General features: G+C 28.9%; 1 long non-coding RNA gene across 1 annotated transcript; it reads left to right on the top strand.

The window, feature by feature from the left end:
- Positions 1-60071: 60071 nt before the first annotated feature.
- Positions 60072-104438, top strand: LOC113388007. Its single transcript, XR_003368182.1, has 4 exons — positions 60072-60268; positions 61683-61751; positions 93309-93404; positions 104150-104438. It is a non-coding gene; the product is annotated as an uncharacterized LOC113388007 (long non-coding RNA).
- The last annotated feature ends 10178 nt before the right edge of the window (positions 104439-114616 follow it).

Raw genomic sequence — 114616 nt, 5'->3', positions numbered from 1 at the left:
TTGATTATGCAGGCCCCTTCAATATTCTCATGAGTCGTCACGAGGCGCTCGAACCTGACAAGGCTTATATAGCTTGTTCATCTGTTAGCCACTAAGGCGATACATCCGAATTAGCTTCAGATTTAACAAGCGATACATTTTTAGATTGCTTGAAACGATTCCTAGCCGGCCGTGCGTGGTCTTATTAAATGTATTTACTCCGATTGTGGAGCCAATTTTATAGGAGCCAAAAATACTCTTGATTCTTATTCCTTCTCCTAAATTCCGAAGAGTATAAAAAGCGTTTCAATGAATTATTGGTTTTACATGACATTGAATGGAAATTTAATCCACCGTTCGCCCCACATTTTGGAGGTATATGGGAGGCGAATATTAAATCAGTGAAGACCCATTTGTTTAAAGTTATAGGGTTGCAAATTTTATCCTACAAAGAGTTTAATACAGTCCTCAATCAAATCGAAGCCTTACTGAATTCAAGACCGTTATGTTGGCTGAGCAATGATCCGTCGGACCCTCAGCCTCTTACGCCTGCGCACTTTTTAATGCAAGAGTCTCTGTCGGATTTGCCCGTTGACTATGAAAACTTGAATTTGACTAAAAGAAAACAATTGCTAGATCATATTGTCGCTTCTTACTGGAAGCGATGGAATGTGGAATATCTAACCGAGCTACACGTCCGACAGAAATGGAATACAGTCACTAATCCTATTAAAAAGGGTGATTTGGTAGTTGTAAAACAAGAGACTGCGCGTCCGCTCCATTGGGGGTTGGGAAGAGTTGAAGAGGTTTTTCCGGGCTCCGATGGAGTGGTTCGAGTAGCATTGGTAAAAACGGGAAATACCCTAATCAAGCGGCCTGTTGTCAAACTATGCCCCCTACCTATTCAATAGTTTATATCTGAATTATTCATTTCAAAAAAAAAAAAAAACTTTTCTATCTCATGATATATTTGCTTCTATATATAGTTTTGCCAAATTTTCAATCTTCAGGGCGATGAGAACACCCCTCATAGTCTCTGGAAGATTCTTGTAAATGTCCAAAAAATCTAGACCCTGGCGCGAAAATAAAACTTCCGCAATCTAGATCGTGTGAATGTGGTAGGTCGTGAGAGGGGGACCCTGGCGCGAGGTCAGGCTTCCGTAACCGATCTACTCTGAATGAAAGTTTGATTTATTTTTGGCAATTCTATCCTTCCTAATCATGAGGTTCACTTATGTACCAATTTCGAGTATTTTCAGAAGTATAAAAGGCTAACCTTTTAGTCGGGGGAAAATGTTTGAGCCGCACTGTGTTGGTTGTCGGACCTGTAAAAGGTTGTTTTTCTACTTGGACCAACACGTTTCAAATTTAGGCAATCGGGCCAATTCGGGCAATTCTGACTCATAAAAAGGCCGATGCAGGCAATAGTTTTTGGCATTCAAATCAATCATTCCGCGCCTTTCATTCGTTCAGTTACTTTCAGTTCCTTACAGTGTTCGAGTTGATTTTATTCCGTGGTTTTCATTCATTTTGGTTAATTCATTCATTCAGTTACTTGCAATCAATACATTCAGTTCCTTTCAGTGTGTGTTATCAGTTCAATATTATCAGTGGATTAAATTTCTATTGTGTGTAAGTCAACAGTTATTTTTATTTGTCAGTGTATTCGAATTCTTTTCAACCTATCCAACCGACTACGCTGATGTTTCCAGATCCAACCAAATAGTGCGCGGGCTCTTGGACTTCCAAAAAGATAAATTTTCATACAATATTAATTAGTGTTCATTTTTGTTTTTTCATTTATATAAATTTATATAGAATATATTTTAGTTTATTATTGATTACGGAGTAAGAAGAATTTTATTTTTAATTTATATTTGTTTACCATTGGTTTTTGTTTTCTGAATACATTTAATTTTTTTATTTTTCCTCGAAGTATAAAATACTTCGAAAGGGGTCGGCATTGATTATGCAGGCCCCTTCAATATCTCCATGAGTCGTCACCGAGGCGCTCGAACCTACAAGGCTTATATATGCTTGTTCATGTGTTTAGCCACTAAGGCGATACATCTCGAATTAGCTTCAGATTTAACAAGCGATACATTTTTAGATTGCTTGAAACGATTCCTAGCCCGGCGTGGTCCTATTAAATGTATTTACTCCGATTGTGGAACCAATTTTATAGGAGCCAAAAATACTCTTGATTCCTTATTCCTTCTCCTAAATTCCGAAGAGTATAAAAAGCGTTTCAATGAATTATTGGTTTTACATGACATTGAATGGAAATTTAATCCCACCGTTTGCCCCACATTTTGGAGGTATATGGGAGGCGAATATTAAATCAGTGAAGACCCATTTGTTTAAAGTTATAGGGTTGCAAATTTTATCCTACGAAGAGTTTAATACAGTCCTCAATCAAATCGAAGCCTTACGAATTCAAGACCGTTATGTTGGCTGAGCAATGATCCGTCGGACCCTCAGCCTCTTACGCCTGCGCACTTTTTAATGCAAGAGCCTCTGTCGGATTTGCCCGTTGACTATGAAACTTGAATTGACTAAAAGAAAACAATTGCTAGATCATATTGTCGCTCTTACTGGAAGCGATGGAAGCGAGGAATGGGAATATCTAACCGAGCTAACGTCCCAGAAATGGAATACAGTCACTAATCCTATAAAAAGGGTGATTTGGTAGTTGTAAAACAAGAGAATGCGCGTCCGCTCCATTGGGGGTTGGGAAGAGTTGAAGAGGTTTTTCCGGGCTCCGATGGAGTGGTTCGAGTAGCATTGGTAAAAACGGGAAATACCCTAATCAAGCGGCCTGTTGTCAAACTATGCCCCCTACCTATTTCAATATTTATATCTGAATTATTCATTTCAAAAAAAAAAAAAAAACTTTTCTATCTCATGATATATTTGCTTCTATATATAGTTTTGCCAAATTTTCAATCTTCAGGGCGATGAGAACACCCCTCATAGTCTCTGGAAGATTCTTGTAAATGTCCAAAAAATCTAGACCCTGGCGCGAAAATAAAACTTCCGCAATCTAGATCGTGTGAATGTGGTAGGTCGTGAGAGGGGGACCCTGGCGCGAGGTCAGGCTTCCGTAACCGATCTACTCTGAATGAAAGTTTGAATTTATTTTTGGCAATTCTATCCTTCCTAATCATGAGGTTCACTATGTACCAATTTCGAGTATTTTCAGAAGTATAAAAGGCTAACCTTTTAGTCGGGGGAAAATGTTTGCGCCGCACCTGTGTAGGTTGTCGGACCTGTAAAAGGTTTGTTTTTCTACTTGGACAACACGTTTCAAATTTAGGCAATCGGGCAATTCTGACTCATAAAAAGGCCGATGCAGGCAATAGTTTTTGGCATTCAAATCAATTCATTCCGCGCCTTTCATTCGTTCAGTTACTTTCAGTTCCTTACAGTGTTCGAGTTGATTTATTCCGTGGTTTTCATTCATTTTGGTTTAATTCATTCATTCAGTTACTTGCAATCAATACATTCAGTTCCTTTCAGTGTTTGTTATCAGTTCAATATTATCAGTGGATTAAATTTCTATTGTGTGTCAAGTCAACAGTTATTTTTATTGTCAGTGTATTCGAATTTCTTTTCAACCTATCCAACCGACTACGCTGATGTTTCCAGATCCAACCAAATAGCTGCCGCGGCTTGGACTTCCAAAACAGATAACATTTTCATACAATATTAATTAGTGTTCATTTTTGTTTTTTCATTTATATAAAATTTATATAGAATATATTTTAGTTTATTATTGATTACGGAGTAAGAAGAATTTTATTTTTAATTTATATTTGTTTACCATTGGTTTTTGTTTTCTGAATACATTTAATTTTTTTATTTTTCCTCGAAGTATAAAATACTTCGAAAGGGGTTGAGAAACCCCCCAACATCAACACCTATAGCTACTAATTCCGCAGTATATACTGAAACAAAATCTGGTAGTTTTATCAATTTTTGAAATTCTTTCTTCTCATGAATCATTTACCTTAATTTAGAACTAAAGTTTTTGTGCTCGTGGTAGTTTTAAATAATTTTCTGAGTATGCAAATTTTGCAATCGAGTTATTCAATGATTATTATTTAAATTAATTAATATAGATTATTTTCTTAAACAAGATATAATGTTGCCCAAACTATGCGAATATATTTCTGTATCGAGTTTATTTAGATACATCATAAATCTCAAGCATTTTTGTGTAAATAATTTATTTTGATAGTTCGAGTATTTTCAATTTTTAGTCCAATGTGGTTTTCTGTTTTACTAAAAAAATTTTTAAATAATAAATTCATAATTACATATTAAATCTGAAGCATTTTCAGTAAAAAAATTGATATAATTGTAAAAATATAATATTTTAATGAATTTAATAAAATGCAATTGATTATCAAAAGAAACTGGTATAATCGTATGTAATTCAATTACATTAAACAACATTTTTAGAGAATGATATTATACACAGATCAGTGCTGGGAGATGTGCTTGATAATAAATTTTGCCATCGTCAACCTATCGCAACCTCTCGTAGTTGGGTCTCGAGTGTGATAAAAGCAGCTTTTAGGACGTCGTTTAGCATTGATTCGAACAATTCACAGGTGTCTGCCTTTCTATCTGTGTTTCGGATTCAAATCGATTTTATATTAATACCGAGACATCCATTTTTACGAGTTGTCCCCACTATTTATACTCACAAATGTGTGCCGTTCGGACCTAAATAACCGTGGGTATGTCTCAACATAGGAAAAAGAGGAGCCGGAACGTGTCATATAATTTGTGCGATTTGGTTGTTTCGAAGACTTTGTGACAATAAAAGCCGTTCTGCGAGATTGTGCGAAACACGCAATTTGCGGAAAGATACATTCCCGAGCAGCGGGATCGTTGGAACTATTGTAAAAAAAAAACAGGAAAGGATAAAAATATCTATCTTCGCCCGATAGTGTTGAGATCTGTTGCATTGACTCAAAGTTAACAAGCACGAGAGCACAATATGGCCAGAGTATATGTGCATGTATAAACATAAAAAAGTGAGGAGCTGGAAAGGATATTATATTGAAAGTCGATAATTTTTAACTCCCCGTAGGATAAGTTATAGTAATCGCAAAAAATCGAAAATTTTCATATATCTTTACGTTTCAAAAGTTTCTGTACTTTTTGGCATACCATAGAAAAAATTGATATATGTGTGTGTGTGCAAATACAAATTTACGTCGACGATTTCGGGAACACCTCTCAAACGATTTGAATAATTTAAAAAACATTCAATTCGTATTGATAAGGAGACGTGCCGATTAGTTTTTGGTAAAGGCAGATCTAGCCATTCCGACGATACGGGGCAAAAAGTGCCAAAAACGGTAACTCAGTTTTTAAGATAATGGAGCGTCCGATTTTGATAATTAAAAAAACATTTTACTTGTATTGACAAGATAAACAACTGATTCAATTTTTGGGAATTTTGGTCCAGCGGTTATGGAGTCTCAATAAAAATAAGATAAAAAATGTCATTTGGCGGTCAAATATGTTTATTGGACATATGTACATCAAATAATCAGATTTTTTATAGAGATTTCAATAATGTGTACACATTTTGTGCAATTTTTTTGGGGTTCCGTACCAAGATTTTTAATTACGGTACGGGAAGTTCCAGCAATTTGCCTTAAGGCACGATGTCATGCACCCCACTAGTTGAAGAACCATCATAGTCAATCTTACATATTGCTCTATAGACAATAGAAACTATGGCCACAAAGATAAAATTCTAGTATCAGTTCTAAAACTAGAAAGAAAAACAGGTGATAGGCAACATAACTGGAAAACAAAAATAACTGTGAATTAAAAGAGTCACAAAACACAAAAGCATGGAAGTTTGAATTGTTTATTACAATTTTATGCCTCATGATAGTACGTTTGTTAATGATAATTGAACATTCTTATGAGTTAAAATATTTAGATTTGTAAAACCTATACAACACATTCAATTTATAGTCATGAAATAATTGTTGTGAGCTATATTTACGAAGATGCCATTTTATTATCACATGGAAAAAATAATTATTTGATTGAAAAACTTTTTTTAAATAAATTTTAGTGTTATTAACTTCCCGTAGGGTAGTTACAGTAGTGGGCCAAAAATCGGAAATGAAATTTTTTGGCTATCTCCACGTTTTGAAGGTTTCTGAACATTTTGGCATACCTCAGAAAAAATGGATGTCCATTACTATAACTACCCTACGGGAAGTTAATAAGTTCTAAATCTCACTTATATACTTTAAATAAATTTAACATTGCAATTCAGTTTATCCTATAAATATTAGACAATGTTACAGTATTTATTCATAATAATCTATTTAAACACTTTTGTTTTTGTCGAACATTTCGTTACAGTACTAGCAATTTTCCTTAAGGCACAATACACCACTAGTTAAATACTGAAATGTACAAAATAGCTCTACGTTATGATGGAATTTTCAAGAAATTGATGATCCCTTGTATATAAAAATGCATGAAACGTTCTTCGGGTGTGGACGGTTGTGCCACTGGCCCCTTTTTTTTGTATGGTTTGATTTTATGATTGATACATCGTTTCTAAGAACAGTATTTCAGTATATTTGCAGATAAATATTCAAATTACCTATATTATTAATTAATTAATTATAATTAAATTTAAATTAATTTAATATATTTTTCTCCCAGCTAACTGGTAAAACAACAAAATTATAGCTGATCAAAAAAGTGCACAAGCGTATATAAATATAAATTTTAATTAATTTAAATAATTTGTTACAATTTGATTCATTTCTTGTGCTTTTTCAATAAAACAATTTCTTCGTGACCATGATTTTTGAAACGGAAATCTATGAAGCTTCTCTGATACTAGCGCCTTGTCTATGTTGATTCGCGTTTATTTCTATCCGTTTCTTCTGATGTCAGAACTATCCTTAGAAAAAGGAACAGAATTGGATGTCTGGCACTGGTGTACGGAGAAATAAATAAATATGTTGAACTCTTGTGTGAAAGTGCAAACGGCTGGTTTGAAATGCGAATACACTGGCTTCTGTTTGCAAAACATGCACGCAGTTCGCATTAACATGAACGTTTCGCTTTTGTACTGAATTTTACACAGAGTGCAGTTGATAGCAAAAGCATTGCAAGTAATATAAACAGAGAGATTTTAGCTTTAGCATCACAAACAAGCCGAAAAATCTGCAGTAAAAACAATTATTGATATTGAACCATCGAACTTTTACTTTTGCTTTATCAGTATTGATAGATAAGTTTTAAGCACTTTTTTAACTTCCCTAAGGGTAAGTTTATTGTAATGGGCCGAAAATCGAAAATCGAAAATGAAATTTTTTGCATTTCTCGACGTTTTGAAGGTTTCTGAACATTTTGGCATACCTCAGAAAAAAATGGATGTGTGTGTGTATGTATGTATGTATGGATATAATTTTTTGTCCACGTTTTCGGGCGCACGGATCAACCGATTTGAATGGTTCAAAAAACATTCGTTTCCAATTGATAGGGAGATGTGCTGATTAGTTTGTGGCAAAGTCAGGTCCAGCCGTTACGGAGATACGGAGCAAAGAGTGCAGAAAATAGAAAATAGAATTTGAGTGAAAGGAGCATCCGATTTGAATAATGTAAAAAACATTCAATTAGTAATAATTGGGAGAAGTGATTATTAGATTTTGGCAATGGCACGCTCAGCCATTTCGAAGATACAGAGCTAAATGTGCAAAAAATGGCAGTTTTTGAGAGAACTAAGCGTCCAATTTGAATGATTCATAGAACTTTCAGCTTGTTTTAACAAAATAATAGATTTTGGAAAAAAAAATTGTATAATTTTTTTTTTTAGTTTTTTTTGTATATCGAAAATAATTCAGATTATATTTTTAATTCTGACTAAAGTTTTTTTTTATATATGATTTATTGGCTTTATAAGCTAGTACATTAGCCATATACTAAATTACATAATATCTACACTATCTCTTAAAGTCTAGTCTTACGTAATAAAGTTCTAATATACTTTAAACAATTATTTTTAACTTTGCAATTCAGTTTATATAATTCTTATAAATATTAGACAATGTTACAATATTTGTAATAGTCTATTTGAAAACATTCAGTATTTCTCGAACATTTCGTTACGGTACGGGAAGTTCCAGCAATTTGCCTTAAGGCACGATGCCATACACCTCACTAGTTTATCTAACATTCATGTAAACAACCTTAAGTATAATAAGAGCCAATCTTTTTTCTATATTAATGAGTTTGATTGATTGATCTGCTTAATTTATCAGGTTGCTGGGGGAAAAATTAATGGTAATTTAAACATTTGTCTACGTGAATATACATAATGCTGGCCTTAAATACGATGGATTAGTAACCAAGTAAGGCCTAAACATATGTTAAAAAAATAACTATACATCCATTTTTTCTAAGGTATGCCAAAATGTTCAATGAAACGTAAAGATATATAAAAGAATTCATTTTCGAGTTTTTTGCGATTACTATAACTTGACGGAAAGATAAAAAATATATTGGTCGTGTGTCCAAGTACGCAAGTACAAATTTTGGCAAGGATCGTTGATATTTTCTGTTTTGTCTAATAGCAATAATCAAGTTTTTGTTCAACTCAACATTAAGAAAAATAATATTTTTAAATTTATTTAACTTGCAAACTTAGTATTTTTTTAGATTTATTCAGTTGTACAATTTTATCATATAGACATCCGAAGGCAAAATTAATAGAGGCATGTATAGTCAATTGATCCATTGTTACAATGAACCAGCATTAGAAGGCTTCATGTGCATGCAGAGCTCAAAATCAATTGCTTACCATTGTTGTAACTAATTAGTGATAGATACGATTGTTATTACTAATATTGCATTGAATAGGCTTTTAGTTGTGACAAGTTAAGCATTATTGTCAACAAAGACTCTTTATGAGAACTATCCTTTAATAAAGAAACTGAAAAAGTTCATGATACTACTATTCCGGATGCAAGTAACAAAAATAATTGTAAACATATTTGGAATCAAATGTATTTATCTGCTCGGAATCAAAAATTTTACCAGACCTTGTTGTGTATATAAACAGCAACCGAAAAGGCATTTGCTTTTATTATTATGTGTTCTCGGTGTCTTCCTCTGATCTTATTCATTCATAAAAATTCTACGAACAAGGAGCACGTGCTTTAAAAGTCTTAAAATATCTTTCAAAGAAATTTTATGTTACCATATATCATAAGAAAATAGATACATTTTCGAATAACATGAATTATTTTATCTTGTTACAAAATATTTGTTTTTTATGGCTTTTATATATAGCATATTTCATTGCAATTGCTTTCAAATGGCATTATAAATATTTTAATTATTTTTCATTAGTTTTTGATAAATTATGTGTATGCTTTGTATCTGATGACTTCCAATCATATGATTAAAATAAAGTAATTATTAAATCTAATATTAAATTGCTTTATTTAGCGTCAGCGTTCTTAACATTCTACAAAATGTAGATTCTTATTACTACTTTATATATTGCGAATTTAGTTGTATCTTTAGATGACTAAATGTTTGAAGTATAATGCATAATGTATAACGCAATGATCGTGATGATATCAAACCTACCAAAGTACTAGTCTCAGAACATGTATAATCACTAATTTTAAGTAGATCTAGCGATATTGCACTCGATTTGCGATTTTTTGATCCCGTTCTAAACTTTTTCTCTTCTCGTCTTCTAAATTGCACTTTATTTTATACTTTCATAGAATTTTTAACATGAAATCACTTTGTGATGATGGTTGCTGTTCCTGAATCGTTTTTTTGTCGGTTATAGTTGTAACTGCTTGCGTAGTTGATTGGTGGCGGTTTTTAATGTTTTGTCTTTGTCTACTACATTGTTCAAACTTTCTAAGAATCGCTTTCTAATATTTTTCCTAATATACGAATCTTTTAAGTACTTTCTTTTATACGATTTTCTTATCCATCACCAATTTGTCCATGGAGTCATTTTGTAGTGATGATTGCTACTTCTGGATCATACTTTTGTCAGTTATATTTGTAACTGTTTGCGTAATTGGTATGCGGCAATTTTTAATGATTTGCATTTGTCTGAAAGCATTGATGATTCTCCGGCAGATTCTGGATGTTCCAATTAAGAAATAATCATAGTCGGATTATGAACTTCCACCTTGGACGTGAACAGTAGTCGGACTTCTCCACTACCACCTTGTTCAAACTTTCTAGAAGTCGTTACCTATTATTTTTTCTATGAGCGTTTCAAGTACTTTCTCTTTTACGGTTTTCTTATCCGTCGCAAGTAGTCTTTGGAGTAACTTTATGATAATGGCTAGTGTTCCTTTGCTGCCAAATGCAGTTAGTTTTTGCTTTCTATTATTTCAAATTTAAATTTGTCTCGACCTTTTTTACTATCTACCTATTTATAGTAATATAACATATTCATATTGTACAAAGTTTTGTTTTATTGTACTGCAGAACCACTCATTCAACCTGGCAGTTGCACTAGAATATCATTGACCAATAGTCCGTAATCAGTCTAATAACTGACTAATAGACAAATCTGACTGATTACAGAATATCTAAACGCATTTGCCAAAACCGCACGGAACAATGTTATCTAGTCACACAAATTGATAAGTAATGCATTTATCACATTGCTGGATACGATCGTGTTTGGTAATATCTGCTAACTTAGTAAACGCGTGGAATGCTTTAATAAAGCTTTGATATATGATATACATTATTAATAATAGTGAATTACTATGACATTTGTATATTAATAGTAAATTTTTAGTGTTACGACTGCATAAAGTGATGTATTTAACTAGTTGAAACTTTTTTTTATTGTCTTTTTATTAAACTTTTTGAACTTGGGCGAATGAAATCTGATCTAATCTGATTATATAGAAAATATGGGGTTAGTTTCAGACTTTTTTTTACCTATTTTTTAGTATGAAATTAACAAAAATAGTACCATTTTGCGATCCTCATTAAATGAGCTAACTTTTAATGGAACTTGCTTAGGCTTAGGCTAGAACTGAACCTAACTTTGTCACATTTTTTTATTATCATTTAATTTGTTCACCACTGCAATACCTAGTCCCCCTACCTCAAACAACTTGATAACATTACGCAAAAAATTTTTGCGAAGTTTCTCGCCCCCAAAAAAGGCATTTATTAATACTTTTTTTTTTTAAATAGCTGCCATTTTTTCCTTCTTACTTTTTTTCAACGTAGTTTCTTTGTTATTGTTTCAGGCGATGCGCAACGGATTTATCTGTGGCACCGCAAAAAAGATCTATTTTGCAAGGCCGACTTTGACGGCCCCTGGTTAAAAAATGACAGCAAAAAAAAAAAGAAAATTTCATAATATTCTATAATTTTGTAATTTTTATTTAAAAAAAACCGCATGTATCTATGATAAATCCATTTCGAGAAAAACAAAAACAAATACCTTGCATTTTTTGTAAAAAAAAAACTAAAAAACCTCTTAATAGGTTTAATTAATATTATTTTTATCGATGTATTTATTCAATATTAAATTTACTTTTTAGACAAACGCATTCTAAATACAATTGTTAATATTCATTTATTTTTAATACTAGTATTACACGAAATTTGGAGGATTTCAAAATCATACTAATATATAATGGAAGCGAAACCAGCATTTATTTAATTTATTTAATAAGCATTTTAAATATCAAAGATTTATAGGTATTATTTATATCATATCATTGGAATTATGATCTTTTAATTTTTGGAAGTTTTAAAATAAGATTATGTTAAATTTATTCTCTACAACGACTACTTTGTAAGTCATATTTTTAACAGCAATCTGAATACAACATTAGATGAGATATTTGACTTAATTCAATCACATCACACCTATAAACGCACGTATGAAATTATAGTACTAAATTTTAATATATAAATAGTTGTCTCCCCAATATGTGATTTGTTAATTCTGTTCATTTCTCCAAAGATGTGATAGTAGTTCTAAATGGTCTTGAATAATACTTATCGAAAACTTCTTTTTCAGTCTTCTTTATATTTAAATAAAATGTGTATGATCTTCCAGTTTTAGAAAATTTTGAACACTAATTGTTATTAGTATTAAGTAGTCTCTAAATTCTTTATTCAGATAAAATTGAAATAAAATGTCAAATTTAAATAAAATGAATGCAATATTTGAATCACCAGCGTGCATTTGCCAACAACAGATGTTAACAATGCTCTTAACTATAAGATTTTTGAATAAGGTTCCATATGATTGTTTATATCATTATTGGAATTAAGATATTCTGACTTTTAGAAAATCTTAAATAAAATTATGATAAATTTATTTTCCTGAAGAGACTAACTAATATAAGAGACAAATTTGGGAGTCATTTATCTGCTTAAATCGCACAGGTATAAGATGTAACAAGTAAGTACAAAATCACACAGAACATCTAAATCTGATTTAAAAAAATCATTTTTCAACGTATTATTTCTTTTCCATAAATATACTTATTTATACCGAAATCCTTATTCCGATATTTCAATTGGGTTTTATTTATTCGAGATGCGTTCCAATTAGCCTCAAACTTAGTCTTGTGAGGGCATGTAAGAAGATTATATCTTTGTAATACGTGTCTTGTGTTTCGCGCAGCTTAAGTGCATTGTTAAATTAGGTCGTGCCAGTTACCAAGGGGTGGTGGATTGAGAAGACGAAATTAATTACACAATTCGGCTCATCACATGCTCAAATTCCATATGAAGTGCGTGGATTGAGGGCACACATGAGGGTCTTAGGTCGTCGACTCGTCAGTAGTGCGAGCCTTAAAGCAAATAGTTGGAACTTTCCGTATCGTTATTTAATTTTTAACTTCCCGTAGGGTAAGTTATAGTAATCGCAAAAAAACGAAGATGAAAATTTTTATCTTTACGTTTCAAAGGTTTCTGAACATATTGGCAAACCTTAGAAAAAATGGATGTATGTGTGTGTGTGTGTTTGCGGATACAAATTTTCGTTCACGATTTCGGGAACACGGTTCAATCGAATTCGATTATTCAAAAGACATTCGATTGCTGTTGATAAGGAGACGTGCTGATTAGTTTTTGGCATAAGCAGGGTCTAGCCGTGCCGAAGATACGTGGCAAAAAGTGCCAAAAACGGTAACTCAGTTTTTAAGAGAACGGAGCGTCTGATTTTAATAATTCAAAAACATTTTACTTATATTGACAAAATGACATTTACCTCAGACATGCCTACCACAGCTGACACCAACATCGCCACTTTTGCAGATGATATCTGCATTCTATCGAAACACGAATGCCCTACAGCTGCGTCTAACGCCCTGCAACAGCATTTAAATTTAGTAGAAATATGGCACAAATTTTGGCGACTTGAAATTAACAATCAAAAATCATCACACATCACCTTCGCGTTAAGAATGGAAACATGTCCGCCCGTCTCTATCAATGGGGTTCAGCTACCTCAGACAGAAGGCTTACGTGGAAAAATCATATAATGAAAAAACGTTTCTAGCTTGAAGAGAATTTTTAAAAACTTTACTGGCTGTTGGGTCCGAAGTCCAAACTATCCACCTACAACAAGCTTCTTGTATACAAAGTCGTGTTAAAACCAATCTGGACTTACGGCATTTCACTCTGGGGTAGTGCCAGTCGATCTAATATAAACATCTTACAGAGAGCTCAAAACAAGATCCTCAAAAAAGTACTGGAGTCTCCCAGGTATGTACCTAATTGGCTTGTTCATCAGGACTGCAACATACAAACAATAGCGGAAGAAATTAGTAGATTTGCTGCGAAATATAAGTCAAGATTGGAGAACCATCCAAATGAACTAGCAAATGACCTACTTACTTTCTGCGAACACTGTCAAGAGACTAAGAGGATTAGATCCACTAGACTTAGCATAGTTATATATTTAGTATAGTGTTTGTAATTATTCTCTCATTTTTATACTTATTACCTGCTTCCAATTATTGTCACATATTTATATTTATTATACTAACTTGAAATATTACCAATGGGTAGTATTTCAAAAACTTATTGAATAACTAATCACAACAATTACTGAATGCCTTCTCAGGCAGTTGTAGTTTAGATGGAAATAAAAAAAAAACTGACAAAATGAAAAACTGAAATCTTTTGGGAATGAACTCTCAATAAAAATAAGTTGAAAAAAATTCATTTTGCGGTCAAAAATGTTTATTCGACATATGTACATCAAATTATCAGATATTCTATAGATATTTTAATAATGTGTACACATTTGTGTAAATTTTTTTGGGTTTCGTACCAAGATTTTTAATTGCGGTACGGGAAGTTCCAGCAATTTGCCATAAGGCACGATTAGTTTAGTTAGTAGCCATTAGTTTTTTTATATAATTTTAATTAGCAAGTTTGAATAGCTTTATATTATGTCATTATCATTTAATTTTTGAAAATAATGTATTACTGTATAATTTTATTAACTTCCCGTGTAGTAGTTATAGTAATGGGCCAAAAATGAAAAATGAAAATTTCTGCATATCCTTACGTTTTGAAGGTTTCTGAACATTTTGGCATACCTCAGAAAAAAATAGTGTGTGTGTGTGTATGTGTTTTGTAATATCCGAATTTTTTTTTCGTCTACGTTTTCGGGCGCACGGATCAACCGATTTGAGCGGTTCAAAACACATTCGATTTCTATTGATAAGAAGATGTGCTGATTAGTTTTTGGCAAAGGCAGGTCTATCAGTTACGGAGATACGGAGTAAAGAGTACAGAAAATAAAAATCGAGTTTTTAAGAGAACGGTTCATCCGATCTGAATGATGTAAAAACACTCAATTTGTAATAATTGGGAGAAGTAGTGATTAGTTTTTAGTAAAGGCAAGTCCAGCCGTTTTGGAGATACTGAGCTAATTGTGCAAAAAATGGCAGTTTTTGAGAGAACTAAGCATCCGATTTGAATGATTCAAAAAACTTTCTGCTTGTTTTTACATAATAATTGCTTTTGAAAAAAAATATTTCAGAAGTTTTTTGTTCATTTTTTTTTGTATTATGTTTTGTATATCAAAAATAATTCAGATTTTAATTTTAATTTTGGCTAAAGTTCTAAAGCTCACGTATATACTTTCAATAAATAATTTTAACTTTGTAATTCAGTCTATATAATTCTTATAAATATTAAACAATATTACAATACTTATAATAATCTATTTGAAAACATTTAATATTCCTCGAACATTTAGTTACGGTACGAGAATACCAGCACTTTGCCTTAAGGCACAACTAGTTATAATTAATTTTTTAATATCATGTGCGATTTGAGATAATATTATTTTATTTTAATCATTATCATAATTATAGTCAACTCATTTAATTTCATTTTTTGAAAAATATTCTTGTTACATACTGAAATTAAAAGTTTTTGAGTATAGTACTAATATTTCTATATTTCAATAATATTTCAGACCATTCGCCAACGTGGCCGTATTTTACTTTGAGCAGCAATGACTTCTTTTTATTTTGATTTTGCTCACTAATTATTTTGGAAATAACTTCCATAATTAGGTTTTCATTAATATTGTTCATTAATTAGGTAAGAAATTCTAAAGTATTTCAATTAATATTTAAATGAACTTTGATCAACGTGTATTTATAGATTTTGGATTCGCGGTTTGGTTACATCAAAGAAATTCACCGTTGTTTATTTTAATTTAATATTAAGCTACTACGATATATGTGTTGCAAGATATTTGTTCTGGAAATATAATCTAAATATGATAGTTACTTTAAATTTAAACCTTACTTTAAATATTTCTAAACTATTATTAATGTATGGAATATTTTTGATTTTCTAATTGCATTTTATAAACAATAAATTTATAAAAATAAAAAAAAAACAAATGATATTAAATTTTATAACAAAGGTTTTTCGTTTCTAAGGTTCGTTAGCGCTATTTTTTTTCATAAAATGTACATGTTCAATTGATATAAATCAGAATGCACAAAATGATATTCTCATGTGGCTTTTTTTACATAAAAAGTAAAAATCGTTTGATCCTTTAAAAGTATACATTGCTAATGTAACAGCATAGCAGCACATCAAAATATAAAATCAATGTATGTATATTATATCTTATTTTTCATAGGCGTAAGAAGGTAGAAATATTACTTTCAATAGTTACTTCTGACAATATTTTTTTGAATTAATAAAGGATAATTTTGAATTACTCAAATTTTCGAAATTATCAGTCATAATAATTATTAAATGTTTTTGCTGTAAGAAAAGATTGCAGTTGTTGTATGAAGAATGAAAAATGAAAAATAGTTGTCTCATTGATATATTTCGAAAAAGAAAATCTGCTAATAATTTTTAATTTAAAATTTGGTGTTAAGTAGTAAGATTAAGTTTTGGAAGTTCCTGCAATGTTTTTCAAGGCGCTATGCCATACACAACTAGTTTTGTTAATCTCGTATAAAACTTTGTTTTCATTAATGGATATTTGATAAAATCATTTACATTTAAATTATCTGAAATAGTTTGAATACGTAAAGTTTCTTGCTATTTTTTATTTAATATTTTTGCGTTTATTACAAAGGATATTAAAATATTAGGTGTTGGTTATTCATATATTATGACCAACAATAGAAGTGCTGGTCATAATATAGAGTATATCGTATTCAATGCTATATATCTGTAACTTTAAATTTTTTATTAAGGTTATTAAAAGTAATTGTCCACTACCTATATCCATAATTCCTGTTTCTACGACTAATATTCCGTTGAAATGAATGTTATATTATTTATGCCATAAATATATCTGCTTCTAACGTGTACCGAGTTACCTTAAATGCTTTATGAGAGATGTTTACCGTCTTTGACATCACACAGATGATATGAATCCAAAATATCATGTTTTATTTTATACGACTCGCCCGCATATGCTTTTCCAATATAAGTGTAATTTTTTATGCTCCTTGAAAGCATAATTCTCATTTCATATTATTTACGAGGAAATATGAATGCTCCCATATGCTTATATACTCGTAAGAAACTCTAAAAAAAATGTTGTTTATTATTCTGTGTTCCGTAATATGGTGTAACATGTCATAAAACATGTATAGTAAGAATTTATGCACTGATCTATTTAAAACTAATTAGAAATTTTCATATTAATGAATACATTCTCAATATGTACATATATATTGAAATATATGTATAAACAGTCTTCATTGCACTTGCGCCAGGTGGAAATCAAAAAATATTCTAAAATCTTTTGTCAAGAATTTTTTTTCACATATTTCATTATTATTTTTGTTAAGAATTTATTCTAAATATTTTTATCATAACAGTATCATTTATTTTAAGTATTATTAAATTCTTATTTTTTCTGTTATTTTATTATTATAAAATTATCTTTTAATACGAAAGAAAACTGATTTCACATATTTTTCTTGGTTATAAATCAATTTATATATCCTTGCAAGAAAATGTTTATAGTTTATTACTGATATCGATATTAATATGGATTAAAGGTAAAATCCTACATTTAGTATGTAAATGTAATAAGTGCATATTTGTGAGCAGCCTCCTTTCTGGTAGAGCAATAATTTTAATAATTTTTATTTTATATTATTTATTTTGTTACCACACTAGACACATATTTAAAATCTAGCGCGCAAGAATTAATCAAATTACTTTAATAAATAAATTTTATTTTATATGTTTTTTTAAGTGTAGTAAATGTAAAAGAAATCAAACCATTACAAACACTACGGTATATCATTTTATTTTATCTTCAGAGAAAATGTACAATGTTATACTAACAAGAATTACTTTATAAATATTAAAAATTTCTCATCCAGATTAATTATATTGTGAAATCATGAGTTTCATTAAAGCACCATCTGAAGCAAATTATTATTGAGTGTTGATAATTAGTAATGCTATGATCTTTTATAACAAGCCTTTGAAATAATAAATTGATATTGCAATTTTATAAAATAATATATTTTTATGCAAATTCATATTTCATTTAATCATCCACATACTTTTCAAATTTAAATTTTCTTGTTTTTTTTATATTGATGATCCTTTAATTGCATCAAATAAATACAATTAAGAAATTAACGATAAAATATTCATAGATTCTGTTGCACTATGCAAATGAACTCAGTAAAAGCGGATTCTAGTTCATAACTACTTTTTTGGCTACACGAAATATTACATTGTTTTTTTTGAAAACCTGTACTAATGAAAGGCATATATTAATTTTTATTCATACGAAATATTATATATATATATATATATATATATATACATATATATATATTGTATGATTCTGAATTTGATGTTGACATATGTATTAAAAAGTCTAATAATCGGGCATAACATCAATAAAAAAACATGAATTTCTTTCAAAAATTTATTTTAAATCCATACGTTTCGGCTATAATCCTAGCTTTCATTCAGTGGAAACTAAAAATAAAATTAAAAACTAAAACAATTGAATTGGAGTGAAAAGAAAAAATAAAATAGTAATTAGTACTTACAATTAGTTGATCTTAGTTTTAAATTGGAAAATTTTAATAATACATGGTATTAGGATATGGTAATGCACTACACTATGTTTTATATATAATAAATATAATTATAATAATATTATATTATATAAATATTATTATATAATTATATATAATATAATTTATTTTGCATAAATAATATTTTATTACATATATATTATTATGATTTCAACAAAAACTGATATGTAAAATACTAACCTTGTTAAGATAGTTTAATTTTAATGCTGCGCACCATATTACACTTTCAGATATATTGTAATCCACAAAGTGAACTAAAGTTTCTTTCTAAACTTGATTTTATGATTCTTTGCGATGCTTTTTCAAAGTTTAAATTATGATATTTCTACTTCCAAAATATAAAACAAATTTTCAAAATATCTGATTCATTTTTTTTTCAATTTTCAAAAGATATATTTTAATATATAAGATCCATTATTACATACAACATATATGTGAGTTTTTTTATCAGAGTCTATCAAGCCTGTTCGATTCTAATTCAATTATTTTCTCTGATAGCTTTATATTTTAATTTTATATCATTCATTTAGTATTTCATTACGTCATTAGAAATATATTTAATAAAGCTTTATTTTATTCAATATAAAGTTTAAATTTTATAGTTTCTTCTCATAGCGTGAAACATAAATAATTTTATTAGCTTTAATAGTTATAGAAACGTTTATTTTTCGAAGTGTAGCTTTGCCACATAAACGTTTATTTTCCAAAATGTAATCTAGTACTGTATTATTTTATCAAATATGTCAATATAATAAATAATTTTCACGTCGGTCACTATTGACTTACAAAACAATTTTCGTTTCCTCGGCAAAAAGCAAATTCATAAGTAATAAATGTCTGTCATTCAATACAATAGTGAGCTATACAATTATGTCAAAAGCATGTCTCTATGTTCAGCAGTTACCTGAAATTGATTGTCAAAATTAATGAGAAATTGTAATGTTAGGCCTTAGGCATGTATATTTTCAAATTAAAACTTGTCATAAGAGGTTCTATAAATAGTTTAACTATACAATTTTACTTCCAAAATAGCTCTTGTACTTTTACCTTAGTGTGGGAGTAGACATATGGTTCAGTTTTATAAAACGCTGCAAGAACAATTTAGAGCTGAGTCATTATATATTCATACTTCTTTTTATATCATGAAAAGGTACACCTTTATAAATAAACTACTTTTCATAAATCTATAGCATTTGATGGAGTTTGTTTTAACTATTAACTTTATCACCATGCAAAGTTACATCAAAATTCCAGAAGAGTAAATCTAATGTTCTCCTAGTGAGTATCAATCATTAACGATGTGTAATTGTACATAAGATATGTTATTGATTTTCATGTATAATTCCCATAATAATTTATAAGTGGATTTTCCTTATATATAAGCTTTACAACTTGTATCAAAAGTATATCTTCTTAAAAAGGAAACGCTTTTATCAAACGGATGCAATAGACGTTGTAGTTTTTGAAAGAGAAAAAGAGGATTTTCCTACGTTTCCGCTTTCCAGAAGTACGCTTCTCTATATCCTCAAAAACTTACACTATACAAATACATAAAAATATTTTCACGTAGTTACTACATGTTAAATAGTGTGTTAATATGAATCAAATGCAACGATTATTATAGTGATCTTTCTATGTATAATTTTATCGTTGGTATGTATAATTGATGCTCATAAATACTTTCGTTATTTTTTTATCTTTCATTTGTAAACTTGAATTGAAAATTTGTATGTATTAACTGAATTAGATTTTATATGATACACTAAAGTACACTCTTACATAATGTTTTACCACTATATTACTATACATTTTAAGTTATTACAATGTACAATATGCAAAGTATTAATTTCTGTATTAATACGGATGTAATCAGAGAATGTAATTTGGCATATTATTTATAAAAATTCTCAGTAAATCTCTAATGTATATTCATATTTATCATTTTATCTTATCATGATTGAACTTCTTGTAGAGACTCTCGTACCTTTCTGGTCACATTTCAAAAATTTTGAATTTTTTTCCGAATAATTATGTTTATTTTTGTGAGATGACACATGAAATTTTATTCTATTACATTTTCTATAAACCAATTTCAACGTTTTTCTAGGTTTTTCAGACTGAAATAACATTTTCATACTCAGAAGTGCGAAAATTGTACGCCGCTGTGACTCGAAAGTTACATAATTTATTAATATTAAAAATAATGTTTAATCATATTTTGTTGTTTCTTGTTTGCATAGGAAGGCTTATAATCAACTATTTTTTTGTTCCGCTAGTTATATTGGAGTTAAAACAAATATTTGGCCTATAAAGTGTTGAATGAAATAAAATTGAAGAATTGAGAAAAATTGATGTAACAAATTTGTTTCAATTGATATTATCTGAACTAAAATAGATTTATTCCCGATTTAGTTGTTCATTTAAAATTTTTCACTTCAAAGTTATTTAAAAGACTACCATTTAGCACACATAATATTGGAGAAATTATTTTTAATTATAATTATTAATCCTCTGACACTCAATTTTACATTTTACAAATATACTATAAAATCATTAATCATTATTATTTCTCAACAATTAAAGCTTAAAAACGTATGGCTAATAAAAATAGCAGTAACTAATATTAAATGTATAGCTTACAAAATTTGCAGTAAATAACAAAGCATTATGCCAATCAAGTTTTCTGGTGACTCTCAAACAAAAACTGTTTTCATTATATTGAAATTTTGACTAACAATTCTCAAGCAAATATATATTTTTAAATAATTGCACTATTCTTACTCATTTATGGAAATTATCAGAGGATTTATGGAATTTTAAACAGTTTTAAGCAGTTCGAAAAGTGTAATCTGCATTATAAGGCAGATTGGCATATTGCATTTTGTAAGTTTTGTTATTAATTATTATATTCGATATTTTAATTTTCATATTTACTAAAAAAAATTAAAATCAACGGAAATATTTTTCACACACATTAATAATTATTAGCCACTAGCTCCTCTGTTTGAACTTTATTGTGGGACAAGTGGCTGTCGAGTTGAATGTAGATAATTTCTTATTTATTTTTAAAAAAAATGACATCTTGTCAAGCATAATAGAATATATTTTTGAAAGAATAATTTTTTGCGTAGTTTCTTTCATATATATATATATATATATATATATATATATATATATATATATATATATATATATATATTGCCTTTTATACCAACTTGTAAAATAAATTGTAATTGGTAAATGATCATGACATCGTTACAGATTGCTATAAAAACATTATTACCTGACATATTTAATATATACAAATATGATAATTATATTTTATAAATATTTAGTTATTTTCATAACTAAATTAATAACCTGTCAATCCTGGATAGTGCTTTTGAGTTATATATTTTATGCCATATGTACTATCTTCCAAACAATTTCAAAGTTTGTATCTTCAACTGATGTAACTAAACATGAACATACCTTCCTCGAGTATTATAATAAAATTTTCAGTTTGGTTTTATAAATTAATCCAATGAATTTCTAATAAGCTTTTTGACCCAACAGTTTTGTATTGTTCTTTCTGCCTCAAACGTGCTTCCTAAAACACTTGCTGAATATTAAGGGTGTTTATTCGCAAATTGGGTCGTGTTAAATCCATTACTATATTTACCTTGTATATACAAACATATGCTTATTATGATTATAAAGGACTATGTAGTTAAACTTTGTGCATATATTAAGTATCACCATACACACACTCATGTGCAACGAAAAGACACACACATATATATTTAGGGTAGGGCGGGGCAAGTTGAGCAAATTTTTACTTAAACGGATGTAGCTTCTCAATGAAAAGTCTCAATAAATTGCTATACGGCTTAATAGATTTATTGTTTATCGCTAAACAAAAGTGTTAATACTATTTTTTTGTAATAAGTAAAATTTAAAAGCTACAGCTGTTTAAATGCAAAAAGTCAAGTATGCTCAATGTACCCCATAGGTGGTGCAAGTTGAGCACTAAGAAAATATAATGAAATCATAGGTTCAATGTCGATTAGTGATGAAATATTCTATATTTATAGTCTTTATTGACAGAGAAAACAAAACTTATAGTAATTTGCCTTGAATAATTAACGAAAAGTAGAATCAACAAAACAATATCGTATCTTAGGAATTGTTTTACCATTATATTCAGTATTTTTGTTTAAAATCATTATTTTTTATATTATTACTCATAGACTTAGCTTGAATCTTAAAAATAATAATTAATTTCTGGAAGTTAATGGTAATTGTCTTAGTGACAGAACAAGTTTAGCAACTATGCTCAACTAACCCCAACTCGGAATTTTAAAATAAAAGTGACTTTATAAAAAAACCGTGAGAATTATACACAGAAGCTCTTTGCATATTAAAAGTACTATAATTATAGGGAAGAATAACATTTACCTGATTAAAAATAAATAACATTTGACTAAACCAGACGAAAACTCGTGATGAATTACTTTTTTACTTTTTGGTCTCAAAATAAACAAAACGGCCGTAAGCCTCACTCATTTGTCCAGCGGCCACTAGCCATCGCGGGATGTTTATTTCTCCCAAATCTCTATCTTTCCGCCATATAATGCCTAAACACACGGTGAATAGTTTTCGAGATATTTCGATTGCTCAACTTGCCCCTATGCTCAACTAGCCCCGCTCTACCCTACATACTTTTTTTCGAAATTTTGTCTAATTCTATTCAGAATGGCTTGAAACGTCGAGAAAACATAAAGCTAGCGAATCGGATTTTCTGATGAAAACATAAACTTCTCTTTCGGAAAAAATAATATGTATAGGTAAAAAGGAATAGATGTGTTTTGCATGCTTTGGCTCAAATGCTGCGTGAGAAATGAAATCGAGTTCTATAAAACACTCCTGAAAATCCTTACTCTTTAATACGAATTGCATATGCATGTATGTATGAATTCCACGCATGAGGATAGAAAAGTTTGTGATTCGTGACTCCTTCTGTTGCTGCCGTGGAAACTAAAGTTCAGGCAACAAGAGACGCTTTACGATTCTGTCTTTGGTAGTAAGAGCCCAACTTCGCAAGTTTTCTCTTTCGCGCCAGGTGATTTTCTACCCTATTCCTACTACATTACATCTTCACGAAACCGAATAGGATTTGATACAAGCAAACAGTAAGGGCAAGTGCATATTATTCCATGAGCCCTTAATTACTTTCTTTTATAATTATCATAATATATACAACCCCCTCCCTCACACGGTATTCGTTTTACACGTTTTCGGTTTTACACGGTTTTTAGAAATGCTTTTTTAATCTAGCATTTGCTCGAAATAATGAACATTAAACTATTTTTCTCATATCTGCAATAATAATTTCATTGTGTTACTGTCAAAATACAACACTACAAAATGTATGCTACAGTTACAAATTCTTAACAGTTTAGACCTATGTTCGAAATATGATAGAAACACCATGTTTTATGATCAAAACTAAATTGTACGTTTGTATAAGCTAGTTTGTTTGAAATACCAAAACAAAAAAGCGTTATTATTTTTATCCTTTATTTTTAATTAGTGTTTATATATAATTGATAGCAAAATAAATCTCAAGTTTTTATTTTCATCTATAGAGAAAATGCTTGATATTAAATATATTAATATTTATTTTTTGTTAATGTGTTTGTATTCATCATATTAAAAACTGAGTTCTTTTCATATCAGAGTGAGTCACATACAATTATCTTCCAAATATGTCGGAGGATTGATGTATTTATTTAAATGTTTAAATTAGTCATAAACAATATAAATCGATTTTTTTACATTTTTAGTCAATTAGTGCACTAGGTTCATCTCGCATTTTGTCAATGCTAGTTGCATGAATTATCCGTCTCAATAATATAACAATATATTAATTTATAAGAGATCCATAAGTGTACCGAGTTGCTGTATAGCATTATATGAGAAATTACTGCAGGTTATTCAATTTGAACAAATTTCTCAAACTTATTAATTAATTATTTTTGATAATTAGTTTAAATACTACAAAATATTTGAAAAATGAACGCAACGCAAAAGTAACTTAGGATTTATATTTTTTATCTACTGATTTGCTATAGTTGAACTTAAGTTCACATCTGATGTATTAGGATCGGTATTAATTTCTTCTAAATGAAGTAGTGTGTTATGTGTCTTTCACAAATTTTGCATGGATAAGACAAACAAGCCCTTATGTACCTACTTAAAACAATTAGTCCAAAAGTTTAATGAATTTATTTATTCATTTATCGTATAAAAATATTATACAACTTTAATAATACAAATATACTAATAAATGATATAACAATGCATAACATAATATAATTTATAACATAACACAAAATGAGAAACTATCTCAATATTAACGGTAAAACTAAATTATATATGATGGTTATTTCCGTCAATATTCGTGTCAAAATATCAAGATTAACTTCTACGTATGATAATTAATTGTTTTACTTATGTATTGTGAATATCGAAATATCGTATTACTAGTAAAAAAATTTTCCAAACATATAATATGTCTCGATGAGAAGATTTCTTTTTTTAGAACCTTTTCATTTATTTTATTTTAATTTAATATTTTTTGAAAGTCGTGTTTTATAACTTGTATAGTAATTGGTGCATTTTGTTTTTTCTCCAAATCATTTGTATGCACTGAAGATGGATCAAATCAGGACCCGAAAGGTTTGACATTAAAACATTTTACTTCAATAAAATAGTTTCATTATTATTATTTTTTTTAATGAATGGACGCTCAAGAACAACTTTATTATCATATTTCGCTATCTGAAAAATCTCTCTCTCTCTCTCTCTATATATATATATATATATATATATATATATATATATATATATATAATTTATGAGTGAGTTCTTGAGGGCGATACATCAAACAAATTTTCTTTGTTTGATGTATCGCCCTCAAGAACTCACTCATATATTTCAACATCAAAATTAACTACTAAATCATATATATATATATATATATATATATATATATATATATATATATATATAGATAACTTCTCACTTATATTTTTTGCTTAAGTTTTCATTTCATTTCCAATCGTTCTACGGCAATATCAAACGCGCAGATAAATGAGATATTACCTTTGGATTTTTCAGAATGGATATGATTCATTTTTTATTCAGATAGCTGCATTATTAAACTATTGAAATAAGAACTCTTGAAGTATTTTATCAAAATGCACAGAGCTGCAGAAAATTTGTGGTTAAAGTTTCAGTAAGATATGGCTTTGCGCTTTGGAATTTCAGGTGTCTTATATTTATTCCTTTGTTTAAAAAAAATGTCAAAAAAAAGTCATGGAATTATATAGTTTATTTCGTTATTCAAGATTGCAATTATGCATACTAAGAAATCATTTGCATTTAATAGCAATGCATCGTTATTTATTAATAATGTTTGTGGAACACCTAATTGTTTTGTCACTTGATTTACAGATGTTTTCATTTTACTATTTATTATTCCAATAATATAATAAACTAGTGGTGACTGGCATCGCGCCTGAAAGCAAATTGTTAGAACTTTCCGTACCGAAAATTAAAGTTTTTAAAAAAGCTTTAAATTTTTTTAAAACTTTGAAAGAATTAGATTTTTGAGAATTTTGCAATTATTTTCATAATTTGATTTTCTTGAACTTTTTTTAATGCAATCGCGCTGCGTCAAGACAGTCTAATAAATATTTGCACGGAACTCAAAGAAATTTAAACAAAATTCGTTTTTATTATTAAAATCTCTATAAAATATCTGATGATTATTTGTGCATATGTCTAGCAATCACTTTTGACCGCAAAATAGCATATTTTGTTACTTTTTACATTAAGTCTCCGAAACCACTAGATTTGCCTAGACAAATATTTTATCAGTACTTCATTTCGTTAATACAAATAAAATGTTTTTTAATCATTCAAATTGGACCCTCCGTTTTCTAAAAAACTGAACTGCTGTTTTTGAAACTTTTTGCCCTGTTACTTCAAAACGGCTGGACCTGCCTTCGCCACAAATTAATCGGCACGTCTTCTCATTAATAGATATTGAATGTTTTTTAAATTATCCAAAGCGATTGATCCGTGTTCCCAAAATCGTCGACAAAATTGTATCCGAATAAACATATACATCCATTTTTGATAAGGTATGCCAAACTGTTTAGAAACGTTTGAGGCGTAAAGATCTGCAAAAAAATTATTTCCATTTTTTTGTAATTATTATAACTTACCCGTTAATATAAAACAACCTATTTTAAATATTGCATGTTCTTTATAGATAAAAATTGAAATTAGAGATTTATTTAAGTTGATTACGATATATAACACTTAACATTCTATTTTCCTTTAAATTTTATTGTTGCCACTTTGAACAAACTAGCTTATACACACATAAAATTTAGTTTTGATAATAAAACGGAAGGTTCCCATCTTCTACATATTTCTATCACAGACATCACTACTTAGAATTCGTAATTAAATGTAGTGCTATCCACCCCTTTGTATTAATTATAAATAATATTATAAATTCTATCCTAATCCTAATTATAAATGTTGACATCGTTGGCGTGACGCAACATAATTGTTGGCAACGGATCCACAACATATTTGTTGTTAGCTCAAGGGTGCACAACATAAAACATACATTTTGTAGTGTTGTATTTCGACAGTACGACAATGAAAATGTTATTGTAGATATAAGCAAGTTATATTTAAGTATTTGTAAATATGTGTAAACGCAAAATTAATAAATTTCGGTAAAAAATAATATTTGCGAAAACCGTAAAATCGAAAACGTGTACCTTGTGAAACAAGGGATAGGTATAGTGTAATTGATAATATTTTGGCTTCACTAATTATAAATGTTTTATATATGAAATGCTTTAAAAATTCATTCCGTAACACCTTTCACGACGTTCTCATGTGGATTTCTTTTTCTACCATATTACTCAGAAATATTCATCATATTCGTGCATCCATTCACACGGAGTACACCCCTAATCCGATATTTCGCACCTTGTGTAATTTACACGGAACTTGTCTCTGCTCGTGTAATAATCCCTCGACCCATTCATTTGTCGCCCGCATATACGTATGCAAGTCGTCATAATATTCTTGGCCGTAATTTGTACCCGGCGTGTCCGAAGCTTCCGCCTTTGTCTTTGAACTGGCACGTCCACGCACGGTGGACGGACAGTAAAGATACGATGTATAAGCGTTGACGAAGCTTCTACAAATAGACCACGCGCCGGCTTTACCTTGAGCATGCAAAATGGATAGAGGAAGTTATTTTTTAAAACCCCGGAAAGTAAAAGCTTTTATGGGTATGGTAAGATCTTACCCAAAGCTTGCCGAAATTTGGATAGTTTCAAAAAAGTTGTACGTGCTTACTGATATACGGTAGAACGGGGCTTCAAGGACCGAGGGTGTAAAGGTACACCACTGATGTCTCAAAAACAAGTAGAGTTAAAAATTTCTCACTATTTGGAAATAGAGGAAAAAAGATGTACAACCATGTAACTTTGATCTTTATGATCATTTAACAATTTAACTAGAAATAAATTAAAAAAATATTTTTTTCCAACTCTGCTGTTGAATATTTCTGACGAAATGCCAGATCAAGGTAATATAGAATGTTATCTCTGTAAAAAATGTACCCGTGAAATATATATTTTGTGTCAGAACTAGCTATTTTTTGAAAACTTATTATATTATCTACAATTAGTTTTCATACTACTTGGTAATTTATTAACTTCCCGTTGTGTAAGTTATAGTATTATATTAAAAATGGATGTATGTTTGTATATGTGTGTGTGAATGTGTGTGTGCGGATACAAATTTTCGTCGACGATTTCGGGAACACGTTTCAACCGATTTCAATTATTTAAAAAAATTCGATTGCTGTTGATAGGGTGACGTGCTAATTAATTTTTGGCATAAGCAGGTTTATCCACTTCGAAGATACGGAGCAAAAAGTGCCACGATCGTTAACTCAGTTTTTAGGAGAACGGAGGGTCCGATTTAAATAATTCAAAAAACATTATACTTGTATTGACAAGATGAAGAACTGATCTAATTTTCATTAAGGCAGATCTAGCGGTTTTCGAGATCTAGTGAAAAAAGTAAAAAAAAAAGCCATTTGGCGGTCAATAATTAGACATATGCACATCAAATTATCAGATATTTTATAGAGATTTTAGCAATTAGTATAAATTTTGTTTACATTCCTATAGATTCCATACCGATGTTTATCCGTTAGATGGCGATGCGGCGCTTACGCGCTTTATTATCTTGCCTCTATGCAGTTAATGCATAGTACGATTGCTTTGAAAACAAGTTCAGAATTTCCAAAATATTTCAAAATAAAGGAAACATTTTTTACTTCAAAAAGTCTTTTTTTTCAAAAAAAGTAAATTTTTGTCAAAAATTTATAGTTTCTCAAAAGTCTATTTTTTTAAAGTAATTTTTTTTCAAAAATGTTAATTTTAAAAAAAAAAAATTGTACGGGAAATTCCAGCAATTTGCCTTAAGTGGCCATGCGGCCCACTAGTTTTTACATAATTTTAGTCAAACTTTTCAATATATAAATGAAATAGAACCTTGGATTTTTGTAAGACGTGAAACAACTTTAGATATAAATATGTTTTTTGTCAGGTTTGGCAACTGCTTGATCGAGAATTATGTTACATATACTGAGTAAGTATGTAGAATCTCTTATTATCTTGTTTCTTGAATTTTTGAGAGCTTTGTTGTTAGTTCAAGAACGTAATTCAATGCTGATTAAATTTTGGTTCAAGACTGAATATTTATGAAGAACACATATTAATGAGTAGAGAATTTGAACAGGTCCTACAAAACTTCAGTGTAAACTAGTTGTTCATGACATTTTGGCATTAAAGGCAAATTTCTGTAACTAAATACCCATAGAAAAAATAAACAATTTAGAAATAAATATAAGCAATATACAGCAAAAATTAATCAATAATTAATAATAATTGTTTAAAATATTTTGAAATTATTATTGTAAATACTGCCTAATATAAGTGTTTGTAATTGAACGACGAATATTATGTGTAATTACATGAAACGTAGAGTTTCATAGAGTTTGCGATCAAACGAAATGCTACGAAGCTTTGTTAAAATATTGGATTTTTTGTCAATAATGCCGAAAGACCAGATATAATTAGTTAGTGGTTATATCAAACTATTAAAATATGATTAAAAAATTATGTTTAGATGAAACTGTTGTATATTTAGACGATGATACGATGATAAATTGAGTTATTTCTGTTACTTGTGTGAATGTTAGGATATTACTGATCTTACTTACAATTAATTAAAATTGCAGTTGATATTAATTTCCAAAGTTTTGTTGATTTTATTTTATTTTTCTGATTCGTCCGCTTTTATGTGCAAGCGACTGCACATTACATTCTTAAGAAACCAAATAGTGAATTAGTTTAAGGAATCATTAAAAGACAGGTTATAGGCAAGACAGACAGGAATAAAGATTATAGTATAATAGTGCACTAATAATCCAACACAATCAAAATAGTGCAATAAAATGATCATTTTGCATTACTTCTGTATGAAGAGTTTTAAAATATATCTATATAATTGTGTTACCATAAAAAAATATAGTATGATTAAGCTATTCCTGTCTAAGGGTTCAGAAGCAAAACTCCCCATCTAAATTCTGGTCATCTTTCTCTCGTTTCCTATACTAGTGCAGTAAACGGAGCGTTTTAGGTCTGAATTTTTTTACTGTGCTCCGAATTGAATGAAATTTTGGAATTAGGTTCATCTGACCCTCAAGTTCAAAAGTGAAAACAATTCGGATTGCGCCATCACCCCCCGGGGGAATGACACCCCCTCTCAATTGTGTAATTACATTTTTTTAAAATAACGTCGGAAATCGATAGAAGAACTAATTATAAGAAAAAATTTTTTTTATAGTTTTTCAAAAAAACTAATACTTTTCAAGTTACTGTCCACTAAAGATTCATATATTTTTGGCGTTTTTCTTCGTTTTTTTGCAAATATCTCCTAAAGTATACATTTTAACGAAAATCATGTGATGAACAAAATAATGTCAATAAAAATCTTAATAAATCGGTATTAGATAAAGTGTTCTAGGAAAAATATTAAGCAAGATTTGAAAGAGCAAAGTCGTTTTTTATTTCGTTCAAGATTTAATTGTTGTATTTAAAGCCATCTAGTGTCGAGGTTTTACATTTTATGAATTTCGGTAAAATTGGGTTTTATAGTGCTCAACATAAGCTTTAAAATGAGTGCTGTTACAAGTTTTTTGCGTGTAAAATGAGTGAGCTATCATGCAAATAAGAAGCATATACGAAGTTTTTTTCTTTTAAATCATATGGTTTAATGAGCGCCATTTCCACCAGAATTAAAGTAATTCACATTCCATCTAGAAATCACTTTATTATAGACATCTTGATGGATTCTAGCAGATTCACTACTTTAGTACAAACTATTTTCAGAAAATTCACGATTTTATAAAAACTTTTTTTCCAATTTTTTTAAAAATCAAAATTATTTTCATTATATCTCAAAAAGAATAAAAGATACGTATAAAAGCATATAGATAAAAATCAAAGGGAGCTTTCTGGCTTATTTTTGTTTTTTATTATTATTCTTTCACACAAAAATTGACAGAGTTATGCATGTTTAAAGACTGCGCGGCCGCGCAAATTGGAAAAAAAAGTTTTTATAAAATCGTGAGTTTTCTGAAAATAGTTTGTACTAAAGAAGTGAATCTGCTAGAATCTATCAAGATGTCTATAATGAAGTGATTTCTAGATGGAATGTGAATTACTTTAATTCTGGTGGAAATGGCGCTCATTAAACCATATGATTTAAAAGAAAAAAACTGCGTATATGCTTCTTATTTGCATGATAGCTCACTCATTTTACATGCAAAAAACTTGTAACAGCACTCATTTTAAAGCTTATGTTGAGCACTATAAAACCCAATTTTACCGAAATTCATAAAATGTAAAACCTCAACACTAGATGGCTTTAAATACAACAATTAAATCTTGAACGAAATAAAAAACGACTTTGCTCTTTCAAATCTTGCTTAATATTTTTCCTAGAACACTTTATCTAATACCGATTTATTAAGATTTTTATTGACATTATTTTGTTCATTACATGATTTTCGTTAAAATGTATACTTTAGGAGATATTTGCAAAAAAACGAAGAAAAACGCCAAAAATATATGAATTTTTAGTGGACAGTAACTTGAAAAGTATTAGTTTTTTTGAAAAACTATAGAAGACATTTTTTTCTTATAATTAGTTCTTCTATTGATTTCCGACGTTATTTTAAAAAAATGTAATTACACAATTGAGAGGGGGTGTCATCCCCCCGGGGGTGATGGCGCAACCCGAATTGTTTTCACTTTTGAACTTGAGGGTTAGATGAACCTAATTCCAAAATTTCATTCAATTCGGAGCACAGTAAAAAAATTCAGAGGTTATACCCTTTTTTCCTCTCCGTTTACTGCACTATACGTATTATCCGACTATTCACCATTCACAATTTACGTCCCTCATTCATTTGAAACGGGCGTGCGAATGGCCGCTCCATATAAGAGTCAACTCTACGCTATCAATCCTGTGTCATCTATGGCCCGATTCGTGTAGGTCGTAATATAAGCTCTATGTATGTACTTCGAGAGCCTTTATAATTACACCGCTTTCAATAATACCCAGTCGTCATATCTCAAAATGAATTCTCTGCAATGTCCGAATATAAACCCTCGGAATGCGTTGCGTTGATGAAAAGTGCGTGTTGGAAATGAATGCGGATTGTTGTGAAACATTTTACTCTAGAGCTGGCGGAGATATCATAATTAATTTTTAACATTTGATGGTTTTCTCTACTCTTTTTAAATGTTTTAGTATGAATGCATTAACATATCGGAACACTATAGCATGATGCTTCTCATTAACATAAGTAGGCAGCAAGAAGCAGAATTTTCTTACAATTGCTTATTCAACTTATCTAACAATTTTTAATAAAGATGATTGCAATTGTTGGAAGTGAATGCAAATTCATGTGAAATATTTCATTCAATATTTACCCTAGAGATTGCGGAGATGTCATAATTAATTTTTGACATTTTTTATATTTCTTTAATTTCATTTTCAACCGCAATCTGAATACAGTACAACCCTATTAGCTATTTGGAGGATATCATTCATTCACACTCATATAAACACTTTCAAACACACATATAAACTAGTTGGTTTGGTATTTAGCCTTGAGGCAAGTTACATGAACTTCCCGATATGTGTAAATAATCGACTTAATCAATAAAAAATAAATTCATTTATGATTGATTACAAGTATTTCGAGTAGATTTATTACACATAATTGAAAACGAACGAACACGTTGACTCGAATTTTCTGAAAACAAATTTTCACAAATCAATAATTTTTATAATTGAACCAGTTTTCATAGGACTTTAATGGTTTAGTATGTTCATTAAGATCAAGTACTCTATCGTTATACCAAGTAAATCGTCTAATTTTGATTTTAACAAACGTCAAAAAACTACTCCTTTTCTCAAACTTTGATTAATTTTTATTTCAGTAAGTTTTATGAGACCATGATATATATCACCAGAAGAAGTTCCATAAAAATCCGTATGATTTTTTTTTTCAACAGGTAATTACAAGAAAACGGCTCGGTAGATTTTGACCTAAAACTAATCAGTATCATTCTAAACTAATATCTTTCGAACAGTTTTTGATTTTTTAAAATCGATTCGGTAGTTTGAGCTTAAATGTGGATGAAAAGGTTAACACTGTTTTTCAAATTACAAAGAAACGACTCGGCAGATCGTCTCACAAAACTGACAAATTATAGTCCTCATTGAGATACATCAAATGGCTTTTAAATTTATGACATTGGTTCAGGCATTTTTGAGAAAACGTCGATCAAAAGTTTAATTTTGTCAAATGCCAAAAAAATGATACCAATTTTTGCAAACTTTGACGAATTTTCAAAGTTAGACCAATTGTCGTGGAACCGTAATATTCATCAGCACGATTCCCAATCAATATCTTTTGAACGATTTTTGAATTTTCAAGATCGATTCAGAACTGCGGGCTAACACGTGGACGAAAAAATTTTCTGCTCTGCTATTTACAAAGAAACGACTTGGCTGATCGTCGCTCAAAATTGATAAACGCTAGTCGAATCGGATTTTTTGATGAAAACATAAACTTCTCATTCGGGAAGTTAATTATTGTAATAAATTTTACTATATCGATAGTTGGAGAATCACTCTAATGAGTTCGCCAATTCTGTACTTTTCTGCAAAAATGTGGTAGTACTTAAAGGTCTTCAAAAGCTTCTTTTCAGTCTTCAAAAATCTGAATTTTCTTGCAATTGTTCATTAAATTTCTCTAACAATTTTTAATAAATAAAATTGCATGCAACATGCATGATTAACTTGGTAAGGTTCGGCCCTTATAACCCTTACTAATTATTTTTTAATAATCAGTATTAAACCAACGACTAATTAGTATTAGTATCATCACAAAGTGGCAATATTACTTAAATTGTTCAAGCATATCAACGCATTATGACTCAGGTTGACACAATTATATTTATAAACATTTTGTTTTAGACCAACAGCAAATTAGTTTTACATTAATAGTATATATAGAGCCATTTAATTTTTATTTGAATTTTGTAACAAGTATATCAATGCATTATGCCTGCAGATGACGAATTCATAAATATTTTGTATTACAACAATGGCTAAATAGTGTTAACTATTAACTAATTAACTAATAACCATTAATTAATCTATTAATGGTTTATATATTTCAATTTTATTTTACTTTACAACAAGTATGTCAATGCATCACAATGCAAGTGATGCAATTATACCTATAAATATTTAGTACAAAACCAACGGCAAATTAGTATTAAATTAACACATTCCAGATATTTTTTTATATAAATTCTACAATAAGTATATATTACTGCATTATAATGGAGGTGATACAATTACATCTTATGAGTATTTAGTATTAAACCAACAGGCAATTAGTATTAGAGTAACACTAGCAATTTGATTTTTGACTGAGATTGAGTTGAACGCTTTAGAATACAGTTTGTGATTCAATTATAATTATAAATAGTTTAATAAACCTGCAGCTAAAGAGTTGTGAATTAAAATCTTAGCTTTTCGATTTTTTACCACAAATATATCAATGTTCAATGATGTTAATTAGTATCTGTATAACAGTCTTTGCATGAATTTGAATTGAATTTCACAACCATATGCAATTATAATTATGAATATTTTCTAAACCGACGCTAATTAGTATTAAATTATTAGACCAGGTATTTAGTTTTAATAGTATATTTTTAATAAATTAACATTATTACATCATTACCTTAAAAAAGAGATTTGATATACAAACTGATAAGATGTTTTAATGTCAGTGGGTCTTACAGGGAAAAAATATGTAATAAGTTACTTTTAAAATGATGTTCCGCAAAATATTGCTGTTGAAAAATATAACAATTTGACTTATTAGTTACTCATTCGAACAGCATTTTATGTGGTCGTTATTGTACCAAAAATAATTATTTAATAGATTATTGTCAGTTTATAATAAATATTCATAATTTAGTAATAAAACTTTTAGAATTTAGAACTGCATCACATTGTTTTTCATAAATAATAATATATTACGTTTAAAACCAAGTAAGCGTTGTTCTCAGCTTGACTGTCCAACAGACTTATAGGTTTTTGACATAGTCCAAATGTAAAATACATTTTGTTAATGGATAGTAGGCAGTTTTCATGACCATGACCAAAGAAAAAAATTATCCATTGCGTAATATTAGTTTGATGTTTATTATAAGATAGAAAATCAAATATAATTTTTAGTTTTTTATTTCTGACAATCAAAATTGATCAAAATAGACAATGCATTACAACATAACTATTAAATTCCATGATAAAAATGTCTTTGATTTTCTAACAAAAAACTGCAACAACTTAGTTGCCAATATAAGAATTAACTTCATTCGCTCAATTGACTGATAATAAATTTATTGAAGTAGTACTGACTTTAATAAACTCTGAATCTTGTATGTTTTACTTGGTATTCTGAAGCGATATCTTCATATACACAGGTGTGCATGTAGTATGTTTACGTATGTATATGTATGCATATTATATATATATATATACATATATATATTTATGGTACCGTCCAAAACAAAGCATTTTATTAAGCTACGTGATGAAGAGTAGTAAAACAACCGTGTACATGCCTTCCCTTCCTGTATGTATAATATGAAGTAGTCGCATAGTAGTTTTACAACGAAATTCTGAGAATTTATATTCAGAAAAACTGAACTTTCATAAGGATTTATCACGATTTTTAATATAGAATCTGAAGTTTTTCTTGTGAATGCAAAATAACTGAGAAATGTGCAAGAATTATAATGCATAAAATTATAAAAGTCCGAATCTTAGCATAAACTAAAAAAATTGCCAAATAAAAAATGGACAGTCTAAAATAATAGGTAAGCAGCAAAAAGAATGTAACACTATTAGTGGTATGTAGAATCAAAACTTATAAACAGCTGGGATTTGCACTGATTTGGTTTAAAAAATTTGAAATTACATTTTGCGTAGTTATTTTTAAAATATTTGTTTTTCTTGTGACTTGAATAATTCGCTCTACATTTGTTAAATTATAGGTTATTTAGCGGATTTATTGCAGTAGTATTTTTTTTTATAAACGGTCTCTTTAGGTGTAAAATTAATTTTAATATTTTAGATGCTTCTGACATCATATATTGTCGGGTTTCTTAAGTAAATTAACTTATAATAAATAAAAGGTATTTATTGAGTAGAAGATAAAGTTTATTGGTTACATTCAATTTGATATATCTACATTTAAGTAGCCACACTGGGTATTTAATGAGTGACATTATTTTAATGAAATCACCTTTTTTAGGTTGATATTTATAATAAGCATAATTATAGCTTTAACAAGAATGACTATCAATACTGAACTAGTGATTTTATAATATTGGTGTAATGATGTCAATATACAAGTAGTTTTCATGAATTTAGTACAATAAATAATATTTTATAGAAGACTTTTTATTAATATTTTCGTTACACTTTTGTTGAGCCTTGCATTTTTATAGCACTTATAATTAATAGTGAATATTAGAAAGTTGAAAATTCTTAATTCTTTTAAGTCGTAATTACAAACAACTAGTAGCTTTTTTTAGCATTCGAATTTACCTGTTAGCTCGGAGAAAAGTAATTTAAATGATAATTTGAACATTTGTCTTCGAGGAAATACTGTCTTCAAATACGATGGATTTTGAGAAATATGTAACACACAACATAATCAATTAAAGAAAGATTAAGAAAGTAATATAACAATATATAACAAAAAATAATTTTGTAGAAAAGAAATCTTTTGTTTTCTTGTATAGATTTTTTTCTCTTCTGTATTTTGTCTTAGTTAAGTTGAATTTTTCTTTATCTGTTTAAACTTCACCCAAGAAGGACAAGAAAAACATATATACATGTCACATAAAACTACTACTACATTAGTTGAACATTAGTACAACTTTCAGCAAAATAAAAATTCAAGTGGTCGATCTGTATACAAGTAACAGTTATTATTATAAGAAATCGAACAAAAAAAACTTACTTTCGGGTCCTTAAAATCAATTCGGTATACAGATCATGTTAATGTAGAGCGCTGACTGAATGCAATAATGAAAACTTTTTTGAATCAATACACTTTCTCTTTTGTTCAATTGTTATACCTGGCACAACCGGACCCAGCCTCCCCTACTGTCGTTACTTTGAAACGAAACTTAAACGTAAATAGTGCTCATGATAAAATCAATAATTCAATAACTTCAAACTTTTTGCCTGGAAGTGTGCCCATAATATGACGTCCTTATTTCTGGGCAGGTCGGTTGATTTTCTTCGTTATTAAATATTTTTACTCACGCGATTTAATCGATGTTCAAAGTTTATATTTAAGGCAACATGACACTAATACTCTGAGTACTTTTTCCATTAAACACAGCATGAAAATGCGTCATTCGAAAATACATAAAAGTTTGGAAACTATTTTTATTTGCATATAAAATTTATTTTGAAACTTTTATGGATGCGTTTTTATTATTGATTTATGTTTATTTGCGTTTAAGGACAACAATTTTTACTCAAACTGATGATTTTGAACAATCATTTCGTAAAATCGGTTTCTCAATAATATTTATGAAATCTAATTCGTTGTGATAAGAATGAACATGTTCTGAATGAAAATATTTTATTATATATAATATCAAACGATTTATAGAAAATAATTAAAAATATGATAAATTTCAACATTATGATAGTTAAAAAAAAATTCAGAGTTTCAGAGTATTAATTTTGAAAAATAGTAAGCAAATTATTCCTTTAAAAAAACATTTATTTTATTTTAATAATTTTAGCATTTTAAAATAATTTTAAATGAATATAAGATAAGATTGAAAAAATAAAATTCGTTTGAAAAGTTTTTTGCCAAAAATTAATTTTAAATTTAAGGAGATTTTTCATAATAGTGTGAAGATGTAAGTTTGTAACAAAAAATGTATTTGTGCATGCAAAATTATTGCGAGTATTTTTAAGATATGTCGAAAATGATCAAGGTTTGAAATGTTATCAAATAATTTTAATTTTTAACAATCTAAATATATAACCAATATATAAATATATAACAAATAATTTTTAAACAAAAAAACTTTGTATTGAATTTTTCCTTCTCTTTTTTTTCTTATTTTGTCCTAGTTGAGTTTAATTTTTCTTCATCTGTTCTGAACCAAAAAGGGAACGAAATATATATCACAACTAATAGATGTCATATAAAAAAAACCAATTGCAAGGAATTAACTGCTAATGTTAAACTTGCAGTAAAGTACCAAACAAAGTCTATCTGTATATAAGTAACAGCTATTATCAAACAAAAAGAATTACTTTTGGCTCTTTAACACCAATTCGGTCTACCGAAACGGTTAATGTATTGCGCTGACTCAATGTAAATGGAAACTTATTCGAAACATCATACTTTATTTTTCTCGCTCATCTCAAATTAATCAGTGTAGTTTAGCTGGCTATTATAGTGTATTCGTATATCAGAGTCTTATTCCTATTATCCATTATAGCATATTATATTAACTTTCAACTAATACTCATTTTATAATAATTTGCATAGCTTTAATAAATGTCATGTGTTTATTTTGTATAGAACTATTAAATTATAGTTTTTTTTTTTGAATGTAAGCTGTGTTGTAATCTAATAGTAATCCTAAATTATTTTGAAATACCTTTTACTAGAGTATTTGCATCATTTGCTGCAAGTTCAATACACTGAACAATATACAATGAATAAATTATTATTATGCAATAATAATTAATAAGCAAATTAAGTTAGTTTCTTACATTTTTGCTAGTTATCCAATTAAATTTTGGAATAAAGAATTACGTATCCCAAAATTATATAGTACCTACTATATAATTTAGATATTTTAATGCCGCTCGTTTTTTACTTAATATTATTTATGAATGTATTTGCTAGAATTTACAATGGCAATTTACATATTACAGCCCCGCAACTGCCTTCATAAAATACATACCTCACATTAATTATCAGACACACCACGGTCAAACATTTTTAGGTGCTTTTCACACGAACGACGGCTAAAAACATCATAACTCACATACTTGCATAATAATGTACATACAGAATGATTTATAATGAATGATTTAATATTATTTCTTTGTCGATAAATTTTAATATAATATTGTTTAATATAGGGTAGGACAGGGCACAAATTTGAGCAATTACTATGACTATGTTCAGTGAATGTCTGACTTTGAGCATGACTATGTTCAGTAGAACTCCATGCATCATTGTGAAAATGCTTTATTTTGCTGTTTTTCAAATTAGTATTTATTTAACTTATCTCTTATAAAATTGCTTTTGTTAACTTAATTTACTATCGTCTTAACTATTTTTTATTTTTTACGCCTTGTCCAAGGTAAAGGTTCAGGTGGTCTTCTTTACCCCACTCACATGGAAGCTTATAGAGACACTATATATAACATTCTATTTAAAATAACAATACGAGTACATCTTATAAAACAATTAAATATCGTATACTGAAAAAGTATACCAAGATCTCGTAATCTAACCAACTGTGCTCACAACCCAAAAAACTAACAACAAAAGAAAATAGTTTTGTTATAGTTTTTCAAACGTGAAAATAGTTTATCGCCTGATAGAGACTTTGCTTGATTTGAGGAAATGGTTGATTACTTACACATATATTTCCCTCTACTTTCAAATATTGTTTGTAACAAAATTCTAACTTGTTTTGAGATGTTGGCGGTGATTCTTTTTACCCGAACCCGAAGACTTTCAAGTAGAGCTTCACCCTATAATTTTTACTATAAAAAAATTACAATTACAAATGTCCAAAAGAAGAAACTATTGATTCCGTAAAAAAAAATATTTTCTCTTTTAAATCTGCCTATGAAATGATCCCTAAATAATATTACAACTGATCATTTTTACAATGAATAAATACAATGATTGAAAAGATGTAAGAAGAATATATAAGAGAAATATAAATTACAATATATCAAAATATGGTTTATGTATATTGATTTATAATGCAGAATAACTTTTGCAGTATTACATATGAAAATTGATATTGGTGTACATTGCTTGTTAAATTGCTCTAGTAAAATTTTTAGAATCAAACATTTATACATTTTTACACTGCTTATGTAACAAAAAAATGTATATTAGCTATAACATCTATGTCATGTTTACAATAAGGCGATTTTATATTTAATATATATTGTATAGAGTTTTTGTTTTGTCTTAAATTCGAACTAGTGCAATTGCCGAAATTTAAATTTTTTTAGCAAGTAGAATTTTAATGCAATGTGAGCCGTATGTTTAAAATATGAGAATAATACTCACATAATTAGGTAAAAATCAAGCTACAGAAACAAATTTTAATTATTTCTGTAACATATAAAGCGAAAATTAATATCACTTTTAGTTTTGACAAAAAAATAATCCTCGAAATTAACTTTAAATCTCATCGTATTTTGAACCATCAACATTTTTATGGGATATCACACCATTTTTATCTTTTGATGCCATTAGTTTGGAAATTTTTTTCGATCAATTTTTAACTTCCCGTAGGGCAAGTTATAGTAATCGCAAAAAAATCAAAAATGAAAATTTTTGCATTTCTCGACGTTTCAAAGGTTTCTGAATATTTTGGCATACCTTAGAAAAAATGGATGTATGTATGTGTGTGTGTGCGTGTGTGTATGTATGTGCGGATACAAATTTTCGTCGACGATTTCGGAAACACCGATCAACCGATTTGAACAATTCGATTAAATTAAAAAAACATTCGATTCGTATTGATAAGGAGACGTGCTGATTAGTTTTTGGCGAAGTCAGGTCTAGCCGTTCCGAAGATACGGGGCAAAAAGTGCCGAAAACGGTAACTCAGTTTTTAAGACAACGGAGCGTCCGATTTTAATAATTCAAAAAGCATTTTACTTGTATTGACAAGGTGAAGAATCGATCTAATTTTTATAAAGGCAGGTCTAGCGGTTTCGGAGATCTAATGAAAAAAGTAAAAAAAAAATGCCATTTGGCGGTCAAAAATGATCATTAGACATATGCACATCAAATTATCAGATATTTTATAGAGATTTTAACAATAGGTATAATTTTGGTTTACATTTCTATGGGTTCCGTACCAATGTTTACGCGTTAGACGTCGACGCGGCGCTTACGCAGTTTGATATTTCGTCTTTATGCAGTTAAAGCAGTACGATTGCTTTGAAAAAAAGTTTAGATTTTTCAAAATATGTCAAAATAAAGAAAACATTTTTTTTTCAAAAAAAAAAAATAAAAAAAAATTTAAAAGTTTTTTTTTTCAAAAAAAAGTAATTTTTTGTCTAATTGTTTGTCAAAAATCCTATTTTTTCGAAGTAATTTTTATTCAAAAATGTTAATCGTTTTTAAAAAAATAATAATTTTTGGTACGGGAAGTTCCAGCAATTTGCCTTAAGGCACGATGCCCTAATTGCCTTAAGACAGAATTCCACTTACAGCTAGTCATGATTTTTTGGCTACTGGCTTTTCTTCCAAACTTGCTCCTTCACGTCTAGATTCTGATAAGCTCGTATATGATATATTACATGATATATAATATGATATTTAATTGTTAAAAAAAAATATGATTCTAGGAATTAAAAAGCACATACCTTACTCAATGTTTGAGTACGAATAAAATTATAATTTTTATTTCCATTTTTATTTTTTTATATCGTTTTTTCCAATAATTTGATTGATATTCTTACTTATTTTCAGGTGGCAACCTAAACTTAACAATTCTATGTAGTAGCTTTTTAGTATGTCTTGCGATCCAACGCTTAACCGTAAACATATTTGATATATTCATAATTATAATTCATCTAATACTGATGACATATTTTTAATTTGTTGCAGCAATGCCGGGAAAGGCCCCATTATTCCCAGGAAACACATTTTAAGTCTACATATTCGAGTATAGATGGATGTCATAACTGTTTGACATCAGGCTGTCCGAGGTACGTTTCAAATCTAGATATTAAAAATACGACTTTCTAAATTCTAAGCATTTGCACTATATAAATCAATATTTTGAATTTTTTCTGTTATTTCAGTGAATTAACTTTTACTGTAAGTCTGAGAAGGGCTTTTCATAGTAAAAACATTAAATAAACGTAGTAACATGTTTTACACAAATTTAGTTCAGATATCTCCGCCCTTCGAGATAACATACATTAATTGTCGGTTGGGTGACATGTCTCATAAAAATTAATTATAGAGTATACCAAAATAAAGACTCCATCCACGTACGGAGAATGAAATTCTTCATTTAGAAAAGGTAATTATGAAATTCCTATAATTACTTTATGCATGAAATTATTATTAAAGTCAAATTCGGAGAAACGTTTAATTAGTAATAATTACTAATTAATGTAAATTAGAATTCTTATAGGGATCGGGGTTCAACAAATCTGTATAGCAAATAAAATCTATAGTCTAAGTTGAAGATAGTACGAGAGAAATCTTCTTAAAGTTGGTGCTTCCTACAAATCATATGGATTATTACATAGCAACACCATCTATAAGCCTGTCAGATTTTTATGTTGGTATGTTTGGTAAAACTAAGTCTATGATTCGAGGTCACTCCGTGGTATTTGACATCATTGGATCATGCAACTTCGTGGCTCATAACTTTTAATTTACAGTCTTCTGCGGATCGATTTTGATTTGCCACTTGTCCGTAGATACTCTGTCAATGTATCTATGTGTCTCTGTATTTTTGTGATCAGTAATCTAGGTGATCTAGTTGATTTAAAAATGGCAGTGTCGTCTGGGAACGTCAGTAGTGTTGTATTGGCGTCAGTGGGAATGTTATGGATGTAGACGTTAAACAGGGCGGTCCAAATATTGAACTTTGCAGTACACCCGTCATCACTTGTGTAACAGTCAAGTACGTGCTGTGTATTTATACTGTGTTCTTTTCCCCGTTGGACACCTGAAATGGATGGCTGTGGGCCCAGTATCGGTTTTCTCAGGTTCCAGTTTTTTTTGCTTTCTTCCTCCGTATCCCCTTTCTGTATCCCTCAATCTTCCTATCTGAATCCATATCTTACCGAGAGAGCATCATATTTATTCTTAAGAGCGCTGCTCGCCTGCACTTCCATCTCTTGAAATTTTAACATTTAGAATTTTTTACCGTAAATTACTCTGCCACCTTTAGAATCTTGCGCACGTACTTGATTGTTTGATTGATTTATTTTTAAAATTTGTTAAAATAAAGTGAAAAAGCTTCACAATTTTGAAAAAAAAAAACACTCTGGGGTTTTGGAAGAAAAGTAAGCAGACAGCCACTTTCGTCTTTGTAATTTTGATGTACAAACGTTACCGATCAAAATATTCGATATTTTTCAAAAATTGAACCCGATTGTTTTTAAATAAACAGGATAAAAATCAATATCGGAACTTTAAATTAGAGAGTATTCAATAATGAATACCTTATAATATCAAATTTTATTTTATTTATAAGACATAAGAATAAGTTTTGTTAATTATATTAATTTTTATGGTTAATTTTCCGATACCTGATATATTTTTTGCATATAGAATTTACTATAGTAATTATTTTGTCATATTAAAAATTTTAAATTTTTTCCCAACATTTATACTCATGATTATATGATATTAATACAATTATTAATTTTTATTGAACATTTTTCGAGACTTTTTAAAAATATTGGAACATGTATGTTATTTATTTTCTACAAATAGAATTAATTATTTCATTGTATTACAAATTTTAAATTATTTACTAGAGTAATATACACTGCCATTGTTCTTGACTTTTTTTTCGAATAAATATATTTTAATATTAATATATGATATGTAAAATCTAAGCTTTACCTACTTAGTCAGTGTAATATTATTATACATTTTTGCTACTCCCCGTAAATTTTTATTTAATTTATTTTATTGCATACACAACTACTTTTTTCAATCGCTACAAGTTACAAAAATATGTAACAATATATTATAGACTTTTATTGATTGTCTCTCAAATTTTAATAAAATATATTTTCAATATATACCACGATTAACTATGTTAATTAGTTCATTCTACGTAAGATTTTAAATTATTTTTTTAAATAAATACATTTTATTAAGATATTATATACAAAACTCTCGGTTCACTTAATTAGTGCATTTAAAATATACATTTTCTCCTCGTTCTTTTCTCCATTTAATTTCACTAGGTACGATGACACCCAATGAAAAATTATTATTTTTTTATTATTCGATTTTTTTATATATATTTTTTAAAACATTTATACTCTATATGTTTTCTGCATATTGAATATACACAAACAATTGTTTCTCATTATGTGTCATGCTTAGTTTTTTACTGTATTTTACTATTATTTAAAAAAATACTATTATCCAAGAAATAAACTAGAAGCTTGCAAGTGAAATCTATCTTGCGAGCTTAACGACTTGAGTATACAAAATTTCATCTAGTTTATCAGTAATTTATTGAATACTAAATTTGTTCAAACTCTTTTGATTTTTTTAATATTCATACGTGATTGTATTTTAATTGAACTTGCATTTGGTTTTACTTCGAAATTTTAGGTATTTTTTCTGATCATTTATTTTCAATTTAGCATAATAACGCATAATAAAATTATACTCAAATCTCTACTATATAAGAATCAGTGAGAGGCGGAAAGGGTTAATATTTTAAGCACACAAAATTTTAAAAATAGTTATATTTTTGTCAAGACAGAAAGATAGAAATATTTTTGTCACTTGTTCAAAATATATCGTGTAAGTAAAACTCAGTCATTTGCATAAAATGAATCTTTAACAATACTATTGTCAAACATTTTCATCTTCGAATCTACATCCGCTAAAACGATACCTATATCAAATATCCGCTAATGTACATCTACCATTCTCAAAACTTCGACTATAAAATCAACAACCCAGAATCTATTGGTTTTCGTCTAAAACCCATTTTAAGCTGTGCAAAGTACTAACATAATATCTCTGGCGAGCTTTCTGTGCGAAATATACACACACTCAAGTTATCTAAGCTTTTAAGAAATTCTGACTGTGCGTTGGAACATGTTTCGATGCTTTCATATTCTTTTATACATTGGATAAGATATATAGGATATATCTATGAAATGGACGATACGGAATGAGAAAACCTTGTTATTCTTCGTCAATAAGTGAAATAAAACTATCGACGGAACAGAAAGATACCGAATTCAATTACTCTTGGGCGTGTTGCGTATGTCAAGCCAAATCGAGTCTGTTAGTATTCAACTATACATGTGCCTACTATCCAATTACTCGATACAGATATATTTTTGGTCTATTTATTATATTCTATCTATTATATTCATTTGAAAGTTAGTAAACAAACATTTTTCAAAACTAGTTGATATAGGCATTTTGCCTTGAGGCAAGCTGCGAAAACTTCCCGATAAATGTAATAAATGACTTAATCACCAATTAATTGTAGTGCACAGACACGTACTTGTGTATCTTGAAATTGTAGCTCATTATTCCAAATTTTAATTAATTTATATAACTCAACCAATTCTCGTAGGACTGTTTACTGCATAAACTTTATCGCTATGTTAAATTCCGTGAAAAACGTTGAAACATTTTTTTTAAGAAACTTAATAGATTATTTTGTGAAATATTAAGCATCTGGTATAAAAAAATACTGGCACGATTGCATATATCATGTACGAGGTCCTTGATATTATTAAATAATTTAAATTAATTATCAGATTTTTTACACAACTAGAGACTGCATACTTACTTTTTCATTAATTCCAAAGAATTGGCTTGGCCAATCTTCTCGCCTTCACACTTATCGCGGTTCCTCTTAATCGATTTTATTCCAATGGATTTTTAATTTGTCAAATTCAAAATTTCCTTAAGTCAAAAGGCAACTTTCAGTTAATTCCAAATGTAAATAGTTGCTGATAACAAATTGCTGGTACTACTCGTACCAAAAAATGTTTTTTTTTTAAATAGATTCAATGTTTTTAGAGCTCTAAAAACCTTTTCTGAAAAAAATTGACCTTTTTGAAAAATTAGCGATTACTGAAACTTACCGTACGCGAAGTTAATAATAAATGATTTACTAACTATTGTGATCTGTAGACTTCAGTCAATCTGATATGTCATATAAAGCAGCAGATACACAGATTTTTACATGAAAATTTAGATTAAAAATGTGTTTTCAATTAAAAAAATACCATTCAAACTATCGAAATCAGTGTGACAAACAATAGTCAATTCCTCGTACTGACATCCAATTGGAATCTAATGCAAATAACTAATTTGAATGAAAATAATATTTTGGACAATGGAATTATATGAACCTTTCCATTCAAATTCATAAATATGTGTAAATATATAATGTGTGTATAGAAGCTTCAACAATTTAATACAAGCAAAAGTTTTCTAAAGAACGCTATGTTACATATTGTTATATTTGATAAATTTGATAAACGATATCTATCCATACATTTGAACCAAACTATTTTACGTCAGTTTATCATTATTACTTTCTGTCAATATAGAAAGCATGCAGATATTTGATAGCACTTTTATAGTCGTATAATAAATCTATTTTATACAAACATGGTAATGTTCTCTGAGGAATATGTTTTCTCGATTGGCTTATACAGCTTTACAAACAATAGGCGTTTGATACATGTATACGCATAGTTGTGAGTAAAATGTTATTTTTATTATAATATATATTGCTAAAAAATAAAAATTAACATTTTTAATTAGCAGGTTTATAATCATTTATTTAATATGTAAAGTTTTTGAATGTGTATAAATGTTAATCTTTAGTTACCAAAATGTTATTAGCTTGTGGGTACTAGTGTATTATGAAGATTTATCATTTATTTTATCAGATCATATTTTTGTATTTCTATTCAATTTAAATTGTAAGTTATTGGTATTCTCAATGGTAATTACATGGTTTTCATTCATTTTTCTTAATACCGTCCTAAAAACAGTTTTCATTTATAAACATAAAATTTTTTAAATGCTATATTCTGAAATTTATTTTATATAACTTTTTTTTATTTGCATAGTTTTATTGCCAATTAAAATAATATACTTTTTTTAGGACAATATGCTGGGTGCAAATGCATTTAAGAGATTATTTTTTATGAGATATTTCTCTTTTTTATTTTTTTGCGTTTTATTTAAGATCGTATGGCCATTTTTTTTCAATTTCCTAGTGAGATAATCCTCGCTTAATTCTTTTAAATATATGTTTGGGTGACCTGGTAGTTTTTTGTGGTATTTTTTGCTCCTTTTTATCATTTCATTAATATTTTTATTTTTAGGTCTTTTTGTAGGGTGTCATTTGTAACATATCAGGGTGCATTCACAATGCATCTTAAAATTTTCGATTGCGCCATTTGCATTTTTTTATATTTGAATTGCTTGTGCACGCCCATAGCTTAATTCCATATGTCCAGATTGGGATAATTATTGTTTTATATGAAAGGAGTTTGTTTTCATAGCACATATTTGACTCACTCCTGCCAATTAGCCAATACAACTCTTTGAAAACTTCTTTCTCATCTGTTTTTCTTCCATCCTTTTCATTTTGATGTGCGTTGACCAGCTTAATTTTCTGTCGAGATGAATCCCAAGGTATTTTACGCTCTCATATTTTGGTGTTTCTATGTTGTTTTTTTCTTACGCTTGGGCAGTCCAGGGTTCTTGTTGTAAAGGTTATATGGCTAGATTTTGTTTCATTTATTTTTATTGAGCCTCTTTTCAAATTCGGAGACATATTGTTGAACATTTGCCGTTGCGACGGATGCACTTGTATGAATCCCTATGACAACTGTATCATCGGCAAAAGTTCCACTTGTTACATTACTATCAGTTGGAATGTCGTGTGTGTAAATGAGATACAATAGTGGCCCTAAAACACTCGCTTGTGGAACTCCTGACTTGATGTTACGTAATTCTGATGTTTCCGTTCCAACTCTAGTTCTGAATAATCTGTTTGTTAAGAAACTTTTCAATAATAAAATATCTTGTGCGGCAAAGAATTTTTTATTTTGATGAGTGGGCCCTCGTGCCATACTTTATCGAATGCCTGTTTGATATCAATAAAGATTACTGAACAATATTCCTTTCTTTCTATTGCCTTTTGGATACTATTTACTATCCTATGGCATTGTTGTATTGTGGAGTGCTGGGTTCTAAATCCGAATTGATGATAAATACTCTTTTATTCTTACTAATTATAGTTTTTCCAACAATTTTGATAGAATTGGCAGTAAACTGATTGGTTTGTAAGATGTGATATTTGAAGCTGGTTTTCCTGGTTTTAAAATCATTATATCCTCTGAAATTTTAAAACAATATATGTCAGCAGAACAATTACTTTTCTTGACAATTCTTTTAGGACCTTTCCTTTTATGTTATCTATCCCTGCACTCTTCTTATTATTTATATGTTGAATAAACTCTTTTATTTCTTTTGGTGTTACTTTTTTATAATTACAGAATCATCGTTCTATTCAATCTATCATCGTTCTATTCATCGTTCATCAATAGTTTTATCCCTTGGATTACGTGACCTTTGCCATATTTTCCTTGCTCGTCTTTTTTTCCTTATTAATATTTTAATTTCCATTGGAATATTAGACGTTGTATTGCTATATGTTATATGTTATATGTGGAGTAGCATTTTGTACAGATTTTTTCAGAGTATTTATGTAAAATTTTAAGTTATTCACTATATCTGCTTCAGATTTCAATCTGAATAATTATACACAACTACTATTACTTATACTATTGAATCCAACATTTGATAAAAATTCGATGTAAAGTTCCTTGTTCATAGTATATATTTGATTTTAATATGAGAACATTTTCTGTAGAACTTTCAATATTTAATTTTTTTTTTATATATTTTGGTTTATTAATAACTATATTAATTAATTCGGCAGTGTTCATAAAATTTATTTGTTTTGTATGGATTTTACCGAGTCTAATCTCGTTTTTACCACTAATTTTTTTAACATTATTCAACAACATAATCAAATATAAAAATGTAGAAATCTTTTCGAGTTTATTTTTCACCACAATTATAAATTTTATTGAAAAATTTATGACTAGTATTTAGTATCTGTACCGGCATTATGCATTTCTATAAGCACGATTTTTAAATAAATCCATATGCAATTGAACTGAAAAAGAACTTTCATTTCAACTTTCAATTCTCTACTTATATATTACGCGACAGTAATCTTTAGAACTATCATTCCTTTAAATTTTATTGAATGTACTGATAAATTTTAGAAAATGCGGGTATACTTTAATTAATTCAAAATTATATCAAAATTTTGAATGTAGAAGCTTTTGAAATTTGTGAAATCAACATTTTTGAATCTTTCGAAATTCTCAGACAAAAGTATTGAAAGTAGTATTAGAAGAACTAGTTACAGCCACCTTATTTAGTTTCTTATTAAATAATTATATATCATTCTGTAAATTACAATAAATTATATTGACATTTTTGTTTGTAACAACCTATTTTATATGGGTATTTGAAAATATACTTTTGTATACAACACATTGAGATAAAATGTATGGTAAAATTTTCATGTAAAATATATAGTGGTAGAGCCAACTTAATAATTTATAAATTTAGCAACTAGTAACAATAACAGAAAATATTGTTGAGATAGTACATATTAATAAGTAGCATATAATGATTGAAAAAAATAGTTCACAGTAGAGTAATAAATATTTTTGTCTGCATATTTTGAGACAGTGAAATATTTGTTTCATAAAAAAATAGATTTTTTTATTATAAAATTATATATTAAATTTTTTTTTACTTTTAATAATAGTGTTTGAATTTAAATATGTATGTTAGCCTGCTTATTTTACGTATATTCTTATTTGCTTATTTTTATATGAGATTAAAATACGTATTTTGTATACCCATCATCGATTATATATTGTGCAATAGAATACCCATAAATATCATATTTCTATTTAATTATTTATTCATTGCTACTAGACATGACAGCACAAATATTTCATATTTTAGATAAAGAAAAAAAAACACTATTTTAGAATATTAATTCAATAAAAACAATAAACTGAGCCGGATTTAAATTTTTGCCGCCCGAGGAAATTGACTTTTGAAATTTGTGAAATCAACATTTTTGAATCTTTCGAAATTCTCAGACAAAAGTATTGAAAGTAGTATTAGAAGAACTAGTTACAGCCACCTTATTTAGTTTCTTATTAAATAATTATATATCATTCTGTAAATTACAATAAATTATATTGACATTTTTGTTTGTAACAACCTATTTTATATGGGTATTTGAAAATATACTTTTGTATACAACACATTGAGATAAAATGTATGGTAAAATTTTCATGTAAAATATATAGTGGTAGAGCCAACTTAATAATTTATAAATTTAGCAACTAGTAACAATAGCAGAAAATATTGTTGAGATAGTACATATTAATAAGTAGCATATAATGATTGAAAAAAATAGTTCACAGTAGAGTAATAAATATTTTTGTCTGCATATTTTGAGACAGTGAAATATTTGTTTCATAAAAAAATAGATTTTTTTTATTATAAAATTATATATTAAATTTTTTTTTACTTTTAATAATAGTGTTTGAATTTAAATATGTATGTTAGCCTGCTTATTTTACGTATATTCTTATTTGCTTATTTTTATATGAGATTAAAATACGTATTTTGTATACCCATCATCGATTATATATTGTGCAATAGAATACCCATAAATATCATATTTCTATTTAATTATTTATTCATTGCTACTAGACATGACAGCACAAATATTTCATATTTTAGATAAAGAAAAAAAACACTATTTTAGAATATTAATTCAATATAAAACAATAAACTGAGCCGGATTTAAATTTTTGCCGCCCGAGGAAATTGACGAAAATCACTGAAATATTGCCGCCCTATCATTGCTCAATTGAAGTTAGTTTTTTTATAATTTTGGCACAAAACATTTGAATATATTTTTGTTCAATTCAGATAACTTATATAAATTTATTGTTTTTAGAAAATTAAAGAATCAGGTTATTGTTTTTATAAACCTTCATGAAAATTAATAAATTAATTTATTACTATTCAGATAGCATATTACATTTTTTTAAATAAAAATATTACTATAAAGAATTAGTTATTTTCATCGTATATTTTTTTTCTCATTTGCCCCGACTGCCCCTACTGTGAATACACCACTGAGAATAATATTTATTATGAAATTATACCAACTACTATTACGCATTACAATTGCGTAGACAAATGAATTTTGAACCATAAATTTCAATAAACTTCAAAAGTATATTTTTTTATTAAAAAGTAGCTTTTTTTCATTTCAAAATTACTCTTACCAACCAAATATTGTCACCAACCAAATATTGCATTCGCTGTTGCATTGCTAATATATATCGAATTATTTCATGCGGCTTAAATCAAAAAGCGTACAATTTATTAATTAAAATAGTATGTACAGTGTGCGTGCGCGCACGTTGTATAAAATACATTATGAAAATTAAAAAAATAAACGACAATATTATAAACCAGTGTTTTGCCTACAAAATAAATCCATCATAGAATAACGCACCTGGTTGACGCCTCTTTTCAGCGATGCGTTAACAACTATACAATATAACAAACATGTAATACTCTCATTAGCGATAATGGTCACAGAGTTCGCACTAATATGTTCTCGGGGTAGTTTGCCAGATGAAGTCAACGGAGCCAACTTGGCACATAGTCATCACTTATCGTATCAGCACCACATATCATTGAACATTCTCAAGACACTATTTTATATGGCGTTAGTATCACACTTTTCAGAAAGATTTTAGTATGCGGAGACTTCAAGCACAAAATTCTTCTTCTGGATTCCTGTGAAATATAAAGAATTTTTATGTAGTTTAACGTGAATGTTATCGGAATGTAGTTCGATTTAGAGGTTTATTTTTGAACAAGATAATTTTATTTGGCGCAGTCGAATATTTCAAATAGTAGGGGTGACAAGGTACGGTTTTGACACTTTTTTATCAGCTATAATTTTGTTAATTCACCGTTTCGCTGGGAGAACCGTAAATTAAATGGTAATTTGATCATTTGTCTACGTGGAAATACTGAAATACTGCCACTAAATACGATCATAAAATCAAATCTTGCAAGAAAAGAGCGAGTGCCACAATCGCACACACCTCCCAGAGATAGTTGTGACAGACACGAAAATAGTTGAAAACTAGTGGTGTATGGCATCGTGCCTTAAGGAAAATTGCTGGAACTCTTCGCACCGTAACGAAGTGTTCGAGGAATATTTATTGTTTTCAAATAGATTGTTATAAATACTGTAACATTGTCTAATCTTTATAAAATAAACTAAATCACAAAGTCAAAAATATATATTTAAAGTATATGTATATATATATATATATATATATATATATATATTTAAATCATATATAATGAACTAAACCACAAAGTCAAAATTATTTATTTAAAGTATATAAGTGAGCTATATCTGAATTATTTTCGATATACAAAAAAAAATGAAATATTTTTTTTTTCAAAAGCAATTGTTTACTCAACACAAGCAGAATGTTTTTTTAACCATTCAAATCGGTTGATCCGTGCGCCCGAAAATATGCAGAAATAAGCATCCGAATTGAATGATTCAAAAAAGTTTCTGCTTGTGTTGACAAAACAATTGCTTTTGAAACAAAAATTATATTTTTTTGTGGTATATTGAAAATAGTTCAGATTTCAATTTTAATTCTGGCTGAAGTTTTAAAGCAGACTTATATACTTTAAATAAATAACTTTAACTTTGTAATTCAGTTTATATAATTCTTATACATAAATATTCGACAAAAGTTACAGTATTTATAATAATCTTTTTGAAAACATTTAATATTCCTCAACAGCAATTTGTCCAAAGGCACGATGCCATGCGCCCCACTAGTTTTGTTTTGATATCATATCGTGCAAGCAATAAAGTCAAAAAGTCAGCTCAGCAATTTCTATCAATCTCCTTAATAAGTTCCTCAATAATATATGTTCATAATGCTTTCTTCGATTTTTATTAAAATGGCACTGCATTTTATGTTATAAAATTCAGGAATAACTAGCTGTAAGTGGAATTCTGTCTTAAGGCAATTAAGGCATCGTGCCTTAAGGCAAATTGCTGGAACTTCCCGTACCAAAAATTATTATTTTTTAAAAACGATTAACATTTTTGAAAAAAAATTACTTCGAAAAAATAAGATTTTTGAGAAACTATAAATTTAACAAAAAATTACTTTTTTGAAAAAAAAAAATTTTTTTAAAAAAATTTTTTTAAAAAAATTTTTTTTTTGATTTTTTTTTGAAAAAAAAAATTTTTTTTTCTTTGTTTTGACATATTGTGGAAGATCTGAACTTTTTTTTTCAAAGCAATCGTACTGCTTTAACTGCATAGGTACAAAATATAAAGCGCGTAAGCGCCGCGTCGCGTAAGCATTGGTACGGAACCCATAGGAATGTTAACAAAATGTGTACTTATTCTTAAAAACTCTATAAAATATCAGATAATTTGATGTGCATACGTCTAATGATCATTTTTGACCGCCAAATGGCTCATTTTTTTACTTTTTTCTCCATATCTCCGAAACCGTTAGACCTACCTTCATGAAAATTTTATCGATTCTTAATCTTGTCAATACAAGTGAAATGTTTTCTGAATTATTTAAATCGGACGCTCCTTTCTCTTAAAAACTGAGTTACCGTTTTCGGTACTTTTTGCCCCGTATCTTTGGAACGGCTAGACCTACCTTCGCCAAAAACTAATCAGCACGTTTCCTTATCAATACGAATCGAATGTTCTTTGAAATATTCAAATCGGTTGATCCGTGTTCCCGAAATCGTCGACGAAAATTTGTATCCGCACATACATACACACACGTACATACACACACGTACATACACACACGTACATACACACACGTACATACACACACACACACATACATCCATTTTTTCTAAGGTATGCCAAAATGTTCAGAAACCTCTGAAACGTAAAGATATATAAAAATTTTCATTTTTGATTTTTTTGCGATTACTATAACTTGCCCTACGGGAAGTTAAAAATAATAAAAATTTAAAATCATCTCGCAATGATGTTGAGATTGACAGATTAATGAAATATGAAATAAATGAAAATAATGAAAACGATGAAAGATATTACTGGCTCTTCGCCCGTAAAACAAAATATTTTTTTTTTTTTTTTTTTTTTTTTTTGTTACAATTTATTTTTGTTAATCAAGACTTTAATGTCTTATTTACAAAATTGATATGAGCAAAAAAAAATACAAAAAAAAACAAAAAATGCAATACATTGAATATAAAATGAAAAAAGTTAAAATAAAAATTAAATTAAAACAGTAATACAAAAATAATAACATAAATGAACGATGACGTGATGATGTATGCCGCGTACTACGTCAGGACGCGTGCAGACATTGGGCTAGGTGTTTGGTAGATCGGAAGGCCATTTCTTGCTCAATCTTCTTATCGGTCTCTGAATCGCTTGAATTGTAGGATTTGTATGCTGGATTAATTTGTTGTTGAAAGATGAACTTCTAATCTTGATCATTTCGTTGACTGTTGAGATTTTCAAATCCTTATGTAGGCAAAAATTCGAAATATACCAAGGCGCATTAGTAAGGATACGCAGAATTTTATTCTGGCACCTTTGAATGATGTTTATGTTAGATTTGCATGAGCAACCCCATAGTTCGATTCCATAAGTCCAAATGGGCACTATGATAGTTTTATACAAAAGTACCTTGTTATCGAGAGAGATTTCAGATTTCCTCCCAAAAAGCCAGTAAAAATCTTTTATTTTCAGTTGGATTTGTTTCTTTTTATATTCAATGTGCGTTCTCCATGTCAATTTCGAATCAATGTGCATGCCTAAATATTTAACAAAATTGCAAAGTGGAATTATTGAATTGTTCATGATGATAGGTGGACTGTTGTGATGTTTTAGAGAAACAATTATGTGCTGAGATTTTTCGATATTGATTTTGATATTCCAATCTAAAAACCATTTTTCGAGACTAGATAAATAATTTTGTAACTGACAAGTTGCTGTTCTAATATCGGAATTGCATGAAATAATTGCTATGTCATCGGCGTAAGTGCATATGGTTAAAAGATCATCTGTGGGCATATCGTTTAAGAAAAGAAGATAAAGTACAGGGCTTAGCACACTGCCCTGTGGTACCCCGCATTCTATATTTCTGATGCTCGAAGTCACATCTTTAATTTTGATTCTAAATTTTCTATTAAGCAAATATGAGCTTAAGATATTGAAGTAGTTTGGAAAAGTTGTTTTGATTTTATATAGGAGTCCTGAGTGCCAAACCTTATCAAAAGCCTGACTAACATCTAAGAATACGGCTACGCTGTGTTCCTTTCTATTCATGGCTTCAAGAATACGAGACACCGTTCTGTTGCATTGTTGAATTGTAGAGTGATTTTTTCTGAAGCCAAACTGATGGTGAGGAATCCAACTATCATTCGGATGATCTTCTGACAATCTCTGCAACAAAAGTCTCTCTAAAATTTTCGATAATATCGATAAAAGACTGATAGGACGGTAGAACTAGCAGTGTGATGGTTTTTGTTTGGTTTAGCGATCATAATAATTTCTGCAGTCTTCCACGCTGTGGGCCAATAATTGTATTGAAGTATGGCATTGAAAATATTTGTTATATATAAAATACCTTTTGTAGGCAATTTTTTTAACATCTTTGGAGTAATTTTATCCATACCCGGCGAAGATCTATTTTTAATCCTTTTTATTTCACATAAGACATCATTTGGTGAAAAATGTCCTAACGGTGTAGAATGTATGGGTTGATTTACGAAATTGTTAATTAAATTATTCTGGGAAATATTTCGAACGCTAAAAATGCTACTTAGATGATCAGCAAATGCCTCCGCTTTTTCATCGTTGCTTTTTGCCCAAATGAATCCGTTTTGGTTGGTTATTTTCAGAGGAGGGTTTTGTTGTAGGGGTTTACTTTTGTTTCTGATTGGTTTCCATATGGAATTATCGTATCTATTTAGCTGCAATATATACGACCTGAATGTACAATTCTTCCATTCTTTCATTTTTTTCCTCAGCGTGTTATTGAGATGATTGAGCGATGTCTTATCCGTTGGTAGATGAGAATGTTGCCAGGTACGTCTTGCTCTTCGTTTCTGTGCAATTAGCTTCTTAATCTCTTGCGGAATTATTAGATTATCATTTCTTGGAATAATGTTCGGGGTGATCTGCTTGGTTGTTTCACGTACAATCTCAGAAAAATAATCTATATTATTTTCTATATCAATAACGCTTGTAGGCCTAGATTTTGGAAATAATTTTGAATCAAGTATGGATTTGAATTGAATCCAGTTAGAATGATTGTTGTGTAGAATATGATTGTTGATAACTGGAGTAGGAAATGTGCTAAACGTCACAAGTATTGGAGAATGATCTGAAGAGAGATCGTAACTAGATTCAACATTGAGATTTGAAAGATCAATACCTTTCACAATAAAAAAATCTAAAAGGTCTGGAACTTTAGTAGGGTCAGAAGGCCAATAAGTTGGACTGCAAGTTGAAATAAAGGAGAGGTTATTTTGCCCTATGGCTGCATGAAGAATCTTTCCTTTGGCTGTAGTCAGTCTAGAACCCCAGGCAATATGTTTACAATTAAAGTCACCACCAATGATAAATTTATTACCTAATTGAGAGAAAAATGAAGAAAACTGAGCACAAGAAATTTTGAATCTTGGTGGACAATAAACAGCAGAAACACAAAAATTATATAAATTTGTTTCAACAGAAATTTGAGTTGCTTGTAGAAAATCATCAGAAATATTTGGTAGAACAAAATGCTTTATATTATTTTTGATTAATATAGCCGAACCGCCGCGAGCCCTGCCACTTGGGTGATTTGAATTATAAGTAGTGTAGTTATAAATTTTAAAGTAGTTTTTTTCAGTGAAGTGAGTTTCTGAGATTAATAAGATATCTATTAAGTTTAACTTTAAAAAACATTCTACTTCATTTTTGTGAGGTATTAAACCGTTGGCATTCCATTCAGCAATTTTAATTATTTTTGCCATTGCTTTTGTTGTTGACTAACGTGGATAACATATTTATTATTATGGTGTTCTGTTGCAAAAGCTGATTGAAGATATTTTTAAATTCTAAAATAAGTGTTGCTAGAGAATCAGAATCGGGATTTGAAGATGAATGATTAGAAGCAGAGTAATTGTTTTTTGAAATGTCTGCATAGGATGAATTTTGAATTGTTGGATTTAAGGCCGGAGAAATGTTGTTTATTTTATTATTAGAATTAGAATTATTAGAATTATTAAAATTTTGGTTATTTGGATTTGGATTTATGACTGATTGATTTACTGGAGTTTTGTTTCTTTGTTCTTTAATTTTTTGGAAGTATGAGCAACCGCGATAATTAGCTGGATGAGCACCGTCGCAAAAATAACAACATGCCGGAGCATTCGGATCTTTGGTACAAGCTTTAGTATTATGATTGTCACCGCATTTTAGGCAAGCAAATGGTCTATTGCAGTATTTTTTCGTGTGATTAAAGAGTTGACAGCGAGTGCATTGTATAATGTTGTTGGACTTTCTCGGTGGTTCGACGCGTATTAGGCAGTTGAATAATTTATAAATGTTATAAATATTTTTGTTATTTCTATTTGGTTCCAGATCAACAAAAAACATATTAAGAGGTTCTTTTGTTATTCTATGTCTAATATTTAGGATATTACGTACGACATGACCTTGTTTTAATAGTTCTAATTTAATTGCATCTGTGCTTGTCGAAAAGTGTACATTTCTAAGAACAACCCTATAAGCCTTCTCTTCTTTTAATTGATATGTATGATATACGGCATTAGTTTCTTTTAGATGTCTGGATAAAGTTCGAAAATGGTCGACAGAATTACATAGAATTTTAAATGTATTGTTAGCTAAACTTCTCAGGAAATATTGATCATGCGGAATTATTTCATTTAATTGATTAGACATATCATTAATATCGTCAACTCCGTAAATAAATATTGGAGGGGGCTTACTGACTGGGGCCGGTTTAACTAAGTTGTCATCATTAGCTGTGTCTATTGTTGAAAGGGCCGAAAATCTGTTTTGAATTTTGACATCTATTCCTAATGGTTCAAATGAAGTTTTTCTTTTTTTGAAATTGACTACTTGCCATGAATTAGGAGGTTTCTTGACATCAGAATGTGGTTGAGTGAGGCTTGTAGATGCACTATTACTAGATGATATTACTTCCTGTCTTGAGTCAGAAACTGATGAAGTTGAACGCAGCGAGACCTTTCCCGATGTAAACATATTGGTCCGACCTTCTTCGCGAGGTATCTTGCTGTATTTGCTGGATCCAATAACGGTCTTTCGTAGTTTTGGGATTTCTGATGGTTTACTGTCCGATTCCATATTCGCTTCTATATCTTGATTGAAATGTAAGACATTTTTTTGATTCCACAAACGCACATTAGAATCTCGATTATGTATGGTTTTTTGTAAGCAATTATTTAATTATCTGTACACTTTTGTAAGCTTTTCATGCAATTATAATAAACCGTAAAATTCAATCTGACATGCACTTGTTTTTTCAAAACAAAATATGATACGTAAAATCATTACAAAACTTCAACCTGCGAAATACAACTATATATAGATTATCTTTCAAATTATACGTCTTAAAGAAGTAAATTATTAAAAGAAATTCGCAATACCCAATAGCTTGTTCCAAATTGATCCATAAAGAACGCACACCACACACAAAACGATGAAGTACAAGCTAATTCAGACAAGTGCAAATATATAAAGATAGTAATCAAAATGAAAAATTTGATTACTTCAAAAAAGTCTATATTTTTCTATGATATCACATATTACGAGCAATGAAGACAAAAAGTCAGCGCAGCACTCTCGATAAATCTCATTAATAATATGCATAATAAATACGCGTAAGAGCTTTTATATTGATGAAAACCAACGGTGAAAAAATTCGAATTACAATTTATTGCATTTTTGCAAAATTATAATTTTGAAAGCCCCATAAATTATTTAAATATTATAGAAATTCATTGTTATCCAATAATTCAACTTAATAAATTAGCAATTGCAACAATATATTTTTGAAGTTAGTGTATAAGCTGTTAATGAGATTCCTTTACTTCTGCAAATTCAACAATTTCTTAAATAAATATTTGTACGAAACTTGCAGCCGAATTATATATTTATGTGATTATGTTTTTCCATTGTGCTAAAATCTATATTTTTAATGTATTTATTCAAATGATGCTAAAATATTATGAACGCATTTGTACAAAATTGCTTGTCAGTATAATAACGTCAACATGGAAGACTATTTGATTTTGGCGCCTTAATGTTCTATGCCACATTTGAAATCATGTCATCTATTATACAATGACATCTGGTGTCACTTGGAATTATTGCAAATAAATCAGTTTACCTCATCGATGGGCAAAGGCCAGTTCTTGTTTGCGTGTGTTACTGCTCGTAGGTGCTTTGGCGCCATGTTTACTTTCGCGAGTTTTGAGTATAATTGGAATAATTTATAAAATGTTTTAGTGTTTGATTATATTTCATATTTCGAAAAAATATTGTTTAAAATAATACGCTATGCAAAATTATTTATTGATTCTTCTAATCGTGTTTTAGTGGCAGCGTCAAATATTGATGTTGATGGTAAGTCAATTATTATCAATATTACACGTTTCATAGCTTACTAGCTGTAGCCCATCACGCGTAGCTATGTCGTATATAATTAAAGATCTGAACAAAAAAAGTAATTGCTATTTTTCAAAAAAATTTTTTTTCCATTTATATGAAAGGGACAGCCAGTCAGTTGGCAAAAACACAACCTTTTTTATTTTTAACATTAAAGAGGTTTTAGAGAATAATAGTTAACTATTTAATCATTTAGTAGTATAATTATTAAGTAGAACAACAAAAGCGAACTTAATAATCTAAATATCTCTTGTTAAACATAATAAACAAAATGATAATATGAATATATTATCATTCCAATGCTTATAAATGCATATTTCTGTTTTCCTATCAGGCGCAAGATCCAATGGATGTTTTCTAAATTTAGGCCTCATACTTTTATCGATTGTCCTTATGCTTTATTAATGCTCTTTCCAAGGCTAATCTTACCACAAACTATAATCGTTATTCAAATGGTGTATTCGTTGGTATCAAGGGATTGCGTGGTAGTAATACATCTTTTCCTTGGTGTTTTCCATGTGTCAATGATAATCACTAAATTTTTTTGCTGATAGCTATCCCGATTGAAAAGTCGTGGTAGATTTATATTTCTTAGAAAAATGATTGTGTTACCAATTTTCAATGATAATATATGCGGTGGCACTCCTAGTACATTTAATGAATTTAAACATTCTGTTGATGTTGATACTATCACAACAGTGTCATTACCAGATACTTAATGTATAATTATGCACTTTTTTAATTCAATTACATGTTTTGGGCTGCCAATACAGCGCGCCCACTTTTTATTGATTATTTTAATAGCTTATGATTATTTTAATAGTTTTGAAATAAATTTGGAAACTCTTTTCCATTCAAACTAGATTTTATAATTCAACAAAAAGACTTCTGGTGATATAATACTGTCTGCAGATTTGTCCATTTGCATTTTTTATTACCAATCTCCAATAATTGTTTAGCAATTAGTTCTAAAGATTCTTTTTTTTATTATGTACTTTATATATATATATATATATATATATATATATATATAATTTATTGCTGAACCAAAGGTTTCAAAATATTTTGAAGTTATAAATCACTACATGATTTATATTCATTATTTATTAACTTCTTACTAACATATACGTCTATAGTGCAATATTATAAACTAGCATTTTCACCATGTAACCCATAACTTTAATTATAAATTTTAGTTAATATATAAAATATTCTTTTTTCTATTCGTATTTTCTTAAATTGTTAATTGTTATCGATACATAATTTTATGATATATCCCATGTGTGATTTGGCCAGCCTCGTTTTTTGGGCGCCAAACATTTGTTTAAAAACCGAGCAAAATCCTTATTGATTTTTGGATTTTGAATTCTAGATACATTTTTTGATGGAGACAAGTGGTTATTTTAAGCTTGGAGGGATGTTGGAGATGAGGATGTTGATGGTAAGTCGATTATTATCAATATATGCATGTTTTATATTTTTTATAGAACTTGGATGCGATTGAATTTTTATTGCGTACTCCGTATACATATAACGTTTATTGTTTCAAACTTTTAAAAACTTTTTGAAGTTGTAAATCACTACACGATTTCTAACCACAATTTATAAATTTCTTACTTCTTTCGTTAGTATCACATACGCCGAAAGCGTAATATTGGCAAAATAATTTTTATCATATAAAGTTTAACTTATATATCAATTATAAATAAATCATAAATTTTAGTTAGTTTGTAAATACATAGTGTTTTCAATTCCCAATTTTCTGTTAAAAAATACTCTCTTTTTACTAGCGATTTTATAAATCGGTGCCACCAACAAATCAATTTATATTATATCCCATGTGTGATTCGGTCAACCGTGTTTTTGGTCACCAAATATTTGTTTAAAAACTGAAGCAATACCATTATTGATTTTTGGATTTTGAATTTAAGAAATTTTTTGTAAAACGATGCAGGCTGCCTATTTTCAAAATTGTAAAGTATTCAATATTACAATAAAGTTGAAAATTTGCTTTTTCAACTTATGTTACTCTTACTAATTAATTTTACTCGACCTTTGATAGGTTTGCGGCGTCGATAAAAGAAAAATAACTAACTTTATTTGATATGTTTATTACTTCTCGATTGTTTCTGTAAACTATATTGTTTAAATTTTTGAATTTTTAACTTCCTGAAGAAGTTTATGTTTTCATCAAAAAATCCGTTTCGCTAATTTTATGTTTTCTCGACGTTTCAAGCCATTCTGAATCGAATGAGATCAAATTTGGAAAAAGTATGTGTGTGTATGTGCGTGTATGTGAACAGGTTTTTGCCGTAAATCGACGTTTTCTCAAAAACGGCTGAAACGATCTCAAAAATTTAAAAGCCATTCGATGTATCTCGACGAGTACCATTGTTTGTCAGTTTTGTGCGACGATTGGCCAAGCCGTTTCTTTATAAATCGCAGAAAAGTGAAAAAAATGTCTACGTTTTAGCCCGCAATTCTGAATCGATTATGAAAATTTAAAAACCGTTCGAAAGATATTGGTTAGGAATCGTGCTGATTAGTTTTTGGTAAAGATCGGCCTGAGCGGTTTCTTAGTTTTGTGCGATGATCGGCCGAGCCGTTTCTTTGTAATTTGGAAAAAGTGTTAAACTTTTCGTCCACATTTAAGCTGATACTACCGAATCGATTTTAAAAAACTGTTCGAAAGATATTAGTTGGGAATGATACTGATTGGTTTGAGGTAAAAATCTACCGAGCCGTTTTCTTGTAATTAACAGTTGAAAAAATTATTAATAAATTATTCCGATTTTCACGGAACTTCTTTTGGCGTTATATATCATGATCTTATAGAACTTACTGAAATATTAATGCCTGACGACAAATAGTTTAATTTTAAAAATTCATCAAAGTTTGAGAAAATGAGTAGTTCTTTTGACATTTGTTAAAATTAAAATTAAACGATTTACTTGGTATAACGATAGTGTTGGTCTTAATGAACATGATAAACAATTAAAGTCCTACAAAAAACTGGTTCAATTATAAAAATTATTGATTTTTGAAAATTTGCTTTTAAAAACACTCCGACCGGGTTTACGTGTTCGATTTTCAATAAATCCACTTCGAATACTTTTAACTGCTTATAAATTAATTTATCTATCAAGGATTAAGTCGATTATCCACACAAATCGGGAAGTTCATGGAACTTGCCTCAAGGCAAAATACCAATACCGACTAGTTATTTAATTTTTTGCGATTACAATAACTTACCCTACGGGAAGTTAATAATTATTTGTATTTGAAATCAAACTGCTTGTTTTATTTAAAACAATTATATTTTAATTTTAAATTTTTACAAAGAAATATTAAACAACTTTATATATATTAATATTTTTTGCACGAAATATGCTAGTCCGGTAAATGGCTTCTTATTAACATAGGTTGAGTTATAGTAATTGCAAAAAAATCAATTTTTTTTATTAACTCTTTTATTTACAACTGTCCAGTAAAGGACAATCAATAAATTTGAATTTACAATAGTTGGCCGAAAAGGGAAATCATATACTACAAGAGCATAAAAAAAATCTAAAATGAAATTTTTTAAATATATTTACGTTTAAAAAATCTCTAAAACTTATGGCATACTTTTAAAAAAATGGGTAAGCAAAGTCACAAGTCAAAATATTAGCAGCTTTTTGTACGTCTACAGAGTACCCTCAAATATGTTCTTATACAACTCTGCATGTTGATTATAAGCAAAGGAATTCCTCGCTGAATCAAATCAAGTAAATCTTCCTGCAAACTACTTGAACGTAATTAATCGGCATAATCATACGATGTAGTTATCTTATAATTGCTTAGATTATGCTATTGCAAAATCTGTGTATAATTCCCACATGCAAGTAAACATACACTTCGCAATGTGCTAGACTCTAAGCGCTTTTGGCAAAGAAACGAGAGCTTCATATATGTCACATGGAAGTGAAGAGGTTCGCGTACAAGACAGTTTATGATAAACGACCTTGTATATAAGCGATCCCAGATCAGAATAAGATTTATGTCAAAAGCATCACCATAAACGTGTAATATATATAAACACTTTCATAAACCATATAATATTGTCTCTTCTCCGAAACTTCTTTGTGACATTCAGAAAAGAAAGCGATGAAAAATATAAGGAAAAACTTGTAGGTTGGCGGCTATAGTTTTGCTTTCATATGTTACAAAGGTGATTGAAGATCGATTGTCTTAGCACTTGCATTCATGAGCCATCTCTAAACTTTTTTGTGACGATCTTATTGATCTATAATGAATTAATTTATTCTTTCATGAACGATTGAACTCAATAAAACTTCCGTTAATATAATGTTATAAATGTGATTGTAGATCCAGCATTTTGGCATATGCAATCATGAGCGATCTACTTTCTTTTTTCTGAAAATCATATTGATCTATAATAAATTATATTCTATATAATAAGGATGTAATTTTTTTTACACAATAATCATAATTTTTCATATCATATTTTATATTATTTGTTTATCTGCATTTTATTAATTATTTTTACACTTTATTTCGTATTTTTACTGAATTCTAGAAGTTGGGGCTTGATGTATCCACCCAAGTCCTATTGTTTCTATATGGTAGTGAATGCGTATAATAAATATAACCAAAACAATATGAGAAAATTCAATGCTTTTTTAAAGTAAAGTAGGATTTTTAGAAATATTTTTCTTAGCAACCAGAAATACAATTATGATTTCTTTGAGCTATTTTTATAAGAAAAAAAATGTATACATCATTACAAATTATTTATTTTTAATTAATTAACTGCCTATTAGTGTTGCCTTACACAAATACTTTCGCGGTCAAAAAAATGTTTTTGTGGGGCAGCCATAACTTGTCTACTCTCAAACATAACCAGCTAAATTTAAAAAATATTTTAAATGATGCTGATTATTTTTTAGTAAATAGTGGCAGGACCGTTTCTTTGTAAAAATTAATGTTTTTTCTTTAAATATTTTATTGAAACTTTGCATGATAACAAAGTTGTACAAACGTCAAAATAATCGTAATTTTAATAACAATGCATATACATTGTCAAATTTATTGGATTTTTTTTAATTTGATGATTAGTCATTTAATTTTTAAACAACTTTAACAACTACAACAGATGAACAATAAAATCTTTAATATTTGTACTATCACACTTCAGTGAATCGTGTACGCAAATCTCCAAACCTCTAGACCTAATCCTGAAAAGCCACAAATTCTCAACTCTCTACCATAACCAGGACAGCATTTTAAATCACTCCAGAGTATCCCAATTCATTGACGAAGACTTTGCCAAATACGATTTTTTCTGCAAGCACCGCCAAAACCTCCTAAACGAGCAATGAAAATTTTATTGATCCGGATATGGATTTGTGTCTTATACAGATTTATTCGCATTTTGACTTGTGTGCATGATGTAATGATCCAATATATGTGGCAGGGGCAGTTCATCTTCCATCTCATATGTTGCCACCAGAAACTGGCACATGTATTCAATATGATGATTTTTAATTTAATTTAGACAGTCGTACCACGCCTCGCAATTGTTCACTCTCTCCAAAAATAATCATGTATGTGATTATTGGGCCCTCCGCACTTTTAGGTGGCAATTTTTGCTCAAGGAGGAAGGTAATTGGGGGCTTGACACTCTAGTTTTATACTTCAAAAGGCTGATTGATTTTATACTATCTAAACACAAACCAATGCTTTTCTAATTTTTTTATTTATATTTATGAAGGCTGCATATTATTAATTATTAATCTATGAAAAATATGAATTTATCAACTTTTTGTTCGTAATATATTCGAAACGGTGTTTCTAAAGTAAAAAAAGGTATATACACAATTTCCTAGATAATTCTATAGTAATTGAATCTGCCTAACATATTTTTTCGACATTTTTAAACTTTCCGCGAAAAATTGTGAGAACCAGTATTTTATTCCTTTAACCTCGAATAAAAAAATCGCAGAGATCGCATTGATGGGATCTTTTGACATTTCATTTGTGGTTTCATATATAACTTTTTTTTGGTATTCATTGTCAATCAGAATATACATTATTTTTAAAACTTATTTAACATATGTACCAATTATCAGTCCCATGTTACAAGGATATCCAATGGTGCATGACATCGAGCCTAGACGGAACCCATAGAAATGTAAACAAAAATACCTATTATTAAATCTCTATGAAATATTTGATAATTTGATGTGCATATGTCTAATGATCATTTTTCAACACCAAATTTGCACCATTTCTCACAAATTTATATAATTAGTTGAAAGGGTGAATTTTTGCCTTATTACCTTATTAAGTTAATAAGAATTCCGTTATACTAAAATTATGCGCAATTTCTACTGAAAAATCTTTAGGACTGCATACAAATTTCGAACTGCTATTCTACTGAAAAAAGATACTAAAAATTATAAGTATAAATAGTGTCCGCTTTCTTTGATTTTCTTCTATTTATATAATAGTTTGATCAACCCTACTTTTATGTGTTTTTCATTGGCTTGAATTTTCGTTCAAAGGCGTTAAACAGGCCTTTGGTCCTAATGAAAATGGTGACAGGGTCTGGATTTTTAATGCCACACGGAAAACGCATTAGGAATTTAGTAACAGAAGGGCATTACCCTCGCGTTTACGATTATTTTAACCGTCATGAATTTTTAATTGGTTCTTTCTGACAACAGATACAGATGAAGGCAACGTAGGTTTTGCAAGATTTTGCAGGAATCGATATTGTTCTAAATTGGGATTCTATTTTATTGACATTTGGGAAGTTTGATATAAATTATTTATTAATTTGTATTACAGTACATTCTTAAAAAGTATAATGTAAAAGAGTTATAGTAAACTTTCTATAAATATTTTACCGTATACAATCATGAGTTTTATGCTGATATATGTATGTATTAATTACATTACTATCTGGGCTGGGCTGTCATCAATAATAACTAGTGGTGCATGGCATTCCTGTAACTTCCCATACCAAAAATTAACATTTTTAAAATAACTTTAAAATTTCAGGAAAACTTGAATCTTTTTTCATTTTTGATATTTTGCGATTATTATAACTTTTACCCTACAGGAAGTTATAAATATTTTTCATCTTTATTTATAAATTTCATGATGCATGAAATCAATTAACTGCCTTTAATAATTACATCTAACTAATAATCGAACAATTTTAATCATACTGAATTTTGTTATTTCTAATATTTTTCCTTTATTTATTACTAATTGAGGATTTACGAACCTAATACTTAAATGCTCTAATGCGAAGGACGACTCTGAATTAGGATAAAGATAATTTTATTCAAAATTGACTTTTACATATAAGTTAATAAGGTATGCACTTTATTTCATTCTGGGCAGAAGAAAACAAGTTTTTACTTCTTTTATTATTAGCTAGTAACAGTTGATTTTATAGTATTATATCAGTTATCAATTTATATCGATTATCACAATATCAATTAAGTTTTTTACGCAAATATTGAATTTAATAATTATATCAATATTAACAATTATTAAGTTACTTCTAGTATATTTTTATTATTATTAAGTTATTTCTAGTAATCTAGTATATATAGTGTACAATAGTGCATAACAAAATACAACAAATATTTGCTGTTCCGCCACTATAGGTGAAGTGCAAAACATATTATACCAATATAATATAAACGATTGGACATAACATTTCGGCATTCGGAAAATACCCTAAAGGATATAAAACACATAAAGACAACCCACGAAAATAATATATCCATCAAAATCTAGAACATGATTTTGTGAGCGTATACACGAGTGTAATATATGTACAATTTATCTAATAATACAAAGAGCTATATAAAGAATGGAAGAAGTTTTTATGTATTCGTATCTGTATAACTTATTTAGATACATAACGTACGAAACGAGTTTTCTTACGCTCCTACTCAAGATCTAATGAAATATATGAGAACATTTTTGTTTCAGATTCATATCGAGAAATAACGATACAATTTCATTTGTATTAATGAAGTGAAAAATTTGTTAATTTTTTGGGAGGCAGGCGCAGCTGTTTTAAAAATTCATTGAAAAAAAGTTTACAGATATATGCGCATCAAATTATCATTTTTTTATAGAAATTTTAATTATAAGTACACGTTTTGTTTACATTGTCATATGTTCCTGTACCAAGACTGGTAACCGTTAGACTGGTGCGCGGCGCATACGCGCTTCGATATTTATCGAAGATTAGTATTAGACATGGTATAATTAAAAATCACACTGATATGAAACTAAAACGCCACGGTAACTCTGTTAGATAATTTAGTTAAAAATGTGTAAATAATGTCTTTCTGCCAATATTCTTAGAAAAACAGTATTTTTTATGTAACACATATATGACTAACATGACCTTATATCATAACTTTTCTTTTTTCTGAAGTCTTATCAGTCTCCTATATACCTAACGCATTTTTTTAACAAAATTTTTGCTTATTTAAAATTATTTTACTGCTACTTCTTAGAGAAAATTTTAATAAATTGGAAGCCGAATTGTAAATATTTTTATTTATCCATATGGATATATAAATTATTACAGGTAAATAATTTTTGCTTCTCAATTTTATATAAAACCATTTTTAGTTAATTCTTATTACTCTTTACCCCGGTACATAATCCATTCCTTTATAAAAAATTTTTTCTAATTAATCTGTATTGACCATCATTAATTAATGTTAATCAATATTTTTAAAAAACATTGTATTTGACAGAATAAACCTGATGATGGAACGAACCTAGTTCCGAAACGTCGTATTAAACATCTTCAAAAAACAAATTGTTTTTAATTATTGGATTTACTGTTCGGAAAAGAAACAATCAATCAATATATATATATATATATATATATATATATATATATATATGTATGTATATAATTTTACAAGATCACAAACATGAATCTGAACGATACAAGGCTCCTGGCAATGTTGTGTATACCTTTAATTTGTGTGGCTAAATGTGTAGATATTTCCTGCTATCTATATTTATAGATGGGTATTGTTTTACCATTATATAAATCTGTTTTCGACATGAGAATATGAAACTTGACATGAATTAATTAAAACTGCCCACACCAATATTTCGAATCAATAATGTGCTTACAGCGGTTTGTATGTATTATCTAACTATGTATCATCTTTCTTGTCGTCAGGAACATCACATTGTCAGGTGAAATTATTATAGAGAAATGAATATATTTCAGGAAGTTGGAAGCCGAATCTAAAATATTTTCATTTATCTTATTCATAGATGAGATATTATGTCAGAATATTTTTATGTTTTAAGATTTTGCAGTGTATTGGTTACTTTTAATAATTTCTGAATTGGGTAAACATGACTTCACTAATTATTTTTATCAATCATTTCATTTTAGCAAAATACAATTAATATTAACGCAAAATAATATTTACATATTGTTACAATAAACATTTTCGTAAAACTAAATTATTAGAGAATTCATGGTTTCATAATGTAAGCCGAATCGCAAATAATTATTTATTTTATCATTTATATAAGAAATAAGATGTCAAAATATTTTTATATGCATGTTTTGAAATTTTGCAGAATATTATTGATTACTTTTAATGACTTTTAAATTTGTAGCAAACATGATTTCATTAATTATTTTCATCAACAATTACATTTTAGCTAAATTCGATCAATATTAACATGTAATAACATTCACATATTTAACATGTAATAATATTCGCATATTTAAAACTCTTTTTTTCTGCTTGGTAAAATTATGGAAAATTATAAGAAATAGGAATCCGAATCGCAATTATTTTTATATATTTTATTATTAACTTCCCGTAGGATAAGTTATTGTAATGGGCCGAAAATCGGAAATGAAAATTTTTACATTTCTCAACGTTTTGAAGGTTTCTGAACATTTTGGTATACTTCAGAAAAGATGGATGTGTGTGTATGTGTGTATGTATGTATGTGTGGATACAATTTTTCGTCCACTTTTTCGGGCGTACGGATCAACCGATTTGAATGGTTCAAAAAACATTCGATTTCTATTGATAAGGAGATGTGGTGATTAGTTTTTGGCAAAGGCAGGTCCAGCAGTTACGGAAATAAAAAGCAAAGAGTGCAGAAAATAGAAATCGAGTTTTTGAGAGAAGGGAGCATCCGATTTGAATGATCTAAAAAACATTCAATTAGTAATGATTGGGAAAAGTGGTTATTAGTTTTTTGCAAAGGCAGGCCCAGCCATTTCAAAGATACGGAGCTAAATGTACAAAAAATGACAGTTTTTGAGAGAACTAAGCGTCCGATTTAATTGATTCAAAGAACTTTCTGCTTGTCTTAACAAAATAATTGATTTTGGAAAAAAAAATTGTTTCAACTTTTTTTTCATTTTTTTTTTTTAATTTTTTGTATATCGAAAATAATTTAGATTTTATTTTTAATTCTGACTATAGTTCTAATATACTTTAAACAAATAATTTCAACTTTGCAGTTCAGTTTATATAAATCTTATAAATATTAGACAATGTTACAATATTTATAATAATATATTTGAAAACATTCAGTATTCCTCGAACATTTCGCTACGATACGGGAAGTACCAGCAATTTGCCTTAAGGCACGATGCCACCCACCCCACTAGTTTATATATGAGATATTATGTCAAAATGTTCTTATGTTTTGTAATTTTGAATTATATTGATTACGTTTAATAAGTTGTAACTTTAGTTGATTATAACGATTTTCCTTTAATTATTTTCACCAACAATTTCAAAATAAAATTAACGTGTTATATTTAAATATTATTATAAAAACATTTTTGAAACAAATTCTTATTCAAAAATCTTTTATATTACTATTCACACATAAATAATAAACTTTAAAATGAATGATTAATTTTCATGCAAGTTTCTACTTATTTTTTTCAAAAAGGTTTTTCAAGTGTAAAGCCTAATTAAATAATCTAATTACATTGAGTGGTAGCGTAAAAAGTATATTTATTCCCATTGAATGCTATTCAGATACTCCTTGTGTAAATCCGAACTCAAAGAATCCGAACTTTAAGTATAATATAAGTATATTCATATATCAACGCCAAACGCAAAAGTTTTAAGTTTACTTTTTAATCTTCTCGTTTGTAAAGCATTATATATTTATAAGCGCGGAAAACGTTTGTGTAGAGTAGTAGAGTTAACTTCCGGAATATTTAAAATTGAGTGCAGAGTTCTTCGTACCGATCACAGTAATTAATAATAATAAATAAATAAGAACTTTATGCTAAAAATATAATATGTTTATGAGTGAGTACAGAGTAACCCTTCAGAGAGTGAGTAACAAGCCTGCAGGCATTTCTTAGGTTAAAATTGCCGTTACAATTTTGTTTAAATATTACAAATTGCGTTTGCTTTATATGCATATATATATATATATATATATATATATATATATATATATACAGGGCCGGTCCTGGGGTCCTTAGCGCCCGCATGCAACTTTCTTTCTAGCGCCCCCCCCCCCCCTATTAATTTTCACCGTTTTAACAGTTTATCATTAAAATTATATAAATATTCACATATTTTTTAAAAATTACTTTTTAATTATTCTGGATTTAGTACACAAAAAATTAGATATAATCTAGAAGGGTATAAAATATATTGATTTTGAATTTATTTATTATTATCGATATCAATAAATAAAACAATCATAATTTCACATTTTAGTAATATTCAATATGTGGTAAATTGGTTAAGGATGTAAGTTCGAAGTAACTACCATAGCAAAAGAATTAATAATTTTGTTAGATTAAAATTATAAAATTTAAGAAATGCATTTGAGAAATAGTATTTATTATTTTGATATAAAGATCTTGATATCAAAATAATAAATACTATTTCTGAAATGCATTCCTTAAATTCTATAACTTTAATTTAATGAAAATATTAATGAAAATATTAAGTGAAATAATAAATAAATTTTTAATTATTCTGGATTTTTTGCACATAAAATTAGATATAATCTAAAAGCGTATATAATATAGTAGTATAAAATATATTGATTTTAAATTTATTTAGAAAATTGCGGCTATTCGGGGGTTGATTATAATCAAGTATTTTGAAATTTTAATTATTTTTAACGTATAACGTAACATAACACTCGTATTTCATGTTGGATTTTTTAAAATTTAATTTAATTTAATTTTTCATCATTTACAATATCCAAAATTGCGTCGTAAACTTCTCCTTATTGATATCGTAAGACCATATTCAAAGTATCAGCTTGTTGTTTTAAAGTTAAATTTTTAACGTATGTTAGAAGTATTGTTCAAAAATCAGTAAAAAATGCGAAGAAATTACACATTTCTTGAACAATATTGAAAAAAAAAACTTATTATATTTGATATGTATTATTTCTGTATAGTTAATAATTATTAAATTTAGAGTATGAATACCACTAGGTATAAAACGAGCCTTAAGATTTTCGTTCCAAAGAAAATTTTGCTTCCATTTTTCATATTTGTTCCACGCATGTCTTCAACATTCAAAGTTCAATAGATGCGAAAGATTTGCAACAAAAGCAAAAGTTACAATTCAATTTCTCGGAATAAACAAGTCATTTTCTAAGCACTGACTCCCAATTTTTTATAATTTGTTTATATTTTTTAACAAGTTCCGATTCAACTAAATCAGCTCGCAATTTTTTGTCAATAATGTCATCAATTAATTTAATCTTTCGCAGATTTGCGCTTACGGGATTGAACACTAGATAATTTCTTTTTTGATTCCACGGTAACTTCAAACAAACAAACAAACAAAAAATTAAATAAGTAGATTAAGCAATAAACAGAGCTGTTATTTACTAATTTGCAGAATTATTAATCGGTTAATTGTTTCTACTGATATCACATTGCAAAAGTTAAAGTTAAGTTAAATTATTTATTATAATTTATTAAGTATTCTAGATTTTAAATAAATAATTCTAGATTTTATAAAAAAAATATAAATATTATATTATAAATTTAATTTTCGAAACTCTTTTTGGCGCCCCCTAAGGCTTGCGCCCGCATTTTTTGCATGCATTGCATGCAAGGCAGGACCAGCCCTGTATATATATATATATATATATATATATATATATATATATATATATATATATAATATACTCTATGATTTTTTTGTTTTACATTGAAACATATTCCTATGTGTCCATTTGCAGCCAAATATAGTCGAAAAATGTGACATTATTCAGCACGTTAAACAAATTCAAAAAAAATTATTAACTAAATTTTAAACTAGTTGTGTATGGCATCGTGCCTTAAGGCAAATTGCTGGAACTTTCCGCGCCGTAACGAAATGTTCAAAAAATATTAAATGTTTAGATTATTATAAATACTGTATTGTAATATTTATAAAAGTTATATAAACTGAATTACAAAGATAAAATTATTTATTCAGAGTATATAAATAATCTTTAGAACTTTCGCCAGAATCCAAATTAAAATCTGAATTATTTTCGATATACAAACAAAAAAATTTTTTGAGAAAAAAAAATTGGAAAGAAATTAAAAATCGATTATTTTGTCAAAATACGCAGAAAGTGTTTTAAATCATTCAAATCGAATGCCTAGTTCTCTCAAAAACTGCCATTTTCTACACTTTTTGCTTTGAATCTCCGAAACTGCTGGACCTGCCTTCGCTAAAATCTAATCACCACTTCTCCCTGTCATTTTGAATTAAGTGCTTCTTAGATCATTCAAAGCGGATGCTCCGTTCTCTCAAGAACTCGATTTATATTTTTTGCACTTTTTGCTTCGAACCTCCAAAACGGCTGGACCTACCTTTGACTAAAACTAATCAGCACATCTCCCTATCAATAGAAATCGAATGTTTTTTGAACCATCTAAATCGGTTGATCCGTGCGCCCCAAAACGTGGCCAAAAATTGTATCCATACACACACACACACACAAACATCAATTTTTTCTGAGGTATGCAAAAATGTTCAGAAACCTTTAAAACGTAAAGCAATGTAAAAAAATTTATTTTCAAGTTTTGGACGATTGCAATAACTTACCTACGGGAAGTTAAAAAATTCCAAGATTGCTAGAAGATATAACAAATAAAATTATCAATACATACCAAATCAGGAAGAGATGGAACACACAAATTCTAAAGACATAGTTCAATAAAGAAATAGCCACAAAATTAACAAATTTTAAATGCATAATCACCCCATATATAAACGAGGGGTTTACGACTGTTGATTCCGAATCCAATTAATTAGAATAATTTGTCCTATGAATAATATAAAATATTGTCTAATATTTAAATATTTTTTATTCAAAATGTGGAAAAATTAAGTAATTTTTCAATAAGTTTTTTGTAAAGAGAACAAATTATTATTTGTAAATTGCATTTTAATTTTTTCTTATAGTAAAGCGCAGCCTCTTCTTAGATATAGCGCCCGCCAAACAGTATTTTTTTAAAATGCTGTAAAAAGACAGCGCTAATACCAACTACTATTTTGCTATACGTTTTTTTCTCATTTGAAAATACAATCCTTTCGGTTAATGACGGAAAATAATTACATTGAAAAAGCTGCCTCGGCTGGCCAAGCTGTAGTTACAAACGTGTTAGCCAACAACAAAAAAACCTTAGATGACGAATTAGTGTAAATTTTTACAGCAAAATAATATATTTTGTCACATTATAAAATATTTATTTTAAATTATTTTTAATCAGGGGTCAACTGCGAACTTCGTCACAATGTTACTTCTGCGAACTTCGTCACTATATGTACTAAATGTGTAAAATGTATATGGGAATAAGCCGCCTATATCTATGCTTTTTTATGTGAAGTTTCATCTCTTTTAAATAAAACTGTGGTCTGCGAGCGTCTTCATTACTGTATTTATTTTGCCGTAAGCGTTTTGTCGGCATTGTATATTTAAATATTTAAAAATGCTTAACCACTGCAACGGAACTCTATGTATCCGTCTCCGCAGACATAAATTAATTATTTGTTTCAGGTTGTCTTTAGCTGAGTTTGTAAATGCGGATCGACATTTGTATTTGTTTTTTCGAGTTTGATAAACAAGTCCGATACATCAATATTTATTTAAAAAAAAAACAAATACATTCATAATTTTATGTTTTTGCATTTCTGTTCTATCAATTTTACAAGCAATTTTATACGTTTGAAACACTGAAAATTTGAATGAAAACACATTTTGAGACACAAATTCATTCCATGCGAATTATCTCAAAATTCTATTTTAGCGCGTTTAATAAAAAAACACGAAGCTTTTATGCTAGTTGTTTTATCTCTCAACAATTTTCTTAAAGAATACATACTTATTTTAAATATGTTTATGTACAATGGCCCTTGGTTTGAGCGTCGTAGATGTAGTTGTTTGCAGTGAAAGACTTTGTTTTCTTTTAATATATTATATTTAAATATCAACAAGTTAGATTTTTTAATAAATATTTTCATAACATTTTTGATTCCATTTTTAGCAGTTTTAGCTCTTAATATTATCTTTCAGATTGTGCGCAATTTAATCAAACTTCGTATGGAAATAGCATGCAAAAAATTTTGAAAATTAAAAAAAAATTTTTAGGTATAACTTAGCGACAAATGAATTAAAAATGAATATTTGTGTCATTTCTTATTGAAAACTCGATGCTCTGCAAAATTTTTGAATTTTTTTTCAAAAATGCATTTCATGCTATTTCCATACAAAACTTTGATTGAATTGCGCTTTATCTAAAAGAAAATATTAAGAGATAAAACTTTCACAGAACTGTTTTTTATCAATTTGGAACCATTTGGAGCAAGGAAATTCGAAAATGTCCTTATTAAGGACCACCCTAATCAATATACTGATTCAAATTCTTTATTTTGCTTTTATAAAGAAAACAAAATATTAGTTTGGATTTCTTTTGTTGAAAACAAAGACACTTATACAGTGAATCATTAATTTTGCTAAAATGTTCTGACTGGAGAAGATATGAGTCCGATCCGTGATGAAATTTAGAACTTGGCAAAGGTTTGGTCTATTAATTATAAACCCAATTTTATCATTCACAACATATTTCACTTTCAATAGATTTGCACCCGCCGAAAACCTACAGTGCCGAAGGGCTGTGAATCTATAAATTTATTCTCAAACTATTGATGTTTTAGAAATTGCTATTTGGGTATTTAAAATTTTCAGAATTACAAAGAAATGTTACCTACTATCATATACACTATTATTATTTTATATTTCCAATTGATTTATACAACTCTAGATTTGTTGTTTAATTAAATGAACTTATTTACATAAATATTATTTATTTGAAATATCAAATTAGATAAGTTTTGCTGATCAGTTTTACTTAAATATTATTTTTGTAATTAACATAATAGTTCGAATGTTCTTGTAGGTCGTATAATTTTTATAATATAATACCAATATATTTACCATTTTTTTCTATGTTGCTTTTTTGGGACATCTACTTTTTATATATAGAACATCTGTAAGATTTTACTTAAGTTTATAAAATCACATGAATATAAAATATGTTGTACATCCAATATTTATTAATCAGTATATTTTTTGCTTATAATCAATATAAATTTCGCATTGTTCAATTTTAAAACTTCTGAATTAGTTTTGTACATTTTACTGATCATTACTTAAGTGGATTTGTGAATACAATACTTCTAACTAACCCCCATCTGTAACAAATCTCAATATCTAAATTATAACAGCTTTCACCGAACTGTATAATGAATATTAGTTCTCATTTTATTAGATCGGTGTCAGTTCGTAAATTTTTTACGCCCGAATAATTTATATGGGTGCACGACTACTGCTCCTTTACCGATTTTATATGATATTGAAATATTATTAATAATTTTTTTATGAAATTTAGTAGAACAAAAAATAATTGGCCAATATTAAATAACTTCTAAAACAATTAATTAGTTATTTTATACATTATACTGTAAATATATTCATAGTGCTGAAGCAAGTGTACATTAGGCTACATTTGTCAATTGAAAACGGGTATAATCTACTAAAAACCTGCCTCAGAATTCAACCATTTTCTTCTAACAACAGGTTTTTAACGGTGTTTTTGAAAAACCTATTTATGGTAGTACGAACGGTTTAAAATTTGAACTAATTTGAAACTAATAGTTCATGGCATTGTTCCTTAAGGCAAATTGTTGTAACTTCTCGAACAGTAATTAAACATTTGCGAAATAAAAATAATCAATCAATAAAAATTCATCAATGAGTAAATGACAATTGTTTTAAATATTTTAACATAATTATTATAAATACTATAAATTTCATCGTCGCAATCTAATAGAATATATGTGCTTATATTTGGGCGACCAACAACCTTTATTTATTTATATTTTTATCTACAAGAACAAAAAAATAAACAAACACCGTAAAAACAAGCAATGTGCTTTTTGAATCACTCTAATCGGATACGCCATTCTTTCGAAAACTGTTGTTCTTTTTTGCACTTTTTTTGTATCTTCAAAACTGCTGGACCTGCGTTCGCAAAAATGTAACTCATTCTCTCAATCAATACGAATAGAATGTTATTTGTAGCATTCTAATCGGAAGTGCGGTTCTCTTAAAACTGGTTGTGGAACGGATAGACCTGCCTTTTCTAAAAACTAATCAGCACATCTCCACATTAATAGGAATGGAATGTCTTCAGATATTGTAGACGAGAGATTGTATCCAAACATACGCACACGACCATACATACATTTTTTCCAAGGTATGCCAAAATGTTCAGAAACTTCTGCTAAATTGTAAAGGTCAGTAAAAATTTTCATTTTCGATTTTTTTGCGATTACTATTACTTACCCTACGGAAAATTAACGTGTTTTTTAATTGTTTGAAATATTGTTCAGATGATATAAATGACCAAATAAAAATAATCGGCTTTTTCCGTCGATTTACCAGTCCGACCTCTGAAATTCTACAGAGAGCGCGTAAAACTTCCGACACACGCCAAGTATGTCAGTATATGCTTTAATATTGAATCATGTGCAAACATCTTTTGAAGCGTTATAATTATAGAACAAACACAAGTAAAGTATCTATTTGAACATGATGTATTATTTAAAAAGCGAAAGAAAACAGACTATGGGCACGTTTGTTGACATTCAGCAACATTATAGTATATAATACACCGGTAATTTCTCTCGTGCAATCAATTAGACTTTTTTTGTTCTATAAGTCAGTTGAGAAAGATAATTGTAAAACAATCGAGTTTGTGCTGCACAAGCTAATTTTTAATTTGCCTCACGAACAGCAGCAAAATCGTACGCGTGGTAGCATTGCTAGCCGTTCAGCCGCATCGAGTAACTCTGTATAAAACAAAGGGGGATTTTTCGATACAGTAATTTATTCACGATTTATGTAAATGGATGACTTTTAGTGCCGTCATAAATCCTTATTCCTGAATTGAAATAAATAAAACTCCTAATGAAAAAATCCGTGCGATTTCATATCGGAACAAATGGATCGTTTGCTCTTTTTGAAAACTGACAATATGATCGACGCTTTCAAATTTAAGATCTTTTTTTTTCTAATTTTATCCATAATTTTAATGATAGGTTTCAATTAACACCTTAATCGCCACGATTAATGAGAATTTTTTGTTCATGGTTCATATGATTGCTTCATTAGATAATTAACTTCACGTGCGGTAGTGAGTTATTGTTGCAAAAAAATCGATTATGATGTTTATATAAATTTGCGTTTCAAAACTTTCTGAACATTTTGCCATACCTTAGAAAGAATTGGTGTATGTGCGTGACAATTCGTAGACAATTTTGAAAACACGGTCCAACCGATTTGAATCATTCAAAACTCATACTATTAAGGAGACGTACGTGCTGCTCAGTACTTGACCAAGGCAGGTCTAGCAAAATGTGCCAAAAATGGTAATTTAGTTTTTGAGAAAAGAGAAAGTCCGATTTCTTTGAAACACATTTTCCTTGTACTAGCAGTTTTAGAGATCGAGTGAAAAAAAATCATTTAGCAGTTGCACATATGCACATCAAACGGAAATTTTTCTTAATGCACGATGCCGTGCACCATGAAATGTTTTAGGAGTTTTTATCAAAAAAATGTTGCCAAAATTTTTGGAAAATCACTGTTCTTTATGTCACACATACATGACTGGGTTGACCTTATATTAAGTCTTTTTTCCCGACATGTCGTATTAGTTTATTATATACTTAATTCATTTTTGATATACCAAGCACATCTGTCATTGTCGTAGCCTTCTTTCAAACTGCATATGTCAGATATATTTGTAATAATTTGTTTTTCAGAATATTGAGAAACTTATCTAATATAATAATATATGTATATATATATATATATATATATATATATATATATATCTTCTATATATATAAAAATAAGTCGGGTTTTCCTTCCTGACGAAATAACTCCAGAACGCACGAACCCTAATGCAAATTGCTGGAACTTCACGCACCGTAATTAAAAATTCGAGTAATAAAAATAATTAATATTTGTTTCAAATCATTGCAAATAGATTATCTTCTATATATATATATAAAAATAAGTCGGGTTTTCCTTCCTGACGAAATAACTCCAGAACGCACGAACCGATTTCGATAATTTTGCATTCGTTGGAAAGGTCTCGGGCTCCGCAAGGTTTATAGCTAAGAAAATTAGAGGTGCATGGCATCGTGCCCTAATGCAAATTGCTGGAATTTCACGCACAGTAATTAAAATTTCCAGTAATGACATTAGTGAGAATTATCAGTATTATGCTTGGTTAAGTCAACTAGCAATTCTTGCCGCAAAGAATTATGATGTATACGCACTGAATTTCAACATTTAATCAAAAATTGCTGGCGATTTGGTGACATACCAATAATTCCGACTGGTTTTCCGTTTGACTTCAAACAATTGCAATTTACAGTTCGCCTTGCGTTCGCAATAACAAGTCGCAAGGCCAATCGCTTAGTGTTTGCGGGATAAATTTCAAATAGATTATTTAGAAAATCATTGTTTTTCACATGGGCAGTTATACGTTCCCTTTTCACAAGTTCGAAAACCATCCGCTTTGTTTGTGTTAACGCCAGACCAAAAAACAAAAAATGTGATTTACCAAAAAGCACTTCAATGAAACGGATAATTGGCGGATTCACTTTCATTTACTTAGAGAAGTTCAACTAAAAAACACTTCATTTTTGTAATCGAAATAACTTCATTACTGTTGTGCAATAAAATCATTTTTTTCCTTTTCAAATATAAAACAAACAAAAAATTTCTTCATCTTTCTCACGAAACAATCTGGTGGCGAAACGGAGTTTGTCGGGTTTGCTAGTATATATATATATATATATATATATATCATTTTATTGCATTTGATTTATAATGAAGATTTCAAATATTTTTTCAAATACTTATAAAATTTTTATTAATCAAACATATATATTGTATTGAAATAGAATGGCAAGAAAGAAAATCTTTTTTATATGTTATATTATTTTATTTTTTACTGAAATATAACATACCAAAACAGCAACAACTCATAAAATTAGCAACTTTTCAGTTCCTAAAATATCTATTGAGCAATACTTACTTTCATAAAGTTATAAACTAAAATATTAATATATAAATTTTTTTTTACTATGACACCACTTTATAATTTATAATACTCCATTTTATAGATAATTAGCATTTCAAATAAAAAATAATTTTGACCTTCTTCATAATAGTTTTAATATAATAATAATCAGAATTTCGAGAAATATAAAGTATCATTTTATTGCATTTCATCGTAACTAGGACTTTATAATTTTTTTTTACAACATGAATAACGATTACAAGTTTAATTAAAAAATTCTAAATAATAAATATAGAATTTTCATTATCTAATACACTTCAATTAAACAACAAAATTTACTTTTGTTGACATGTCACGAATTTACTTCACGATTTTCGATACTTTTGATCTATTTTGTGAAATATATCAACCTTTTAACAAATAATTTTGATCTATATGAATGTGATTTAAAAAAAATCTCTTTTGTAATAATTTGTTATTCAGAATATAAAAAAACATGTTTTAATAAAATTGTATCATTCATTTGTATTCGTATCATCATGATTATGGCTTTAATATTTCATGTGAAAATAATTCCAAAATATTTAATTTTGCAAAATTGTATATTTCATTATAATATTATTTACTGATATATAACGTGCCAAAAAAGGAATATGGCACAAAATTTGCAATTTTTTAAGTTCCTAAAATTTTTGTTGATTATTTTTTTAATTTGTTATAAATTAGATAAATAATAATGGATCTTTTTATTTTTACATAAAACTAATAACAGTCAATTTTATTTCATTGAATACATTTTAAGTGTTTTATTATTAGCATTAATTACTAAAAAATATCTTTTTGTTCTTTATTCGGTGGTTCGTTCCATCCACGTGTTTGCATTTGTTTTCGTATTATTTTATAAAATTACTAACTAAAGGAAATATATTAGTGCGTTACATTTATTAACTTTGTTGTTTTTAAAGTTCTGATTTATTTTCGAATGTATAACATGTATTAATTTTATTCTTCTTAAATTATTATTTTAAAACATAGTTCTAAGAGTTTATCTTAAATTTCATGAACCACTAGTATATATTTTAAAATTATATATGCATCGAATCTCTGTGCATTATGCTTTTTTTTGTGTCTTCGTTTAATTTGAAAATGAAGCTTTTTAATTTTATTATCAATGTGTTGTGAAATTACTTGTAATAACATACTATTTGGTTTGCTAAAGTTCAGTGGCTTTGTTTGTGCACGATATAATCAAATTTAATACTGGTACTTCTTCATAAAACTTCAGCAAAATAATTACAACGTAGCATCGCAGCTAATGCAATTATTCTTTCAGATGCGCTTGGTTTATTTTGAAGAATTTACTTTCATTTCCATTTAAATAATCAGGAGATTAAAGCTCTGGCTTCGTTTTATAGTTATACATTATTTTTACGACTGACGTTATAAAAAGAATGATCGAATTTAACCAAATACTAGTTGAAATTGGCATTTTACCTTAAGGTAAGCATGAAAAATCCGAAACATGTAATAATTAATTTAATCAACTTAAATTGAGATTTTGTTATTTTTATATTTAAATAAAATTTTAAACTGTTGTTTTCAAAAATAAACGTTTTGCTTTCTAATTCTAAACGTTTTTCCATTGATATATCCCAAAAACACATTTAGTTTATTTCTAATTATATTAATTATAGTGCACAGATACGTGATCGTATGTCCTAAAATTTTAGTTTATTCCAAATTTCAATTAATTTATATGATTCAATAAATTTTCCTAGTATTGCTCATTGCATGAACTTTACTGTCTTATTAAATTTCATGAAAAACTACAAAACATTTTTTTTAAGAAACTCTATTACGTATATCATGTTCGTAGGCTTTGATATTAATTGATCATTTAAATTAATGGTAGCATTTTATACTTTTTAGAATTTATGATCGTATCTATGATAGTATGTATTTTCAAAGAGTTTCATAAAAATTATTAAAAAAAAATTCCAACAATTATAAGAAAACAGCTCGGCCGATCTTTGCTAAAAACTAATCAGATTTATTCCCAACCAATCTTTAGAACTTTATGAATTTTTAAAATCGATCAAGAATTGCGTGTTAAAACGTGGATAACTTTTATTTTCACTTTTCTGATATTAACAAAGAAAATTCTTGGCTGATCGTCGCACACAATTGACAAACACTAGTCCCTATCGAGTTACATCAAATGGCTTTTTTATTTTTAAATCGATCCTTTTTTGAGAAACGTTGAAGAAATGACAAAAATCGTCAATCATCACGCACACATTTTTTTTCCAAATTGGGTCTCATGCGATTGAGCTTTGAAACGTTGAGAAATATAAAATTAGCAAATCGGATTTTTTGTAGAAAACATAAACTTCTTCTTCGGGAACTTAAATATATCCACTTGCTTGCACGATATCTCATAAAACAAATGACTACACTTATTTTGATAAACCGGAAGGGATTTTCACGCACACGTGAGTGATAACCAATTTTCTTCAGGGAAAATGACTAACCAAAATATTAGGATAACACATGCCAAAAAAATAATCAGGAACAATTTATTCAGGGTAAAATATTTTTTTTATGAATTACCGATATTAAAGTTTATCCGTAATTGCTGCTTGCAAATACACTACACAATATAACACTAATACACTGCACAAGAATTTAAGTATACACTTCACTGTTGAATCACAGCACAATATGTTACACAGAAAAATTTAATCCACAAATTTCACTAAATTTACTTTAGCACAAAACTTTTATACAATTTCGAATTTTCGCGCGCGATCTTAATATCGTTCGACAGAACACTTCACAAACGTCTCGAAAACACGTCAAACGTCAATGACGTGCCATTGCGTACTGAAGCTGAAGAGTCATAGCTCTATCTGTTGGAAAGCGCCAACACCAGGACGCATGACATGAGACGGGCTTACGGGAAAAGCTCGCGGGCGAAAACGGAACGGAACAACGACTGCATACTGTGCCTACTCCCAGCTTGTTGCGCATAGAGAGAAACACGCTTTACTCGTCCGCCCGACGACTCCAGTAGATCGTCTGCCGTTGGACATTTAACTACTATTGGCAAAGAATCGAGTTTTCATGGAAATTGAAAATTTAATATTTTAATTTTTATATATCATCATTCTTATCTTTATGTAAATCGAAAACTTGTATAACATTGTGTTTTAAGGCAGATTGCTGAAATTTTCCGTACCGAAAAATATTTTTTTTAAAATCAGATTTAAAAATCTTTGAAAACTGAAAAAATAGATTTTTGAGAATTTTAAATTTTTCAAAAAAATTCACTTTTGTAAAAAGCCTGATTTTTTATATTTAGATAACTTTTGAAAATTTTGAACACTTTCTCAAAAGAATCGTAACTGTTTCATAGACGGAATTTTGAAACGCGTAAGCGCCGCGTATTCTAATAAGCGGATAAACATTAGTACCGTATTCATAGCAATGTAAACAAAATGTGTACAATCATTAAAATCTCTATATAATATCTGAATTTGATGCTCCTATATCAAATGATCATTTTTGTCCGCCAAATAGCATTTTTTGTGCAAAATTTTGAATGGATCACCGAAACCGCTAGACTTGCCTTTCCAAAAATTTAATCAGTTCGTTACTTTGTTAATACAAATGTTTTTTGGATTATTTAAATCGGACGTTCCGTTGTCTCAAAAACTGAATTACTATCATTGGCACTTCTTTCTCCCATTGATACAAATCGACTATTTTTTGTAAATATTCGAATTGTTTATTCTGTGTTCTCGAAATCGTCGACGAACATTTGTATCCGCACATACACACACACAATGATGTAATTTTTTTTCTAAAGTATGCCAAAATCTACAGAAACCTTTGAAAAGCGTGACAATTTTCATTATCGATTTTTTGCGATTACTATAATTTATTCTACGGGAAGTAAAACGGTGGAAAAATTGAATTTCTGATGTAATAGTTTTAATGAAAATTCAAAATACTGTAATTCTAGATACCATTATTTTCATCTGAATATAAATCGAATAGTACTCAAAGTCTCAATGTTTTCAACCGGATTTGTTCCTAGATTTAAATTAATTTTCAGTATCATTTTTATGGCTTAATTTTTTTTTGAGTTAGGATTTGTATATTATTATTAAGACAAAGTAATTGTTTGGATATCGCTAGCTGGCTTTGAAGGCAATGTTCCCGTTGTCCTTTCCTAGTTGTTACATTTCTATTTTACTATACTTGAACAGTATTTTATGACTTTTAATTTTTATTTATCAGTGCTTCCGAAATGTTCCATTTGAATTATTGATATAATTTAATATTACTTTTTTATATGTACATGTCATTGACCATCTTAATGCCTAAAAATGTCTACTACCTATTAGTAGTCAAAATGTTTATTAACTATTAATTATATTAATTAGTTAATTAGCACAAGTATCAATTAACATATTGAGTATTGGATTTAATTTACTGCTATTCATTTTCACATACGAAATCTATTATTTTATTGTATAAAGTATAAAATAAATATTAGAAAAATGATAATTATCTGTATACCACAATATAATATGCAAATAACTTGTATTGTTTCAATAATGAAAATTAAAATTAGTTTTTTCAGAGTTTATTTACCCATAAAAATGTTTATTTTAATATGCGTTAGCACTGATATTTATTTGTTCGTCCGTCCAAGTTTGTTCATTCTTTCTGGTGGTAGAGAATATAATTTCTGCATCAATTAATATAGGTGTGTGCATATAACAAAGTTCAGATCATTGCAATTCGTATAGATCATTGTATTTTGTTTAACTTGAAATGCATTTTTAAGCAAGAAGTTTACTTCTACATCTTTCGAGTTTTTTTTGCATTAACGCAACTTAAATTTTGCATTAAAGTCAATTTTCTCATGTTGGAAATACACCCACAGCTTGATAACCTGTTCATATTTTTTGAACCTTATAAGAAAATACATAGAGACACATACATTATAGATCTAAATGTTTTCTAAAATATATCACAATATTTGTTTTATTGGCATGATGTTATATATCACATAAATATTTTATTCCAAATTAATAAAAATTTGTTATGCTGTTAATTTTTTTTTCACAATTTGCCGTAATGTAATTATAACTCAATATTCCAGATTTTTACTCTATCTATATGAAGTTTATTTTAATAACAAGTTTTATACATACATAACGTAATAAGTATTTCACTTGAACGATATTTCGTGGCTATCAGATTATTTGTGAAACGTCGCCGCTAGAGATGCTAGTAACAGACTGTAGAAACTTTGTATAAGGTTTACATACTAATTTTACATAATTTTTCCTTATAAATGTAAATCGTAAACGTAAATTATTAACTTTCTGTGGGATAAGTGATAATAATCGCAAAAATATCAAAAATTCTTTTATCTTTACGTCTCAAAGGTTTCTGAATATTTAGGCATACCTTAAAAAAAATTGATGTATCTGTGTGTATGTGTGTGTGTGCAGATACAAATTTTTATCGACGATTTCGGGAACACGAATCAACCGATTTAAATGAACAATATTAAATTTGTATTGATAAGAAGACGTGCTTATTAGTTGTTGGCGTAGGCCTGGCATAGGTCTGGCATAGGTCTGACATACACACTTACATAAATTTTTTTCCAAGTTAAGCCAAAGTGCTCAGAAATCCACGAAAGTTTAAGAGATATAAAAATTTTAAATAAAACAGTTTTTGCTAACTATTGATCAGATAATGATCTTTCAATACCGTAGGCCTTCGCTCTTAAAAAACGTATAGGCGTCGAACCGTTGCGTCGGGCATGTGGATAAAAGCCAAAAATTACCAGTGTAATGTGTGGCGTCCCAGACAGACGAACGTAATTTTTGCTAACACTTTTACTTAGATTTATCGATGTTTGGGTTACGTCTCCTTTCAGGAGCAATGATTCGTTAATATCTTACGCCAGACTACGCTTCAGTGAAGCAATTAGTGCGGTTGAGTTATTTGTTTGAAGCTATTTGATAGACCAGGTCAGGTCAGAGGTATTGGTTGCTATCAATTCACGCAGAAAAACTAATGCTAATTGCAAACTAATGAATACAAAAAAAAAAATAAACTTCTCCTTCGGAAAGTTAATAAATAAAAATATATTTAAACGTTTATATTAAATTATATATTTGATCTTTTTTACTTTCTGTCACAAGTCTTCAGAACACTCCTACCAGTATCAAGTTGAAAAGGAAATTTATTTTATATTGATCTTAAAATTCTTTACAATTGTCATAAGATTATGTGTATTTAAAGCATTTTTTTCTACAATTTCATATACTGCCCCTTTAGGACAAAGGTAAAATTCCCAAATACATAATATCTTTCGAATAGTTTTTGAATTTTTAAAATCGATTCAGAATTTTCGGCTAAAACATTCAATTCGTGGTACTTAAAAATACTTAATAAGCGAACGATTTTTTTAACTTTCCGTAGGGCAAGTTATAGTAATCGCAAAAAAAGCGAAAATGAAAATGTTTGCATTTCTCGACGTTTCAAAGGTTTCTGAATATTTTGGCATACCTTAGAAACAATGGATGTATGTGTGTGTGTGTGTGTGTGTGCGCGTGTGTTTATGTATGTGCGGATACAAATTTTAGTCGAGGATTTCGGGAACGCCGATCAACCGATTTGAATAATTCAAAAAACATTCGATTGGTATTGATAAGGAGACGTGCTGATTAGTTTTTGGCGAAATTAGGTCTAGCCGTTCCGAAGATACGGGGCAAAAAGTGCCGAAAACGGTAACTCAGTTTTAAAGAGAACGGAGCGTCCGATTTTAATAATTCAAAAAACATTTTACTTGTATTAACAAGGTGAAGAACCGATCAAATTTTCATAAAGGCAGGTCTAGCGGTTTTGGAGATCTAATCAAAAAAGTAAAAAAAAAATACCATTTGGCGGTCAAAAATGATCATTAGACATATGCACATCAAATTATCAGATATTCTATAGAGATTTTAACAATAAATATAATTTTGGTTTACATTCCTATGGGTTCCGTACCAATGTTTACGCGTTAGACGTCGACGCGGCGCTTACGCGGTTTGATATTTCGTCTTTATGCAGTTAAAGCAGTACGATTGCTTTGAAAAAACGTTTAGATCTTTCAAAATATGTCAAAATAAAGAAAAAATTTTTTTTCCAAAAAAAAAAATTAAAAAAAAAAAATCAAAAAAAAATTATTTTTTTTTCAAAAAAAGTAATTTTTTATCTAATTGTTTGTCAAAAATCTTATTTTTTCGAAGTAATTTTTTTTTCAAAAATGTTAATCGTTTTTAAAAAAATAATAATTTTTGGTACGGAAAGTTCCAGCAATTTGCCTTAAGGCACGATGCCTTAATTAGGCCTTAAAAAGGCACTTACAGCTAGTTTTATTTACTTTGCTGCTATTGATACTGAAACGGCCTAGCTGATTGTCGTGCAAAACTGACAAATGCAACAATGCGACAAATATAGAGTCACATCGAATAGTTTTTAATTTTTTATTTGAATTTGATGAAGCGGTTTTTGGGAAAGCGTCGACAAAATATGCATATATACTTTCTTCAAATTTGGTCTCATTCGATTCAGAATGGCTTTAAACATAAAAATGAAGATTTAGATTTTTTTATGAAAGCATAAACATCTACTTCGGGAAGATAAAAATAATATTTAAATATGTTTGAACAAAGTTAACGTGTGTGAATGATATGCATTTTTATTAGACGTGAGTGAATAAGATTAAAAAATACAACAGTAGGTATATTTACTGGTATAAATAAATATATGCGTTGGGTACAAATATATATGCGATCGTAAACATACAAACACACGTGCTACATTCGCACACATCTCATAATAAAATTCGCAGAAATGACACGAGAAAACCATATTACACCTTTTTCTTACGTTAAAAATTAGTTTTGTCTCTGTTGAATCTGCTTTCAACGGCGCTAACCAGATTTCATACATTTCTCATATTGATTATTGCAATGTATTTATATTTTATTTTTAGAATTCAAAGTAGATGTCACACCCGCTCTGACAAGTGCGGAACGCAAGCCGAATGAATATGTATCTCGATCCATTGTCATGTGTGTGGCATTATGATGTTCAGATTGTGAAAGATATAATCTGTTTGTTCGTATACGATGTTTTTTGTTATCTATAACGAGTTTTGTTTGACTAACAATATTTATATCCTTAACGCATAGATGCCTTAACGAATTTTATTATTACTATTGTTGTGAAAATTTATTTAACGCAACTGAAAATCGTTATACAAGCATATGATACAGTAGGACTTGAAGATCCCCAGGTAAAAAGGTCCACCTCCATCACCAATATATCAGCACAAGTAACGTTAGGAATTTTTAATAACTATATTTGAAAGTAGAGGGAAAAATAATGTATAACCAGCTCACCTTGATTCTTACGACGTTGCAATCGGGAGATAAACATCAATGTTTGAAAATATATAACAAAAGTGTTTTTTGTTTTTTGGTTGTGAGAGCACTATTGATTAAATCACGATACATCGATATAATTTTTAGGTATTAAGTTAGATTCAACCATTTTTTTTATAATCTTTATAAAAGCTATATATGTGGGTAAAGTAAAAACGAATCAAACGTTTTTTAAATCATTTAAATTGGTTGTTCCGCTCCGATATCGTCGACAAAAAACTTTCAAAAGATTTTTTTAAAAAAAAAACGACATTTAGACATTTCTGAACTAATTTTGAAAATTAAAAACAAAAAGTTTCGAAAGTTTTCAGTTGGCGATCGTGTTGAATAGTTTTTCGTAAAGATCGGCCGTACCGTTTCTTCCGTAATTTAATCGGCCGTACCGTAATTTATTGTAAAATTCTTTATTTAAAAAAACTTCGTATAGAGATAAAAATTATAGTCTCATCTAACATACATTTTATGGAACTACGATTTATTTAACACATTTTCATTAAATTTTAATTTTTCCTTCAGAATTACTTGAATGATCGAAAAAACAAAATGTTTGCTGATCAAGTGATTTGGAAAAAACAAACTTCTTCGGAATAATTATTTAATTTCAGTGTTATTCTAATAGCTGGAGAACAAACCATTTTTCCGAAGAGTTTGTATATTTTAACTTGTATAATTTTTGTTTATTTCAATTGGTGTATTTATCTGATTAAAAATCAATCTCATTTACAGTTATAGTAATCGCAAAAAAATCGAAAATGAAAAACATTTCAAAGATTTCTGAACATTTTGGCAAATTTTCGTCGACGATTTTGTGAATTTTAAAAATTCAGAAAATATTCGATTTGTATTGAAGGTAAGAAGACGTGCTGATTATTGGCAGGACAAGACGTTCCAAAGAAAAGGGCAAAAAATGCCAAAATGATTACATTTTTAGGAAAACAGGTCTAGCGGTTTTGGAGATCCAATAGAAAAAGTAGAAAAAATGCCATTTGGCGAACAAAAATGATCAATAGACATATGCACATCAAATTATCAGATATTTTATAAATATTTTAATAAGTACAAATTTTGTTTACATTACTATGCGTTTCGTACCAATGTATAACCGTTAGACTGCAACGCGGCGTTAACGCGCTTTGATATTTCATCTCTAAGCAGCTAACGCAACGTGATTGCTTTGAAAAAAGCATTTCGAAATTTTCAACAAAATATTTCAAATTAAAAAAAGTCAATTTCTCTCACTTTTCAAATTTTTGTAAAGCTTTTTCAAAATTTAAATTATGGCACAAAAAGTTTCAGCAATTTGCCGTAAGGCAAGATGCCATGCACCCCTAGTCAACTTGCAACTGGTAAAAAAGGGGGGCCTCGCAAACGAATTTCGCCGACGCCCACGCGTGGTCTAGCGCCGCCATTGATTACATGTTTAAATAAATTTAAACAATTAACTTTAATAAAGAAGGAGACGTTATCCAAGTTATTATTAAATTCTCGTAGATTACACGAGTCTGTATCACTAAGATCATTAACCTCATTTTTAAAACTGATAGCACTCATTTGATTATTGACACCTTTCCTGTTAATAATAAGATTAGTTTCTTTATTTAAAACTTTTGTTTTTTTATTTAACGCACGCCACCTTTGAACTCTAAGGTAATCAGCTGACGTGATTACTTTAAACGGCAATCAATAATAAAAACAAATGTGACTTAACGTTACCGACTGAATAACACACGATGTATAAGCGTAGGTTACAGACTAAGCATCGATACTATAATCCGTTTACAATAGCCAAGTGTGGCTGACGACTGAGCGTTAAACCAAAATACTCGAATCATGCTGTAAATAACTGAACGCACGACAATCTTGGTCCAAGTCTGGGTAATCATTGGCATGGCCAAGGCTGGGTTACCCAGTCTTGGCCCAAGTCTGGGTAATTGTTGGCATGGCCGAGTCTGGGTTAAGTAGCCCGGCCCACGCCTGGCCCAATACTGGTATGCCAAAGCTAAGTTTTCCATTACTGGCCTAAGCTTGGCCCCTTTGTCAAGTCTGGCGGTCTCCTGTATGAGTTGTATTAACAAGATGAAGAACTGAACAAAATTTCATGAAGGTAGGTCTAGCGGTTTCGGAGATCTAGTGAAAAAAGTAAAAAAAAGCCATTTGGCGGTCAAAAATTATCATTAGACATATGCACATCAAATTATCAGATATTTTACAGAGATTTTAACAATAAGTATAAATTTTGTTTACATTCCTATGGGTTCCGTACCAATGCTTATCCGTTAGACGGCGGCGCGCGGTTTACACGTTCTGATGTTTCGTTTCTATGCAGTTAAAACAGTACGATTGCTTTGAAAAAATATTCTGAATTTTCAAAATATTTCAAAATAATTTTTTCTTCAAAAAGTCTTTTTTTCGAAAAAAGTAAATTTTCGTCAAAAATTTATAGTTTCTCAAAAGTCAAATTTTTTCAGAGTAATTTTTTTTCAAAAATGTTAATCTTTTTAAAAAAAAATATTTTTTGGTACGGGAAGTTCCAGCAATTTGCCTTAAAACACGATGCCATGCGCTCCACTAGTTCCTATTGCTATGATACCACCATACAAAAAGTATTCATAACAGCCTTGAGAAGATTTTCTTCGACTGAAAAGGATTAAGTTAGAGCTTGGGTTATCTATGAATCGCTTATTTGCTTCCGCCACAATACGTTAAGATGCGTGTCGGAATTAATTAGGCGCGACGTCTTAAGCGATTAAAGTCTTCTGCTCTTATCGCTTGTAATTCACTCTATAAAAGTGTTTCTCTTTATTATCGAAGATTGGTCTGAAATACGAACACAAACCTAATGATAGACAATATTATCTATTATATATATACAAAGAATGCAGACAATATTAATCTAATGCAAAAATATGCATTTCATTCTTTATAATATCTCTTAGGGTTAGCTATTGTAATCGTCCAAATTTAAAATTCAAATTTTTTGCAAATTTTACACAAGTTTCTAAAAATTTTGGAATACCTTATGATGTTTATGTGTGTATATGTGGATACAATATTTTGTCGACGATTTTGGGCGTATAAAACAACCGATTCAAATGGTTCAAGGAGCAATCAATTTATATCATAAGACGTATTCATATTTTTCTACATAATATTGTGCAAGTCGTTATCAATTTCATTGTCTGTCTTTTCTGTAAAAATTAATCAATTTTTATCTTCACCATCATTTATATTATAATATGCGTTAGTGGTAAATATTTTTTTTTGTCATTATTAGGTGGTCGACAATATAACATTTAAAATATCTTAATTAATTTTAAAAACTTACAATACAATATCTAAACCATCTAATAGTTATTGTCCAGTTAATAAAAGCTCAGATATCATCATGTTTTTTCAAACAGGTTTTGTAATTCAGGGGCTTCTTTCGATTAGTGTTCGTATTTTATTGACATCGACTGCCGATTTTCTCCTTATTTCAGATATTTAAGATAATTATTGTGATCAGCATTTAGTAACTGTATCAACATGGTGATGAATTAACGATATTCTTTGCTCCGAATATTTGAAAACATGTATTGTATTTTAGTATATTTAAAAATTTTATAAATTACTTGCATCACAAGATGGTTACACTGAAGTGCAATTAATTTTTTTTTGGATTTTGTTGAAAAAACACATTAATTTAAATCAACACCTTTGTATTGCCTGTGAAAATCAACTTCAATTTCTTTGATGGATCTAAGATCTAGGTCTTTATTCTATCAATTGAAATATGTTTTTTTTTACCAATTCACAGATGAACATTGTATGCGGTTTCAATGGAGAAGAAGTTTGCTTGCTGGTGGATATAGTTTTATTATCAAGTGCTCAAAATGTGTAATTCAGTTACAAGGTAACATCTAATAGAATGTTGCATGTCTTCCTTTTATCATGCTTTAATTTTGTAAATAATAATTATTATTGTTCAATATAATATATAATACGGTATATATAATATTTAAATTTTGGCAACTGGATTATTAGAATTTTGACTCTAGAAGAATGCATGGCAATATTACCATAGCGTTGCACACATTTAATTTTATTTATTAACTTCCCGTAGGGTAAGTTATTGTAATGGGCCGAAAATCGGAATTGAAAATTTTTACATTTCTCGACGTTTTGAAGGTTTCTAAACATTTTGGCATACCTCAGAAAAAATGGATGTGTGTGTGTGTGTATGTGTGTGTGTATGTATGTATGGATACAAATTTCCAGTCACGTTTCCGGGCGAACGGATCAACCGATTTGAATGGTTTAGAAAGCATTCGATTTCTATCGATAGGGAAAAGAGCTGATTAGTTTTTGGCAAAGGCAGGTCCAGCCGTTTCGAGGATACGGAGCAAAGAGTGCAGAAAATAGAAATAGACTTTTTGAGAGAACGGAGTATCCGATTTGAATGATCTAAAAAACATTCAATTAGTAATGATTGGGAGAAGTGTTTATTAATTTTTGGCAAAGGCAGGCCCAGCCATTTCGAAGATACGGAGCTAAATATGTAAAAAATGGCAGTTTTTGAGAGAACTAAGCGTCCGATTTGAATGATTCAAAGAACTTTCTGCTTGTTTTAACAAAATAATTGATTTTGAAAAAAAAAATTTTGTTCCATTTTTTTTTTTTTTAAATTTTTTGTAAATCGAAAATAATTCAGATTTTATTTTTAATTCTGACTATAGTTCTAATAAACTTTAAACAAATAATTTCAAATTTCAATATTAGACAATGTTACAATATTTATAATGATCTATTTGAAATCATTCAGTATTCCTCGAACATTTCGTTACGGTACGGGAAGTTCCAGCAATTTGCCTTAAGGCACGATGCCACCCACCCCACTAGTTTATTTAATTTATTATGTTATTAATTTCAGCCAATAGACAGACTCTATCATCATTACAAAAAATCGAAGTCAGCTGTTCAAATGAGAGAAAAAAATAGTATAATAGAAGATCGTATAAATTTCAACTCACTACTATTTATGAGTAAACCAAAAGCTTGCTAAATAATCACGTTCGTCTGGAATGCAAAAAGTTGTGGTATATTAAACAGAATTATTGAATTATTAAATCATTACAACCTAATGTTTAAATTTGAAAAACATTCAAAAGTGAAATTTCATGTTTGTGCAAAAACAGACTCATATATAATATTTTTATTATTTTCTCTGTCTGTTAGATTGCTTATTGTCATACCAAGAGTATTTTACTTTAAATATTTTACATAATCACTTAAAAACAACGTATTAACAGCCATTGACAAACTTCAACGCGTTAATTTATTCAAAAAACAATGTATCAACAGTCATTGTCAAAGTTTATAATCGATGTACATCATAATCTGTGTACAATTTCTGTGCCGAAAATCTTTACCCCCAATAAACACTTTGAAAAATCGATCAGGAATAACGCATTCGCTTAAAATAAAATTGTTTGTATTGATCCTCAATCAAAACAGTATTTTCCGCATATTTTCAAAATAGTATTTTCCGTATTATTTTAATTTGATTTAATTATTGTTTTGCTCTACTTTATCAATAACTACGTTTCAAGTTTTCCAAAAACTATTTTTTAATAAATTGCAATGTTTTTGAATGATCTTTTCTGTTTTGGTATAAATACAATACTTTCTGTTAAATTTTTTTGTGTATTTTCTTCCAAATAATTATTTGGTAGGAAAGTAATATGATTTTATTCTCCTATTCCAAATTATTATTGTACGTATTACGATTTTTCGTTTGATATTGCTTTTGTACTAATGATACTACTTTATTAATTAAAATATACCTCTAAATAGTACAATTTTTATGCCAAAGAGAACATGGAATATTTGAAACAACTTCATTATACTCATTCAAACAATTTAATCTACAGGAATGATGATAAAAAAAACTATTTTTACATTTAAAACAATTAATTTTCTGGAACAACTCTTTCTGTGCCTGTTTGTCCACCTGCTCTATTACTTTTTATAAATTTTTGCGTTGCACTATTTTGCTTACAATCTTCATTACAAAAAACAAACATTTTTAATTACACAACAACTAAAATAATCATTTTCTAAGAGTCTCTAAATATCTAAACATGAAGCATCTTTTAATAACATCTCATTATCCAAACTTAGAACTCGATCACTTGATATTTTCTCCTGATCGTTGGAATTTACATCAATAGTTTTTAATCTGTTTATCTGGTTCTGTAATACTAGAGCCTAACTGATCATTTGATTTTACAGTTTGTATTTGCAGTTATATTTACTGAAATAGTATTACCCATATCTATTTTCTTTGGGTTGCCATCTATTTCTGATAAAAAAAAATACGAAATTTATTCATTTTTAGTAAATACCTGCTGCAACATCGTCCGTGATATCCATCAGTTGTACTTATTTCTGAGGGCAACTCAGTGTCCCAGTATTTTAACTTGAATTGAGCACGTACGCGCAAAACTTCCTTGCATTCTTATAACTTTTTATCAACAAAAATTATTATTTTATCAACCGTAGCTTTATAAGAAACCCATTTCACAATTTGATGAAAATATATGTTTGGCAAACAAAAATGTGAGCCATGTGAACCTATTTAAAGTAAAAAAAAGTAGACTAATTTTTATTATCGAACATAAAAAAATCCGATTCGCTAATTTAGTTTTCTCGACCTTTCAAGCCATTCTGCATCGAATGAGACCAAGTTTGCAAAAAGTATGTGTGTGTGTATGTGAACAGAATTTTTGCTGTAAATCGATGTTTTCTTGAAAACGGCTGGGCCGATTCTAAAAATTTAAAAGCTATTCGTGGTATGTTGATGAGAACTATCGTTTGTCAGTTTCGTTCGATGATCGACCGAAACGTTTCTTTATAAATAGCAGAAAAGTGACAAAATTTTCGTCCACGTTTTAGCTCGCAATTCTGAATCGATTATAAAAATTCAAAAACCGTTCGAAATATATTGATTGGGAATCGTGCTGATTAGTTTTTGGTAAAGATCGGTCGGGCCGTTTTCTTGTAATAAAGTGTTAATTTTTTTTTTTGACGATTGTTATTATTAACTTCCCATAGGGCAAGTTATAGTAATCGCAAAAAAATCGAAAATGAAAATTTTTGCATTTCTCGACGTTTTAAAGGTTTCTGAATATTTTGGCATACCTTACAAAAATGTATGTATGTATGTGTGTGTGTGTGTGCGCGTGTGTGTATGTATGTGCGGATACAAATTTTCGTCGACGATTTCAGGAACACCGATCAACCGATTTGAATAATTCAAAAAACATTCGATTCGTATTGATAAGGAGACGTGCTGATTAGTTTTTGGCGAAAAAAGGTCTAGCCGTTCCGAAGATACGGGGCAAAAAGTGCCGAAAACGGTAACTCAGTTTTTAAGAGAACGGAGCGTCCGATTTTAATAAAACATTTTACTTGTATTGACAAGGTGAAGAACCGATTAAATTTTCATAAAGGCAGGTCTAGCGGTTTCGGAGATCTAATGAAAAAAGTAAAAAAAATGCCATTTGGCGGTCAAAAATGATCATTAGACATATGCACATCAAATTATCAGATATTTTATAGAGATTTTAACAATAAGTATAATTTTGGTTTACATTCCTATGGGTTCCGTACCAATGTCGACGCGGCGCCTACGCGGTTTGATATTTCGTCTTTAAGCAGTTAAAGCAGTACGATTGCTTGGAAAAAAAGTTTAGATCTTTCAAAATATGTCAAAATAAAGAAAACATTTTTTTCAAAAAAAAAAAATTAAAATTTTTTTTTTTTTTCAAAAAAAAGTAATTTTTTGTCCAATTGTTTGTCAAAAATCTTATTTTTTCGAAGTAAATTTTTTTCAAAAATGTTAGTCGTTTTTAAGAAAAATAATAATTTTTGGTACGGGAAGTTCCAGCAATTTGCCTTAAGGCACGATGCCTTAATTGCCTTAAGACAGAATTCCACTTACAGCTAGTTATTTCTTTCGCGGTAGATATCATAGTCTTCTAGATCATACTAAAATATTACGACAATTGGTTTAACTTTAAAAATTCGTCGATGTTTGCAAAAATTAGTATCGTTTTTTGGCATTTGTCAAAATTAGAGCTTACATCGACGTTTTCTTAAAAACGCCTGAACCGATTTCAGAAATTTAAAAGCCATTAGATGTATCTCGATGAGGACTATCGTTTGTCAGTTTTGTGCGACGATCTGCCAAGCAGTTTCTTTGTAATTTGAAAAAAAAGTGTTAAACTTTTCGTCCACTTTTAAGCTCATACTACCGAATCGATTTTAAAAAATCAAAAACTGTTCGAGAGACATTAGTTGGGAATGATACTGATTAGTTTGTTGGTGAAAATCTACCGAACCGTTTTTTTGTAATTAACTGTTAAAAAAAAAATTAAGCTGATTTTTATGAAACTCTTGTTAGCGATATATATCATGGTCTTATAGAACTTACTGAAATATTACGGCCTTACGACAAGTAGTTTAATTTTAAAATTTTCTCAAAGTTTGAGAAAATGAGTAGTTTTTTTGACGTTAGCTAAATTTAAAATTAGACGATTCACTTAGTATAACAATAGAGTACTTGGTCTTAATAAACATATTAAACTATTAAAATCCTACGGAAACTGGTTCAAATATAAAAATTGTTGATTTTTGAAAATTTGGTTTTAGAAATTACTCCGAGTTAATGTGTTCGTTCGTTTTCAATTATGTGTAATAAATCCACTCGGAATACTTTTAATCACTCAAAACGAGTTAAAAAAAAATATTTGACAACTGACACGAATGTTTTTTTTTTGACCGAGTTTTTATTTCTATATCCAGGGGAAACAAAATGAAACAAACACAACAATTAAATAAAGTCCAATTTTAAAATAAAAATGGTGCATCTAACATTTTTTATAATATTATAACCAGAGAAAATAAAAATTAAACAAACACCATGATTAAATTAAATCTGAATTTAAAAAATGAATAGTAATAATACATCTTACATTTTTTTTGTAAAGATATAAACTAGGTTAAAGTTTAATCATTTTAAATAAGTTAAGTAACTTATATCGATAATTTTATATACTTTTTAGGATTAATCTTAACAAATATTAGGTAATAATTATAAGAGACATATCGAAACAGACCGTCTCCAAAACAATAGATTTAAACAATTAAATTAAATCATACCTTTATTAAAATTTCATACTCAAAACATAAAAGAAATCACTGATATTTTCAAGATATTAAAATTACTACTTAACTTAAGAATACTGATATACTGAGAAAAAGTTACAGATAAACGCTAATAAACCTAATAAACACTTACAATTACAATTACAACATTATTACAATTACAATTACATTGCGCAATATTCAAATATTAGATTCAATAAATTGACCGAAAAACGTAGTCTAACGACGAACAACTATCTTGAATATTTACATAGAACAGAAGCGCAACTAGTGGGAGCGACTCGTTTAGCTTTTAATAAAAATTATAAATTAATTATTAAAATTATTAAAAATTTGTGAGGGGGGTTTATGAAGGATCGAATGCGCTTCCATCATTGTGACGAGTGAGTAACAGTAATATGCATATGTATAATACACATTACATTGTATATATATAAATAAATAATATATACAATAAAATCTCTATTAACATCTACATATATAAAATAATCCGAGTGGAACGGTAAAACGTATCATGCCGCCGGAGTGGCGGCATCCGAGCGCAACTGTAAAATGACCATGCCGCCGCATCCGAGTCGAAAGGGTTAGGTCTTGTTGTCTGGCCTTCTAGGTAGACTTGAATGCCTAATTCGTTAGGGTAGACGTCGATTCTGTTTTTATATTTGGTGGCAACCACTGATATTTATTCTTGAATTATAGGTATATCTGTGACTTTGGGAATGAATCATGTTTTTTTTGCGTAGCAAGGAACGTTTAATATTTGCCTTAGGATTTTGTTTTGCGTTAAATAATGTTGAAATTTTTGTTTTTTTAACGTTGCTTGCTTTGGTACTATTAGTAAAAGTTTACTTTTGTGTTTCAACTGAAATTTCTTCTTATTTTATACAACTGTAAAAATTTAAATTAGAATTTGCGATTCATCAATACAATCTCTGGTACTAAAATAATATTATAAATTAAAGTTTTTTGATTCCGTTACTCAATCTGAAATACCAAGTGTACACAACAGTAGTGCATGTAAGTGCTCCAAAGAATATCATGCAATTATCTAAGTCTCATAAAAACAGGCCTCCGGTACATCGTTGTCATTTGGTAGCAATGTACATTAAGCAACATAATCCACCCGTAATACAATTCCTTCATTCTAGAGTGTATCTGTACGTCTACAATAATAATACTTTGCAGTGCCAAACATGTTCTAGATGGCATTATATATCGGCAATATCTTGTTCCGTTTGTAAAGGAATTGCGTTATTGGAATATCAAGTGCAATACATGTTGCACGTCGGTATAGCTGGTTTGTGTGTTTTCGATAAAGACGAAACGTGGATGCTGCGGAAGATGTTTCAAGAGTTGATGGCGAGTTATCAAGACTTCACAACGTGAATTCCAAAATAAATAAATATAAACCGACGTTGCGCTCTATTCAATTTCAACTATTGCACTGATGCGAATCGTTCATACGATTCGTATTACCTTTTCGTAGCGCCAATTGTTCACTTATAATTGCGATATTGTTTCAGAGTGCACTTCTAGGTAATTGGTATCAGTGGCGATTTGAGGTTACATTGAACAAAAGTTACTAATATTGGTTTCTTCACAAATGCCGTTACTCCTTAGTTAACTGTTGTATAATTGTACGATGAGGTTCAAAACTACTCTAACAATAATTAATTATAAACAAAATTGCCGATATATACGACTACCAAACTCTTGAGCAAAGATATTAAATATAATAAATGCATTTCAAGATAATTGGCACGAAAGGCGATTTGAGATGACGTTAAACAATAATTAGTGTTGTTGGTTTCTCTATAAATTCCGTTGCTCTTTAGTAAACTGTTCAAATTATATAATTGCCCTACGATGAGGTCCAAAACTACTCGAATAATAAATACAAATGAAATTGCTTAAATATAAGACGACCAAGTTTTCTTTTGATCAAAGAAATTGAAAAGATAAAATGCATACTCTAGATAACTGACATCAGTGGTGATTTGGAGTTACGTTAAGCAATATTTGCTTACATTGATTATTCTATAAATTCCATTGTTTGTAATTATTTGTTCAAATTATATAACTGCTCAACAATAAAGTCGAAAACTACTCTAAAAATAATTAATTACAAATAAAAATTTGTAAGTTTAGAGGTATGGTTGGAAAATATATTGAAAATGATAAATACATATTCTAAGTACGTAATTGGTATCGTTGGCGTTTCAAAGTGCACTTCTATGTATGTGATCAGCATCAATTGCGATTTGAGGCTGCGTTAAATAATAATTAGTAATATTGATTTCTCTATAAATTCAGTTACTCTTAGTTAACTTTACATAATTAACCTACGATGAGATCCAAAACCATTAATCCGAAACTACACTAAATATTCATTAACTTTCCGTAGGGTAAGTTATTGTAATGGGCCGAAAATCGATATTAATTTTTTTTACATTTTTCGACGTTTTGAAGGTTTCTGAACATTTTGGCATACCTCAGGAAAAAGGGATGTGTGTGTGAGAGAGAGTGTGTATATTTGTATGGTTACAATTTTTCGTCCACGTTTTCGGGCGCACGGATCAACCGATTTGAATGGTTCAAAAAACATGCGATTCCTATTGATAGGGAGATGTGCTGATTAGTTTTTGGCAAAAGCAGGTCCAGCCGCTTAGGAGATACGGAGCAAAGAGTGCATAAAATAGAAATCGAGTGAATGGTCCCAAAAACATTCAATTTGTAATGACGGGGAGAACTGTGGATTAGTTTTTGGCAAAGGCAGGTTCAGCGGTTTTGGAGATAAATGTGCAAAAAAACAGTTTATAAGAGAACTAAACGTCCGATTTGAATGATTCCAATAACTTTCCGCTTGTTTTAACAAAATAATTGATTCTGGAAAAAACATTTTTTGCTTCAAAAATTTTTTTAAAATTTTTTTTTCCAAAAAAATTTTGTTTGTATATCGAAAATAATTCAGATTCTTATTTTAATTCTGTTCTAATATACTTCAAACAAATAATTTCAACTTTCTAATTTAGTTTATTTAATTCTTAAAAATATAAATAGACAATGTTGCAATATTTATAATAATCTATTTTAAAACATTTAATATTCCTCGATCATTTCGTTACGGTATGGGAAGTTCCAGCAATTTGCCTTAAGGCACGATGCCATACATCCCACTAGTGTATATATGGAGTAAAACGGGGCTCAAAAGTCCGGGGTATAAAGGTCCACCAACAATATCTCAGAAACAATTGAATTTTTTCAACGATATTTGAAAGCAGAGGGATATGTAATATAAACAATCGCCTTGAATCAAGCATCGTTGCTATCAGGAGATAAACGGTAGTATTTGAAAATCTATAAAAAAAGTTCTTTTTATTTGTTTTGTTGTTCAATTTACGAGACTTTTATATAATTTTAAATTGTACGTTATTGAATTTTTTATAATAAGTAGTATTGATTTTAAGTTTAACAATTGTTTTTAAATAACCTTCATAATAGCGCACATGCGGCTGGAGTAAAATGGACCAACTGAACCAAATGCGTAAACAATAACAAGTGTACGTAAAAATGTAAATTCAGTTAAAAAAACAATTTAACATGAAAGAAATAAAAGAAATTAATGAAATTAAAAATTTTGCCAAAAAAACAGTATAAGGGTATATACCATAGGTGGGGAACCTGCGGCCTCGAGGCCGCATGCGGCCTCCGGGAGGTTCTCGTGCGGCCCCTTGCCGTCTAGTACAAAATAGCAGAGTTACTTTCAAACAACTATTGTACAAAAATCCCACCAAAAACAGTCATATATTGGCAATTTTATGAGATCATAGTTATAAAATGACACAAAACTATACCTTTTTTCATAAAACACAAAAATATATTCTTAAAAATTGGTGTCTAGTGGCAAGTTACTGAAACTTTCCGTACTGAAAATTACATTTTATAAAAAGTTTTGAAAAATGATGAAAATTGAATTTAAGAAACCTTTTTTTTCATATTTCGATTTTTTTTTCATATTTCGAGGTATATTTCTTTTGGCAATAGGTAACGTTGCGTTTAATGCATTAATCCTATTTTTTATTATAACAACTATTGTCCTTAATGACAAAAGGAATATTCATGCCGAAAGTTTACAAATGAATTTAATCTGGCTTTTCCAAAGCCCGAAATTCTCTAAATTAAACATTAACATCTTAGTTTGCAAAATAAAATTCTTGTGAATTCAATGTTATAAGAAGAATATATAATTTCTTATTTCAAATAATTATGTAACAATAAGAAAATGAAAATTAATTTCAAATCAAAACACTTTAATATCATTTTTATATAAAAAATTAATGTTTAAATGAAATTAAAAAGAACTAAAATATTTATAATTCATTTAAAATTTAATTTATAAAATATTTAAAATTTTTAAGTATTTTATTTACTTTTTTCTATATAATGCAATAAATTGTTAAAACTATGAAAAAATTATAATACTTTCACAAAAGTCACTTTTTTAGGTCAATCAGCTTATGCGGCCTCTTTTATTGCTGCCTAATTTAAGTGCGGCCTCTAACGGCAAAAAGGTTCCCCACCTCTGGTATATACAGTGTAAAAAGTACGCAAACGAATTTTATATTTTGCATTGGTTGAATATTGTAGTTATTATTTTGTAAAATCCTTTTGAAAGTAAAAACTAACATTTCACCTGTTTGCCAACTGACCCGCATATTGGATAAAATCGGCCAAGTGATAATTTTTTGAAAAATAATATAGCTTCTATAATAATGAATTAGCTGAGAGTTTCACTGAAAATGGTCAGATAGTTGTGTGATATGTATTGTTTGTTGTGATCTAATTTATTTGGTTTTCAAACATAATTGCTCAAAGTCAAATTGGAACTTTCTGACCTGAACTGCTCTAAATATATTAAATAATAATGATTGATCACTGTTTAAAATGCCAAAAATTTCCATGACTAATTTTACACCATGCATTTTCTAAGACAGAGGGCGTTAGAAAAACAAATTACGGAAAGGGACATTATCATTGGGGTAACGTTCTTCATTCGAACGGTGCTGCGTTCTTGCTTTCATCTGATGATGAAATACGAACATAATATGACAAAAAGTCGTTTTGATTATATTCCGGCAAAATCCAAAAAGACTATAGAGAGTCGAATCTCATATAATTAAAACGACAAATACCGTACATATTCCAGGCATTTCCTTTGCGACAAATGTCAAACGGAATAAAACCACTTGAAACAGTTTCTTGTAACAGAAATTCCGAACCGGGCGCTTTCGTAATTATATTTTGTCGGTCGGTCTAATAATTCATTTCGGTCGGTCGGTATTTTTCATCGGAGTGATGAGTGCCTTCCCTACAGGGTGCGGTTTCAACTTCTGGAGGACTCTACATTTAATATAATGCTCAATATTTCAGTGACGCGCGAACGCAATACTAAATCCACACACAGAGACAAGAAGACACGTTCCTCCATGGAGCAATCTCTTCATCCAGTAATTACAATCTCCGAGACGTCCCCAACAAGCCGGTTCCAGCTTTCGTTCACAAACGCGTTCCCACACCCACCAGCACAGGGCGCCGCCTAGCTGTCCCCCCCGCACTTTAATCTGTCACCTGGAGCATTGAAGCGCATAATCCGACTTCGGCTCTTCGAGAATGGATTCGCAATAAACGGAGTGTTGACGGTGCCGACTTAATTTATTATTTTTCACACATATTTCAAAGTCAATGTATTGAATAAATTGGTAATTATAATAGATGGTAATTATAGATGATTGGTGGTAATTATAATAGATAGATGACATTACTAAAGTTACAAAAATAAATGGCTACAAAGATTAAATACGTCGCAAATACGGCCGCTTTTCCTTTACATCATTTTAAATTGCATCCTCACTTTATAAGGGCGCCATTAATTGTAGCACGTATTTTCACCTTAAATTTAATTTAATTTTAGACAAGAACTATATGAATATAGAAATGATAAACCCAATTGATTTAAATAAATGATATGGAAACAATATATATATATATATATATATATATATATACATATATATATACATATATATATATATATATATATATATATATATCTTGAATAATGATTTTCAGCCAGTCGTCGAAATAAAAAAACAAATAAATACAAATATTTATTTTTAATATACCTTTCTACACGGATTGTGTGTCATCATTCAGAAAATTCTTTGTTAACAGTATCTAAAAAATATTTACAGTTTTGTAAAAAATAAACAATTAATATATTTGTAATAAAACAATTAATATCATATTTAAAATAATTAAAAGATATACATACCACATCAGGAAAAAAAACATATTATTAAGTTATACATATAGAAAAACCCATCATACATCTTATATATAAAAATGGATCGCAAAATGTGTTGGTAAGCGCATAACTCAACAACGCCTGGACCAATTTGGCCAATTCTTTTTATAAAATGTTCGTTGAAGTCCAAGGATGGTTGTTACGTCGAGAAAAAAACGAATAATTGCCGGGAAAACCCTAAAAACAGCCCTTTTCTTCTTTAATCGAGTAGGCAACGCAATTTGAAAAAAAAAATGATCTATGTCATGACATTTTGTGTAGTTTTTGATAATCTAATTTTGAATATATTTATATAAACATAGCCAAAAACATTGATGTAAATTAATTACATTTCAAAATTCAAGAACAAATTACAGGCGAATCAGTTGATTCGGCAACTAATCAAGTTGATCCACCGGAGTTTATAAACTCGCTGGATTTGTTAGGATTGTCACCTCACAATGTTCAATTAAAGGTTGGATCGGCAATTATAACGTTGCGAAATATCGACCAACCGCGCTTTTGCAACGGCACAAGGTTAGCGATAAAAAACTACCAAACAACATGATGGAAGCAACTATATTGAAGGGATAGTATAAAGCAGAAGATGTTCTCGCACCGTGCATCCCAATGATTCCGACTGATGTGCCATTTGAGATTATACTACAGTGGGTAGACTACAGTTTCCAGTGCGTTTATGGTATCTTTAAGTGTTTGTCGTATTAATTTGGAAAACCCATGTTTCTCACATGGAAAATTGTATTCTGTCTGTTCCCGTATTGGAAAACCATCAGATTTGTTTGTCTATGCGCCAGGTAATCAAACAAAAAAAAATTGTTTATCACAAAGCACTACAATAAAAATTTAACTGATTTTTGAATTATGATTTACATGATTAAAAATACTTACTTTTAAATGCATATAGTGTTTTATTTAATTATTTTTAATTCACACCGAATTATTACCAGGGTGACGGTTCTGTTCAGGATAATTTTTTGCAAAGAATAGAAAAAAAGTAGGAACAAAACACCGCCACATTACAAATTTTTTTGACAGGACGAAGTCTGTCGGGTCGGCTAGTTACATATAAAATAAAAATATGAAACTAGTGGGGTGTATGGCATTGTACCTTGAGGCAAATTGCTGGAACTTCCCGTACTGTAACGAAATGTTCGAGGAATATTGAATATAGAATAGAATATAGAAAAGATTATTATAATTACTGTAACATTGTTTAATATTTATAATTATATGAACTGAATTGCAAAGCTGAAATTATTTGTTTGAAGTATATTAGAACTTTAGTCAGAATTAAAAATAAAATCTAAATTATTTTTGATAGAAAAAAAAATGAAACAATTTTTTTTTTTTTCAAAATCATATATTTTGTTAAAACAAGCAGAAAGTTCTTTAAATCTTCCAAATCGAAAGCTTAGTTCTCTCATTAACTGCAATTTTTTTCACATTTAGCTCTGTATCTTCGAAACCGCTGGACCTGCCGTTGCCAAAAACTAATCACCCCTTTTCCTTGTGATTACGAATTGAATGTTATTTGGATCATTCAAATCGGATGCTCCAATCTCGCAAAACCTCGACTTCTATTTTCTGCAATCTTTGCTCCGTATCTCCAAAACGGCTAAACTTGCCTTTGTCAAAAACTAAACAGCACATCTCCCTATCAATAGGAATCGGCGGATGAACCATTCAAATCGGTTAATCCGTGCGCCCAAACACGTGGACAAAAAATTGTAGTCATACATACATACATACACATACACACACACACATAAATTTTTTCTGTGGTATGCGAAAATGTTCAGAAACCTTCATAACGTCGAGAAATGTAAAAATTTTCAATTTCGATTTTTTGGACGATTACAATTTAAATTAATGTTTTTTTTCTGATGTGGTATGTATATCTTTTAATTATTTTAAATATGAATATATGTTTATTTTTTAAAAAACTGTGTACATATTTTTTTAGATACTGTTAACAAAGAATTTGCTAAATGATAACACACAATCCGTGTCGAAACGTATACTATAAATAAATATTTGTATTTATTTGTTCCTTTATTTCGAAGACTGGCTGTAAATCATTATTCAAGATATGTCTCAACGTCGAACAAAAATATCTAATACACACACACACACACACACACATATATATATATATATATATATTTAACTAAATGCCAAACATGTTTTCACCAAAATATATAATAACAATATTAAAGTTTAAAACATGTATATTATAATTAAATGGTCAGATCTTTGAAGAGCGTGATGAATTTCGACGCGGAAAACCATAAAACAGAGTAAATCAATTGTTCTGTGTTTAACCCCCACTCATATAACTTATCATTGTTAAAAAATTAATTAAAATGATACCAATTCGACGCAACGGTGATGCCGATATAAGTAGAATTCATTTTTATAAAAGGGATTAAAATATATTTATTTAAATACAGAACAATATAAATATAAACTACGAGAACATATTTTTCTCTGAAGTGACACTTCTGTACAAGCCAACATGGTGCACGATTAAAAGTTTGACATTATTAGCATATTTCAAGATTTTCCAATCATTATCAAAATTGTAGTTAAAAATTATTTATACAATCGGAATTCTCAATCATTTTTCATAGTGACAAATATTGCAACAAATGGCGACACACCCCAAATCTTCTTTTGGCGACTGGTTGTCAAGCTGTAATATAAATGCGATTCAACTTGCTTTTGAGACATCGGTTGTAAACCTTCACCCGCGGACCTTTAGGTCCCGTTCTAATCTAAAATTTATCAAAATCGGACGATATAAATTCGATACTTTGTTTCAACTTTTATCTTTAAACTGGTAGTGCTTTTCGTATAATATGAAATTAGAATATGTTTCTTCCTTTACATAAAATAAAATATTTTTTTAAAATTTAGATAAATAAATTATGATAATTATTATAAGCTTGATATATAAGTGAATTTGAAGTTCTTCTTAGGTTTTAACACAGTTATTTTTTTTTTAAATATTAATTACATTTCTATACTTATTGTAATTGTGAAAATATCATTACTTTAAATTTTCATTTTGTATTTATTTAATTGCTGATTGCATTTTGTTCATATTTAAATTGTGATAACTAAAACTAGTATATAATATAAAATAGAAAACAAAAACATTTGGTGAATATAGATGTCTGTATTTACGTTTCGATAAAGTGTTCAGTTAAATATGTTGTATTTTAAATGTATTTTTTAATGAATTAGTCTCATATAATGTGATTGTACTATAAAAACTGCTGACACGATTATATAAAATGTAAAACAAATAAAAAAAATCTAGTAAAATATGTTCATGGCTTTTGCTGCCGAGCTCCGCGCGATGGTGAGAGTGAGGTTTTCTACTCATGGGGCAAATATTCAATTACTATGCTTTGTTTATATTGAGATGAAGATCATGTTTCATTTCGAACAATTGTTTTTCTATGTGAATTTATTTTCGAAATTAATTTCACGCAATGCAATTTCATAGCAATCACCTAAATGCATAGATTAAGTTTTGACTGTGTTTAAGAGAAAATGAATCTCGACACCATAGATTATTTGTTGTGTACGTATAAAGTAAATTTTCTATTGCCCTTTATTCGACTGATAAGTAACAATATTTTTTGAATTTGTTAAATATACGGAAAACTGATAGCAGCATAGAGAAGATTTTAAAGTGTAACTTTTCTGGACGTTTGAGTACTATTTTTAATAAAGCAGCTAATCCTAAACTAAATAAAACGGTCTACGAATAAATGTATTCGAGTAATATTTTGGTTTTTATGACTTTTTTGCTAGAAAGAAAGAAAACTTTGTAAATATTTAAGGGTTGTTATTGTTAAGAAAATTGCCAAAACAAAAAAAAAGTTTAATCATTACAAAGTTTACTTCAATATGAGTGTAATAAAAAAATAATACTGATCCGATCAGCACATCCGGAGATAATTAATTTACCGCAGATGATGTTCATAGAAATTGAGCAAAAAATCCATATTTCAATCGTAAATATTTATCTAGTACACAGTGTCAATTATGAATATAGTTAAAAAATGCAATTCTAACTTTTATATGCAATTTGAAATGCATATCAAAAATTTGTTGTAAAAAATAAATAATGCTTGGTTTTAAATGAGTAATAGACACTAGAGAGTACTTATTGGTGTTGCGATATAAAATTTTGTTATAGAAAACTTTACAATATTTCAATGAATACTTAATTATTAATATAAAGAAATTTACTATCTTTTCCAGAAAACTATAATATTGTATACGATACAAATATAATATTTAATTTCGATGAATAATTTAGTTCAACATTTGTTTTTTTTTCTGTGAATTTGTATTATTATTTGTCTCATTCGTATTGTTTGTATCAATTCTAAACTTTTTATAAGAAAGCAACTTTAAAATCAACTTCTGATAATTTTTGTATGTTAGTTCGCTAAACTTATATCTGAAAAAAAAGTAGATTAAAAAGTTTATAAAACCTTAATCTCGGAAGATAGACATAACTAGCGCTTTTAATTATTGTATTTATTAACTTCTCGAAGGATATATTTTTTGTTTTCATCAAAAAATCCGACTTGCTAATTTAATGTTTTCTCGACGTTTCAAGCCATTCTGAATCGAATGAGACCAAATTTGGAAAAAGTATGTGTGTGTGTGTGTGAACAGATTTTTTGTTGTAAATCGACGTTTTCTCCAAAACTGATGGACCGTTTTCAAAAATTTAAAAGCCGATCAATGTATTTCGATGAGGACTAGCGTTTCTGAGTTTTGTGCGGCGATCGGCCGGGCCGTTTCTTTGTAAATTGAAAGTGAAAAATTTTTCGTCCACAATTTTGAAAATTCAAAAACCTTTCGATAAATATTGGTTAGAATCGTGCTGATTAGTTTTTGGTGCGACGATTCGACGATTTTTATGATTTTTTTTTTCACGGTTGATACCATAGTCTTCTAGATCATACTAAAATATTACGGCCCTACGACAAGCCGTTTAATTTTGAAAATTCTTTAAAGTTTGAAAAAATTAGTATCGTTTTTTTGGCATTTGTCAAAACAAGACCTTTGATCGACGTTTTCTCAAAAACGCCTGAACCGATTTCAGAAGTTTAAAAGCCATTTGATGTATCTCAATGAGAACTATCGTGTATCAGTTTTGTGAGACGATCTGCCGAGCCGTTTCTTTGTAATTTGAAAAAAGTGTTAAACTTTTCGTCCATATTTAGCCTCAAACTACCAACCCGTTTTTAAAAAATCAAAAACTGTTCGAAAGATATTTGTTGGGAATAATACTGATTAGTTTTAGGTAAAAATCTACCGAGCCGTTTTTTTGTAATTAACTGTTGAAAAAAAAAATTGAAGCCGATTTTAATGAAACTTTTTTTGGCGATATATATCATAGTCTTAAAGAACTTACTGAAATATTGCGGCCTTACGACAAGTAATTTAATTTTAAAAATTCATCAAAGATTGAGAAAATGATAGAGTACTTGGTCTTAATGTCTTAATACTTAACCATTAAAGTGCTATGGAAACAGGTTCAATTATAAAAATTATTGATTTTTGAAAATTTGCTTTTAGAAAATACTCCAAGTTTTGGAGTAAAAGAGTTTGTTCGTTTTCAATTAAGTGTTATAAATCCACTCGGAATACTTTTATCACTCATAAATTAATTCTTTTATTGATTAAGTCGATTATTTATATATATCGGGAATTTCATGTAACTTGCCTCAAGGCAAAATACCAATTCCAACTAGTTTGAATATAATATAGTTTTTAATTTCAAATACGTTTCAAACTAGTTGAAAGTGGATATTTGCCCTAAGGCAAGTTGCAAGAACTTACCGAATAATTGAATTCAACCGAGATTCAGATATTTAAATAAAATTTCTAATTGATTATTTTCTAAATAAAGTTTTTGCTTTTGATTAAATCTAAACATTGCAATTTTCAATTGATATCTCAAACATATTCAAATTATCTGTAATTATTTTAATTAAAGTGCACAGACACGTGATTGTATGTCATAGAACTGCAGCTTATTATTCCAAATTTTAATTAATTTGTATAATTCAACAAATTGTCATATATTTTCTTTGATGTAAACGGTTAAATTTTTTTCAGCATTTATTTGTTATTGAGTATTTTTGGTTTAGAATATATTTATTTTTTCTTATGCATATTTAAAATTTTATACATACTTTAAGATGTTTAGATTTCACCAAATTGTTTTTGAGGTAATTGCGAGAAATAAAGTAAAACATATTTAATAACGAGAGATAGTTAAATGTATAATATTTTTGCGTCAAAAATGAAAGGATAATTTTATACACTGCATTCTAGTGTCATGAGTTCTATTTTTTATTATAAAGTTATTTTTAAAACTATCCCAAAAAAACAAGTAAAATTGTAGGAATGAAAATGAGCTTTAAAATCAAACGCATCAAATTCTTCCAGGATAACTTTATATGTGAAGAATAAATTGTTTTGAATGATATCAGAAACTTAGATTTCAGTTCAATTTTTACACAAATGAAAGCTAAGTTCAATTTTGACCGCCTCAGGAATTTGGTTTATCAAATTAATTGCTCTAATTGCGAACTCTTTTATATTGGAGAAACTAGCCAAAACCTGAGTAAACGCCTTAATCAACACAAAAATAATTCAAAAAATCCCAAGCAATTTAAAACAATGTTAACTGAGCATATTAAAAATTTAAATCAAAATAATCGTTTTTTTAACCCTAAATTTTACATTTTGAAGAGAATACAATTAAAAGAAGATTCGCTGAGGGGTTGTTTTTACAATTACATAACGACAAAGTCATAAACAAACGCTTTGACAATACGGCCCTGAACGAAACGAACACGTGGTTTCTTAATAGCGTGTCAAAATTCCTTAAAAAATAACAAAATCCCATCGCCTTTTAAATTTTCCAAAAAATATCAACACATGCTAAAAACTGCTTTGAGAAAAATGTGCATTTCTATCCTAAACTCTGAAGAGTAAATACATAGTTTCGACAACTTGTTAAGTTTCATGATTATTGTGTGTTTTACCATTTGTGATGTTTGTGTTAAAAATATATATATCTTATCAATGTGCACATACTCATACCATGGATTAATAATGGTTTCATATGCTATATTAGGATACAAAATTGTAAGTGTTTTATTACTATTATTATTATTATTGTTTTTCCATGAAATTTCCTTTCATATAATTTATTTAGTTTCAATTTTTGTAGTTAACTTGATTCCCACTGAATGATGGCTAAGATGCTAGCCGAAACGTGTAGATTTTAATAAATAATTTTTTTAAAAAACTCATACTATTTTTATTGATGTTACGCCCGAATATTAAACTCAAATTAAACATATATATATATATATATATATATATATATATATATTCAACGTAGGTGATAGGCTATATTCAAAATCTCATTTTGGTATATGTTTATGCGGAAATGTCAATAATGGTGGCATGTCAAGTTGTGACATGTTATTAATGCTAGTAATTAAGTACTAACAATACAGTAATCAGTAATAAAAATTTACGTCTTTTAATCCCTCTTAAACAATAACAGTCTTTAGTATGGCGCTAATTACGTAATTCCATTAAGATGTTTCCTGTCCCGATCTCCAAGTTTACCTTGTAGTGTTAACCCTCCGTCGGTCGGCGTGGTCTGGCCAGACTCTTTTCGACTTCAATTAAAAAAAAAAAAAACTTCTAGTGATCTTTATCGACTTGAAATTTCTTGACTTTTCCTAAAATTTCATTAGCTGTCGGTCAATGAAAAAATCAGGACGAAAAAATGCACAGAAGGATAATTATAAAGATATTAACTTTTTTATACTTCGAACGGTCGGAAAGGTCTGTCTAGACCACCCATACATTTTGTATGGAATATACGCTTTTTGATATATGTAAACCAGTATTTTGTTTTTTTTTTTCATGGTATTTTCTATTCAAACTGCGTTGTTTATATTCTTTGCTATGTGTTCTAACATGAATGTTAGTATTTTCATGACGAGAGTTTTTTGAAAACCTACCAAACTTATTGGTAATCGCAAACACTGAAAATCGGATGAGTAATGCACACATTCATTTCAAAGGCGCCGAAAAAGAATAAATATTGTTTTTCATTGATTTAAAACAAAAAAAATAACAAAAAAAGCAACGATTTTTTACATTTCTTGATTTTTTTATATAATCGTTAATACATAAGATACCAAAAACTCATTTATCCCATATAAATGCATGTAAAATGAATGGTGTGGTCCAGCCAGACCTTTCCGACCGTTCGAAGGTGAAAAAATATCCGACCGACGGAGGGTTAATCCTAATAGTAGCTATCTCTGCCGCGTATGCCTAACACACACAAAGATAGGATTTGCTAATTATTAGCACTCTATAATAACTGCATTATAATTGCCCTATTTCTGAAATTCTACAAACATGTCATATACATACTAACATGTTCTGAACATCGAAAATTTGTTTAATAACTTCGCCGTTTTAATAGCATGCCATGCTTCTATGACATTCCATTGCGTGACATGTTTTGGTGGATTATCTTATAATTATATGAAAATTAAGTCAAACAGCAAAAATACATGTAATCGAGAAACAAACTAGTCGCAGAACATAGCTGAGAGTAAGTAAAAGCACTTATTTACTTGCGTTGAAAAGATGATTTGTGATTATAACACGACCTTTGAAATTTGGTGTTTTCAATTCACTGCTTTTTAGGTGGGTTTTGAGAGAACTAAGCATCCGATTGAATTATTCAAAGAACTTTCTGCTTGTTTCAATAAAATAATTGCTTTTCGAAAAATAATTTTTGTGTTTCTATTTTTTTTCAAAAAATTTTTTTTGTATATTGAAAACTAATTCAGATTTTAATTTTAATCCTGTTCCAATATAGTCTAAACAAATAATTTCAACTTCGCAATTCAGTTTATATAATTCTTATAATTATTAGATAATGTTACGAAATTATTTGAAAACAATTAATATTCCTTGATTATTTCGTTACGGTGTGGGATGTTCCAGCAATTTGCCTTAAGGCACGATGCTATGCACATGATTTTTTTTGACGGTAGATACCAGTCTTGTAGATCATACTAAAATATTACGGTTTACAACAAGTCGTTGATTTTAAAAATTCTTCAAAGTTTGCAAAAATTAGAATCGTTTTTTTGGCATTTGTCAAAATTAGACCTTTGATCGACGATTTCTCAAAAACGCCAGAACCGATTTCAGAAGTTTACAAGCCATTTGATGTATCTCAATGAGGACTATCGTTTGTCAGTTTGTCAGTTTATTGCGAGACGATCTGCCAGGACCGTTTCTTTGAAATTTGAAAAAAAGTGTTAAACTTTTCGTCCATATTTAAGTTCAAACTACTGAACCGATTTTCAAAAATCAAAAACTGTTCAAAATATATTAGTTAGGGATGATACTGATTAGTTTTAGGTAAAAATCTACAGAGCCGTTTTCTT

This window comes from Ctenocephalides felis, unplaced genomic scaffold, assembly GCF_003426905.1.
Source record: "Ctenocephalides felis isolate EL2017-DRISC unplaced genomic scaffold, ASM342690v1 CF-g0.4_SCAFFOLD_03572, whole genome shotgun sequence".
Taxonomy (NCBI): domain Eukaryota; kingdom Metazoa; phylum Arthropoda; class Insecta; order Siphonaptera; family Pulicidae; genus Ctenocephalides; species Ctenocephalides felis.
The sequence above is the reverse complement of the archived record's forward strand: the minus strand, read 5'-3'. Positions and strand labels throughout refer to the sequence as shown.